General features: G+C 38.5%; 2 protein-coding genes across 5 annotated transcripts in view; both read right to left on the reverse strand.

Annotated features, from left to right (window-relative positions):
• The window catches only part of LOC107308202 (complement C4-like), a 45,583-nt gene extending 43,387 nt beyond the window's left edge, over nt 1-2,196 (reverse strand). The window contains exon 1 of one of the 2 annotated variants that reach the window (XM_015851903.2): nt 1,856-2,196. The gene's annotated coding sequence lies outside the window, so the exon portion shown is untranslated. Of the gene's footprint in view, nt 1-1,831 lie in introns of both variants that reach the window. The other variant, XM_015851902.2, reaches the window with a different exon arrangement.
• A 3,479-nt stretch (nt 2,197-5,675) lies between these two features.
• On the reverse strand, nt 5,676-112,059 carry FREM2 (FRAS1 related extracellular matrix 2). 3 transcript variants are annotated; one of them, XM_015851908.1, is made up of 24 exons: nt 106,816-111,961; nt 101,984-102,073; nt 51,229-51,375; nt 47,994-48,224; nt 47,308-47,433; nt 46,145-46,396; nt 38,277-38,426; nt 36,804-37,013; nt 36,354-36,551; nt 35,561-35,725; nt 35,292-35,474; nt 32,879-33,009; nt 32,012-32,170; nt 30,928-31,231; nt 28,926-29,057; nt 28,004-28,335; nt 18,793-18,985; nt 16,928-17,032; nt 15,646-15,773; nt 15,419-15,553; nt 11,448-11,574; nt 10,680-10,867; nt 10,375-10,521; nt 5,676-9,504 (listed from the first exon to the last, which is right to left on the reverse strand). In XM_015851908.1, the coding sequence occupies exons 1-24, from the start codon at nt 111,959-111,961 to the stop codon at nt 8,992-8,994; spliced, it is 9,492 nt and encodes a 3,163-aa protein (XP_015707394.1). In that variant the 3' UTR covers nt 5,676-8,991. The 3 variants fall into 3 exon arrangements, with proteins under 3 accessions (XP_015707394.1, XP_015707395.1, XP_015707396.1); XM_015851909.2 differs by lacking the exons at nt 5,676-9,504; nt 10,375-10,521; nt 10,680-10,867; ... (4 more) ...; nt 18,793-18,985; nt 28,004-28,335 and adding an exon at nt 29,943-30,033 and having other exon boundaries at nt 28,949-29,057; nt 106,816-112,059; XM_015851910.2 differs by lacking the exons at nt 5,676-9,504; nt 10,375-10,521; nt 10,680-10,867; ... (8 more) ...; nt 32,012-32,170; nt 32,879-33,009 and adding an exon at nt 34,062-34,613 and having other exon boundaries at nt 106,816-112,059.
• Nucleotides 112,060-144,179: the final 32,120 nt, after the last annotated feature.

Here is a 144,179-nt window from a genome sequence, read left to right on the forward strand (position 1 = left end):
GGAGTCAGACAGGCTGGATACTCTAGATAGGACAGTGCAGGACCACATGGAAGTAAGATCATGTGTATAAGCTGCAGAATAATGCAGTTATTACCTCAGCAAAACACTCCTCATGCAGGTGAAGTTTGTGGCATTCCCCCACTTCACTGCAGCTCATGGTGTCTCTGGGAGAGGCCCCCTGACCACCTCTGTTCTGTTTGCAAGGGAAGCCCACAAAGACCATTACAAGGCCATGTACTTTCCCTTGCCCTTCCATACACCGCCTAATGAAGAATTATCTCCAGAGTAAAGTCTTGAAACATGAAGGCAAGGTCTTAGGCCCAAGGCTGCATGTAGATAACTGATCACACTGCTCTTAGCAGGTTTGCTGAGTGTCCCGCTAACATTGTGTCAGAGAGAGGAGTGGAGGGAGACTGACAGAGAGCAGCTCCAAGGGGAAAGGCACAGACATGGGTGTGTGGGCAAAAGTGAGGATTAGAAGGCAAAATAGAGGTGCGGCTCTCCATCCAGTGCAGTCACGAAGGGAGATCTGACCAAGCACCATCTCCCTCCTCCTCTCCTGCCCTCAGCAGCAGTGGCCGAGCTGCCCTACTTTCTGTTTCCCTTGGGAACCCCATGGTGAGCATATTTGTTGTCCTGTCAGGTAACTAAAGCTGTGAACAAAGAGAAGCTGGTAGCTCAGAGGGGTTTAGGAGATGCACATATGTAGGTTTACATTCACATGCATGGGCCTGCATGTACCTGTGCACACCTGTGGGCTCATTTGAAGGAGATCCCTGGAGGATGTTTTTTCTGGGACTGTGTAATTGCTGAAAAGAACAGAAGATGGCACATTTTCTGCATTATCAGGCAGCAAAAAATGCCATGGAATAAATACAGAAAGGAACTAATGGGGAGAAAGAGGAATAAACTAAAGCAGAGGAAAACAGAAGGAATCAGCTAAGCCCAGCCTACATCAGATTTCTTACGTCTCCGATGTTAACAGTTTTGTTAGCACAGAAGGCCTTTTTTCTTGTTTTTAACACATCGATGCCATAAGGGTTGATTTTAATAGACTGAATAAAAACCTGCTCAGTCGTGATGCATTTCATTTCCCATTCCTAAACTTTTTATGGAGGCTGTAAAATGCAGCTGTGTGTGGTTGGTGCTGGGTTTATTTTTTTCTCCCTTTTTTCTTTTCTTTTTCTTTTTTTCCCCTTTTTTTCTTTCCTACTTCTTTTGTTTGTTTGTTTGTTTGGTCAGTTTACCAAGATCTGATTCAGAATGACAAACAAGGCCCCTGAGAGCTTTCCTCTTGAGAGCAGTCATTTGAGAAGTGATACCAGCAAATGGAAAAACTAATTACTCTTTGCCAGAAAATTAAGAAGTAGACAAAGAAAGAAATAAACCAGAGATGATGACAGAACTGTTTGTTGTCATATGCAGATCTTTCTAAAAAGTCAGACCACCTTTGTGAAGCTGCTCCCACAAGCAGGTGTCTTTTAACTCACAGGCACCTTCTTGGAATCATAGACTCACAAAATCATAGATTCTATGATTCCCAGCCTGGGTTGAAAAGGACAACAGTGATCATCCAGTTTAAACCCCCCTGCTATGTGCAGGGTCACCAGACACCAGACCAGGCTGCCCAGAGCCACATCCAGCCTGGCCTTGAATGCCTGCAGGGATGGGGCATCCACAGCCTCCTTGGGCAACCTGTTCCAGTGCGTCACCACACTCTGAGTGAAACATTTCCTCCTAAAAGCACATGTTTATTTCTTTTCTTCTCCCCCAAATCTGCATTAACCAACAGTTTCACCCAAGACATGTGACAGCAGCAAGAAAAACCCACCTGCAGCAGAAATTGGTGACTCACCAGGCAGGATGCTTCCCACACCTTGTGCCTATTTGGTCTCTCTAGGAGCAGGGCTGAAGTTAGGTCTGAGAGCTGATGGATGTTGAGGGCTCATGGACCAAAGGGACCTTGTCCAGCCAGAGTGCCACTTGCACAGAGGAGTGACAGCTGATGGGCTCTTGGGAATAAAGTTGCTCCTCTGTTGTCCTGTTGGGGATCCCTGGACTGTGGCAGGGCGCCACAGTCGCCTCTGAAGGCAGCTCTTCGTTTAGCAGCTAGGTTCCCTCTTTCCCCAACTAGATGTTTAATTCATGCCTTCACCAAATGAAAGAGACTCTTAACATGTCTGGGGACCTGGAGAAAGGCTCACGTGGCCCTGATGCTGGCAGCATCCCCTGGCCCCAGTGGGCACATGCTCACTGAGACAGCATTTCTCCTCCATTCCAGGCCAACAAACAACTACATTGCTCACAGCAGTGGTGGGAGGGGAGCCAGGAGAGCAGCAGCCCAGCAGAACAGCTCTAGGAGAACTTTGCCCTGGGGAGCGTTGTCCAGCCTGACACTGCTATTGGCATAAAATGGAGAGAAGAGACACTAAAATGTGGGCGTTCTGAGCACTTCGGTTATTTAACTTCTCTTTGCCCTGATTCATTTACTTGCCATTTACTGCATGTTCTCAAGCCTAAGGCAGTCTGGCAGAAGGGCAGTGCTCCCCGGCATCCTGCATCAGACCGTGACTGAGAGGCTCAAGCTGGAGGCAGAGATGGTGATTGCTGCTCCCCAGAGCTGTGACCACCAGAGCAACCACCTGGAGGGCAGCCCTGAAGGCCCCCAGTTTGCCTGTTTTTGCTTCCAGCAGAATAAATCAAATCAGCCTTCCTAACCCTGAGCAGTCTCAGCATTTGGCTTTGGCTCTAACTGCTGGGACTCCTTCCAGGCAAATAGCACCTGGAATTCTGCTTCCCAGCTTGTAGCACTTCACCCTTGTGATATTGTCTTGAAAAACCACATACAAATTAAATAATACGTAGCACATAATGTAAAAATACAACCACAGAAATAAATTCTGTGCTATACACCTGTATGCCAATATATATTACGTATTATATGAAATACACTATTACACCTATACATAAATTTGCATATATATAAAACATAATAAAACCCACATACAGTTTATGTAGTAGTAAAAAACGCTCTTGACGCGTATGTTATTGCAGTCATGTTTTGAAAGCAATCCTTTTGCTGGAGGATTGGGTTCTCAGCCACTTCATGAGGAGATGTGGGTAACACGCATTACCACAGCTGACAGCTCCAGATGGGAACTATGGGCAGTGCCTAAAAGCTGCAAGTTGCTGGTTTGAATTATCGGCATCACCCTTAGCATTCATCAAGTTATTACGGATGTCAAATGCCTTTCCTGAGGAAGCTGAAATATCCTGGAGGAAAAATACCTGTCCCTAATCCTCATTCTGAGAGGCAAATGGGACAGGAAAAAGCTAAGCTGCCATGCACTGGGCACTCAGACAGAAGCTGTGGTTGATGGCCCCACATGGTAGTGCAGGGTGGGAATCCACCACAGCTGAGATGGTCATGAATGGGTGCAGCTGCAGTACAGAAAAAAACCTGGCATTAAATGAAAATGGCTATTGAGTTACCCATGTTTATCATGGCTACAGGAAAGCAAGAAGAGATTCCTGCTTCTGAAACACATGTTTTTGGAGAAGCCAGTCTGGTAAAATACAGCTAAGTTACCACAGAAAATATTGTTGTGAGCCATTGTTGGTCATCCCTCTGGGCACAGCTTCTATTTGATCGCTTTTGTTGTTTGTGCCTCATGATACACAGCTTCAATGGAGTTGTTTCTTTTTTTTTTTTTTTGACCTGGTTATTAAAGTTTACCTATGTTGGCATCCGATGGGCATTTATGTGATGGGAACGTGGTCTGATGCCTTTTAAGGCATGACATGACTGAGCACATCTCCGTGCATCATAGTGAGTCGGTGGTTGGTGTTGAACATTTCTCTTCAACAGATGCTCTTTGAGGGTGGATACAAATCTTTCCTGTCCTCCTAATAGAACAGGCCATTCCTGCTGATCAGGGCCAATGTGGCCTAAGCCAAATTTAGAGAGCATTTCAGGATCCTGGCAAGACTGCAAGGTGTGCCACTGAGGAGGTACTCTGTGGCACTGCTGTGTCATGCTATGAGATGGCAAGAAAATGTCTTCTATAAATCATAGAATCATAGAATGGCCTGGGTTGAAAAGGACCACAATGATCATCCAGTTTCAACCCCCTGCTATGTGCAGGGTCACCAACCACCTGACCAGGCTGCCCAGAGCCACATCCAGCCTGGCCTTGAATGCCTCCAGGAATGGGGCATCGACAACCTCCTTGGGCAACCTGTTCCAGTGCATCACCACCCTCTGAGTGAAAAACTTCCTCCTAATATCCAACCTAAACCTCCCCTGTCTCAGTTTAAAACCATTGCCCCTTGTCCTATCACTATCCACCCTCCCCTATAGCCTCCTGACATTTCACCACTATTTCGTCCCCAGACACAGAGGCATGTGGTGTTGTGAACTATTAGCCAGATGCTATTCCAGCATTATTTTCCTGGACTTGACCAGTCCCTGTGGGCCACAGAACAAACTTTCCATGTTGAAATCCAAGTCTTTTCCAAGAAGTGGAAGAAAAGCTCAGCTGCATCCTCAGGAGATACAGCTTTACAGAATTTGTAATTTATATTTCGGTCTTACCAGGATCGTTTTGGTTCACAGACTTGTAGGGGTTGGAAGAGACCTCTAGAGACCACCGAGTCCAACCCCCTGCCAAAGCAGGTTCCTTAAACCACGTCACACAGGTAGGCATCCAGGTGGGTCTTGTATATCTCCAGAGAAGGAGAATATCTCCACCAGAATATCTCCTCCACCTCTCTTGGTGGTTCCATTGGAAATATAAATAAAATCACCAGCTCACCTTTTAGCTCTGCCCCAACCTTCCTCTCCCTCAGTGCCTTACATATTTCTGTCTAGATCATATGCCTTCACAGGATGTGCACCAGGAAGAGTTATTGACTCAGAAAACCATTTCAAGCAGCCCTCAGCTGGACATGTAGGCAGATGTGAGGTGCAGGTAACTCACCTGATAGACACCTAGTATTGATGCTATGTCAAATTAAAGCTTTCGTGTCCTCTTATCCCCCCAAAAATACCTATATATATTTTTTATTGTACTTCATATTATCAATTGCAAGTTACCTCTGTGGTAACTGAATTAGAGCTTTTGCTAGAAATAATGCTCAAAACACACTGGAGACAATCAGTTCCACTGCATTAACTGGAGAAGTTCAACTGGTCCAGCTGCAGTTTCACGCTTTATGTGGAAATTTACCCTCCTTTCAGCTGTTCTCTTCATTTTTATGGGAAGTCAGCAGATAGTTACCATTGCAACAGTAGTAGCAGGTAAATTCTGAATGGGTCATTTCCTGAGATAAATGATAAGAAAATAGTATAGGTAGTGAAGGGGACACGGAGGAGCACAGGAACATGACAACCAAGCCTACAAAGGACTTACAGACCCACCGCTGCTATCTACAGATATGGACATTTTTGATGTTCTGCAGCTGAAAGAAGTAATCCCTCTGTGAGTCATGAGCGCAACTCCAATGATTACAAAGCAGCCCCTTTGCTGAGCACCCTGTGACCAAAAGGCAATCACTGCTGGAATACTTACTGTAAATGCAGCAATAAGCTTATGGCCTTCAGTTGATGTAACAAATTCACTCTTCATAACAATGCGTTACTGACCACTCTCCACTGTGTGGTACTTATACACAGATTTTAGATTAGTAACAAAACAGAAGTAGTTTTATTTTTATTTTTTTTTTCCTGATAGAAATACCAAATATCACAGCCACAGACATACATAAGAAATTGCTCCAAATAAATATGCATGGAAGGATTTCTGACAGCTTGATAACAAATTTAAACACAGCAGTTACTGCATAAAGGGTTTAACAAATGGCATTACTGCTAGCGGAATACGTATCTTCAGGGAAAAGAAGACTGAATAACTAATATGGAAATAGATTAAATATATATATAAAATATTCAGTTTATTGCATGGATAGATAAATATTAATATACTTGTGCATATAACTGGGGACGAGGCACTTATTTGGGTTAGTATAAACAAGGTCACTTGTTAAGCAGAAGGAAAAATGTTAATAAGCCTCCAAAACCTCTTGCTGAAATTCCAAACCTTGAAGCCATAATAACAAAGCATGCTGCTACAGTCATATTTAGAGTTCGCTGAATTGTAAGAAATTCAATTTCCTGGGGATGGAACAAACCTGGCAGGTCTTACTGGGAACACTGGGATATTTTTTCCCAGGCAGAGGACTTTGATACTTGACTCATGAATCTCGCTAATTCTTGTCCAGCTTTTCAGTGTGAGCTTTGTGTTTTATTTTGTTACCAACAGGTTTGTTGAATGCTTTTTTAGAATAATGTCTGCTGGATAATCCCCATCAACCAGAACCTTCCACAGAGCTGTAATCAGATGTTATTCAAAGCAGTGATCCAATTGTCTACCAGCCTCAATATCTGGCTTTTAGAACACACCGTTTTTTTATGTGGTTTCATAAAAAGAAATAATAATTATTAAAAAAAAAAAGATTTTGCCTGCAAGCAACTTCAGAGATATTTCAGTCTGTTAAAATATGAAAGCAGAAAAACTGCTCTACTGATAAACACCTGCATTCTGTATTTATCACACATATATTTTAAAAGATCTTCTCTGCTTACACAAAACGGGCATTTTGTAATTATTAAAATGTTATATTATTTACACATGTCCCATTTTACTGTAGGATCACAGTCTGAATACGCAAGTTTCTAGGAGACAAATTCTGCCTTTCTCATAATCAGTTATTTCACCTATGGGCACAAGGGCAAATTTGATCCTAGATTACAATTGTAACTTAGTTCTGAACTTTAAACATAAAACACATCTGTGGCTTAAGTCTTTGATCAATCTTGCACACATAATACGTGGATCACAAAACCAGGAACTTCATTACAAGAGTAAATTAATGTCAGGTGACCAGGGAAAAGGTCTAATGCACTGGGCACGTCTTGTGGATAATTATTTCAGGCTAGAACTCAGGTTAATTAAAATAAAAGATGACTGCATGACTTTAATAATGGAGCTTTGACCCTCAGGTTGCTGAAAACATCTTTCAATTAAGCAGTCTGAACAACAGTCTTCAGAAAACCCAAGAAAAGATGATACACATTCTGACCTGATTTGCTGGGTGAAAAACTGACGAAGCCTTACGAAATGAGTGAAGTCACAACAATATAAATCCAGAGATATCAGTGCGAGTCCCTCTGTTGGAATATTCACACCGTACCACAAATCATAGCACAGACATTCCCAGGAGAGCAGACCTCAACATTTCTCAGCCTTATGGATGACTATGCAGAATCGCTAAGTTGGGTCTCCCTGTGTTTACAGCCCACCACAGATAGGATACAAAGCCTTTGGGGCATATTTTTGTTCAGAGGTAACACTCTGTGCTAGAAGAAGCCAGGCTGCTTTCAGGCTGGATCCTGGTAACTCAGCTCTCTACAGCACAGTCCCCCAAATGCCAGATGATTTGTAGCTTGAGGATAGTTTGGGGGTTGCCAGTTTCCACCACTAGAGGCTGTGGAAGGGAACAGGTTTTTCAGCACCAATCTCAAGAGCCTGCTTCAGATTCTGTTCAGTTTATATAGTTGAACTGCACTGACTTGAAAAGATTTATTTACATGAAATGCTAGTGTGACAAATGGGACAGTCTTCAGGATTATACAGCATCCATGGCCAAGCATTTGGCAGGATATCATTAGGGCAGAACAGGTCCTGTCTGGATAAAAAAAAAAGTGATAAGACACTGCTGATCCAAACTTCAGCGAGACATTATGCTGCCAGATTGTCTACATTGGGAAAGCTGAGAGAAAATCAGAATCTCTCTTTCAGTCATTTGTTAAAAAAAAAAATAGCCCAGCAATGACCTAGCGTGTTTGTCAAAATATGCTATAATGATACACTAATAAATACTACGTGATTCAATCATGTGGTATTTTTTTCCTCACTTTGTTGCCATTCGACCATGGCAACTGACAATCACATGCTGGATTCAGTATCACGATTCCTAGGCTCAGTTCAATCAGAACTTTGTCCTCCGCATTTTGAATCTAACACTAGGTACTGAAATACTAATGCTTGCATTTCCCAGCAGTGGATATACACTTAGAAAAACAATTTACCTTACAACACATCCACAATCCGTTATAAACTTAAGAAGATATGTGTCTGGTTCCTGTCAAAAACAAAATTCTTTCTGGATTTGTTGTATTCTTTGGCTTTATATCAATATAAATAAGGAAAAAAATAGGGAAAAAAATCTGATTAAATAGCTGAATAAGAGCTTGCAGAAAAGAGTACGGATTGCCTTTTGTGACATGCAACTGATTACAGTGTTATGCCATCTAATCTAGCTGTCTTTCGAAAAAGTTGAGTTAAAAATAAGGAAAAAAAACCCAAACCTAATTACTGGTATAGCTTAAATGAAGTCAGAGTCTTACAGTACAGAGGATTCATGCCTAAGGCACTTTTCACCTTTCAGCCCAACTGCAGACCCTGAGTTCTTTGTGAGAAACAGTACAAAATTTAACTGAAGAGTGTAAGTATTCCACCTCTCAAGTATTCAGTATTTCTAAAGAAACAGATTTCCTCTCTTATTACAGACAGGATCTATAGCACCTCTGGATAGTTTCTACTACTTTTGTTGAAATGTCAGCAAATACAAAAAAACAAAACAAAACAAAATGTTCTCCCTTACAATGCAGTTCCTTGAACTCCTGCTAAAGATTAGTGCATGATATATGGGTGTCACAATAACCTTTTGTGCAAAGTGGGAGATTCAGTATGGATTCTTCTACTGTTGATAAAGGCAGCAAAAGTTCAGGATAAAAAAATTCAAGTAAATCTAGAAGCACGTGAACTTTTTACTCTTCACGAGTCATCATGATCTGCTGCGATAAAAGTGCAGTTCAATTTTGTTTTGACGCACCCTGGAGACTTTGGATTGAATCCTGTGGTCTTTGAATCAAACCTCGGAGCTGTCACTGGTGTAGTTATCGGGAAGCATCATTGGTTCGTTGCTGCCTGACTTCTTAGTGGCTTCCTTCTTCTCAGAATTAAGTCTCCGCTTCAGCAGCAAAATGATGATTGTAATTAAGCAGATGGCAAGGAAAATGGCAGCAGCTCCACCAATGATTGTGACTATGCTGACCCCTGAGCTCTGGCTGTTCAGTTCTCTGGGGAGAACACCATTGACCACAACCTCCCTTTGAGGGATCTGTTTCTTGCTGGTGCGATCCAGTGCTATGTGCTGTATGTTTGTCCCTCGGTTGTTTTCCACTCCAATGTCTTTTGCAAGTTCCGGAGCCCCCACAACTCCTCTCTTATGACGTCTCTGTGTGGATGCTACTGGGCTACTTCCACTAAAGAGTGAGTGGTACTGCTGCTCCACGCTTCTTTTGCCAATTCCGCGGTTAGCGTTCTCCTTTGATCGTACAGTGTAGATTGTATGGACATACCACTCCCTGCCCAAAGACACCTAGAAAAACACCATTTTTTGCTTTTAAACATATATGCACAATCTGGACAGCGCTATAAATGGACAAAATCATTATGCTGTTTCTTCATATTCTCATTCTTTTGACAGAATAAACGCAAAAAAATTACTGCATTGCTGGGAGTAGATTCTTTAAATCAAAACCAAGGTATCAGTTCAGTAGGGTCAGGTTATGAAACCATTTTTTATATTAAGTAGGCTGTTCTCTTAAATACTCCATTGTTTATGATGGGACTTAACACTGAATGGCCAGGAGTAGGAGTAACTACTTTTTCTAATTTGTACTTTTCAGTTTGGCATATCATTTGGCAAATACTAAGGAGGTAAATTCTAAAGAGGAAACAGCTGGCTGAGTCATACAGATCTAAAGAATTAAAGTAAACAGCTGATGGGTTAAACCTTTAGACTTCAATTTAAAGGCCTTTCCATCCTTAGATGCAAGCTTGTGAAGATGATTTGCAGAGAAAATGCTGAATCAATTAGATTTTGATGAAGTTCTCTATAAACGTTTACAATTATTTTATTCTGTGTCTTAGACAAGAGAGATAGGAAGGAATAAAACAATGCTGTGTAAGAAGAAACTTAAGTTCTTGGAATGCATAACAATCATTGATATAATTTCTCCTTAGATTATGGAATGAAACAGAAGAAAATCAATATTGTCCCTATAGGAATCATCTTAGAAGTGTTCCAGATTTTACATCTTGAAATTTGGAAGCACTTATAACACTGTTTAATTGTACTGAAATCACAATAAATCTTTCAGTTGGCTTCAATATGACTTAAAAACATTTCTTGTACAAGTGTTTCTCCTTGGTTCTGTGTCTTGGTACTAAGCTATAGAAATCATACCTGAAACAGAGGAGTTGAGTCCACTTTAAATCCATCAGAGCCTGGTTGTTTAACCAAAGAAATTGCTTCAGGATCATCTATTGCAAGTTTTGCATTAAAAAGCACATCTCCAAAGCTTGTGGCTTGTGTCTCTGGTTGAGCTTTATCCTACAAGGTCATGGAGGCAAAAAAAAACCACCACATTTGTAAAATACAGATTTGTTACTCCCAGGTTGGTTTCAGATTAAAAAAAAAAAAAAAAAAAAAAAAAGTGCAAAAATTATTATCTCAATAAAAGTGTATCCTCCCAGAACTAGAAATCTTACCACAATCTTAAATCTGTACAGAAGGGATGGAGAATCAGCAAGACATCCATATTCGGTGTTGGATGGATTATACTTGGGTACATATCCATCAGCTCCTGTACACAGGAAAACCTTCTCAATGCTACAGTAGAAGGAATCACCCAGATTTTGCACTGGATCCACCATCACTCGACCATAAATGACATCACCTGTAAAAGAATGCACACAGTTCACATTCTATTACATTGGAACAGTTAACATAATACTGAAGCTAAACAAATAAGCCTAGTTAAGAAGCTTGGTGCAGTTTCTGCTCACCTCAAAAGTCCAAGCTGAAGACTCTCAGTCTGCCTACAGTTACATCAAGAATTTACTTGAGACACCTTGCCACCCAACCTTCACCACAGCCTTTGGTGCTGCCAAAGCCTGTGATCAAACTGCACTCTTCCACACACTCTGAACCATTATAATAGCGCTATGAAGCCACTTACAGTTGCTATAATTAAAACCAGTTCAGAATCTGCTTTGAATTATGGGCTATATTCAGTTCTTAACTCAAAAAATGTTTACAAAGTGCACAGCATTTGAGAAATGGCATCACTAACGTCAACTTCAGATGTAATGGAGATGGACCAACAGCTCTGATGTAAAGTGCCAGTAACAAAGGCAAATTGCAAAAGAACACATACAAAGAGAGCTAAGTCCTTATTCCTAGTTTGTTTTGACTGAGACAGAATCCTGAAAGTGTGAACCACATATTAAAGGTCTATGATGAGTGCATAGTTTTACCTTCTGAGAAAGCAACATCACTTTCTTGTCCAAAACCCATTGATCCATCCGATAGCCAGAGTGTCTTTTTGGAGAGAAGGAACATCTGTGTATTCAAGCTGAATTCAGCAGCCACTGGGTCACTGACCTAAAACACATCAGTGCTTCAACAAGCATTCTTTAATCACTTTCAAAACACTGATCTTCTCCCCTATGCACTATTCATTATCTCCGCATACCTACATGCAATAATACAGCTTAACTATACATATTTATTTGCACTAGAAATATATCGCTATATGTTTTACACACACACAGCCTCTAGCTTATCTGCTTCTGTGATTGATGAGACTCTGGGCTAGTTTCTTCCCACCACATTTTTTCAAATACCAGACAATAAGGAGCCCAGAGAAACTTATACGTGTGGTAATGTGAGGAAAACATTTTCCTCATTATCTTGTCTCCTTTTGACTCAGCTTTTTTTCTCTATCCCATTTTTACCCTTACACTGAAGTCCCACCTCTGCTTCTTATTCTCTGGCATCCATTTGCAAGACTAAGTGATGCAGGAGATCCGTATATATATCTCAGATAATATATGTGAAAAGGAATTAAAACATCTGAGTATCTTTTATGATAATATTTAACTTCATATATTTGACATAGTTATCTATGATTTTTTCCTTGTTTATGTAATAAAAGTACAATAAAACATTATTATTAGCAGCAGGTTCTCACTGGGCCGTGTACTTCATACCAACATAAGTTAGAAGACAACCCCTATCATAAAATCATAGAATTACCCAGGTTGGAAAAGACCTTGAAGATCATCAAGACCAACCACAGCCTACCCATAGTACCCTAAAAACCCTCTGCTAAATCCTATATCGGCCATAAGAAAAAAGAAAGAATATAACAAAAGTTCTGAGGAGAACCCAGAACTCAAAAAGATACATTTTATGCATTCAAAAAAAATATATATATATATGTGTATATGTGTATATATGTGTGTGTGTGTGTGTGTGTGTGTGTATGTGAAAGAGAAGGAAAGAAGATACAAATGAAAACATTCTTGCTGGCCCATAGACAAAGGTGTTGATGGAATGAGATATAACACCACCACTAAAAACTGCTGCCACAATATATGCATACTACTTCTTCAAATCCCAGATCCTAAAGGATGCCAAAACTGTCAGAGCAACAGGATTTATCAAGAAGAATGAACAGCTAGAACATTTTTATAAACTTCATGGAGAGGAACCCTATCCCCATAACCTTGTCACAGAAATTATAGTAATTAAAAAATCATTTCCAATCTCTTTGGGATGCTTCCTTCCAAATACTTGGATTCAAGCTACTGGTTTGTGATCCCACAGCTTCAAATATCTATCTGATTCAACCAGTTTTCAATTCTGGATCTGAAAGAGAATTGAGCATGTCCTCATCAAACTCTTCCTTGGTAAAGTAAGTGTCTAATGAACTGGAAACAAAAGGCATGTGCTAAACTGAAGGCACTGACTTCAGCCACAGAGTTTACAATGGCAAGAGCGATGGCCTGGATAAATACTATGCATATAGCTGAGAATACATCTCTTATTCATTGTGTTTGAAGTGACTATTTTTATTTCAGTTTTACATGTAAGACTCAGTGCTGCCAGTGGCTGATTTACAGCAGAAATTTATGACAGTAATTTAAATGTAATCACTTCTGCTGTCCAACTAAGGAATTTTAAACAAAAGAGCACTTAAAAACATAATCTGTGAGGGTCTGCTGAATGAAAAAAACAGTCAGTTCAATCTGCCTATTTGTCATACTCATGAACTTTGCCTGTGGAGGGTTTGGCACTATATATATACAAATCCACCTCCATGGGATACCTGGTACCTCAAGAAGCAGATTGCTCCTGAGACAGGTTCATCTCAGGGCGGCAAGTACTAAGGGAGTAGTTTTGTCAAGAGGTAGTCATGAGCATTTAAAGAAAGGAGATGCTGTAGAGACTGGGATATAGCAAAGATTGCAGTTTGGATGCTGTAATGTACAGGACATCCTAGAATGAAGTAGTGGTAATACAAATGCTCAATAGTGTTTCAGGCTACCTGCTTCCCTCTTCTAGGGCCACAGAAACAGGAAAAACGATGGTGAAGATGGAAATACTGAAGTGAAATCTTCACAGAGAGAACACAAAAAAATCATTTCTACTTGATTTTTACATCTTAAAATGGGCCCTCACTCCTAAACAAAGAAAACTTATTCCAAGAGAATAAAAAGTCTCATACTAAAAATACCAATAAGATAATTCAATACAGTGGCTGGGACAGTAGAGCAATAACTGAGAGAAACAATTTTTGTTGTTCTATATCAGAATTTGATTCACAGTCAAATCTGATCCAGTTTGAAACTGGCACTCAATGACTTCAGCAGGCCTATGCAAGGTATCACAATATTCTTAGTCTAAGAACTAGCACTGTAGTGTGAACTTTCATGCTCACTTCTCTGTCTTCTGCTTCTTATTTGAAAAACACGGACACTAATGTTTATTCATTTGTGCAGAATGCCTACAAGTCTTGTTGGATCCCACTTTAAGACCATATATTCTTTCCATCTATGATCAAAGGAAACAACAATGGACCACAACATTTCCTGAATTCTTTTCACTGTATCTCAAAACAATGAGTTGGCTTTGATTTGAAAATTGCTGGTGACTGGGGCTAACCAGCAACAGTACTTAGTGATTATGACACTGTTACAGTTGTGTACCTTATCCCTAATTTTAAGCTATGTACCTGAAACTCGCATACACTACACTATTAAAGCTTTATCTGATATAAGAAACCCTATAGCAGCCATTTTATTTTCACAAAATAATTCTCACAACTTGAGAAATTTGCTCCTTAGGCTTCTTCCAGGTAAGATAAAAAGAATATCCCTATTCTACTTTACCAATTCTGCAACAATTTTTTGTTACTGTTTTAAATTTTCCTCAAATAATCACCATCTTTTTTGCTTGTGTGAGGGCTGGACACAAGCTGTGGTCCAGCACTGCTGTGAAGTCTTTGGAGTTCCTAGAAGCAGATTAGAAATGCCAGATGAAAGCCAGAGTGCTGAACTAGTAAAAATCCTCCCCTCCCAACTCCAGCCATTCATTTTTTTTCCAGAACATTTTGCTGGGTTAATTCTGAGAAGGCAGGTTTTATGTCAGATCAAGTATCACCTCTCTGTTTCACCACAACTTAATGCTGTATCAGGAATCATCTGTTCTCCCATAGCTGGCATAACACCAAATGAAAGCATAAAGGCTGCATACATTCTTTTGCATACTCTGGCTAATTCAACAGGAAACTGATTGTGTATCTCTGGCCGATCCACACTGCATTTACACTGTAAGATGATCTAATAGCATACATATATACTACTAATGTGCATGAAACCACAGCCACGTTGTTCCAGTCTTGGTTGTATTGGCTCCAAATAATAAAAGTAACAAAACTTCATCCTCACTTTTCCAAAGATCATGCTAGCCCTTATGACTAGTGATCCATTTTGCTGTGGCTGAGATTTTTCTCAGTATCACAAATAAGTCTTAAAGCTGAGTATTTTAACAGTGTTTGCTATTTACATCTCCTCTGCAGTTATTGGAGGAAGTCCTGCCTTAGGACTGGATCAATCTTACTCTGAAGGTCCCACTTCCAATACCAGAAATAGTAACCATCACACAAATCAGGGTGAATGAACACCCTTCTGACTATCACAGAAAAAGAAATAAAGATTGTCTATGTGTCAAGGACAAAAAAAAAAAATGTCACTAGTGCTCCTACATTAACCTTTCAACATTGGGTAAAACTAAATAGCAGAAAAGAGCATGTTCTGTCACTCCAATTTTGGGACTGGTTTGTTGTAAGCTAGTAAATTAAATTTCTAGTCCTATAATTACAAAGGCAATCTGAGAATTAAAATGAAAAGGAAACATGAAGAAAATATCATTGGGGTGCTACCTGCTGGAATCGAATATCCAGATCAAATGTGATCGGCTCTCTAGGATTGCAGATCACCGGTAGGCTGTACTCCTGATGTGGAGCAGTTGTACAAGCTATCAGCTTTACTGTATAGGTCCCAGAATAGTCTCGAACCTTTGTGGAGAGAGAGAGAAGAAAGGGTGTTACACCAGCACCATAACATACAGGCTGAGGTAAGAGGGAACAGCCAAAGGCTGAGGTTTTACCGCAAAATCTGAAACAAAACTCCACTGCTGCACTGGCTGGTTGTACGTGGGCTCGCTTCGGATGAGGCTGAGGCTGAAGGTCAGGCTCGGGTGATCAACTGACATAACCATGGAAGTTAGAGATGAAGCTAGAAATATGCCAACAGACAGATTTGTCACCTTTAGTGTTTCAGTGCAGACTCTCAGAGCCTGATAAACATTCCTAGTAATTCATAAATCATAATGCCATGGCCAATGTTAGTACTTTTACAGGGCAGTGGGCTTTATTAGCTGAAACTTACAAAATGAATCACAGTCAACATAGCTGGGCCCCCTTCATTCTTGTTCAAATGTCAGTTAAGCAGTTGTTTTTGGGCTACACAACCAGAACTGTATGAAGATTAAATCTAACTGAAAGGCAAAACAGTGAGAGTGGAATGGCAAAGATCTATAATCCCTCCTGTTTTTAACTTGGAATGTCAGCCCAGGGAACAAAAAATAATTTATCTTAGCAGAGTAACTCTTTCAGCTCTGCCCAACACACAAAACCTTGAACTTTCAGAGAATAGCTGAGAAAAAGCAGAATCACTATGAAGGAGTGCTATAGGTTAAAAAACTAACTAAAACTAAAACAGATTTCTTAAAATGTTTTGGTTTTTTTTTTCTCCTTTTTTCCCCTTCCCATCATTGTTCAGCAGATTTAATTTACTTGGATAATCTTTTCCATTGCCAACATTCATGTTCAGACTTATATCTGTAGAAAACGTCTTATACCTGTGATTATTCTGAATAAAGGCAGAAGGGTTTAAACAGATTAAGTTGCAGGATCAGGTCCTCAGTAATGACTTAATTGAATGGCAATGAGAATGTTTTATTAACAGAGTGATACAAAACTCCTGCTAAAGCTTTTCTTATTCTTTGAAAAAAAGCCTAATTAACATCAAAAGGCTGCAAATTAGAAAAAAAACTTTAATTCTTAGTCTCTAAATAGAGACAGATAGTCCACTTTAGCTTTTGGATCAAAAACCAGTTTTTATGGATCTCTAGTGGACAGATAGGCCTATATCTTCACCTATCATAAATCAGCCTTTTCATCAAGTGGAACTATTTCATAAGTTTGAAATTCTGAATACACATTAATGACAAATAAAAAGCCCCAAAGAGCATAAATCATTAGTTGGAGAGGCAGAGCACATAAAAACATCAGGTGTCAGTAGCAAGGCTAAGAAGAATGAAAAATATGAAATTTGGGAGGGGCGTCACTGTATTTTTACAGTACAGCTAAACTGCAGATTAAACTTACCAGGATGGGACATGACAAACAGACCATGAAACCGTGCCTCAGTCTTGAAGTTGACAACCAGGCGTCCCTCTTCACTAATACGCATGCTGGTTGGGTACAGGGAACCTGTCAGCAGAAGCCAATCCATAAATACCATTCCAATTACAGATGACAAATAAATCACGCTTCTACAGAACAGCAGCTCCACTTTTTTTATTACCTCTTGTTTCATCAGCTGTCAAGGAGGGGACCTACTAGTATCTTTTAGGTTCATTTAAGAGTCTTTTTACAGCAAGAATTTACATAGTGGGACTAGAACTAGGGTTTCACAATGTTTTTCAAAACACACAGAGAACTTCCCTGCAAATTCATAGTTTTAAATGTATTATTATGAACCCACACTGACGTTCCAGTAGACTGAGAAAAATACACAGCATAGGCAGCATCTGTATTCAGGAATAACATAGTCAGGGCAAGTGGGTTCTGACAGGGTTTGTATTGCTGGCGATTTCTTGAACAAATTAATCCCAAAACATGAACATAATGTTCCCTAATCTCAGGATACAAGGTCTTGTTTACATGTCAGAAGTGGTTTATTTCTGTTGTTTGAATTTCCTCCAGTATTCTGCAAAGCTTCAGAGTTTGGGCATTCCTACAGTGCTCCCTTACAGAGAGCCTGTGGTGTAACACTGTCCTGTTTGCTAGTGGCAAGAAGAAAATTGGAATGCCCCTCCATAACGCGCCTGAAACCTAACATGTTCACCAATGTGAACAAATCACTTGTACCAAATACATTAATTTATACATCGGAATAATAACTTTCAATAGCTGCCCAATCAGACAGGAATACATTGGGTGTCTGCCCTCCACTACTCCTGTGTTCATTGTGTTTTATGCTTCTGCATTCAAAAGGAGCTGCCAATGTTCATTACCTCCATAGCTCTGACCATCAGCTTTTGAGACATACAAATAAAAATGTAAAGCACCAAAGGCATGAAAATGGTAGCACTGACAGATCACATCATTGCTGAAACCAAGGGTTAGATCTGGCTTTTAAGTGGTGACAAATACATCATATGATTTGTGGCATGTGGTTTGTTCTTTAGACAGGGCCTGGCATGTGCTTCATTCTTCATGAACTGCAGATTGCCCCTGCCATTCCTCACTGCCTGCTCTTATTATTAGTACAGAAATTGCATAGTAATTACATCTGCAGTTTAGACACAGTTTGGAAAAAAAAGAAAAGAAAAAAGAAAAAAGAAAAAAGAAAGGTTTCAGCTTCACGTTGGATTGCTGAAATTGTGTGAGTGTACATATGTAATTATAGCTGGTGCCTGTATCCCACCCTAGGTTGACACTGAACATCTGAAGCTTAATTCTGGGCACTGCTAAGTAAATCTGCACATGAAGAACAAAGCAGTATATATGCACAACTATGCATTTTAATCTTTGGCAGATATCTGAATGTTTTTCCAGATAAATTCACTTTTTGCAGAGATAAAATATCTTAATGATAAAGTTTGACCTGCTGCCTAATCACGGTCACAAATATCTATCAGCAGTATCTATCACATATAAAGAACGTTTAACTTTTACAATTTACTATTCTAATGTACAGGACAGGTTATAGCTGAATACAAAGACATGGCAAATGTTGAGGCTCTGAGTAGAAATCAATGTGTTAACTTTGTGTACTTGAAACATGAAGAGGCAGTTGTCTTTCCTTGCAGGAAAATAATTGTTATCAACTTAACATAGTTTTCATAAGCAACTCAGCAAGGAATTTCAAGCACTGGGCAAAAACAGACAGCTTGCATCTAATACTAAAGTGCAAATTACACTCTCTGTAAAAGGATGATTTTGACTTAAAGAAACCGGAGCCTCACCTTGGAGCTCTGCTTCTGGTGGGCTCCCGATGCCGTCCTTCCACAGGATGGCAGTGTCATACACAAAAGTCAGCCGGAGCTCAGACTGCAGGTCAAAGTGCTGCCAACCTCCTACACCCACCGGAGAGTGGAAAACATAGGAGACATACAAGGGGACCCTCAGTGTGACATACGATTGCACTAGGTTCAGAACCTGTGAAAAGAAAAATGATTTCTTGAGGTTAGAGGTAAGGAAGGATGGCGCTGCACAGGCAATTCTAATGCAAGAAAAAGAAAACAGAACTTGAAATAAAAATTGCCTCTGAATTACTTTACAGTGCATCTCAAGTTATATTTGCATTTCAAATTGAGTATGAATTCTGATAGACAAACCTCTAAATTTGGACTCACCATTATTGTTTGGGCTTTTTAAGTATGTGAATAACATGAAGACTTTAGCACATTTTAAAGTATCCTTCTGCATTTGCTCCGTCCTTTCCCCAAAGTAACTCTTTTGCTTATAATCTTGCGTTACAATCCTGCTAAGATCTACTGGCAGATCCTGAACTTGCTCAAAGGTCACTGCAAGGCTGCCTTGTTAAGACTGTACTCACTGAGCTCTGGAATTATTTCCTCCTTTGTGCAGATACTGGCTAGTATACTGCATGCAATTGCACAAATCATACTGTCACTCACAAAGAACTGAAAAGGATATGCAGTTTGACACAGATTTAAAAGTAGATTCTCTATGTACATATTGTACAAAACAGTAGCATTATTATCAGAGAATTATAAATTCTCTCAATACATTTTGATAAAAAGGCAAAAACAGTGTCATTAAACTGTTACATCTTAACACAGCTCTTATGTGATTTACAAATACATTTCTGCAGTGTCTTACTTCACATCTCTCTAATTAAAATTTTGCAATACAGATCCTTTTAGATCATGACAGATTGTCTTGCAAAGAAGGAAAGACAGTGAGATCATCTCCCAAGGGGAAAAATTTCAATAGCATAAGTGGTGTTGAAATTTATTTCCAGCAGATACTGTGTGCCTAGCTGGCATTTGTGCATCTGAACGTTTCCCCAGAGTGGTTACTTTATAGGCCTTTGAAGAGTGCTTTTCACTATTAAAGAAAGCATTCAAAGAACTTTATAAGCTGTGTAAAAACCAGAATGTTCCTGAGATTCCCCAGAGGCATGTCAAGAGACTGAACATCCACTACCTTTACAGCTGCTTTACTTTTCCAAGTGCTGGACAAAGCTTTTAGTAGTGGTATGAAAGGCCAAATTTACTGCTTCAACTGACTAAATACTCTGAAATAGTAAAAGTGTTCATTATGGCAAATATTTATAGTTGCAACAGCTTAATTTTATTCATGACACTCCTTGATCTACACACTATGTTACTTAAACACCTTCCACTTATAATGTTAGCATCATTTCATAAGATGTGTGCAGGCACTAGAGAGTCTGGAAACACACACAGTACCATGCAGTAAAGCAGCCTGGCAGATAACACGAGCCAGTACACATATAGATGATTTTATATTAATTATTCTTTCTTAGATATAAACGCAATCAAGATGTTCTACCTGAAACAGAAAAATAGTTTTATTCTGCATATGTATGTATGATAAATTGAAATTGGACAGCAATTTTACCCTTCAGTCCTATTTAATTTATACAAACAGCAGCAATGTTACCTTTGGGATACTGTCATGGACATTCAAGCAACTATTTCAGGCATGGATTTGTTAAATTATTCCAAATAAGAACACCGAACGCTCACTTTTATTAAGAAAGATGCAGCTATAATGCAAATCTACAACATAGCTTAGTATGCCTTTAATTCAGGACTAACTCTGAATATTTGCCATTCCCTGGAATGGTATCGAGAGCTAACTAAATACGTTTACTCACATAGCAAATACATCACTACTGAAAAGACCTCCAGCAAAACTAGGTTACCTTTACTCTGTGTTTTTGCCCCACATCTACATGTTGTACAATAAAAATTGGACATCAAAGCAAAATATCTAAAATTCAGTTTGCTTATGGGAAGAGAGAAGAGTTAATACACTGCTGTCCTCTTGAAAAGATGTATATATAACGCTTAGTGAGGAGGATTGGACTATCACACAGAGTATTTAATGACCTTGAGGACTAAATAGAACTGAGCTGAAATTTTATACTATAAAGCATAAGGTAATATAAACTAGTGAGAGGGATTTCTGGCTGAAATGAAAGACACTGGTTAGAAAGAATAGAGGAGAAAAAAAAATGGTATGTGAGTTGATCACATCATAACTATGACCTTCCTACCCTCTCCATGTGATATGTGCCTAAGATAAACTGAGGAATGGAGTGGAAATTAGAAGCATGCATGCCATTATTCAGAGCACTAGTGAGAGCTTATCTGGAACAGCTTTGATCATCCATGCTTGAAAAAGCCTGATTTGCATTGTAGACTGTAGAAAAGAAATCAAAATAATCACAGGAATGGAAAAGCTATTTTATGAGAAGCAACTAGAATAGCTGGGTTGTTTAGTTTAGCTCAGCATAAACTATGAGGAAATAAGAATTCCACCTGTACACATCTGGAGATGAACAGCAGAGAAGGGCTACTGAGGATGATGAAAGATGGTGCTGACATGAGAACAAATGGGTATAAGATGGCCATGACAAATACAGCCTAGAAATTAGAAGGATTTCTAACCCTCACAAGAAAGAATAGCGAGGCCATGAAATCCTATTAATTTTTAGATCAAGTTTACTAGGTTGGAACTACTTTATACTGAGTTAAAGCTGCTGACAGCAGTGACCTGGACAGTGATCCACAAAGCTCTTCTAGTTCAGTCTTATGCCACAAGTGAAAAAAGGCTTCTTTCAAAGCTGTTCTTGGTTATCCAGTGTTAGGTACCGTTCACTGTTCATGCACATTGTACATAGAGAAATCCATTAATGGGGTTTGTAAGCCACATTTTAGGCTTGTCTTGCCTCCATTCATTGTAAGCACGGCGTTAGTGAGCACAGCTCTCTTTTGTACTGGTGGGAAATCTAGCAGTAGGGAAAGTCACCCTGAAATGCTGCTCCTTTGCCATATCTTGCTGCTGCTTTGCAGAAAAACCTGAAACCAAAGAATTCACCCTAGAAGTTAGCAGACTCTTCTCTTCTAGTAAAACCTATATATGTTTGGGCAGTAGGGTTGCTTGCTCCAATCTGGGAATTTATTCACCTGCCTATGAAACTGTGCTTCCATCACCATGACTGTCTTCACATGTGATTTGCTGCAAACAGGGAGAGGACGAAGTTTTTTTTCTAAACAAGCTCATTGAGTTTTTATGCACTCAAATCCCTCCTGAGGCACTCACTGGATAGTAGGTGTGGAAGAAAACCTATAATACTGGTAGCCAAAACTACTGAATAAATACTTTTTTTTTATGCGAACAGCTTACAAAGCAATCTCAGTTCTTATTAAAAAGGAAAATGCTGGAAGGGGAAAATTACTCTTCAGTGGGCAGAACGGACAAATCTCAAGCCCATCTAGCTAAAACACAGAGGACCTTTTGGGTAAAATAAAATAAAAAAGGGGGAAATTAACTGCAGAAGAAAATTGTCAGAGTAAGAGGAACCCCCCAACAAATGAAATGATGGAATGCGTCATGCAGATGGAGAAGCTCCACTTCTCTAACTCTCTTAACATGAGAAAACATTCTTTCCATTGGGTTGTCTTTATTTTCCAGCAAAGCCTATTGAGAGTAGCCAGCTGTTCATATTTTATCTCAGTGTGACACTGATGAAACCGAAATGGTAACTCAGAGCTGTGTAAGTGCAGGATCAGCTTAACTGCTGTGGAGAGACAGAACAGGTGCACTGTATCTACACATTTTGTGAACAGAAGATTGTAGATGTTGTATTGGCAAACTTTTATTCACCAACATCAGTTTCATACAATAATAAGTGGATGTGACTTTCAGCCAGCCTTGTGATACTAGGACAGAAATCCAAATTACAGCTACATCCGAGCTGAATTGGGAAAACTGTTTCTCATCTTGTGACAATGCCTGAGAAGACAGGACAAAAATTGTTCCAAGAAGGGAACAGGCTCTTATGATCACTGTCTGACAAAAGTCATTCGGATAGCCCATAAATCATTCAAGCAGCTCATCTAAAAATGTCTTAGTGCGGGAGAAGAACATAATTTATCCTGAATATTGATGTAAGATGTATAGATTCATACATGTTATTTGCAAGATAAATTGTCAAAGACAATTCCCATTTACAAATTTCTATAGGTGTTCTGCTTTTGTTCCCCTTTCTGATGCAAACTGTCAAACTTCATTAAGTAAAAAAAAATAACAATTAATTTGAGCATCTGTCATGTAACAAGTGAGAATATTCACAACAAAAACATTTTCAGTTAAGATTAAGGGGCAGGGACTCTGTCCTGCATTACACTGGATTTTACTTATTTGGCTTTCATTCCAGAGAGCAGAACTTTGCACTGGAAAACAATGTTATAGCTTTGGGATATGATCAGTAGCTGTAAGTGTGTGTGTGTGTGCATCTGTGATCATGGGCATGTGCTGCCAGTACTGGCAAGATCAAAATTATAAATTAGAAATAACAGTTTCATATTTTATATTGGTTGTCTGAATGAACCAGACTTTTCATGAGAACTGTATATGTGTCCTCTGGTTTATCCTAATCCTGACTTACTATTGCATTTATTTGCTATGTCTGCAAATTTGAGTCACACAATCTTAACAGTGTTGTCAACTCACTGTTTACACAATAAATATATGGCAAAGCTCAGATTTGGCCCCAAGAAGACAAACAGCCGGGTAGGTCACAGGTGAGACGCAAAGCAGCTTTGTGTAAAAAAGCCTGAATGGAAAGGAGAATGCAATACAGCATCGAAGTGCCAGCTCCTTGAAATGTATTAACTTCTGTCTTTGTTACACAGCTGGTGCATTAACTTTGGAATATATATATATATATATTTCTTTTTGCAATAGATAGGCTTTACAGCTGGAGGAAAAAACAAGCAAAAAAATTGATGGCTTGTTGGCTTCTGTGTCAAGTGTTAAACTGCAGGTTTTCTTAAATTGATTGTGGTGGCTGACATGAATATAAAAATCTGAATATAGGTACTTTTGTCCATCTGCATTTTACAGCTTCTAGTGAGAACTGCAGAAAAGTTGGCCTTACAAATGATTTCTGTAAAGCTAAAATCTTTGAAGATGGAACCTTTATTGCACTGTTTCCATGTAATACTCTGCAAGCTGCCTCATATAAACTGAGGCATTATATTAGTGATTTTAACATTCATGTTCATATGGGATTTCCAAGCATCTCAGTGCCATATGCAGAATAAATGTGAAATGACCATATTGGAAGAGAAACATTTTCAATTTAAGTCAGAACAAACTGGTTTTTGTCAGAAAGCAAAACAAAGTCTTCAGCTGTATTCAATTACAGCAGCTTCAAGGCATTAATCTGCATGTTCCAATACTTTAGTGTATGTTTTTCACCTTCTTTCAGTCAAAGACTTGCTTAACTAGTTGCTAATAAAATCTGAATGGTAATTTCCTTGTGTTCTTATGCCAAGTCTGGCAGTGGTTGAGAACAAGTGAAAGCAAAATCCACACATAAGTACTTGGCCTGAAACACACAGAAGCCTTTGGATGCCAAACTGCCTGCTTACAGCAAATAATTGTAATGGCAGGAAATGAGATCAAATGATAGTTTGCACTCTATCAAATAAAAGTAGGCCAGTCCTTCAACATATACTTCCTTACAGGATAGTTGCTTGGTTTTCACTGTTTCATTTTTTAATTTCCTTTCAAGGAAATCTGGCATTGCTCTAGAATCTTTAGTGCTTTACTCTCACAGCACCCTCATGAAGTAAGGTCTAATCTCTAATAATTACCTGAAGATACAGAAAAACAACTTACATAGTAGAGCTCCATGTTTTTACATTCTCAATATATCCAGACACAGACCTTGAATTTCAGACTATGTAGGCAAGGTGTTCAAAAGATAAATGACCTTTACTTCAACCAGAACACAGCTATAATCTGAACGAATAAGTTCAATTTACAGGATACAGGACTTTATTTATAAATATGCATTCCTTAAGCTGCAAATCTAAATCCATAATAGATACCCAGATGCTTGACTTTTCAGATATGGTGAATATGGGCAGACCCCAGGAACAAAGCGTCAAGCTATATTCTGAAAGAAGGGCTGCATCTACCTCACACAGGGTTTGCTCATGCACAGAGTAATTGCAAAAGAGAATGGGTCACAAGGAGAAGGCCTCAAGGACAAAAAAGAAAAAGAAAAGAAAAGAAAGAAAACTAAAACCTTCCCTGTATGTATTATGACAGTTCATGAGTTCATGGGAACTGGCAAAGACAGCTGCAGCCTGTGGCAAACACCAGGAGTGCTGCCAGAAGAACGACACCAGCTGCAGGTCTCCTACCTCACACTTTGCTTCCTGAAGTTCATCTTCTTCCCCTCCCATTAGAGGAGCTCACATAAACAAGGTTCCACATTGCACAAGATATTGTCAGCTGCTTTTATGGAATATCTCTGTCTGAATCACAAGTGCTACCTTTGATTGTATAGTAGTGTTGGAGAACTAGAACTGAGAGGCAGAATTTTGAGTTTAAAGATCTACCAAATGGTAAATTCAAGCTAGCAAACTTATAGTGGTAGCAGGATATGGTAAGAGAATTTAATATTTCTTTATCAGTTAAGTATATAGAATGGAAATTAAGCTTTCTTTGTGTGCTAAAAAAAAACATGGTGAAAACCATAGCTGCCAGCTTCCTTCTCACAGAGAAGGATTATTAATTGCTCACCGAAGGAGAAAAAGATAACAATGGTGACAACCACAGAGATAGGGCACTGACTGCCTCCCCTCTCAGCTGGGGGGGGTCATGTGAAGATAAAGACTGAACTTGGAGAAGAATTAAATGGAGGTGGGGGGGAACAGGGAGGGCAGTGAAGCGCGTACCGGCTGCGGGGAAATGCTTTCCCGCTAGAAGTAATTCAGCTTGATATTTCACTCACCACTGTAGCCTTTTAGCCACACCCTACAGAACGCTAAGGGCTGACTTCAGCTACAGTTTCATGGCTCTGAAGCTCATGTTCATCCCTCTCTACTTTTAAATGGGAGATTTTATGTGAAATACAGAACACCTCTGAAGCTTAAAGTGTGGCTCTCTTCCTAAGCCCAATTAACATTTATGCATGTCCTCCACAAAGTTCTTTAAAATGCAGGAAGGACTGTTATTTTTTGCTCTGTTTACACCCATATGTGCATATAGGACTTACTTAGACATTTGTCTAAACCAACTGCTCAGCCTTTTCTCTATAGGATACTGGAGTATTAAATAGAAAGAGGATTCAAATCCAATCTTCCTTTTCACTATGGGAGAAACAGATGACAGGATCGTCTGACATCTGCTTGGCAGCTTTTTGTACTTATGACAGTGCAGTTTGGGAAATAAGAATATATGCTTGCATGTTGTATGTGTTCTAGGGCATAAAGAGATAGTAAAAGGAATGATGAGGTGAAGCAGTGATATTATTCTAGGAACAGAGAAGATGGCTGTCATTTTTATCTCATGAGAATGTGAAAGGCTTACATCCCACACTATCATGCCTTCCCCTTCCCTCTGACAGGTTCATGGCTACAGTGGAATGTACCTGTAGGAGGATCTGCTCTTTGTGGAGGGGCAACTCCAAGCAGATGCACCAACAGTGAGCTTCCAGCATCAAGGCAAATACCTTGAACTGGTCTCTGCAACAGACAAGGAACCAGGAGAAACAACAGAGCACTCAAATGATGAAAAATTTGTGCATATAGGTCTTCAGAGGGTGGATAAGCAGATGGTTCCTAGGTAAGATGAACACCTGTTAAAAAGCAGAACAGCTCTGGCCATTTCACACAGAAACCTCATCCTTTTCTCAGTGGCTCAAAGGTAATGCTAGTGAGCCAGGAAAGCAAGCTGGCTTACCACACAGCTGTGCGCTGAGCATGGACTTCTCTAAAACAAGGTACTGCATTTCCAGCCCTTCTGGATTATCCCTAAAGGGACAAGTCTGTGTCATAAATATTGATCTTCTTGGTTACAGCTTTTGTTTTCCAGATCCTGAGTGATATCAGACAGGCTTGTGTAGTAATTGCACAAGGAAGACCTAAGGATTAACTTTGCTGTCATTGCACCAGAAGAAATGCTGCACTCTTTTTTCTCCCACACTATGGGAAATGGCCTCAAGTTGTACTAGAAGAGGTTTAGACTAGACATAAGAAAGAACTTTTTCTCTCAGAGAGTGATCAGGCACTGGAATGGCTGCCCAGGGAGGTGGTAGAGTTGCCGTCCCTGGCAGTGTTCAAGAGGTATATGGATGAAGAGCTACGAGATATGGTTTAGTGGTTTGCTGTAGCTACGGTAATGGGAGGACGTTTAAACTAGATGATCTTGTAGGTCCTTTCCAACCTCGTGATTCTAGGATTCTTATCTGGATTTCTAGAAACCACCTTCCAAAGGACATTTGGAGATCTCTCCAGTTTCCTTGTTTATAATCTCCAAACCACTTTCACATCTCTGTTCTTCAGCCACACTAACAGCTTCCCTTTGCTTCACCACCACGGCATTTTCTGCTGGGTAATGTGAGAACACTATACTGTCTGCACTGCTGGGTCTTGTTATACTGAGAGCAAAGGATCAGCAGTGCCAAGCAGCTGGTAATATAGTGCAGTCCACTGTGCAGAAAGACTTCATAGCTCTTTTTAAGTTTATTTTAAGATACACAATGACTAACAGTCCAGCACTACCCATGCGCTAACAGTAATCCTCTAGAAGGCTCTCATTCTAAGAAAAGACTAAAGTGGCTTACTAAAAACTGGATATGTTGGTCCTCAAGTATTTCAATGAGCTAAAGTTACAGCAAATTTAATACAAATTAAGCCACACAATTTCAGTTGGACAGGGATTTCATGTATAGCCTGTTAGTGTTTAACCGACACAGGGATAGCTTTAATAAATATACTGTCCTTAGTGGAAGTCTGTATTCTGTTAAATAATAATAATAAAAGAATACATTTTAAACTGGTAATGGATAGATAGATATGCTATTGTCCTTAAATATACATTTCACAGGAAGTTTTCAATTAAAGAATAAAGCAAAAAAATCAAGTTGTAGTTTGGTACCTGCCCATCTGTCCCAATGGTGCCTCCACAATCTGTGAGGAGCTCGGACATGTCATAGTAGCTAACAAACTCCCATAAACAGGCTTCCAGATTCAGATTTCGGTAGAATCGTAAGGTATTGAGACCTCTGATTGCTGGGCTGTATTGGTAGGGAATGGTCTCTCCAATCACATCTGAATTTTTGGTAGCATCAGTCAAGAAACCATGGTGGGTCTTCACTTCTGTGTAATCCAGCAGGTTGGAGCATTTATGGTTTCCAACTCTGGTTCCATCGGGGCTAAGTGTCAGCTCAAAATTGGAGAGCTCCCTTGTAGAAATAACAGGCAGCATGCCTAAAAAATTAAAATAATTATATCTCTGTCACTAAATTTCAGTGCTCTGAGTTGCTTAACTTAGCAAAAAACTTTCAAACACCAAGTATATTGTGATGTGCTTCTGTACTTGGAACTTACAGTAATGAACATACTTTAGAGTTCAGAGAATGATGATACATTGTGCGTGTCTTTTTACTATGAAATGCTAGCTATTTCTAAATCTGCAACATATTTTTCAATTGGAATTTTTGTTAAGTCTTCAGAAGCATGTAGCAATTAAATTGCTTCACATGTTTTTAAATAAATATTAATTATTCCTTGTTGTAACTATTCACTCAGAGGAATTTTATTAAGTGTAGGTCTAACCCAATTTATGTCAACTGTGCAATTAACCAGAGAACAGTCTTCACATCAAAGACTGTGAAGCTGTACAGTATCTTATGCATCTTACTGCAAAGCGCATTTGTACATTCATGGCATTCTTCTCTGGTTCCACGTGTTAAAAGACACTATCATTTTGACTGTTTTAAATAACATGACTGATAAAATAGCTCATACAACAGCAAGTTGTACAACTTTTCTAGACTCCACAGCTGCTTTTGTCATACCATCGATATGTGGCATCGTGACTGTCAGTTTAATGAGATTGGCATAAGCTGGATCTTCTGGTCCTGTATAGCGCAGCTTGGCAGAGAATGGTTCTGCTCCAACTACTCCTGACACACGAGGCTGACAAAGACCTAATGGAAAAAAGACAAAGTAACTTTACTCTATGTCCAGAAGAAATAATCTACGCTTTTCTTTGCATTAATTTTAGACACGCTTCTTTTCCCATTGGATATGCTGCCAAAACAAGGAGGATTTTTTGAAATGCCAAGTAAATGCTATAGAGAACATTTATCAGAGGTTTGAATGGGGATCTATGCAAAAGAACAGTCACGTAGAAATCATAACTTTATCAATTGGATCACATTTCCAGAACCTGGTGATGACTGCGCCTATACATTTTCAGTTGAATATTCCAACTTGCAAAATAAGTGTCAGGTACCCTACTTCCTTACAGATTACCTCAGATGCCTTAATTCCCTTCCCCTTAAACACATACAGAGTTTTATGGAGGATACTTATCAGTATTCAGCTGCTTTCGGCACTGGATTGGGGTGTGGACCTATATATGACTTAATAGGACTCTATAAGCCACTTGTCCCATTAGAGAATAGTGTCATAACTAATTTTAGTTGGAAATGTTCTTCAGGAACACCATGCTCAAAATGGAGCCAGTTTTATAATCAGATCAGGGCCTTTTTCTGTTGATTCTATGTTTTTCCAAGGCTGAAGAATCTGTAAGTTACTTTGTCAGCCCATTCCAGGCTTATTTCAGCCTGTTCTAGAATTAGCAGGTTAGGTTTTCATTTGTATGATCTGAGATAAGTGCAACCTCCAGTAACATTGTTCAGCACAGAAATGCTTGCATCCTAGTCACACTTTGGGTCCACTGAGAAAGAAACCATCAGAAGTGGATAATCTGAACATTCCCTTTAGCACATTTTGTTATTTGCCCATTTATGAAGGGTTACAAAAAAAACCAACAAAAACAACACCAAAAAAAAGGAGGCAGGGCTCACCTCCTGGATCATTTATTGGTTCTGGTGGACTTCATTTTGCTCAATAGCTCTAAGCTGGAAACAGCAGGCTTGAGGACACAAGATTTCTCTTCTGCAAAACAATAATTTATTCTTTCTCCAATGCAAGTAAGATGTGCTAAAGAGGCTAGATCTATTTATTTATTTATTTACTAACTCCACAATCTGACTGACCTTTGAGAATTTGGTCTATTCACTGGAGGTCAAACGCTTCTGAAGCTGCAAATAGGATTTTTGCAGGTTGCTTAGATAGCATATAACAGCTATCCACTATCTGTGTTGTATATGATTATCATAACTGATGACTTCCACATCTCAAGACAGTTAAGGTACTGGAAATAATATATTCGTGCCAATTCAGTGCTGGTCCTGGGCTAATTAGCCCTGCTAATTTGTCAAGTGTAATTCAAGTAATTCAGTATAAGTCTAACATAATCAGACTGTTTTATATAACCAAACTAGCTCATCCAACAGAAGGTTGTCTGTCTTTAAAAAGTACTACACTGCATCTTGTAGACAATACTCTCAGACAAAGTCCTTTTTAGTCCTTTTTAAGATTCCTGACAGTGCAATCAGAAGTTACTTTAGCCTGCAGTCACAATGTGAAATAAAGAAAATAGTTAAAGTAGAAATTTCATTTATTAAGCTGCCTAAAGCTCTCACTTTGCAGGAAACAAAGGGTTTTAACTAAAATATTTAGATGGAAAGGTCAAAGGAAATTAAAATGATACTGCAAACGAACAATCACATAATTATCTACTGTAAGATCTTACAAAAACCAGAAGACTTGACGCTGTAGCAAAAACAGCAGAGATCATGAAAAAAATACAATAATTTGTAATTCAGCTTGATGGCTGGAAATTACTCATTCAATAGATTATACAGTAAAAGAAATTATCTGTAAGTGTGAAAATGCCTTATAATGTCATTTGATTTTGTAGGAATTTTGTAATAGGTGATAACTTACCTTCTGATTTGCTTATAGTTACAATTGGGCTCATAAGTTCAAGACCCTCATTCCCATCAGAATTGACAGCACGAGCTGCACACTGGACACGAGAACCAGCTTGAAAGTAAATGGAGTCAAGTGTGATCATCTTGGATGAAGTGAAGAAGGTATCAAAGTCAACCTCCTTCATGGGGCTAGTAACGCCGTCAGGACCAGTGGGTGCACTCACAAGCCATCGATATTGTGTCAGAGTATTATTGATGTTTTCACTAGCACATATTGAACCAGTCTTATCAAAGTCTTCATATTTAGGATTGCAAGCCTGCAGAATAAGGCAGATGTGTAACTATTTATTTGCTTTATGGCAAAGGAAATTTAATTTTTCAATAGTTACAAACTCAGCAGAACAGATAACTCCAGTGACAAACAATTAACTTGTTTTGGCTGTGATGCTTTTATTGCCATTAGGGTGGATTAAAAGGAAGATATAACTACGCTTAAATGAAATTAAAACTTGAATTTTAAATTATAGTTGAGGGGTTAAAACACAGCTAAGGAGGTTCAAACTACACTTCTACCTGCTACTTTAACTTGGATATCATACTCTGACCTAATTCTGCAAATTTCAAGATTTCTTTTGGTTTTGTACTTAGGAAAACCATTCAGCTCATGACCTTTGTGTAATGAATGGCGTGAGAAACTGAAGATGCAGAAGGACTTCCTCAACGCAAAAGAAAACTCCAAAACACAGCAGTAATTTGTCATTCTGTGACACTCATTAAAAATGATGAGTCACTGGTTATCTCCAGTGATTTTAACACAATGAAATGTAGAAAATAGTAAGTTGATATAATCACAGACACTGAACAAAATTGTTCTTAGTATCAAACTTGTTCTTAGTGATGACCAAGTGTTTATTGTTCTCCTGAAAATTCATTTGCTATCCAGATAAAATATATTAGCACTTAGGACTGTCCTAGCTTAAATTCATGTGTGACTCACAACAATATGATTAACAATGATTGATTGCCTGTAATTCTACTGCTCCTTTGAACAAAATCCATATACTGGTGTTGTTCCATCTTTCCACAGAGATACTCACTGTAATACAGATGACAGGATAGCCAGCTACAGGACTGGTTCTGTCTTTGGCTCTAGAAGTATCATCATATATCAAAAGAGATGCAACTTGAGGGACAGAAGGAAAGGTCACATCTGCCATGCTGTTCATTTCTTCAATGTAAACAATGGCCTTGGCTGTCTGATAATGAAAAGGTAAAAAAGTTCTCTGTGAAGTTTTAAACAAATGAAGAAATTCAAGCTAGACCTTGATTGAGAATATGTATAGATTTTGAAACACTTTCCCAGGGTAAGCTGTAAGAACTCAGCTGTATGAGCTATTGAAAAAAGTCTGAGGCACTGGAAAGTATATTGCAGACTATCAAACTGAAAGTTATTATTATTATTATTATTATTATTATTATTATTATTATTATTATTCCATTTTCTGAACACTGCAGATAGCAGACCCTGGACAATATGCAGAATCAAAGCAAAATACCATTTATATTTAAAGAATGCATAATATAACGCTAAATAAAAATGAACATAGCTTTGACAGCAGAAGATCTGTTTCACCTGGCTGTTCTTTTTACAGTATAGGGTATACATTTTATTACCATCCAGTGTTTCCAAGATTTTTAGTGATGATTCATAAAAGGATGCATCTGGAAAGGTGTCTTGAAAATTTGTTTTACATGGACTGTCCTTGTTTCTAGAACCGCATGAACATGGCAACAAACTGTTTGGTGTATGTGCTACAGTGTCAGATGGGATTGCATTTGTCTTTTAAGAATACAAGCAAAGATGGCTCGCACAAACTTCTAGGGAAGAATAAAGCTGTGAAATCAAAAAGTAAGAAGATCTTTTTAGAGATTTTGCTGTTGAGGTCTTGGAATTGTTTTGTTACCTGTATTTCAGCAACCATGTTCTCATCAGGTTTCAGGTGAACAGTGAAGGCTTCTCTCATCTCCCTAACTCCATCAAAGAGAACTTCAATTTCCACAAAGTGCTGTGTTTCGCCCTCCTTAAATTCAATTTCTATAAACACAACAAGACAGAAGAAGTACGTGCATTTCAAGAGAAGTGATCTTTCCATAGGCTTGAGAGAAGCTTATCAGTGTAGAACAGAACAGAACAGAACAGAACAGAATAGAATAGAATAGAATAGAATAGAATAGAATAGAATAGAATAGAATAGAATAACAGCTTTGTTAGAGATCATCATGTCCAACTGCCTGACCACTGCAGGTTTAAATAAAAGTTAAAGCATATTAATGAGAACATTATACAAATTCGTCTTGAATACTGACAGGTGTGGGTCACCAAACACCCTAGTAGGAAGCCTGTCCCAATGTTTGACCACCTTCACAGTAAAGAAAAGTTTCCTAATGCTCAGTCTGATCCTCCCATGGCACAGCTTTTTACCATTCCCACACGTCTTGCCAGGAGTTACTAGGGAGCAGAGCTCAGCACCTCCTTCTGCTTCCCTTTCTTAGAAAGATGCAGAGAGAAATGAGGTCACCTCTTGGCATCCTCTTCACCCAAGAATCCTCAGCCTTACCTCATAGGATATACTTCTGGATCTGATATCTTAACATCCTTTTCATATTGTGGAGTCCAGAATTGCACACAATATTCAAGGTGAGGATGCACTAATTCAAAATATAGTGGGAGACTCAATTATTTTTACTAGATGACTATGGTGTGTTTAATGCATCACAAAATGTGGTTTGCCTTCATGATTGCAAAGGCACAGTGGTGGCTCATATTGAGCCTGTGTTTATCAATACCTGAAGGGAGGATGCAACGAGTCAGGCTCATTTCAGCAGTGCCCAGTGCCAGGACCAGAGGCCATGAGCACAAAATGGAGCACAGGAGGTTCCCTCTGAACACCAGGAGCCCTTCTGTGCTGTGCAGTGATGGAGCACTGGCACAGGCTGCCCAGAGGCTGTGGGGTCTCCTCCTTGGGGATCTCCCAGAGCCACCTGGACGTGGCCCTGGACACCCTGCTCTGGGTGTCCCTGATGGGTCAGGGACTGGGCCAGATGGCTGCAGAGAACCCTTCTAACATAAAACATTCTGTGATTCCATGATTTCTACAACCTTTATTATTTGAAGGATCTAAGTATTGAAGTACTGATGGCACATAAATTACCAACAAAAACTGAAGACCAGAAGAAAATAAAAGCCTCACAGAAAGTGACATTCTAATTAGTATACTGAAACACAACCCTACTCTAAAGGGACAAACACAATAAACAGCAGAGGATGAAAGCAGAAATAAGGCATAGATGATAAGGATTGAAAGGGAGAGACCAGTGAAGCAAAACTGGAAGTCATAAAGTAGCACTTTCAGCATCATTGTTAGCTGACGTAAAAAATTCCTGTGGCTTTCAGGAGGAATGAGCAAGACTGAAATACAGGAGACAAAGTGGCTGGAGTTAGTAACATCCAGTGTGATAATTTTTTAATTGCTAACATTTTTCTACTCAAATATCACTAGTGAGAAATGCTTCTCCTTCAGTGGAATTTGAAGATGTTGCAGTGCTGTTGCTGATGTTCAGAAATAAGTCCCATCCTGAAGCTGACCTGGACACCAAAATAGTTTATCCCAAACCATGAAAACACTCCAGCACGGAAAGCTGAGTGTTAAGACACAGATTAATATCATGTATTATCATTAACTATAGAAGACAGAAAATACATGGTGCTATTAGTTATTCAACAAACCATGTGGGTGGGCTACTAATAGAAAGAAGCTTATCAGCTATGAAATTTCTCATTCTGTTTCACAGCTTCTCTCCTCATTCATCACTAGAATGGAGCAGTGGGCAGTGAATTGCAGAGATACAGAAAGAAAGTTTAAATATTATGAAAGTAGAACAGAAAAATAGAAACATATATTAATTCCTAGATAGAGCAATAAACCATTAACTTATTGAGTTGCTTGAGAAACAACTTCACAATCTATGATTAAATGCTTTGCAGAGTAATGGTAATACAACAAAAGATGACACTCAAACATTTTTCCCAATTATTCAAGCTATAGATATCTTCAAAAGAGCCACAATTATTTTGTAAATGTCTTTACAGATGCCTGGAATTTCAACTGAATTTGATTTTTGTGTACCACATTGGATTATGTCCATATTGAATCCAAACAGCAAAAGCTATGAATGGGTGTGGTTGTACAGAGTATTCTATTAATGAAATTATTAAGTTGTTCAAATATTATACTACAATGTTAATAATAATTAATTATAATGCATAACAATAATCCCACAGATCATAGAATGTGATAAACATCTGACTGACTTTACCTTCTGATATAGGGTGATAGTCCTCTCCAGAAATAGCAGATCCATCCTTTGTATGAACTCTCACAACAGAGACCTTGGATGTGTCCCCCAGACGAATCACTGGGATTTTTACAACTGCTGCTTGTCTTGTGTCCTTTGGTTCACTCACACTAAATTTGGTCTCACCAAATTTAATAATAGCCTCTGTAATTATAGGAAAAATACATTTAGAGCACACTTGTGCACATTAGCTTGCAAAAGCTAATAATAATAATAAAATAATTTCTTACTGTCTGCATCATCTCGAATCTTTATCAGGGTCTCATTTTGTTCACCAATAGAGGCACCGAAGGATGAATCACTTCTTGGAGAGCCAAGAACCAGACGTAGTTCTTCATCTTCTTCATGAAAAGTGTCATCCATAAGCACAAGCGGGCAAGGCTTCTCAGTCTCACCTGCAATCATTCTGAAGGTAATATCATGCAGATCTTAGGTGTTCTCTGCTCTTTGACAACACTTTTCTTCAGACTGAAGGAACAGGATACTTCTGGCCAAGACAGCCAACTCACTATCTTGGTACCATACAATTTAGTGAGCAATAACAGTGAATGCAGGATGAGTACTTGTTACAACTGTTTTAATGGAATCTTCTGTTTTGGGATTTCTCTTAGACAAGTTCATGTTTGTATACCCACTTTACATGTATTTTTCCTTTTGTTTTATCTTTATATTTCTTTTCAGTGAATTCACTCACAATGTGTATTTCAGAATCAAATACTTGCACAATGAAACTGTAAAACAGAAACTGTCAGGAATACTAAAGGTTATTTTATTCTAGAGTTCTTGGATTTCAAGAATTGGAAGCTTATTTTAAGATACTCCCCAACTGTGTGCATCTTCACTTACATTATTCTATTCCAATGTCTTTAAAATTCCCATTGGTTTCAGATCTCCTTAAAACTTTCCTGGAGCAGAGCAGTCTTTTTGGTATTAGTTTATAAGAAGAAATTTAAAACTAAAATTAAACAAAACAATACAAAACATAGTAGACTGAAGACTTCTAAAATAGGATCAAGAGCTTACCAGGAAGGAATGTGATGATGGAATTATCAGTATTAGGACGTTCTTCAAAGTCCATCATTACCTGAGCTGAACCTTGCCTTGTATAACATCTCACAGTTGATGTGTATTGGATATCTCCACTCCTGTATATCATGGCAGAAATCTGTCCGTCGTTTTCATTGACTACATATACAGGTTCTTTAAATTGCATCTTAGGCACTGTACAGAAATATAAAAAGCATGTGTAAAGTATTATTGCAGAAATTCAGATCTTTGCTCCCCTAATTCAAATTTTGTTGTGTTACATCACATTAGGTATATAACATATGCAGCTACACAGCAACTGACATAACAAAGTGTCTGCGGCTGAAAGATGTAGGTTCACTGGCTTGGTATGATCCAAAAGGACATGTGCTGTCTGTGTATTGCAGTCATCTACCTCTTGTAAAAATGTGAAAGAGATTAACTCACAATCAGAGACTGAGTCATTGATGAAGATGGTAGCTTTGCTGGGTTCTCCAAGGGCAGCATTCATAGGCATTCTTAGCACAAGCTCAAACTTCTCAGTTCCTTCTAACACTGGTTGTCCAAGGTCATCCAGAATTACCACACGAAATGTCTGCATACTGACTCCAGGGGCAAAATCCAAATTACGACTGATACCTACATAATCTACTCCAGCTACCAGTGGAGAAGGGATTAAAATAAATAAATAGACAGTATTACATGTAATTAAAAATAAAAAATATCCAACATATATAACACTAAACAGATAATTTTAGTTAAATCTATTCTTCCTTTAAAAGGAATTTCAATTTATTTTGTCAAATGTTGTCAGAGGAGACCTTATTGCTCTCTTCCAGTATGTGAAAGGTGAGAATGGGGCAGGTCTTTTCTATCTGACAACATCTGGCAAAAGGATGAGCGAAAATGGCCCCAAGTTGCACCAAGGTAAATTTAGGTCAGACATTAGGAAACACTTCTATACAGAAAGGATAGTTAAACACTGGAATAGGCTCCCCAGGGAGGTGGTTGAGTCACCGTCCCTGGATGTGTTTAAGAGCTGTTTGGACGTGGTGCTCAGAGATATGATTTAGCAGAGGGTTGTTAGAGTTAGGGTACTATGGTTAGGCTGTGGTTGGACTTGATGATCTTTGAGGTCTTTTCCAACCTGAGTAATTCTATGATTCTATTATTCTGTGGTCATCAGATGGACATAGAGTCCTTGTTGCTGTACCCAGACCTAGGCCTCTCAACTGAGGCACTAGGGTATGAAGCAATCATATATTCTGTTTAGACTACAAATTTCATTCTTCATGAGAAATAATATGGTGAGTGCTCAGATTCCCCACATGACTCAATTAAGCATCAAGTTTTACACAATTTTATCTGACTAGAAATTAGTTGAAAAGATGAACTCTACTGTCCAATTATGCTAAGGATAAGAAACTATGGAAGATAACTGTTCTTTTTATGAAGTCTGTATTTGGCTGTCTCAAATATCAGTTTGAAAAAATACTAACGTACACTCAAATTTGATTCTGCAAATGAAGATTCTACCAAAGCACCACTGGACCACACAGCTGTAGCAATCCTCCTACAAAATGGGATTCTAGGTACTTTCTCATTGTCTACAGAAAGAGTAAGGGCGGAAATGGTGCATGCTAGCAGGGTTTATAAGCCTGTGTCTGATGTTGAGACAATAATCAACTGCCTTTGTGGGACAATGTTTTATACAAATATTTAAAGGGTTTCTCTCAGTTCTGGACCTTAAAGTTGCTCCTATTCCAGTTAGTTTGAGAGCAAATTCTGTAAGTGTTTATTTTGCTCTAGAAGAAAGAAAGATTTGCTAAGATATGTACATTTCATCTTATTTGTAAGACCAAATGTAGTAGCATTTGTTGTTGAGATGTATTATGAAACAAGACTAAAACAGTAACTTACCTTCTGCGGTTCTTGATTCAGATTTGCGAGACCTCACTGTAACAGAGGCAGCTTTAGACAGATCAGTTCCTGTCCTCCAAACACGTACCTCAACATAGCCGGCACTCTCATCAACACAGTATTCATCATTTCCAAAGTAGAATGCTGGTTCTGGTGAAAGAGTAATCATACCCGTCAGTATATACCTTATGCTGAAGGTAATGAGAGAGCCTAAGATCCATGTTAGACAATGGAAATATCTTCACTCTATTAAATAATTGAAATAAAGTATTTGTTTTAAGCTTAAGACTTTTTCTTAGGAATTTTTAGCTTAATTTCAAGTATTTGGCCATTTTTGGGACAGCAATTGTTACACCAGCACTGTTCTTTCTTCCTTGTCTCCTAAGTTTCCAATTTTGTGTGTTGGCAGATGCAAAAACAAATATGTTATCTCATTAAACTTGCTTGAGCTGAGTCCTGTGCACAAGCCAGAAAATTCCTTGCATTTTTCACTTTGGTGCAAACAGACAAAGGTGAATACAGATAATGAAAGATTAATAAGAATGTTCTCACAGATTTCTGTAGTCGAAACTAGACTGGAACAAGATATATAACTGGAACTACTTTGCAAATGTTTTCCATCTAACCAAGGGGGCAGATACTTAATTTTTAGTTTGCTCGTATCTAACATTTAAAACAAAATCAATCTTACTTCATGTAGACTGGAATGTGAATAGTCTTTTATCTTACTGTTTAAGTCACAGAGTTTATAAGCAAGAAGAGCAAAAAGCAAAGGAGATTAAGCTTTATCCCACTTAACATATTTTTTATCTTCACTTTTTCCTCCCTTCTTCAACTTTTCTACCCATAACAATTTTACAAAGTAAACAGGAATGAAAACATAGACCAGCTACATCCTCCATGTAACTCCCCTTTGCTATCCTTACTCTCCTATTCAAAAATACAGAAGTAAGCACACAACTACTGCCTCAGTTTTCCTCTTCCCATTGCACAGCAGAAATTACACCTACTTTCCCCAGAGTTTTATGTTGTTTAGTAGCAATTTGTTATAAACATTAATGTTACGATACCGCAAACATGCTGGAAAATGCCATATAACATAAGGTCTACTAAATTTGAGTTAACAAATATCATAGCAGTCTAATCAGTGACATTATGAATTCTTCCCTTTCATCAACATAAAGGAGAAATTCAAAAGAAGTGACTGGAAAATCTACGATTCTAAGGAGCAAAAGTACAGGTTGCCCAAAGGAGTAGACTCAAAGCGTTTTTAATGATAAGGGGAAATTAGGCCTAACATTTCTGTGACTCAGTCAATTTTCATTATTATAATATACTGAAGTATCTATGATTTCCATTATAGAATCAGCATCTTCTAATTGAGGAACCTGCTTCTGACTACAGCTAAGCTCATTAAAACAAAATATTGTGAATGTATTTTCTGAGGAAGGTTTTGGAGACACCTGTAGGATAATCAGAGGAAAAAAATAATCGAAATTCTTACAAAATGCTTGAGGACAATCTGACTGACCATATAGCATATAGTAAAGAGTTCCTTTGTTAAAAACTGCTTATTTCTTTTTATAGAAAACCAAACAGTGTGGGATAGAATTTTAATTGAAACTAACAATAAATGATATAAAGTCATTACTCAGTTATTAATAAGCTAAACCTTAATCTGAGAAGGCAGCAGTTCTTAAGTCTTCTGGAATTGTGCATAAATCAGAAGTTTTGGAGAAAAGAATCTTCTTCTCTCAAGATTTTTATTTTTTTTCCCCCTGTATTTCACAACTAACAAAATAAATGATTAAAAACCAACCAAACAAATCCCTTAATATTTCACATCAGTGAAAACAAATGCAGCTGCCTCTCTTCTGGGTAAACTAGACATAGGTTGCAACAAATTGATGGAACCTAATGTATTTACTGAATGACAGCGCAGACTCACAGACTAGCTTCAGCATTATCAAGGTCATCAGCCTTTGCAGGATGAAAGACAAACTGAGCAAATGTCTGGCTTTGGCAGAAAAGTCTTTCAGGTCCACTTCAAAATTTTTATTCACCATGATGTGTATTTAACTGTGTGTATATATTCAAAGACAGACACATACATCAATATTAAGTTATTTGCCTACAGAGATTAGGTTGTCAGTGGTTGCATTTATATTTGGGACTGAGAAGCTTTCATCTGAAATAATTTGAATACTCAGTTGAATACAATATGGTTTTTGGAAATTCTTCTATGTAGGTCATTCTGAAAGTAATGCCTCTTATTTATTTCCATGGAAACTACAACAGACACAAAAAGCACAATAATTCTATTTGATAGAGAAAATTATCTGCTATAAAGCACTATTTTTCAACATAGTCACCATCATTATCTGATTCACACAGATGAGCTGACTGAGACACTCTTCATTTTGTGGTGTGACAGCGGTGAATGGCCACCCAGAATGTGGCTTGTCTTTCACCTTTCTGTTGTCACTGCTGAAACCCACCACATTCTGCCTTATATCATTATTATTTTTTATTATAGTTTTCTACTTACTGGGCTATTTCAGACCTACATGGATCTTCTAAAATTCTCAAGATGGACAAATACTAATTCATCTTCTAGAGATTTAAAAATACAGAAAAGCTACTAAGATCAAATAGTGATGAATATACTAATAGAAAAAAAAAAAAAAGAAAAAAGAAAAAAGAAAAAATATGTCTAATATCTGTGTTTTCTTAAACAAGTATTTTCAAAGATTAGCACGTTTTTCCAAGCTTAATCTCATTCTTTTAATCCTCTTGATTGTATACTGATGTCTGGGTAGTTCTGGACTTGATCTGGCTTCAACTCCATCTCATTTTAAGCACTTAAGTGAGAGCCTGCTTGCTCTCAGTTTTCAAAGACAAAGACAGGCAATTCCAAAAGGTCTGCCAGCATAACAAGGAGGAAAAGTGGAATGGATTACCCACCACAGTGATTAAATCTGAAATTTTGAAGCACTCCCTTCTATTCATTGATGATATATGGAGCTTAGATCATCTACTTCAAAATTTCAAAGACAAAAACATTTTTGTTTATATTAATGTTACCCTAATGTTTGTTTTAGCTGAACAAGAATCCTCATACACTATTTGTTCATGCAGTCACAGTCAAAAATAAAAATGCCTAAATGCAAAATTAGCTAGCCTTGTATTCCTGAGCATGTCTTTCACACTTTTTGAGGCATGTATTTTCAATGAATGACACATTCTGTATGGTTACTCATCCTAGGAAACAGATCCTTACAAGTGTTTTGTAAGCTCATTTCCTGTAAACTGTGTTAGTAGCTCCCCAGAGGAATAGCAAAGCCAAGCTACTAACAGGGGAACCATTGTCTTGCTCAGGTCATGGCTGGAAAACACTCTGCTCAATGACTGTGGGCTCACTTACAGCAGACCTTTAATCCAGTAATCACTCTGGAGAGAGACTACTGCAAATTTAATGGTTCCTCTTTCAGAAATAAGAGGACTTTCAAAAAGAGGTTTTTGTTCAGACCCATGATTTCACTGGCATGAAGTTACAATGATCAGAAAGAAAGGGTAGGTGCTTTAGTTCCTGTTTTCTTGGCACAAAAGTGAAATCTTTGTCTTGCCTTTGTATTTATACAGCCAGGAATGTATATCAACTACACCAGAAGGCAGTAATCTAACAGGAAAACAAACATGCTTCTCATGTGTTAGAAATAGGTCTGTACTTCAACATTTATCTGAAACATGTATAGAATATATATCAAAACATACATCAGAACATAATAAATATATCAGAAATGTGTAACATTGAACATATATCAGAAAATCAATGAAACAGAATGAAAATATTTGTTTTTAAGGAAGTTTTTGTTCTTAAAATGATATCCTTACAAACTACTTTACAGAAACATAGCAGAAGAGAATGTATGCAAGGTGTTACAATCAGTTTTGGGTCACCAGCACGAAAATTAAGGATAGGCCTTAATAATAACACGATTTTCAGCAATTAATATTTTCAGTGATATATATATATATATATATATATATATATATATATATATATATATACACATTTTCAGAAGGAGATAAATAATTGCACACACTATCAGGATTTCATTACAAACGCTGATATCTGGAATGTGACGGTATTGACTACAGTAACCATCTGATGCTTACAAGGAGTTTTTTGACTGTCTGAACCTCTCACAAAGCATGAAAACAATTCAGATTCTTCAAAATGTTCTATTTGTAAAATGAATTGGATTATTTTTTTAAGAGGCATAGCAAATGATATTACTAACAAATTCTGAAGAAAATATTGCAACAGATAGGAAGATAAATGAGGAGGCTTGGCAGCAGTATTTAAACATACCACACACAAGGTACCTCACAAGTTTGCCAAGCATGAAGTAGTTCACATTCTGTGATTTTTACATGAGATATCAAATGAGAATTCATACAATCAAAAATGGAAGGAGAAGCTGAGCAGCATATTTGGACTTATGTTACATTGAGCTATAATATGTGGCCATTTCTAAGTATGTTTTTCATATTTTAATATTTAGTTCACTTTTGGAGCTTTAGAAAAAGCAGTGTGTAGAATGGGTCTGAGTTTAGTAAATATATTTGCAAAACCAGAAGTTTTACGATAAGAATATTTTGAATTTTGTTCTCTCAAAGCATGTTCACACACCTACACTCATATCAAGAAACCTAACCACAAAATTGCATTAACTCATTCCGTGAATACTTTATAGTATCTTGTAATATCATCTACCTAAATAACCTTATGATTTATCTTAGAAAGAAATAACATTTTTCACATAAATTATAATAATACATGTTTAAGCTAATTGTTAAAGAACCTGCAGTGGTATGGGCTTAAAGATATGCTGCTCCAGCAGCTGAGTCCTCTGTCCTAAAGGAGCCACAAGAAATTTATGCGACGAACTACTGCCTGGAGATCCTATGTTATTATCCCTACCTATCACAGGAGCCTAGGTCCTGAGGCTAGACAGTATACCAACTTGTTAAGGAGCTAAGTGAAGATTAAAGTAATTCAGCATCTGTAGTTCATATATGTATAATGAATGCATGAATGCATACATACACATATAATAAACTGCCAGCAACAGATGATGCTTGAAAAGTATCATAAATGTGGCTAGTTCCCTCTCTAAGATGTCCTGCTGTGAGACATAAGATTTATTTATTTCTGTGATAGACTACAAACAAAGACTTTCCAAAACTTTTAAGGCTGTCATTATAAATTGGACACCTTTTAGCTGATAATAAGAAACTATATGTAAAGAAAACTGGGAGTATAATGTGTCATAAATTGGCTGACTTACGCTATTTCTCCTGGTTTGCTGCCAATTTGGCCATTTGCCACAGACTAAGGAAGGAGGAGGCTTCACACAGATTTTACTTAATGAGAGGACAAAAGGAAGTAAAAGCTGCACTGAAGTGCCAGAAGCATTAAACCCATGGGTACAACTTGTGGCCATTTCATTGGGTCCTGTTTGTTGCCTAGGAGAAGAGGACAAACCCCACCTCATCACAAACTTAAAATTTTCATGCAATACAGAAAAAAAGTAAGGGAGAGTCCAAATCAGTGAGCCGGCAATCAAAACATTTGAATAGGAAAGTTTTTGTCTACAAGTTTTGCTGCAGGGATTGAGGAATCTTTGTGGCCCTGTGCTGGACTCTATCTGGGAGATCCCTACAGTTCTGTGATTCTGTAATGGATTCCCTTGGGAATTTTTCAAGGTTTGGTCTCTTCTCCCAAGCAACAAACAGGACTCAAGGAAATGGTTGTAAGTTGTACCAGAAGAGGTTTAGACTAGACATAAGAAGGAACTTTTTCTCTCAGAGAGTGGTCAGGCGCTGGAATGGCTGCCCAGGGAGGTGGTGGAGTCGCCATCCCTGGCAGTGTTCAAGAAGCATCTGGATGAGGAGCTACAAGATATGGTTTAGTGGTCTGCTGTAGCTAAAGTAATGCGAGGACATTTAAAGTAGATGATCTTGTAGGTCCTTTCCAACCTTGTGATTCTATAATTCTATGAATAGGATATTAAATTTTGAAGGGAGGGTATAGATGGCTAATATCAAATGATGTTTCTGCCCACCCAGAAGTGGCTGACTTACATAGATCCTTCCCTTCAATTTTTTTTTTCTCCGTGTTTCATGGTTACTAAAATCTCTGACTCCAAAAGAACTGCTTTTTGGTTTTTACTTCTTTAAATTGTAGCAACACAAGATTTCCACGGACAACTGACTAAGTTGCGTATTCCATTAACTTAATCTTTTAACGTAATTTTCTTTGTCTCCATCTTAAAAGCCTATGAGGAAAAGCCTCTTCCAACAAAAAAAAAAAAAAAAAAAAAAAATCAAAATAGCTAAAAAAAAAAAAAAAAAAAAAAAAAAGACTCAACAGCAGCAATGTCACCTTTCTTAATATATAATTACACTTGCACATGTTCTACATACTTCAAGGCTGGATAATTAGCTAATTAATGAACTACTAGAGATATTAGCTATTCTTCCATTATTTTAGTATCTTCTATCTACAAGTTGTGATCCTAATGCAATCATTAAAATTATTAACAAAAGAAAAATCAAATTGCCATATAGAAATCTATAGAAAAAAACTATTTGTTACAACAGTGAAATAAGATAAACACGAAATTTCTATTTCAGATTGTATTTGATAAGTGATCTGTTACTTTACATGAAGTATTACTTCAAACTTGTGTTCATGTCATTTGATTACTTACATGGACCACAGAGAAAACAAAGTCTCCTTTGTTACAGGATTACATATGAGAAGGTTCAGATAGGCTGAGTATTTATGATGCAATTAGAAGGGTATTAACTTCCTGCCTGAGCAATTCTGTGATGATTCTATGATTTGGCATCATGCTTTCAGAGAGTACAATATATACCTGATAATCCCTCACATCAGGCTTCAGAAAATATGACATCTTCACATTTGATGATACATGGCTAAAACATCTCCCCGGTATTCCTTTTACAGGATTTACAGTTGAGATTGTACTGTCCAAACTGCATGCACAAATGACACGGGCAATTGTTGCAGGGAGCTTTTTTGCTACTCCTAGAGAGCTGCCACACCAAAGCTGGGGACATGCAAGGAGAGACTTAAGGCTGTAACAATATTTACACAGGTTTTCTACAGCAGCTGATGAATCAGTAGAGTGCTGTTTCTGTTCCTCCTCAGTCACAGACCTCTAATTCACAATGAATGTCTCTTTCAAAGAAACACATTAAGACTACTGACCACTCAAACAACAAAGGACATTACCCTGTTTGCACTTCTTTCCTGAGGGGATTTCAAAAGCAGCACAATTGTCTTTTGATTATTTACTTTTTTAGAAAGACATACAATGTATACATAGAGATTCTAGGCAGAATATAAATTAAGGGTATTAAGAGGAAGAATACTGCAACTGGTGTGTGGCTTCTAGTTCATTACTAATCTTGCCTGTTAGAGCATAATCATCAGTGAGCCTGATGAGCTGGTGGATGCAGCCTCAGAATTGCACATATAGAGGTGCTCATGCTGTGTGATATTTTGGATCACACCTGTTACTACGACAAAGAGAAAAGGACATTTTTTTTCTCAGTTTGTACATGCGATCTTCTCAAACCATAAAATACCAATTCAAAATATTAAAAAAAACCACCCTAAGTCTCTGACACTTTTTCCAGATCTCCTGATTGAAGCATATTTTTAACTGTGGAAAAAGTGTGAAAATCCAACTTCTACATGCTGATACGACTGGAAATCTACTTATAGTGTCTGTCCTGCACTGGGAATTTAACTTTATCACATTATGTCTTACCATCATCCTTGTCAGGTACAATGGTAATTCGAGTGCTTGCAAATTCTGTACCAATTCTTCCACCCATGGGCATGCTCAGCAAAACGTCAAAGGTCTCAGCCTCTTCATACAAGGAATCATCTATGATCACTACTCGACATGTTTTTTCTCGTTCATCTTTGTCAAAACGCAGAACGCTGTTGTGATCCTCAGGCCTGGATATGTAGTCAGAGTAAGAAAGTACAGAGGTTGGGGCAGTGCCGGTTGCTGTTCCTGTGGCATAGAATGAAAAAAGTCAGTAAACATACCCTGGTTATTATGATCCCCTCACAGAGGCTGAACTTTATTTTCATTGCATTTTAATTTCTGTTTAATTTTAGGTGATCGGATGGGCAGAAATATATAAGTAGGCTGTATTTTTGAGGTCCCTGGACAAACTACTATTACCATGTGATGCACTGAAGGCATATTAACCCTCATATTCATTTTCAGTTTTCCAGGCAGAAGGAATACTACCATGAGTACTGTTTATCTATCGTAAGACAAAGACTTAAATGTGAATGTGTAAGGGCTAGAAATTAACCCCTATACTCATTTAGTGTAATCAGTGTACTAATTATGTTATAAAAATGATATCAGTGTACCAGAAATTAATTATAACCAGATACAATTTAATGTAAACAAATGAAGTCCTACACTCTGTTGGTTTAATTAATAAGAGGTTGGTAGGTAGAAGAAAGAGAAGGTCATCAGCTGAACAATATTATTTTATACTCTTTTTTTCAGGACAGAAGCAAGGGCTATTATGGACTACAGCAGTGCTTTCAGTTCTCACCACTTTATTAGTGGTCATATAAATGGTCATATAAATGGTCATATAAGTGGTCATATAAATGACCACCTAATCAAATATTAGGGACGTCAGGTAAAGATCTTGAGAAAAGGTTAAAACATAGATCTTCTTACCCTCCTAACAAGAGGCAGAAGATTAGAACATAATTACATTTCAGCTAAATTCATTAAGACTCTAAGACAAATTGTAAAGATGAATAGAATACATTTCTAGTTGAATCTGAAGATGAAAAACTCCCTAGCAATTTCCTTATTCAACAGATGGACCAATTTTTTTCACTTGCTTTTCCATTTTTGGGCTTTTGTTTGTTATATGTTGTAGATTCTGTTACCTTGTTGTGTGTAACAGATAACCATCAGTTCCTGGCTCACATCTCCACTTCTTCTGACCGGAATAAACAACTCACCAACATCTTCTTCAATAGTATACGTAGACTGAGGAATAAAGACAGTTGATTCTGCAGAGGACAGACATATTTATTCATGTAGATATTTGGCTTCAGAAATAAAATAGCTAGAAGCATTCTGGCATATTTGTAAGTGCAAAAAATATCAATGTTAATAGTATGATATTTTAATGTAATAAAAAGAGAAACAGCTAAAGATTTAAGAAAACAGGCTGGAAAATCTATGATACCTAAAAAGTAAACAAAATGAAATAAAAAGCTCATTATAACATATTACAGGAATGGAGATAGCACATAATGTATGCACAGGACTGGAGATAAAAGGAGTTAAGAGACAGTCAAATCTTTGTAAAGAACTAAAGCTAAGGGTCTGGGGAAAGGTGGGTCACAAGGTGACTTCAAGAATAACTGAAGCTGCTGATGACACTCCTTTGATTTCATCTTCATTATACACTTAAAGTGATACAGGACAATCCCCTACTGGATGCCCATATTTGTCTCCAGAAATATTATAAGGGAAGGTAAGCTTTGCAATCTATTGCTACTCCTAGCATTTGCCGTCCATTTTTCAAATTGGCAATATGAGCATTATGTCAGTAAGATGTTCTTACCATCTCCTGGATCAATAATCTCCACTGTGGATACAGAGGGAAATTCCAGAACTGCCATGACTGGCTCAGATAGAACAATTTGAAAGGACTCAGAACGTTCATGTTCACCATCACTCAAGATCCGTACTCGCCACGTAGCTGAGGTTTGGCCAGGATTAAACTGCACCTGCTTCTGGGCTTTTCCTCTGAAGTCTTTATCTTTCTTGGCAGTACCATCTCTGGTGCTAATACCTGCCAAAAACAAAAACTCAAGTCATTAAAAACATCCCTTGTATTTTTCCCTCTTTATATCATCTTTAAAAATATGAAAAATACACTTATTTTCACAACTAGAGTAGCAGAGCTGCTCAAGACAATTCATGTTGTTGCTCAATAAATGTACTTATGTCACACACAGAAGTGAAAGTACCTCAGTTAATATTATGAAGGGAAGCTTATACAGAATTAGCCAATCCAACACTAAGTACTAGAAAACCTAAATACTCTGAGCACACTATCAAGTCTCCATTTCTCAGTAACTCACCAAAACAGACCAATACATTTTCCTTTTAGACCTTAACCTTCTTCTCTTCTGTTACAGAATATCTAAATAACACGTTGCCTAATCATCCCCCCCAGATATTTGTTTCTCTAAAGAAAATATAAAAAACACACCTGGAAAGTCCAACCTTCATGTGGAATGCTGAAGAAAACAGACACAAAAAGGTAAAATAGGGGGACAATGATGACAGAAGATGTAAAACATGAGCCACTGTGGTCATTTTCACTATAGTAAGCACTTTTAAAAATCATTATCTTCTTTTTTTGGTGTTTATGTTACAGCAGTCATTAAACTCAAGCTTTTCAATTCAGGTCAAGTTGAAATAGTAAAGTCACAGGATAAAATTCAGGACAGCTATCACCACCAAGACAGCCTCCAGATCCACAGCACTTAGAAATGGCTTTTCATTGATTTCTCTCCCAGTTTAAGGTTGTCTGACAGGCCCTCAGCCTTTAGAACTATCTCTAGCTCATGTACTTGGCCACTGTTCCAACTCTACAGTACCATTCAAATCTTAAAGTTTTTCCTCAGGTTCTTAGAAAACATTTAAAACTTTTCCCTTTGTCTATTTCTTCAAATCGAATTGCTTTATGTGTTCAAACATATCATTTTTCCCTACAAAACTTGTCCACTTGTGCCAGTAGTTGATGTAACATTTATATTCCTTAAGACCCTTTGGCCTACAGGCCAGCAAGGCTGGTAAGCATCTTTACTGTTATCTTTTGTGTTCTTTAAGCTCTGTAATTCTGTCCTGCAGGATGAAGGGAGCCAAGTAGAGGCTTATTGTTCAAAGTGCTTGTCAGATCTTTTGCTTGATTTTGAGTCATCTCAATTCAGAAATTCCACTTGAATCCACAGGTAGAAAACTGTGTACAACTTCTTTATTTAAAAGGCCAGAAGTCAAGCTGTTAGCCAGTAACAGTAGTTAATTTAAACAACATGTACTTAACTTTCCATTTTACTCATCTCTTATTCTTTTACCTTCTCTAAAAGAAATGTGATAATGCATTCCTTTTTTCCCCACCTTTTCACTCCCCAGACACTGCAAACAGCTTTTAACAACTCCTGTATCAGCCTCAGTTGACTGCCAACATTCGCTGAAGATAATGAGCCTACTGCTTGGATCCCACAATGGCCTGGAAAATGATACATGTTTATTGTTGTCTTTCTTATTGATACAACTGTATTTTCTGTACTGTACTAGCTGTACTAGTTAACTTGTGTGAAACTGCTAAAATTGCTGTTTATGTATGACATATATCAGATATTATGTTTATATACTTATTGCTGTATATATTAACAACATACATTGGTCCATGAAAGGTGGCACAAAAGGACGTTCAGTCCTTTTAGAATAGTTCTGGACAAGAAGCAGACCTCAACATCTCAACTTTTTTGTAAGTCTGTGTGAAAATATCGGCCTTGCTATCTATTTGTGGGAGACTCTGCAGGCCATGAAACTACTATGATTTCTGAAGACATAAAATTGCTTTGGAAATTAGGATTACATATGTATTTGCACCTTTAGAAACAGACTTCTAAATGATGCTTTCTATTGTTACAGTATTTTTAAGTATCCTGCTTGGACAGTAAAAATGGCAATATATTTCTTTAAATGAGATCATTCCATTAACAATTTCTTTAAAAGGAAATAATTTCATTAACTATTTCTGAATTCTTCTGACACACACACACAAAAAGGATAAAGATTATTCACTAAAAATTTTGTTCAAGTTCTCAGATATTTCTTATGTGCTTATTTTACAAACTATTTTTAATAGGAAGTATATATACATATGTATTTAAATTAAAATTCTCACCCTCTACATATTTGCCTGTTCTGGAGTCTGCCCAGGTGCTTTAATGTAATGTATCCAATATATCTTTTTTTAATTTGGATATATGCCATTTGTACTTCCAATAAAAATGTCTGGTAACAGGAGAGGTAAACACTCTTCTATCCTCACTTCTTCTGACATCTTGTGAGCAAAGAGCAGATGACACTGACTGAGAAATACCTAGTCGGTATCAGTAATTTCAACCCCAAAAGGAAGTGGCTGTCATCAGTGCCTGCTGTTTTCCACTAGCTGTAGGTAAGTCAGGAGAAACTCTGCCTTAGACTTCCTTACAGGGCAATCACTTTGTGATTCTGTGCAATGGTGCAGGCTGCCTAAAGAGGTGGAGTTGCCCTCTCAGTAGATACTTAAAAGCGACCTGGACATGGGTAATATTTTCAAAAACAACTCAAACAGCAAAGTTATTTCTGGAGAAGTAGTATTCCAGAGAACTACTCAGAATGATATGCTGTGATGGATTTCAGTTTCATGCTGATTAACCAGTTCTGCTTGTATGGTCCTCTTCTGATATTGAAGCCAACAGAAGTTTTAATGTTTCAGATCAAAAGAAGGATTGAGCTGTTCAATTGAAAATGAATTGCAGAAGGGTGCAAAAACACTCCCCTCCCCCCCCCCCAAATCAAAACAAACAACCATGTGTGTGAAAATGTCATCATGTAAATAAAGAAATCATACAACTTGCTCAACAAAAGACAGTTGTTTTGATAAAACAATATATTATTTCTATTATATTCTGCTTAGTATCAATTCTAAAAGGGCATAAATGTATTGATGACTTTTCTGAATTATGTGGCCATTGATTTATAGAAGCAATTGTTCAGACTAAAATAGATCTTACTTATAAAAGAAGTTTCTCCAAGGTAACCTCTCCGTTTCAGAATGACATCAAGATACTTGGAATCTTCATTTACTAAATAATATTCCTTTTCTAAGGAAATCCATGCCCAGTTTAGACGAAAATGTTGATTCTTCAGCTTATTGCCTCCTGCAAAATAAAAAAAAATATATATATAAATACTCATTTTCTTTGTAAATAACACTTCTTAGGTTATTGTAACCTGTATCCTGAGTAAGAAACCATCTTAGCTGTATATTAAAATTCCAGCGTAGCAAAAGCTTAACACCAAAAAATAACAGTTAAATAATCATGACAAATTTGATGCATGTACACTAGAGTTGATTTTAGATGTGTACAAACCAGTCCCACTCATTCTGAGGTATGCTGATTTTCTTCTTTTTGAAAGGAAAAAGAACAAGAATTCATCAAATTGTATTTGGGATCCTTTCTTCAGAAATTCCAAAAGTTGAAGATGATTACACACATTTCCAAATGACTCACTACAAAAGATGTCATGTGGAACTTCCTTGATAAGAGTACCAGAAGTGCTGGAAAGTCCTTAAAATCTTGAGAGACTGGAGATGATGCCTGCAGTCTGATTGCTTTTACTCATACTGCCTGTTTCAAAATTTAATACTTAGTTCAACAAATCTAATAATTTTGGTTTTCCTGTGTGATTTTAGGAAGAGCTCTCACTTCTTGCTAGGAAACAGTTTAAATAATATTAAGTATCCCTGATAAATGCCACAATTTATAGCTGTGCTGATGCCCTCCTAAGTTTACAAGCTTCTAATTACTGGATTAACCATACAAGCACAATTGCCTGTGTCACCTACAGAGCTTTCAAGAGACCCAAATGCTTACTGGCAACCTCTTTAACTCTCTTGTAATGACCCATCTCATGGTACCATGAGTGCTCCAAACTCATTAATCTGCTGAAATGTGTTTTGAGAGTTAAGCTTTCAACAGACCAAAAGACATTCTCAACAGCTGTTACACAAGCACTGCTTTAGTGCAACACAGTAACAAAGAAAATAGATCCTAGACAGTTCTTCCAAGATCTGTACTGTTGTAGTTGCACAGCAACTTCCCTGAGGTCTCACCAGACATGGATGGTTTCTGTGCACTTGTGAAATGAAAGCTAGAAGTTAAATAAAAGAAATAAAACTAGAAGTTTATCATAGTGTAAAGAAGCAATCCAGAAGCAACTGTAAACAGATGGTACTTTAAGGCCCAGTTAAAAGTGCAACACTTCTTTTCAGTCGGAAATATAAGAGCTACAAAGAAACTAGGAATCATTTCACTGTCTGTAAAACAAGTATTTGAACAACAGATGGAATACAGCAAATTACACATTTCTGATAAAATATAGCATAGCTTTACTTGGTCATGTATGGTTTATCTCCACCTGTTCACTGATTTCCCACAGTAAAAAGGCATTTCTTGTCAGTGTAGGGATTCTGGGTGTCACAGATAAGAAGCAGAACAAATGAAGTTCCATATTTCATTCTATTGGAGGTGTTTGTTACTACTCAGGGGAATCCTTTAATTTCCACTGCAGGAATAAAACAGCCTGGGTTGCTCACTGAAGATAAATGCTCACTCAGCAACTGTCTTCTGGGAATGCTGGCAGGTGTGAGGCTGTAGTCTGATCTCCTTCCCACAAGGTGCTGCTACAGAACAAGATTAGCTCAGGTAATGACAGTTAGAAACATGCCAAGAAATCTCTTTAAACCCTTCTGTGCTAAAGCTAGGGAATAAAATAACTTCCTCCGGATAGCAGAGAAATGTATCTAAGTATTTCAGTTCACTCATGGTTTAATTACTGGAGGTAGTGCCAGAGACTGATTTTCCCACTCTAGTTTTTTCCAGTCTGTTCCCTTGAACAAGAAACCTTACGTTTACTTCCACTCTACTTCAGATAAGCCTCTGTATTTTGTTATCAACCTGTCTACCAGGAAAAAAATAAACCCAAAACCCACAAAAAACCCACTACCAAAGTTGTGTAATCTCTCTAACATAAAGTTAACAGTACTCTGTAAATGAAAATAGGCAAATGGCCACCAAAGTATCATGCTTTCCTGCTGTTTCTTTCTGTTTCTTTCATCTCAGCTTCTACAATGGGAAGGCTAAAAATGCACATAACAAAAACTGTAATGAGCACCACTATAAATCCAGTAACTACAGTGCCAGAAAGCATGTTCCCATCAGTTTCTTGGGATAAATGTAAGATACTGTGGTTTGTGAGAAGAGCTGTGTGTGACACCTCTGAACACTGGCCAGACTAAACAACTTGACAGAGGTATAAAATGTCTAATATATAAAAGAAATGAAACAGTACATATAGGTATTACTATGGAGGAAAAAGAAAGAACACACTGTTGTATAAGTTCATTGCTTCCTAGCAATGCATGTCAGTCACTGTGAACTCACAGCTGAAGGCAAAGCTTCTTCCAGGGTTTGCAGCATCGCTGCTGGCATCACTGTTCTACAGTCCAGAGAATGAATAGTTAAAATGTCTATGGGCACAGGCTACAACCTACAGTGAACTTGTGGACAGGTTCCTTTGTTTCATCTTTAATGTCTTAAATAGGATTTATATTACCTAACAATTTACCCACATTTTGACTAGTAATACTAAACTTTCAAAGCCAGGAAAGAGACCTTTTAAGGCCTCTATTATTTCAGACATCTATTTTAGAATAACAGTGTCTCAAAATATGTAGAAATGCCTACATTTTTTGTCAGCTGTAAAAGATGCCTGTGGTGATCAGGTGGGTTGTAGACATCTTTATTTCAGTCATCCAATGTTGGGTAAGAAGAACTGAACTATGTCTAAACTAGATGAAAATTGGGTCTTTTCTACAATATGATAGAGTCAAGTACCAGCCAAACAGATGATCTGTAAAGATAATCTAAGAGCATACAGCTTTCAGGAATTACAAAATGTGCATGCTATCTTTATTTGGTTCACTATTAAATTATCTGTCCTACATATAACAATAATATTTCTATAGGCAAATTAATTTTGCATTCTTTTTAGGCTGTTTTTTTGTTCCCCCCCCCCCTCCCCCCTTTCCTTGGGTTTAGTCAAACATTTAACCGCGAGGCACATAATTATGGTACTATGCATCAGTGACAGTTTGGGTTTTATTCCTCTTCCAGACAAGTGCCTGTAATACAAACACATCAGAATCTTGGAGAGAGAAGCCATTAACTGAGTACTTTTAAAACTAAACAAAAGGAAGGAGTGCCAAATTACAATGAGGTAAATCCAAAGTAACTTTACTTGTTGTCAATGAGATGCGGTTGTGGGATATTGCTAGAGAGATGCATGAAAGCCTATTTCTCAAATTTTGCCAGAGTGCAACGTGATAAATCAGTAAATAGTAATACATAGATAGAAAGGACATGGTTCAGGCAGACATGCACAGGAATGGAGATAAGAAGAGTTGAGACACAGTCAAACCTTTGCAAGATAAGTGTATGGGGAAAGGTGGGCTACCAGGTGACTTCAGGAATAACTGAAGAATACCTCCCTCTGGAAAGGTGTGCCTGAAAAATGATGCGTCAAAGAAAGATGTAGCCTATAACGGGTCTTTATGGGTTGGCAGATTGGTAAGTTGTCAGAAAGCAGCAATAAATTACTTTTGCAAGGGTCATCAAGCTGGATATTTCTAGAAAGATCAAGTCACCTGGAAAATTCAGTTTCAATTCCACAACATGTATAAAAGAAAAGGGGGGAAGTAAGCTTGGTTAGCACAATAGTTTCAAGGGAAAATGATTAAAATGAATATCCACACTTAAGTATTTATCCTTCATAGAATCACACAGAATCATAGAATCACAAGGTTGGAAAGGACCTATAAGATCATCTAGTCCAACCTTCTACCTGTGCTGGTATATAAAGATACCTGCAGGTATCTTTATAAAGACATAAAACCTCTATGAGAAATAGATTCAATTGTCAGAACTTTCTATCATGATGCAAAGAGCTGAGAGAAGGAAAGACTCAGCTCCAGTTTTCTCCACTGACTACTGGACTCTGTCAAAATGGTACAAGAAATCTCTCTGACATTAAATCCCATCTCTTCAGCACTGGTGACCTAAAAGGGCATTAAATGATGAATGCCTGACTGTGGCTTTGCTCCCCTTGGAGTTTCCCCAGAACCATAACTCATCAACAGAAGCATACAGCTACACCAAGGGTTTCAAGTATTGACTTAAAAAGGAATGGATGGATTTTGATATAGATATTGGCTTCTCTGCATTGTATGCACAGTGTAATCAGGAATTAGTGAATCAGTTAAAGAGTGCCTGACCTGTATAAGTGTAGCCACACAGACTCATTGTGCCCACAAGATATGAGTCTGAGCAAACACAGCTGACTTGTACATGTAGATCTTTAGGGTACAACACAGCTACACTCTTAGTCATTACCAGAGATCGTTTAATGGAAAAACAAAACAAAACCTTCTATAAATTTTTCCAAGGCAAAGAACATGCATCAATCACAAGAACAAAAGAGAACAGGAAAAAAAAAAAAAAAAAAAAAAAAAAAAAAAAAAAAAAAAAAAGACAAGATGCAGAAAATCAGTTAGAATACATAGAAATTAAATTATAAAACAGTATAAATCTTGATCTGAATGGTAAAGAAAGTACTAAGAAAGGAGAGTACCTTTAAAAAATTTATATCCTGGTCTTTCCTCCTTTTTCTTCTTATCTATTTTCCTGACCAGACTTGGAGGTTAATAAAAGAGAACCAGGGCAGTAGTGAAATATTAACAGCCTTCCTATAGTTCAGGAATCATTATATGACATAACTAGAACAACAGCAAGGCATTTTAAGAAACTGTTTCCTTCCTCTCCTTGCAGCTCTTTCCAACTCCTGCTCTTTGTCTCCAGCATCATGACTCCCCGTTTGTTCCTGAAGCTCTGTCTCCAACATTAGCAAGTTTTTTTCTTCCTCACACTATTTGCTATACATGATTCATGGTTTGTATGAACGTGCTTTTTGCCAGACTACAGAAAGAACATCTAATCTTAGGTGATTCTTCCCCTGATTACAATATAACGTAGAAAAAAAATATAGAGAAGACATTATATGCTCAGATCAAGACACATTGTTTCAACAGCTCTGATCTGCCGCATTGTTGTAGTTCCAAATACATCACAGCTCTATGTTACAACTGCAAAGGTCTCAAATGAACCTTTTGTCTGACAAATTTCAAAAAGGCCACTTACAAATTGCTAATAATTTTTCTTTATTTAATCCATTGGGGCAGCACACTATACACTTTTCCTTCTGCTATGAAGGGTCGTCAGAAATTGCACATCCAGGAGTGATGTATTTTCATACAGAAAATACATTTGCAGAAGTGAAATAATAAGGAAACCCAGCACACAGAATATGCCATTAGAATGTTTTGAATTGACTGCAATGGTATGTAAGTTAACCTTTCAATTACCAACTAACTTGTTTAAATGCTTCATAAGCCTTTCTCAAATGTACCACAGCAGACTCCAATCACTAACAAAATCGGTTGAACTCTGCACCTTTCTGCACTCTGTCTGGCACAGAAACTGAATATATTTGCAGAACAACCAAAGCCAACCCCTCAAACTAGCCCTGAGTGATTAGGAACTAAAACAATGCTTTCTCTGACTTCTCATGAGAAAACACACACTTCCCAGCCTTATGGACTTGGCTTGCCTGGAGTGTAATTGCTGGTATCCAGTGAACTGCAGACAGTTTCCATCTCTCAGTAGCCTCTGTAACTCTTTTTTCCTCCTGTTTTATGTCTGCCCCCAAGAAAGAAATTAGATTGGTTGTATTTGCCATGGCTCAGACTAAGCAAATGCTTGAAGTCAAGTAGCAGAAAAAAGTATTTGAAGAATTCTATACAACAGCTTTGTCAGAAAAAGAAAAGGGGAGTACGAGAAAAGACCCAAATGTGTAGACTAGCTACTTCACATTAAATTTTGTTCCTAGTGAAATCCAGCTGAGCATGACTAAGGACATTTAAAAGGATGGAGATTCATGACAGGTTAATCTGAGGAATTCTCAGTATAAGGCTATCAGAGTTCTTTTGCAGGAGATCAATGAGATTTTCATTTAGGAAAACTATGGGGAAGAAAAAAAACGTATTTTCAGCCACTGCACTTCATTGTTTTAAATTAATTTCAGTTTAATCCAGCTCTATATACATTAGTTCATCAAGAGCCAGGATATCTTCACTCTGCTGGTTGTACTGAGAGGCTGAAGCTTTTGAAGATGGAAAAAGCAAAGCAGATAAAGAGAAGGCGAGTCTGAAACATCAAGGAGAAATGCTGGAGTACCACTTTTGGTCAAAAGCCTCCTGAGATGTTAAGTGGTTACCTTTGTAATTGACTTCAAAGGAATCCAAAGGGTCCCCCTCTGCTAGTTTGGGATTCTGTGCTGTAAACATCTCTGCAAGATGCTGAATGCTTCCTGTTTATACAGTTACAGTTGTGAGTATGTAAATTCATGAACACAGGTACAAATGAAATGTTACTATTTGAAACGTTTAAACGCATCGAATCATTGTCCTTAATGGAAGTGGAAGACCCTAAAAAGTTCAAAGCAACCATAAAAGATTGTTGCAAGACTGAACAAAGCACATATCCACAGTTCCAGTGAAGAACCACTACTGACAAAACACAGAATGTTTTGCTCAGGTATCAACATAGAAACATAATCTGGCTTCTGCTTTAGAAAAGGTGAAGACAAGAGACATGTCACTTATGGGTAGGATTCATATTTCTATAATTTAAAAGATATGTTTAATTAAGCTAGCTATGTAGGCACAAGGAATGGAAAGAACTGCACTGTAAGGAACTGCAGGTACATCTTCTGCAATCAGCTAGATCACCCTTTGGAAAGATCTGGACCGCTCCATTGAAAGTAAAGAGAGATTATTTAAATAACCAGTGTAGATGGGTAACTTTAAGATACCTAAATCCATTGATACAATTTTGATGTGATTTTCTTGGGTGCACAAACAAGAGTTCTGAGAAAGCTCAAATATACCAGGATTCCCAAACTGTGATGTGGTAAACCTGCAAACTCAAACACTTTCTAAGTCACCTCTAGAATATCTAAAAATAACCCCAATAAAATAAATTTGGTTTAGAAGAATTATTCTCTTATTGAATAGTTACTCCTGTGTCACCATAAAGCTAGTCAGCATTCTGTATAGTCAGAAAAAACTTCACAAATAAACTTCCTTGTAAGTAGAAACAGAGAAAACCCAAACACACCACTCAAGCTGTCATGCCTATCATTAAACAATGCCTGCATTACCTAAAGCAGAATACCTTTTTTCTTCCTCAGGATCCCCACCCTGCACCTTCCTCTGAAGGAAAAAAAAAAACACACCACACCACCTGGATTAATAAGATTTCATGCGTGCATGGCCTGCAGCAATAAGTAAATTTATTAGATCTCTGGCAATGCATTCTTAAAATAAACTTAATAGTCTTCACATCTCTGCTCACTAATTCCTTTTGTGGCGCCAGACAACTTCTCCCAAAAATCAAGCTCCAGATGAAGTAAAGCAGGGCTCATTTCATTGTGTCACAGAATAACAGGCTGAGCTTGCTTACATAGTGTCCAATATTGGACTTCTGGTTTGTACCTTTAAAGCAGCGTCACACACGTATTGGTTCATAGGAAAACTACTGCCATTAAAGATCAAGTATTAAATTTTTGAGTCATGGGGTATCTTCATTGTCAGACTTGAAACTAACCAATAGTACCAATGATACTATACAGCAAGGAGTGCCGCAACATCACAAATGAAAGAAGTTTCTTAGAAGAGAAGCCAAGAAAAATATACCTAAAATCAAAATATTATAAAATAATGTATTATTTTAAGAGATTTCAATATTTAAGGGAAAAGACTCAGTTTCCCTTCTTTTAAGTCACATTTTTTTACTTAGACCCCACTATTGCAAACTACTTCAAATGTGCTTAATACTTCATTGCTTGCAATGTCATTACTCTGCTGAAAATAGGTAGGTGTCAGGGTGCTATCTGGAACTGAGGCCCTTAATTTGTCATGATGAATTTGAAATTGGCATTTGTGTCAAACTAATTAGCAAATTTCTCTTGGAGTAGCTGAGATTTTTAACTCCACTGAATGCTGCCTTTGCAGATAATTCCTCTCCATTTCAGGTGACATTCTAGTCTCATAAATCTCAAATCTTAAAAAGAAAACGTATGTGAGAGGGATTAAAGTGGTAGCTGTCATTCGTAAAACCCACCCTAAATAAAATGGAACAGCTTTCCCATTTCTTCAGTTGATTTTTCTTCTGTAACTGACCTATAAGAAAAGTATTCCTTTAATTCCAGGTCAAGGTGATTGAACTGACTTGAATTTTGGTTTCTCTTCTGTTCTGGCAGGGCAACAAATAAAATGCCCGACTGACTGGAGGAGAACAAATGTCAGGTGGGTTCATTTAACATTTACTTTTAATTCATTTCAGAGTCATTGCACCTGTTAATCTCGAATACTTAACTTTTAATATTATTTGACCAGAGAAACTCCTCTGTGGTATGTTTGATCCTTTTAAAGCTGTGCCAACCCTACAACTTTTGGCAGGTGATTCTGTCCTCCTTGGAAGGACAGAGCGAAAAGCTGAAAATATGCAAAATAAAAACCAACCACTGATAGAGACAAAGACAGAAAAAGCTCTGTAAATCTGCCTTAAAACATGTCTTGTAAAGAAATGTTCAAAGGTATTGGTTCTGCTGTGCAAGGAAATGTGTTTACATTAGTAATTTCTGCTTATATCATGATGAGTTTTTCAGTGTCACTTAAGAAGAATCATAGAACACAGACTGCAAATTCTGATGGCAACAATTAGGTTATATTTCAATATTATGAGGTCTGCTCCAAAAGTAATTCCTCTTATTTTGTTGTGTTGGCCCACAACATAAGAGTTAGATGTTAGTGGTATAGCAGTAGAGGCTGAACCTTCCCACCAATATCCCATTACATTTTGTTGCCATGTGACAGATGACAGCAGAGGGGTGGTCTGACAAAATGGTGTCTGACATGGACACGTGTATGAAGCAGAGGTGTGTTCCTGAATTCCTCCATGCAGAAAAAATGGCACCCATTGACATTCATCAACACTTGCTGAAGGTTTATGGAGTCCAAACAGTGGATGTGAGCACAGTAAGGCAGTGGGTGCTGTGTTTCAGCAGTGGTGACGGTGACTGTCACTAGTGCAGATTTTTACAAGCACAGCATGTAGGCCCTTTCTTATAACTGATGAAAATGCATAGCTAATAGCGGTCACTACATTTAAAAACACTGTTTCGTAGCTGATAATTTTCTCTATCAAATAGTGTTATTATGTTCTTTGCATGTGTTGTAGTTTCCATAGAAATAAACTGGAGGCATTACTTTCAGAACAACCTATGTATTTTAGATCAAATTTCTATGGTTCTAATGCTGCAGTCAGTGTTTACCATAAGGTGGGAAAAAAAAAAAAAAAAGGGAAAATAAAAAATTCTTTAAAAAATTCAAGACAAGATGTAAGAAATATGTTTAAACGTCAAATACAGGAAAGGAAGTACTTCAGAACTGAAGGACAGAATCGAAACTCCAGAACAGTATGACCACTGTGATCACAGCAAAAGAGCGGGCAGGGCTCAACTGAAACACACCAGAGGGATGGAGACGGAATTGACTGTCAAATTAAACGAAGTCAGTCTCAATAGCATATTCATTCCAACATGTCCTTCCTGTCTCTCTCTTTCTCCTTCTCTCTGCATAAGCATGAATACGACAGTTAAATTAAATGAAAATAATCAGTAGAAAAGTACAGCCTTAGCATTTCATTTATGCTGGTACTAAAATAATTTTATGGTTTAACATACAAACTTTAACAAACAACTTATACACTGTTTTCCTTTTATTCAACTTGAAAGGAGATGACAGATTTAGATATTATTCTCTTTCTTAATATAGTAGCAGAATACATCAAAGCCTTGATAAGTGAAAAGGCATATTTACTTAAAAATTTCTTTAAAGAGCTTATTTGAGAAAATTATGTATTGACCTTCAAATACCGAGGTGTGTTTTTTGATGTGCCAAGTTGAAGTTTATTTGGCATCACTCAGCCTTTGGGAAATCCTTGATCAAGACTTCCATGACCATTCTCCCACGTATATTCAGACATTAAAATCCTTGAGTTTTTTCCCAATGGCAAGGGAGGAGATGTTTTTGTCAATTCCAAGTCCATCTCCCACTGAGAATGCTGGCTATTGCACACAGGCAGCAAAAGGCACAGGTATCTGTGGGCTGAAGTTTACATTTTTTGACTTAGATTTTGTACAGAAGTGCAGAGAGGTGTGACCACAATGATTTTAATGTGCCAACAGACATTTCTCAGATTTAAAGACGATGTTTTCCACCCCGCCTTGAAGGGGATCTGCAACATGCTTTCCTGTCAGCATATGACCTCAGCCTTCCATATGTCACTGCTGTGGTGATGGCATTACTGATGCATAAAAAAGAGCAGTTCCCTGGGTTGCGTGCTGCTGGGCACTCTTGACATGTCACTGGATACCCTTTATGCATCAGCCACCAAAACTGAGGAGGCAGCGATTAATAATACGCTGATATATCAGAGCTACCTCCTCCTTTCGGCTGGTATTAAACTTGTTATTCCTAAATGATCATGTGGAAATTAAAAAAATTAATCTTCTTTGTCTCAAGAAATATGACAGTGACCTTGTGAGCTAGTAAGACCCCTACCACATGAAATACACAGCAGCTTGGAGTGGACTGAGACCCACAAGTGTGTGGAGGCCCACTGTGCCAGGGAAGGCCCAGTAAGGCTAGGGGTGTAAAGAACCATGGATGAAGCAGAGACAGGGCAGAGATGATGACAAATATTACAGCATATCCTAAATTGATTGATTCTGGGCAACCCTCCTGAAAGATGATTACAGAGGGCTACTGAAATCCTTCTAATAGTAATTGCCCTTGAGCTACCTGTGAAAGTCTCATCACTGAGGAAGGTGGTCCCTTCCTAGAATAGTCGGCAAGGATACTTCTCTCCCTTCTTTCCTTGACTAAAGAAAAAAATAAAAGACTTAGAAGGATTGATTCATGAGAGTGCATAAGAGATGCATAAATTATATAGAGTGAATTTCTTGTTCTGTGCTATAGGCCTGAACATGCATGGTTGTCAATTGATTTAATATGAGAAGATGGAAGAAATATTCATTTTCACATAGATAATTATACAGTGTATAAAATGACACTGTTGGGCCTCTCTTTGACACTTCCAAAAACGTATACATGTGAGATTGTCTATGACAGCTGACTGACTTGTTGGTCAGGCTGAAAAAAAATCGCTGTTGATCCCCTGCGCAAAACAACCTAATTCACATAGATGGACACGTACTAAAGGGAAGCATGGTAGCGTTTAGACATAAATCTGAAAAGTTATAAGTAATAATGTTTCAACCATTATAATATTTGCACACATAACTTAGGTCATACAAATGCCTACACCCTTCCTAAATCAGATCCTCAACTTGCCGCCTGATAGGAAAATTGCATTAACCCTTTCAAAGAAGCAAAATAGCCTACCAGTCAGCTTCATCCCGATGCACAGAAGATTAGATGCTTTCTCTAATCTTTCCAAATAAGTACCTACCAGGTTATCATTAGTTGGCCTCAGCCTCCTGCCTTTTCAAAGACAGAAAAATAATATGAACTTTGTAAAATCCAGTTAATAAAACATACAAAATCTCATTACATAAAACCTGGCCATTATTTTTAAAATACTATTTCATCCTTTGCTCTGCTCTGAGCTAGTTAAGGCAGTTATATCAGCTAATAATCACATTAAGTTATTGACAGGAGTAGCCACACCTATTCTTGTTAATCTAATTATCCTTTAATTATTCCAATTATTCTTTAGGTCTTTTATATATCTAAAGAGAAAGGGATACAGTAGTAAAGTAACCTCATTACATCTCACTTTGTTTTTCAGTTTCTCTAGTCCAAACTCACCCTGTATTCTCTGTTTAGTTTCACCCCAGCAAGGAACTGGGATCTCTATTCCACTGTTTATGTCTGTGGGGAATCTAATCATAGAATCATAGATTTACCCAGGTTGGAAAAGACCTTGAAGATCATCAAGTCCAACCGTAGCCTAACCAGTACCCTAACTCTAAAAACCCTACACTAAATCATATCCCTGAGCACCACATCCAAACAGCTCTTAAACACATCCAGGGATGGCGATTCAACCACCTCCCTGGGGAGCCTATTCCAGTACCTAACTACCCTTTCTGTAAAGAAGTTCTTCCTAATATCCAGCCTAAACTTTGCCCTAAAAAGGAAAGCGATCTCCAAGATCTCTGTCTCCTGTTCCATACTGTGACAGTCTTTTTGCTGTTCTTGGTCACAAACACATTAATTTCCACTATAAAGCAGAAACTTCTTGCTCAATTCCTATGGTAAAGCCCTATAAACACCCATTCAAAAAGCAGTGCCTAAAAGCAGCCACTGAAGTCCGGTGTCAGAATAACTCACTTTTAAGCATCTTGACTGAAGAATTCCCAGAGAACACATTCTGACCTTGAAAACTCTTTGACTAACCGTATTTCTAATCCTTTGGACATAAATCTAGTCTTCTGCTATTAAATTCACATATGTTACAGATTCCTTGCTGCAGTGTTCTTGCTCTGTTCACTTACTGAGCAGTTTTTTTGAAGCAAAGTGAACATAACACAGTCTAACATGAGCATGGAAAAGCACTTTCTTTTTACTTGCTAGTTAATGAGCAACTTTCAGGTTAAGTTTGATAAAAGTCCTTATTATTAAAGAACACAGAAGGTAAAGTTGAAGTACTGTCTCAAAAGCTACTTGTTCTATGCAGACACATTTTCTATATTCTAAATTTCACTGTATGCTTACATTACAGAGTCCTTTATTTGTCGTCTCCTTGTTCTTTTACTGGCTGATATTTCAAGCTACAACAAGCAAGATATCTTAAAGGTGCCTAGACCCATGAATATGGGCATACAACACAGCACATGGACAGACTGGAGAGTTGGGAGGAGAAAATCCTTATGAGATTCAACAGGGGCAAGTGTAGAGTCCTACACACGTGGAGGAATAACTGCATGCACCAGTACAGCTTAGGGATGGATCTGCTGTAAAGGAGCTCTTTGGAGAATGGCCTAGGGTCCTGGTGGACAGCAGGTTGCCCATGAGCCAGTAGAATGCCCCTGTGGCCAGAAGACCAATAGTACCCTGGGGTGTATTAAAAAGCTAGAGAGTTCAGAGAAGAGCCACAGAGATCCTTTCCAATCCCTTCTATTCTGTGATACATGAATCCTGTCAGAGCCCCATAAATTAAATCCAACTTTGCTCCTACATCTATATGGCATAAACTGCAATTCCATAGAGCTCACCCCCCTGAAAATCAAGGCTTTATCAGTTTGATGCTGTGCTTGGCCTAGGCAGTTCTGCTGATTTCTGAATCAGCCTATTAAGCCCTGCCTTGAGTATCTCAGTGAAGGACTATGTTGTTCTTTACACATAAATGCTTTATTTTTGTGAAGGAGTAATAAATGAGGAGAACAGATTTTATCTCAGTTCTCTCAGTGCTTTTCCACAGTGCAGTGTGCATGTCTTTCCTTCTTATTTGTAGGAAATGGGAAAATGGTTGTAGAAACCATTTTCTCACTAGTTAGTCATTGCATGCCCTCACTTCTTGTGGAAAATACTGCAACAGCTTACATGAAGATACAGTACAGAGCAATTCTTCTGTTTATTTTGAAGGTTTCTATTCAAAACCTACAGACAAGAATGAAGAATCTGTGCCAGGAATTAGTGTGAGACAAATTCTACCATCAGTTTTCCTTACAGTTCAGATTGTCAGGAACACTTATTGATAAGTAGAAGAACAGCAACTATTTAAAATAATTGGAGAGCAGGGCAGAAAACCTCCCTGCAGGAATGCAGGCTGCGAGCTCCATTTGGATTGTGGTTGACCTTTTTCTTAAGTGAAGTCAGAACACAGCCACTCAAAAATTGAGTGAATCTCAATTTTTATATTGAGTGAATCTCAACAATGAGATTCGTACAGTATACTGCATAAAAAAGAATCAAGGATAAAATGATTAAGAAATTTCTTTAATAACACTAATTTGACATATCAGGAATTTTTCAGGAGTTCTGAATTATTTTCCAGCTGGGCAGCTATTTAATATTTAGAATCTCAAAAGCAGGAAGGTCTATTTCATTTCATCAAGGGGAAATTCTGTGTCCAGTTCTGGGCTCCCCACTACAAAAAAGACAGGGATGTCTTGGAAAGAGTCTAGTGGAGAGCCACAAAGATGGTGAAGGACCTGGAGCATCTCCCCTGTGAGGTGAGACTTAGGGAACTGGGTCTGTTTAGCCTTGAAAAAAGAAGGCTGAGAGGGGACTTGATCCAGGTTTATAAATACCTGAGGTGTGGGAGCCATAGTGGTGAGGTTGGTCTCTTTTCAGTAGTGCGTGGGGAAAGGACTAGGGGTAGTGGGATGAAAGTACAGCATAGGAAGTTCCGCACAAATGTGCGGAAGAACTTCTTTACAGTGAGGGTGACGGAGCACTGGAACAGGCTGCCCAGGGAGGTGGTGGAGTCTCCTTCTCTGGAGATATTCAAGACCCGCCTGGACACCTACCTGTGTGACGTGGTGTAGGGAACCTGCTTTGGCAGGGGGGTTGGACTCGATGATCTCTAGAGGTCCCTTCCACCCCCTGTGAAATCATTATATGTTTAAGATCTAACCAAAACCTTAAATCTATGTTTTTTCTATATTTCCCAGGATGACACAGTTTGAAGTCACACTGAAGATAATTTCACTTCACTGACGGTCCTACTTGTCAACTTTCAAAATGAAACCACAACTCTACCAGGATGTATTTAGTGGAATGGATTTTTAATGGATCTTCTAAGAGCTGCACCCAGATATTTAAATTCTCTCTTCATTTAATACCATAAGAACATGAAAGCGGTAAGAGGCAGCAGAAGACATACCGTCAGGGAATTATTTTGACTGTTCTTCCTTTTGCTGCAATTTTTGATCTCAGAAATGCTTAGGAAAATTTTATGCAACTCAATACAAACCGTTTTACCTTTAGACTCAGAAAGAGTACTGAAGTCAAACAGAGAACAGTATGTGAAAACGTTATATCCCAAAGAAATCTAAATGATCTGTTCAAGCAAACAGCTTACAGTACTTAGAAGACTTACAAAGATATTTCCAACAAGTTATAAATATTCTCACTGTAGTAAGCATAATATTTATATTCCTTAACTTTTGCCAGAATATTAACAGGAGATGAAAAATCACAGAATTGAAGGGGTTGGAAGGGACCTCTGGAGAACATTGAGTCTAATCTCCTGCCATAGCAGGCTCCCTAAAGTAGGTCACACAGGTAGGTGTCCAGACAGCTTCTGAGTATCCCCAGAGAAGGAGACTCCACAACTGTTCTCCCTGTGCTCTCCAGGGCTTGTTCCAGTGCTCTGTCATCTTCCAAATAAAGAAGTTCTTCTTCACGTTTGTACAGAACTTCCTGTGTTCTAGTTTGTGCCAACTGCCCCTTATTGTGTTTTTGGGCATCAAACAAACCTGGCCTCAACCACTTGACTCCCACCCATTAGATATTTATGAGCACTGGTAAGATCCCCTCCCAGTCTTCTCTAAGCTAAGCAGTCTCAGGTCTCACAGCCTTTCCTCATAACAGAATTGCTCCAGACAGTCAGTCACCTTTGTGACTCTCCTCTGCACTTCTCTAGAAGTTCCTTGTCTTTCTTGAAGTGGGGAGCCCAGAAATGTGCCATTTTTTGAGCATCAACATCACTTTGAGGAAAAATCTCCAAGATTTCTTCCCAACAGCAATGTATCCTTTATTTTAACATGCCAGATGCATCTCACCTGATGAACTTAGGCCAGCTTTCTTTGTATGTTGTCAGATTTATAAAAAGAAAATTGAAATGCTTTATGTATAAAATTGTAGAATGATTATCTATATATAGATATACGTAATATGTTTGTTACATGTATATATGTGTGTATCTTCAAAAAGAATTATATATATATATGTAAGTCCTTACAGACTTGGGTAGGAAGTCATAAGTCTGAATGCTTAGTTAAACAGTTCGCTGAGTACACTGCATTCACTCCATATTTAAAATCAATCCAATTCTGTGTAAATCATCACAGCTCAGCTGGAGAAAATGGAATGGTGACTGTTCATAAAGATGAAGACCTAGCCAATATTTTTGTGTTGTTCTGCCACCAAAAAACAGCACAGGTTTCTATACCATATGCTCACCACTAAGATGCCCTTCATCTCTGCAACAGAAATGTAAATACATCTGAGCACAGTGCCACAGCCACAGCAACATCTTTTTTTTTTTTTTTTTTTTCTTTCACACATCTATTCCAGAGGTTTTCTTCTATTGGTGTGTTGTGGGAGTCTGCTGCAGTCCAGGTCAGTCCCCACAGGAGAGGCAGATAGAGTGGAACCTATTAGTACAGAAATTGTTATTCCAGAGACCTGCAGTGTCTGTAAAACACAGACCTGAAGTGTTTAAAACCTCTGGAATAGATTTGTCCTTTCTCTCCCCTGACTTTGTATTCATGGAACTCTACTGGGATGACAAGACTCACTGCAGAGAGCTTTGCCAGTTGATAATGTGTAGCTTATAGCTGTAACAAATTGTTGCCCTGTTACAAATGACCCAGGCTGCAGGCCTGTTGGTTTCAGTAACTGCCACTCTTTTTCTGTTCTTGCCAGTAGCAGATGGAAACTTTCTTCCACTGTCTCTGCCGGACATTTTATGTTGGGAGACATTACTGCATTGAATTACAGTCATGGTTTTAAAAAGCATTTGCCAGGATTCATTTCACCTAACTTTGGACATTGCGGACATCTGTATCCAAAGATAGTTATTCTAAGCATCCATTATAGTCAGCGATGGTCTAGTCACTAGATTTGGATTCTGTTGCCTAAAGATAGGTATTCAGGGCCATTTGAGATCCAAGACATCTGCACAGGGCTGGAAATATAACAGAGCATTGCTTGGAGATCTGTTTTTTCTGCAGGGTTGGACAGAGGTCAGGCAGGTTGCCTAGAACACTCCAAACTGCACTCAGCGCTTATGCATAGACACACATTCATAAACCTGAATTTAGACATGTATGTTTGGTTGTCCTCATTTTAGCACAAAATCCCACACAGTGCATTTAAACCTTAAAATCTCGTTTTACATGGCAGCTGACTTCATCTCTACAGAGATTCGCAAGTCCTACCTCTTGGAGCTCTACCTTTGAGATGACTATGTAGATGTTTGCCAGGCAGCCTGAGAGCAGGGAAGTGAAGGAGGCAGCATATATTTAGGTGTTATAATGAGACTTAAACTGACTGACACTACATTTAAGATCAACAGGTTCAACTATGCATTCAGCAAGCATAGACAAAGCACTGTCAAAGGTATCAGGAACTCCATGTTCCTCTATGGGTTCTCAGTGCCAGCCTTTGGCGTTCCCTCCCTACAGCTGAAACAAGCACTTGTGTGGTCATATAATGAACTGTGTGGAAGAACTAAATGAAAAATAAATAGATCTGATTTAATTTCAGTTATTTCTCTAAACCAGAGTTCACAGCACAGGGATAACTATGCTTGTGCCAGCAAAAGGGAGGCAGCAGCACAGTGGCATGTAACAGGGATGGAGAGAGAGCAGAACTGATGTGTGTGGCAGCAAAGATGGCTTTAGATCCTGAATTCCCTTGGCACTCATCTCTTGCTGGTAAATTTTAAGAGTGTAAATCTGGTCATTACACCAAAGAGTGGTGTTTCCACATTATCAACACTAACAACTTTACCATTTGACTACATGATCGTAGTGATCTTTTCCAACCTTAATGATTCTATGCACTCATCCCCTAGCATTACACCTTAAGTAGGGTGTCACCAAGGCACACGTGCTGACACTGACCGCATAACTTTTAACAACACTAAAATGCTCTTAATACAAGCCAGGAGTTGTGACAGTCATTTGAAGTGGTCCTAAAGATTCCAGCCTTACAATGCTTCCTGTGTAAAACAAAGGTCTGCATCTACCCAAGCTTTTTGTTAAGGAACCTTTCTATCTGGCCCACTTGTCAAGACACTGATGTGAATGAAGGGCAGAGCTGCCTGAAATGCTGCGGTTGGATGCTTTTTCTAATCTATTAGGCATTATCTTGCATTTAACTGTCATGCCTACCAGCCAGCCACTTAGAATGTGCTATTTGTTGCCTTAACAGGGAAAAAAACCATAACCTTTTAAAAATTAATTCCCTTAAATTCATTCTTTACATACATAACCCACATCCACAACACACAAGCATGTACTGTGTACAGCACCCACCAGAATACATCTAAAGTGAGCGTATGATTAAAACACAAAACAAAACAAGACTGGCTTGTTTGTTCTGTAGAAAACCAAAACAAAAGGACTTCCTCTTTGATTAATACTGTATCACTTGAAACAATATGCTAAGAACCAAAATCTAGATAAATATTAGCAAATGAAACATTTGTGTTTTTTTCAGGCTTCAGTAGCTTGTTAAATGCGTGAAGGGAGTTACTTCTTGAATGCTTTACTATTCACTAAACCATTCAGCACCTTCAGGTGCCAAAAGAAGGCAAGATAAAGAATATGAAGCTAATCCAAAAATCAAGACCTGGGTATTAGCTGCTGCCTTCTGCAATGCTTCAGGTAAATAGCCCTTACATACAGACTTATCCTGCAATCAATAGCACAAATGACTTTTTCAGCCTAGCACACTTATTAACACTATTCATTTAGCTAAGCTGTGAATGATGCAGCCAGCAACAGATACTGGGTGAAAAATCCTTTCACTGTTTACTTATGCATTAGAGAATAAATAGATCTGTATGACTGTGTGACAGACCTCAGTGCGAAAGCAGTGAAGAAAATGCTTTCTCTCCATAAGATGAATCCGATCAAGGTGTTCTTTTTCATTTCTCTTGGTCATGTTACATTAAATGGAAGTAACACACACTCACAAATTAAAGTATACATTAACCTCTGGCACCATTAAACTATCTCAGCATTTCATGTTCATTCAAGTTCACTTTGAATGTAGTGAAGTTTTAATACAACGTGACAGTGCTTAATCTCTTGCAGGAAATAAGGTAGAAAATTCAGACCTGAATCAATTTCACTGTTTTTACATTAATTGGAGTCTACAGTAAAGTAAGTCTCTCTGCTTATCCAGCAACATTATAAGCACATAAAATCCATCTTTAAAACCTGCACAACCTGCACGCAAAAGGTGATAGCAATCAGCCCAGATACATAGGTATGTGAATGAAAACAAGAGCAATAAAAACTGAAGCAGATTTATACATGCACGACATATTAAATAAATTTTCAATGCCCTCACTATTAAAAAAAAAGTAATTGACACTAAGATCAGAGAATGTAATAAAATCTTAATAGCTGTTTTAGTTGCAAGATTTTTATAAGATATTTATCCTTTTGTCTATTCACTAATTACAGATTGATTTTATGAAACTGGTCAGAGTGCTTTTTGGGTTCCTCCCATACATACTGAAATTAATTAATTTGTACTTTTAAGTATCAGAAATTCTCTGAAATGTTTTCTGTTTTATATTAACCTCCCCACAGATTTAGCACAAAATATAGTTAGTTAGTAAGGCCAGTCACTCCAAAAAGCTTTCTGTTTTTTCCCTCTCTACTTAATTAGAATATTTTCAAGTAATGGTACTTCAGAGAAAAATAATCTTGTCTGTCTTTCCTTAGACACTTACTTTAGTGCATATTTAGATATCCAGAGTTCAAGAAGATCAATCAACCTTGGATTATACAACCCTTAATAACTACAAAACAATTACATGAAGACAGCTTTTTCCACACGACTACAGCCAAACCACTGAGTGAATGAGAAGTAAACTAATTCCTCACATTTAAATGGTTTGTATCTTCTTATTCATTAGATACACTATAGGTAGCTAATTTAATATTTCCATACCACAGTCCCATTACAAGCTGTTGTAACTGAGACGTCAATGTATTCACTGTAAACAACATAGGTAATGTTCAGAGAGAAATCTGATTTTCATAGCTCAGATATCAATGGTATTTAATGTACAATTATGTTAAAATATTTAATATTTCCCAATTGATAAAGCAATTTTGAAACATTTTAGCTTTTTATACTGCATTTTGTGTCACAATAGCAGAGCACCATGAAGCACTCCTAAACGAGTCTAGTAGTTAGTATGAAACTTGTGTTCTTTAATCAGAGTTCTTCTTGAAATTAATCTTATTCCCATCACATTCAAATTCAAAATGATACTAAGCATCATCCCAATGCAAAGGACAATGTGCTATTGTAAAAGTGCTCCTGGATTAAAAAACTATAATTAAAAAAATCTCTTTTTTAACTCTGTTTGTGGTCAAGAATCACACAAGATGCTCTAAGATCCTAAATTACACTATAAAGAACAACAATATCAGGAATGATTGCTTACAGTCCCTTTATCTTCACTGGAATTAAGGAGAAAGCCCCTTTCCAGTAACACGACGGCTCTTCACATTACCTCAGAAAGAAATATTCAAACTCTTCTCCAGTCTGGCAATATATTAATCTGAAACTCATTGGACAATCCCATGCCAAAGAGGGCCTGCTGACATAGCTGCTGTCAGACCTGTGCATTTCTGACCATGAAGTAATGATCACAAGGTCAGGAGAAGTTCAGGACTTTCATTACAGATAATATAATTGGTAGTTCACGTAAATGTGTTGATATGCAGAGCCCTAGAATCTTTTCAAACCCCAGGAGAAAGAAGTGACATCCACCAAAAAACCCCAAAAATGAATTTCTCACAGATTTTCCTGAACTTTTTTAAAGATTGTTTTTGAAAATAGAGATTAGTCAAAATTACAAGACCATACTTAGTGATCTTGTTTGCATTGCTGCAAGCCAGTGTATTGTAATAGGTTTTGGCATTTCAAGTACATAAGCAGTAATGGATCTGGATACTCCAAATACTGCAAACTTACAAACTTAAATCTGCTGAAAATTCAGATTGCTTAAAATGGAAAGTGTGTTGACCTGGGAATCAAGAAATGTAATGAACCAGTTGGACTTGAAATCAAGGACTCCTCAGAAAGCCTTGATGTGATCAAATCATAAAGAAGTAACACCTTAAAAAGCTGTACATATTTTGTCAGTGGGCCCATCACAATGATCATATCATAGAATCATAGTATCACAGAACTAGTCAGGTTGGAAAAGACCTCAAAGATCATCAAGTCCAACCACAGCCTAACCACAGTACCCTAACTCTAACAACCCTCTGCTAAATCATATATCTGAGCATTGAGCTTGCATGCTCAATGAGTAGAAAATCATCTAATTTCATTCTTTTTAATTTTGCGTGCTCAATAAATGAGAAATCACCTAATTTCATTCTTTTTAATTTTATGGATATTAGCCTTGGCAAACAACAGCAGTCAACTAAGAAAATTAAGCTCTCCACGATGAAAAATAGCAAGTTAACTTTTGTCTGTGAAATATTCAGTGGGAATCTCCTCACTTAAGTCAGAGTTAAAATCTCTATGTTAACCCAGCTTCTCATCACTGTCAGCAGAGATACACCTATCTAGTATGTAATAAAACCTATCTGCCTTATACCTGCATTTTAAACTCAACTGATAGATTGCTATGCTAAGAGGATGGAAGAGACAACACTTAGATGGCATCTCAAAAGAAAGTGCTAGGTAGTTCATGTTGTGGTGATCAGCTATGAGCAAGGTGCTTTAACCACAGAGCAAACTTTAAATCAGGTTTTCTGTATGGCCAGAACCGAATCTACACTTCATTACGTCTAAAATACTAGCTTTAAAAAATGAACGTGAGCCCAGACTATGTTTGGTTTTTATTACGATAGCTGAAATGCTGAAGACTTGGATAGTGGTTGGTTGAATTAATGTATCAAGAATAGGTTTCTCCAGAAACACCTTAGTTCATTTAATGTTTGAAGCTGAAAGGAAGGATTATCATCATCATAGTATCATAGTCTCGTGCAGGTTGGAAGGGACCTTAGAGATCATCGAGTCCAACCCCCGGGATTCGAGCCTCTGTGTAGCAGAGCGGCACTTCTACCACTTGCGCCACAGGGGGGATTCGAACCCGTGCCCCAGTGTTGCAAAGCGGCATTCCTACCATTGCGCCACTGGGACACACATTATGACAATGAGTTAGGCTTTTATCAACGAGTAATTATTAAAGAAACTGTTATGCTTATTTTTAGCACTTCTCCCATGGTCACAATGACGTATGTGATCCATCCTTACCATGCGGACTTTAGTCCAGATGGAATGCCATATGATAGCAAAACCTCCCATTCATCTGACCAACACAGAATTTCCTGGGTACAGGCAGCCTATTTGTTAGCCACTGTTTAGGAAATCCTGTCAAAATTTGCCTTGAATTCAAACAAACAAACAAACAAACAAACCAAATTCCTCAGAGAGGCTCCTCGCTATTCTGGATCAAAAATACTTGAAACACTGCTTAGAGCTTCAGTTCAACTAGTTGTGCAGCACTCCTCAGGCACAACAGAGGGTTTTTCCTCATGAAGGCAAAGCCTGTCTGTGCAAGAAACATTCGCTAGGGAGCTGCTCTGAGTCTGTGAAATGAACTTTTTCAGGAACGAAGAACCATCACAAATCTTCCCGTTTCAGAGCATACACCTTTGATTTGTCTTCAACAAATGCATAACATATATTTAAAAAACAAAATAAAACCACCAAAACAAACTAGGCTACACTGCACATACAATTCTGCCCCAAGGGAAGGATGAAAGAAAGAACATTTTGTGACAAAAGCTAATCATGTTTGTTCATGTACCACTGAAAGGTGATTGGATACTATAGGCACAGGGTGGGGGAAGTGTATGAACCAACATAGAGAAGAATAGCCTCACTATCGCTCAAGTTCCAACATGCTTCCCTGTCCCACTGCACTTCTCTGTGCTTTATCAGGAACACATTTTCTTTGCCACCTCCATAAGCTCATATCTTAAGTAAACGAAGTTGACAGTTTTTTTCATCAACCAGCTTCCTAAACTGAACAACAAAAAACTATGTAAATGTTAACTTTGATTCTCAACAATAAGAAATCTGATTGTAAAACAACACTGACATTACGGTGAGCTATCGATAACCTGGCCTTAAACATGAAGTCCTGCAAATTTCTGCATGTGCTTGCTGTTAGGCATCCACGGTTGTCAAGATCTGTATCCTAGTCCAGAATATATATATCTGGAGACTTAGCAGTTCTTCCGTTCTCATTTCAAGTCAGCTAAGTACCAGACTGAACATGTGCTCAGATGTAAATCCTTCTAATGCTCTTGATGGGTTTTCAAATTCACGTAATATGTAAAGCTTCAAAACACCCAGCCCTATTACATAGTAGATTATAGCATAAATCCTTGGCCAGGAAGCTGATCCTAAAATGCATTCTCCATTCTCCATCCTAGCTTGTCTTGTGCTGACAGTTGCATTTTTTTTATCAGAAGCACCATCTGTGTACTCCTTATCCAACTGCAGGCATAAAATAAGGGAGACTTGATTTGGTTGGTGAGTGAAATCTAAATACATTGTGCAAATACTGTGTGCCTTGCAAAACAGTCATGAAGCAGTTTTACACACTGAACAAACAACAATAAAACTTTACACTGGATGCCTTATTGTATCACATGTGTTTTCATTTAGCAAAGCATTTGTCACGATTGACCTTGTAATCTTATCACATTTCTCAAACTGACAGCTTCAATAGCAATAAGCTACACTTTAAAGAGATTTGCTGGTGATATGTATACAGGTAGGACCAAATTCTAAAGTCTTCAGAAAATACTTTTCCTTGGCACTCCAGGCAGCTTTGCAAAACTTCAGTTATGATGATTGGTCACTAGTAATAGAAATACAAATTAAATCCTGGGGGAAATAAAAAAGGGGGGGTGAGGGGGGGGGGGGGGGGGGGGGGGGGGGGGGAGGGAATATTACCACACAAAATATTTCTTTTTTTTATACACAAGAGACAATTATTAGCTGTGGTTTAATATCAAGCAGCCTAAAGGCTTGGAAGAAAGAGCACAATGAAAAAATACTACTGCATGTAACCTGGAAGTTTGTGTGCTACGGTAGCATTTTATACAGGCTCTTTGTTTCTATAGCTTCCCCTTCACAGGTTATATTTCCCTGTTAATCAGGATACTTTCCTTCCTCAATTAGTGTGACATCGGTCACAGCCCGTTTTCAGGTTCCCTCAGACCACAACAGTAGTACACAAGTAGTCATCTCAGTGCTGTGGAGTGGATGTCTTTTCATTATTTGCCCTCTTACAAAGAAAATAATTGGCAATACAGAGCAGAGGAGTACAAAATGAACACAGATAAAAGATCAACACTCATTCTGCAGCTCTTGCCTGCCTTCTCTGTGCTGGCAAAGCTGGCCAGACAAACAGTCATGCCAGGAAACTACGGGAAGGGTTTTCTCTCTTGAGCCAAAATCTATCTGGCAGCTCTCCATGGGCCCTGCCTTGCATGGGACTTATCATGGACTATGTCAGTAAGCAAAAGTCTATACAATCTAAAGGAAAATAATTTAGATGCTATTGGCAGTTCCCAAATTACTTGAAACAGGTGGAACTTCCACAGCAGGTGCAGACATATGTAAAACATTGGAATGTGTTCCTGAGTTCTCTGGTGGAAATCAATACAATTTCTGTTTGGAAGGCTGTGAAGCAAACTGCAGAATATGTAATGTTGCCTCTATGCTTTTAGCTTCAGGGCACTAAAGTAACACTTCAGTATACTTGTATTTCTCATACAGGGGCAGCTGGGAATGCTGAGATGAGCAAATGGAAAGCCAGAGATTTTGGTGTCTGCTTAGTCTTAGATGGGAGCTGTGCTTTAAAATATTGGAGTGAGCATAACAAAGGAGATTGGCTGTATTACCGCATCTATTGAAACTGTTAGTTTTAGTTTTAGGCTGCAGCTAGGCAGGGTAAATGAGTGAGAAGGCATTAGAAGCTAATATATCTTAGCTGCTTATTTCTGCTCCTCTGCTGGATGCTGTCATCTATAGCAATTTGAATGAATAGATCATGTGAGTACCTCTCATTCACACCAGTGCAAATGAACCAGGTTAGTTTAAACCCCTTTCATCAGCAAGTTAAGGTAACTCGGATGGCCTTATGCAGAAGTACAGAAAGACAAAGTTCTGCTGTCTCTCCTATGAGATTTCAGCCTTTAGTAAAGGTTTAGTAATGAACAGCTGAAGGACAATATGATCTTAAACCATCACAGCTGTTTCTGCAGTGATTGTCACAGAGGGGCTCAGTGTTAACTGAGATGCACAACATGGAACAGGTCACATATATGCTAGTTGCTTCAGCATGCTTGCAGAATCTGAAAGAAGATAGAATCATATTGGTGGGATTTGGATGCTTAAACACTGGCATCTAGTGCAATTTAAGATGGCTAAGGAAACCAGACATTCCATGGCGAATGGCAGGCAGGATCCATGGAAAAACTGAATTGTTCTGAAGTGGCAGCTAGATGTGAGAATTCTACCTCACAGTTCTACCCTACCTGAGCTATTATGAGTTGTGTTCATAAAGGTGGTTCATTTTAAAAACTGGTATTTTTTCCTTCTTGTTTTATAAGGATGGAGAACATGTTTTTAAAGTTAAAAATGCAGGAAAGTATTTTCTGTCACTGATAAGATCTGCAATAAACTTCTTATTACCAAGGACAGAATTAAATTAATTCTGGATGCTGTTTCCTAATTTGCACAGGCATCGTTATTGCATCATATTATCACAGATCCCAAGGACCAGTTCTTCAAGGTAAAAATGCCTCAGCAAGTGGCACTTCCCATGACTTACACTTTGAACTACTTTGTTAGCCTCCTTGTGCTGCCAGGCAGAAAAAACTAGCTCAAGTGCCTCTGTACAGTTCCTGCCAGTCATGACTTGGCAAGGATGTGAGGGATTAGGGAAGGGTGCCATAAAGTTCCTGGTAGAGGAGGCTCAGGCTTGTGATGACATCTGCTGGCTAACTAGAAAGGCAATAAACCACTTCTAGTGAAGCTCAGTCCAACACAGATTTGTAGAATCACAGAATAACCTGGGTTGAAAAGGACCACAACAATCATGTTGTTTCAACCTCCCTGCTATGTGCAGGGTCACCAACAACCAGACCAGGCTGCCCAGAGCCACATCAGCCTGGCCTTGAATGCTTCCATGGATGGAGCATCCGCAACCTCCTTGGGCAACCTGTTGTAGTGTGTCACCACCCTCTGTGTGAAAAACTTCCTCCTAATTTCTAACCTACACTTCCCCTGTCTCAGTTTAAGAGCATTCCCCCTTGTCCTCTGACTATTCACTCTTGTGAACAGCTGTTCTCTGTCCTGTTTATATGCTCCCTTCAAGTATTGGAAGGCTACAATGAGGTCTCTGCAGACCCTTCTCTTCTCCAAGCGAAACAAGCCCAGTTCCCTCAACCTTTCCTCATAGGAGAGGTGCTCCAGCCCTCCGATCATCTCAGTGGCCTCCTCTGGACCTGCCCCAAGTGCTCCATGAGCTGAGTAGAGGGGGACAATCACCTCCCTCTCCCTGCTCACCACCCCTTTTTTAATGCAGCCCAGAACACAGCTGGTCTTCCAGGATGCAGGCACACACTGATGGCTCATGTTCAGCTTCTCATCCATCAGGACCCCCAAGTCCTTCTGCACAGGGCTGCTATCAAGAAGATCTTTCCCCACTTTGTACAAATACCTGCAATTACACAGGTTATTATTTCCAGCACCCTGCACTTGGCCTTATTAACCTCATTAGTTAGGGCACAAGCCCTGGCTCAGTTNCTTCTGTACAAGTATGTAAATGGATGTGTCTGCCCTGGCCAGCTGACCGCCCCAAAGAGTGCACTGGGGCATAGTTTCAGCTGTTCTTCATTCCTGTACTGTCAGTTCAGCAGGCACAATGCACTACAGAAGAAATGGAATAAAAATTCTCAGTACTTTTTTTCTGAAGTTCACTGTCTGAAGCATTAACCAAAGATGCTTATCCTTGTATTTTCACTATAGCTGAAGGAATTCAGAAATAATAGCAGCAAGGAGAGTGAGGAAGTGAAAAGAGTCCAAATGTAGTTGTGCTAATCAAGCCAAATGATGAGTAAAATACAAATAATTTACATAAGAGAAAAAAAAACCACAAACAACCAGAAACAAACAACAGCCAAAACGGTTATAATTTATCAAATACTCTTATTATGGAGTTTATAAATTTCAGGGAAGCAACATAATAACACCATTAAAACCATCTGTCAAATATTTATTTTGAAAGGCACATATTAAACCTTCCAAAAACTTCACTCCTTACACTTGCAAGGTTATTTTCTCCTTTCACATACCATTCGCATTATAATTGAGTTCACTCCATTCAAGTCAGTTTAGGCTAAGTGCAAATGGTCAAAAACAAAGAAGCTGTAGAAGGACAAAGGCATTATGTTAGTAGCTGATGAGCTGCAGTAAATGGAGCTGGAATGCACTCCCCTGCCAAGGCAGCCAGCTCAAGGTAAAAGCAATAACCTGCTGATCTAGCTGATTTTGTACACAGGCAAGACCCAAACTAAAGGCAACCCAAGAGTCTTAACTTGCAGGAAAAGTATTTAAGTAATTTTTCTTTAAATAAAGGTGAAAGGTACTGCTGGTGTACCTACAGGTAAAAAAAAAAGTTCAGAAAACTGACTCTCCCACACATACAGTTTCATCCACTGATAGTCCTTTAACATTTTTAGACTACAACATAAGCACTGAGTTTTAAGATTCAGTAATATTGTTGCTTTTCAACAACGACCTTTTAAAGGCTGAAGGTAGGAGACGTTCCTGAGTAACACAAAAGCTATCTCAAGCTGTCGTATGAACAGGAGCATTGCCAGAAGCCAACCATTGCTCTGGAAGCACCCTTCAGTGGTCATTCAATCAGTTGGTGTGGTTTCCTTCTTCCCCCCCCTCCCCCCCCTCTCCCCAAGTAGAACCAATTATTGGACACAGATCTGAAAGCACACAGGCAGCCCTCTCTGAGGCCAGGAAATAACTACTTAATGTATCCTGCTTTCCTTCAACTTTGCTAATGAATGGGTAACTCCTAGGTTAAAAATTATCTTTCAAGGTTTATGTACTTCATGCCAGAAAGGACAGGCGGAAAAAGAGAGAATTAAAATTACTGCTGGCTGTATGTTTAACTTATGTTCATCACAATGAAGACGTAAAATGGTGGTAATCACAAACATCTGTCAGATTACTAACAGATATTTTGATGATTATATTATTGTCAGCATCTAGGAAACAGAAGTGTTAATCTAGCTCCTAAGAGGATTGTTAAGTATAATGTTTATTGCAAAGTACAAAAGGTTTCATGTAATTTCTGTGCTTTAGAAGATTAACTATACATTTCTGATGCTGGGAAATAAAGGTGGCAATGCTCAGGTTTTTAAAAAAGAGGTAATTATCTACTTTTTTATCTGTTTGCCTAAAGTCTGTTCCAAAGACAGTAAACATCCCATACTAGACTGTACACAGATCAGTTTAATGCTGTGGGTTTTGTATTCCCTTTTCCAGTGGCCACAGACATACACACCATATAAAACAAGTTATAGGGAGAAAAAGAGATAATATTAAAGTATTAATCAGTGTGCAAAAATAATACAATCTCTTATAGACCAGCCTCACTTTATGAGATCCTTGGGAGCTTCCTAGGTATTTGGGAAGGCATCAAATTCTTGTGAGCCTTGCCAAGTGAGCAAAAAACAAATACACATAAATCCCATTCCATGATTCCCATGGCTGTGCTTGTACCTTGAACACCTGCAGTGCTGTATCCTAACTCTTTCTGCTTCACAGCACCATGTCCCAGAGGTGAGCTGCAATCACAGACTGAATTTGTCTTGTTATCTAAGAACAAGAGGTTTATATGCTACGTAGTCATGAGGATACAACCCATGAGTGAGCCATAATAACAGAGCCCTTCTAAAATGTATACTCACCAGTAAGATCTCAGAGTTACTGCCCACCATTTACCATGGGATACAGCATGTCCCATCAAGTGACTTGACGTGGCTCACTGGGAAGCAGTGTATTAGGCTGTAAGCATGTACCATGGGTGCTTGGCATACCTCAGAGCTCTGCCAGTCATTAACCCTATACCTGTTCCCCAAACCACTCCTCAATACCAAACAGAATGAGAATTCCTCTGAAAGGCCTGCCGGTAATAAACAGCACAAATGTGTTAATCATGGCCCTTAAGAGTTCCACTGAGCAAATCAAGCACGTATTCCCAACACAGCTCCTCAAGGCAGTCCTGTGTGAGAGTACAAAGGTGAGATTTCCCTGGCCCAGTGCCACATGTACTCCCCTCTGCATTCAGTGCAGCCCTGATCTACTGGTCTGCTGCACTGAGCTTGCACCATTTCAGTTATCTCTGAGCCTTTCTGTACAGTTCATCTGTTTGGCCCAGCCACCTCTATTTCTCTTGCTAGATAAATAGGGGTTGCTTTCCAAACTGCAGCCCCTCAGATCAGTTCTCATTTATTTTACTTCCTACAGCCTGCATCAGTACCAGCAATTTTCAATTAAAAAAAAAATAATAATAAAAAAAGAATAAATCCTAAAGTTACTGTAATTTTCCTATAAACACAGAAGATGTGGTCCACAGTCTAATCAGAATGTAAAGCATAGCAGCCTGAGTGCTGAAGAATATTGTCTCAAATGTTACAGTCATTCCATTAGAGCTTCTTTTTTGCCCCCCATTTGATTACTTTATTGTCAGTCACCTAAGAATTGCAAGGAAAGCCTTTCAGTGCCTAAAGGAAGCCTATAAACAGGTGGAGAGTCAAATCTTTCAAAGGGTAGATAACAGTAGCACAAGGGGAAAATGGTTTTAAGTTGATGAAGGGAAGATTTAGGTTGGATATCAGGGAGAAGTTCTTTGCTATGAGAGTGGTGAGGTGCTGGCACAGGCTGCCCAGAGAGCTTGTGGATGCCCCATCCCTAGAGGTGTTCAAGACCAGGTTGGATAGGGCCCTGGGCAGCCTGGTCTAATATAGAATGGAGAGGTTGGTGGCCATGCCTGTGGTGGGGGGTTGGAGCTTCATAATCCTTGAGGTCCCTTCCAATCTGGACTATTCTGTAATTCCATGCGTGAAAAGCAAAGTTCAACTTTTATTCTTGTGAGTAAGGTTTATGTATATGCTATCAGTGTCTATTTCTGATGTACTTATTTTATATTTTATTCTAAAATCCAAGCCATTTTATTCTGGGATATACTAGAATGTTCCACTAAGGGTGAGAACAAAGGCAGAAACCTGTGGTATAAGTATTTTACTTAATTTCCTTAAAGCTCCATCTTTAGTCAACAGTGTGAAAGTTAGGATCTCAAAATAGGTATCTAAAACACATCTGATTTTTAATTTCAGTGAAACAAATCTCCTACTCAAAAGACAGTTTAAAGATGCAGTAGCATTAAAAAGATGATGATGAGGAGATTGAGACTTTTTTTCTACCATTGTGAATGGAGACAGCAAGTCTATAGGTTATACTCAAAATTAGCAGCCAGCTGAGACGTGACTGAAAGACTGAACAGAGATTTCAATCTCATCCTGGTCTAGTGCCTTACTCCAATCCCTTATTTTCTCCTACAGCACAGTAGATAAAGATCTTGTGAAGACAGAGGGAAATGAGAAAAGAGGGTTACGACAAACTATTTTTATTTGTGTAATGGTGACTACATTTCAGGGACTTGAGAAGAAATTTGCAGGATAAGGTATTTTTTACTCCAATTTTTTTAAGTGAGATCAGTTTTCTATTAAAAAAAGAAGAAAAATCAAATACCTCCTTAATCAGGTTACAGAAAAAATCCTATCCTACAAAGGACATGCTAAGCATCTAAGTAACTTCTTTCACTCCTGTGAAAGAAGACCAGTCTGCTGACATTTCTCACCACCAGGAGAAAAATCTGATGGTGTGAAGTTTGAAGACACAGAACTGGATGCACCTAGGACTGTATTCTTTCTTGTATATTTTAAAGTGCAGCTCTAACAACACAGAATTACACTTAGCTCTGTATTATTCAGGGTTAAGGTTACGGGGCCTGGGAAAACCAGAAAATGGAAAAATAACAACAAGGGATTTATGAGACATGCTGGGGAGGATGATATGTAGATAGGCAAGCAAGTCTCTAGGGCATCAGGTCAAGTTTCAGCAAAGGGTGGAAGCAATTAGTTCAGCCCACAAATAACTGTGAGTTTGCTTATATAATTAATCTTGAATTCCTCTCTGAAATTCTCTTACCAGATAATATTTTCAGAAGCATCTGAATGACTCAGGGGTGTTTTTGGTGAAACTTTGTATGCACCTGCAGTACAGAGATTAGGAGAATGGTTCCAAGAGTTCCAGCTCCGCAGTTAGGAGGTTATGCAGCAAGGTGTCAGATGCACTTCATGAGCATAAAGGTGACGAACCCAGCAGAGGTGACTGCTTCAGTAACAGAACAAAAGCAGCATGAAAATGAAAGTCTGTTGTATCTTTCATGGACAGTGAAGAGCTCCACCTGCTTTGCTTTGGGATGAACTATTCCCAGGTTTTACTTCTACATTTTCATTCCCACATCTTCACTGTGTAAATTCTGAATAGTGCTTTCAATTTCAATATTTCCTTTGCTAGCAAAACTTTTGGGGATTTTTTTTTCCCCTCCTTGTTTTCTTTTTATTTATTTTTCATATAGATGTGATGTAAAAAAAGAAACAAGAGGATTTTACTCTAAGTTTCGATGAATTATCACTGCTTCTCCTAATCCTATAAAAGTAGTAACACCTAAATGGTCAGGTGTCATCACCTAAATAGTCAGGTGTCATCATCATCCATCACCATCACAGCAGCTTTTGTTTCTCCTGCCACAAAGAGATGCAGAAGCACACATTTATTTTTTATTTTCCTTGCTTGCTTGGAAGTAGCCTAATTGATGATGACAGTATTTTCCCAACCTTTTCCAATAGCTACAGAAATCAGCTGTACCCTCATAAGCGCACAATCAAATCTTTAGGCCTTACAGCATATGCAAAACAACAAAGCATTAAAAAAGCACAAACACCTTTCAAACCACCAACTCTGTACAGAACACCTACATTTTAATGATAACAATATGCTCAGCCATGGCTTTTACAAACTAATGTAAACTTCAGTTTGTGGCAGAAAAGCTCCAGTTAGATCTACTTCTTCATGCACTACTAATTTTTGCTCCAGGGATGTCTAATACTGTAATCACTCGGTTGTGCACAAACAAAAGGACAGTCCAGGGAGCCACATGGTTAAGCAGCCATTCATCTATACACATACAAACCTTAAAGGTATATGACTGAGCAGGAACAGTCAAGAATGGAGGCAATATGAGACTGGGCAGAATATCAATACTGTAATCTACATTAGAATCTCAGCTCTACATCTAGGGCTCCTGCAGTCACTGTTTCATGCAACATCTCCATTTCCTGCATGTGTACCCAAATCTTGCTAAAACTTACTTCGTCTTCATAGGATCATGTACCACTAAGATTGCAGAAATGTTTGTGGTGTAGAATAATACTGGAGGAAAGCAGATCAGTTCAGCAAGGTTGTTAATTTCATCTCATGAAGGACTCCTTCTCTGGAGATATTCAAGACCCTCCTGGACACCTACCTGTGCAACGTGGTGTAGGGAACCTGCTTTGGCAGGGGGGTTGGACTCGATGATCTCTAGAGGTCCCTTCCAACCCCTACAATTCTGTGATTCTGTGACTACTTGATACACCAAGCAACCACATAATGGACAGGACTTAGGGCCTCCTAGTTTCTTAACATGTGATATATTTCTAATGATGAAAGTAGGAGGCAAAGAATATTCTCAGATACACAGATGGGTCTGATTCCAAGACAACACAGAAAGAGTTTTCCTTTTAAAGTGAAACAGTCAGGAACATATTTCTGCCTGAGCTCAAAAATATCTCAAATTGTATAAGCACAAACAGAAGAAGTATATAAAAAAAGAAATCATAAAGAATGACTTTTTGTCCCAGTATTTCAAGCTAAGCCCTTCTTTTAAGGTAAAGTGAATGCCTGTTGCAGCACACAATTTAAGTTACTGTGGAGATATGTGCATATATATCTCAAGGCTCCAGTTGGAAAAGAAAGAACAACAGAAAAAGGCAAGTTATTTAGAAATCCTCACATTGGATTCACTTCCCAATTTGATTACTGTAATTTTGTAGACTTCCTAAATCATTACCCGTTTTCCCACAGGGCCACAGAAAGCGCTGCAATTTCACGTTGCTCCAGGGGTAATTCTTTCAATTACTTCAATTAATTTCACAACAGTCTTAAAACCCTTTTTTTTTTTTTTTTTTTTTTTTTCCAAGTGGCCTCTGGATGCATGCTGCATTCCTCTCAGTCTTTCTTTATTTCTCTAATAATATCCTTATTTCTGTTTGCTTCCTTTCTAAAATTCTCCAAAATTAAAAGATTTTTCTCATGTGCAATTGCATCCACACTTATGTCGTTTTCTCCAAATCTCTCTCACTACTTTCTTATTTTATGTTGCCTGATACCTGGTATTGGATTTCCACTTCATCATTTTACCTGCAATCATGGTTCTTAAAACTTTACTCTCACTCAACTAAGCGTTCCATGATTGCTTAACAATAGTATGCAAAATATAAATGTACATCAGTATTCTTTTTAATATAATACTAGAGATCTAATACACATATTTCTGTAATAGGAAGAACTTCTAGCACTGTAATGTTCACACTATTAGCCTTTAAAGCAATATTTATTTAAAGTAAGAAAGTCTGTCTGCATCTACATCAAGCCCACACAATCCAAAGATTCTGTGGACTTGATAACAATACATTTGTAAGTGAACCCGAACATATTTTAGTTTTTCACAACCATGTATTTTTTAAATCAGGTTAAAAAAAAAAAAAAGTGAGTTTCTCTGTGTATTTCTATTAAATCACAGGGTTGTTTTTCATAACATGTTATTCATGATGTGTATTGTACCAACATGCAAACTCCCATAATTGCAATGAAAAATGCAGAAATAGGGCAATTAAGAACATGGTGGATTCAATGACAATTAGGCTGTCAATTTGGTCTTTTAAATACGTGCAATCAGGATTACTTTCTAGGCAGCAGGTACTAACTTGGACGTGCTAGACACACTAACGTATACTTGAAATGAGCAGTAAATAAAGGTTATTAATGCATTGCACCACACTGTACACTCTGATACAAATCTTAAGGCACAACTGTCTGACAGGCAAGCTCCAGCAGATCTTGTGGTAGCAGCTTTAAGGCTCTGCCCTCCTCACAGCTGACCAGCTCCTCCCTACATTACTGGCAGCCCTCAAGCAGAGTTAGTGAAGTGGAGGACATTCCCTTGCATTTATAACCCCATTCACATTTTACACGTTAAGCATCTTAGCATAAACTGTTCCAGAACTAACATATACATTCCAGTCTGCTGACTCTGTAAAAAGGCAGCTACCTCTGGCAGAGAGGGAATTAATAACGTATTAAGCCACCACACCTGTTTCTTCAGTAAATGACAGTCAAAATGTGTTTTTTCTTTTTTAAATGTGGTCATTACTCCAGGAATCCTCCCACTGTCTACAAGAAGCACTTGGGGGCAAACTTGTGACAAGGAGTGTCAGCAAGCTTAGATAATTTGATAAAAGGCAAAAGCATCAGCTTTTAACCAGAGAAAAGGATGATCTAACCAAATAGCGTCCAGATCCTTGCCATTGCAAGGGTTCCTCCGCATTACTCATGTCTCAGTCAGTCTCTTGGAGCTCTCAGAAAATGGCGTTTTATCCACCTCATTTCATTCAACAGAAAAAAAGAGAGAGCAACCCTATCCATCAACAGTTTCCAAGTATTGGTATGATGTATTGGTACAGTGCACTGCAAACCAAATAAGCAATTGCAGCACATACAGATATGTGAAGCCTAGCTTTAGTCTACTTAAAAATGTGGCAGTGTCAACGAAGAACTCAGCATGAACAGACATTTCTACAACTACAAACTACATTTGCTAACCAAGCTGAATTTCACACTGCTATGGCTACAGTGTTAAACATCCTTAGCCCAGAATGACCTTATATTCATTACTGTGCCTTACAGTTAGCCTGCTGATATTTACATACAGAGTCCGTAATGACTCAAAGTCATCAGGAATGTTCAAAACAGCTTTAAAAGTCATCATACCATATCACCTTATCTAGAGGTAGAGAAAGCTTACATTTTCCATGTAAAAATAACTTGACTGACTGCAACATTGGTGTAATGTATTCTAATATACTGCATTTATCAAAATCATCAAGCTATAAGGCTGTTAATTGCTACATTACCTGGGAAATTAGATATACCTCATCACTGCTGTGTATGACAATGTAAAGTTCAGGAATTTACTGTGCAGTATTAGATTTAAAAAACTGCACCACTAGGCACAAATATAAACAGGAAATCAGACATGCACCTGCATGAACCGTCTCTAAACAGAGATGTCTTCAGAAAGCAATCTCCAGAGGCAACATCTTGTTTCTTACGCAAAAGGGATAGTAAAATGTCAGAATAAGTTGGCACCTTTACAGACACTGCATGTCTGAACGAACATGCTGCAGTTTCTTATTTTATTCCAGCAACATCTCTAGATTTTTTGTAGTAGTGCCAGAGACAGTAATATACAGTCACTAATAGAAAAGGATGTCATATGAAAACAACTGCTTTCCTTGCTCATTGAATTCACTTATTTCAAAAATATATTTTCATAAATCTAGGTAACATGTATTCCTTTTGATTTGCTTAAGCCCTGTCTCTAAGACTGGCAGTGACTCTCAGCTCAGTTGGGCTACTTTCAAAGCCTAATGCTGGCAGTTAAGCTAAATTGCCTTGCTTAGCAGACCGATCTCCCCAGCTTCGCTTGAAACCCTTTCCTGGGCTCAAGCCAAAGAGGATGGACTTCTGACTGCACCCCCAGAGCTGGAATGTCACTGATTGTACAGCAGTTGAGGATCCTACCAGTAGTTACTTACATGCTCTTATCAAAGCATGTTTCAATCATAGAATGGCCTGGGTTGAAAAGGACCTCAAAGATCACCTAGTTTCAAGCTCCTGCCATGTGCAAGGTCGCCAACCACTACAGCAGGCTGCCCAGAGCCACATCCAGCCTGGCCCTGAATGCCTCCATGAGACAATGTAAGCATTCAGGAATTCAGAAGACCTTCCTCTTAAAACAGAGAATGTGCACTATTCTGTTCCTTCCTTTTAAAAGAAGCAACAAACACAAAAGAATCAAGTTCTGAACAATCCTGTTCCTAGTTTTCCACAAGCCTTTACTTAATCAAACACTGAATCAATACCTGATGAACTTGCTACAGCATTTCCTGCATATTTTCAGGTCTCAAAAGAAGATCCTGTTTCAGTGATCTATTAAATGCATGGGTGTCACATTCAACCTAATAAGCAAACAGCTAATGCAAGGGATGACATGTAGTCGTTATGCTATGAATCTATGGCTTGAACACATGTTAAAAAAGCATGAAGGATTAGGAATAAAACACATTTTAAGAACTTCACCTCAGAGCCATCCTTTATCTACTTAGAGTTAGAAAAAGGCTGAGAAAGTACTGGATTCTTTTCTAATTGTATTATTTATTTGTACCAAAAGCCTGGATTTACCAAATTTAAAAGTCTTTGTTTACTTGACTTCAGAGTTATTGCTTAATTGCACTTCTTCTACATACATGTGCATAAGCATATATTATTAGGGCACTCTGTACAAACACCAGTACTTAGAAAAATGTGGCTTAATATTTTAAAAGATGTGTGCAGTATTTTAGTTTCATTTTCATAATTCTCAGTGCTCAACTCCCTATTTTCCCTAATCACTTGGTGTATTAAAGGATTGTGCAGAGTAGATAAAAACTGTACTTGGGTCTCTAAACATTTTATTTTATCTGAATCATCACTTCTTGGTACTTCACTCCACCAACAATTATCTCTCTAGTCTTTCTCAACTGTTTGGATACAAGGAATAGCCACTGAAAACAAAAGTAGCTTGTCAGAGTTACAGTGAAGAAAAAGATAACAGTCTCAGTGTTGTTTTTTTTAAATACCACCACCTTTTTAAAAAACTATTCTCAGTACTGACTTCTCAGCAATCAGGTTAGTTAGGGAATGGTCTGAGTAGGAAGGAATCTTCAAGATCATCTAGTTCCAACCCCCTGCCAAAGGCAGGGACACCTCCCACTAGATCAGGTTTTATAATAGTTTTAAATCAACAGTGCAATTCACATAACTTGCTTCTCCCATGTTGTCTTTGCTTCAGTAGTTCTCTTGTAATGGGTTAATTTTTAATAGTATGACATTTCCTTTATTTCATCTGAGTAAAAATCACCTAAATTGTGATGCTTCCCTTTCATCTTTGTCTTCTATATATGTTCTTCTGACACTACAGAATTTCTCACTGTGTGAGAGTTTAACTGAAGGGTAGCATCTGCGTGGCCAAAAACATAAAGCTGCATTAGCCTGACAGTGTAGTTGATGATCAGCCCATCTGAATGAACTGTTTATTTACAAATGTTTATATTTTTAAGTAATACACAATTTTGCAGGACAGAAAATAGATACTTGGGAAGGGGAAAGGATCTTGGTCACTTAGTCATACCTTTGACAAAGAAAAACGTGACAGAAAATAGATCCTGATCTATATCCTGATCCATTAAAGATCTGATGCGTTAATTCCTGAGAGGTTCATTGAAGCAGCATACAACAGATATCATTAAGGACACACATTTATAGACTGAGACTACAGAACTATGATGTTAGTTTGTCACTATACCCATGGCCAAGCGCACTGACTGATCCTAAATCAGATTAGAAATTACAATTAATTTATTAGTAGGCAAGAAAACAAATACTGTCATGTTAGCTAGGATATTCTTGAAAAGAATAAGTTCACGTTGATATGAATGTAATCAGATACTTGTTTAAAATGCACACACAAATATCTTATAAAGGAAAAGTACTGAGGAGATCACAACTTATATTAGGTTGAGCAAGTGCTTCCAATATTTAAAAACAGATGGATCCAACTATATATACTCCATAGTTAAACACATTTAAGTAGCTTCTCTTTATATCATAGTTTTATCCAAATTCAGATGATACTTCAGAAACTTTTTCAAAATAAAACTTTAGCTATATGCACCTACTAATGAAATTGACTGTCTTTTTCATCTTTAGATGTCTAAGTTTTATTCCAGTAAATTATTAGAAATGACAACATGAACATCACAGGACTGAAATTCAACAAATCTATTAGATATTCTTTTAGACTGATATTAATAACACTTGCTTTATCAGATGAACTAAAAAAAAAAAAAAATCTCGAAAACACAATGAGATTTAGAAGCATATCTTTTGGACATCTGTGTTAAAAAAAATGAATTCCATTATTTTTATATACTCATTGAATTTGAAAGCAAGCATTGAATTTGATGATGCATTGAGGAGAATCATTTTTAGTTATGATGTAATAAATGGATATCCTACTAAAATATACCGTATCTTTAAATATAAAGACCTTTCATAAAGAAAACTAAACAGAACAAAACAATACCTGCAAAGTTGCTTAGTTACACACTATAAATCCCTTCCAAACTCGGCCAAGTCCTATTAAAAACAAGTCTACAAAGCAAAATTAAGATATGTGTATAAGTACATGCTAGTGGACCTGTGCTAACTTGATCTATTTAACATCCAAACATTAGCAATGAAGTGACAGTAATATGGGTTTTAGAAATGCTTGTTATTTAGAACATATATCAAGAACATCTTGAGAGATTTTCCTTGGAGTAATGAATGCCAGAATTCATACTGTGGCTTCTGGTATTCCTGTAGCATATTCAGCTAGTTTGAAGTAAAATAAATGTTTTAGCATATATGATTAATCATGGCTTTGTTCTTTCTGTGTATCCTATTCAGCGTCATTTAGTATGCAGCACTGTATTTCAGAATGGTGTTGAACAATGCCAGAAGGAGATTTCTCAGAAAGACTGTATTTATGGAGGGGAAAAGAACTGATTTTTTATCTTAATGAGAATAATACAAGGACTACTAAGTTGCACAATAAGTGCTTGAAGGATTTCAAAAGTCCACAGAGTTTCTTCAAGCAAAAAAAGCCTGAATTTACCCATGCACATCACTTTGCATTAACCACTCACTCCAAGTATTTCATTTTACTCTTAACTCCAGGTTTGTGTTTACCAGCTTCTTGATGATCTCTTATCGGTACTGCAGTGGAGAGGTAGGTTGGGCCTTAGAGCTATAGTTCTGCAAGCAATGAAAGCTGGAAGTTGATCTGGAAAGTGTTCTGTATTTCTGTGAAAATAACCCCTGGTCATCTTAATCCTCACCAAATATATATGTTTTCACTAAAACTAGTTTTCCTATGTTGGAGAAAAGTACATCTTATACATATCTTAAAACTGACTGCAGTCTTGAAACAGAACACTGTTTTCACGTGTAGTTAGATGGCTGGATAACAATATCTGTAAGCAAAGGTCAGGGTAAAGATCTGTTTATACAAAGCTAAGCCCAGAAAGGGGAGCGCTTGCTTTTCTTCAGGTAGAAAGCCAGTTCAGGCATGTCAAGAATTCAAAGTTCAAGACATAACAGTGAACCATGCTACTTACCAAAGCAACCTCAGCCTAATATGAGAGGGGAAAAAAAACCCAACAAAAAACAACAGGAGTAAAACAGAAAAGCATACCATCAGAATGTATACTTGCTATAGTAACTTGACTAGTAGGTTTAAAGAAGTGTTGGTTGACTATAAAACATTTAGGTTGCAGGCCATCAGTTCAAGTCAGCACAGTTAAGCAAAGGTAAAGTAATTGTGCATGGGGGTGTTTCACCAATTAAATACCAGCAGAGAGTCATCATTCTTGGTGCCACGTGTCAGCATGTCCATACAGAAGCCAGCAGTGTGATTAAGGGGAAATCTTATTCTGATCTATTTAAGTGAAGCAATGCTCTCATCACGCAGGTCACTCACTGGATAAATTCCATCACTTTGTAGATGGGGAATCCCTTTGTAAATGAAGTTAAAAACAAAAGCTGGGTAGACTTGTTCTACTTTCATTTATGTAAGTATGGCAATATTTCACCTAATTATACAAAATAACCCTGATCTTGCTGAGCAGAACAGAATAAACAGTGCTATTCTAAAAAGTATTACATCTACATTCATCTATAATACTGTTTTGATAAAGTTGACACAATGTGGTTTCAACCATCATAAATAAAACCCAGCAAACGAAAGTTTTTAACTATTAAATGCAAAATGTTTTGTTTTAAAATTAACATGGCAGCTTAAAAAACAAGCTTAAAAATAAACTCAAAATCTATAAGTGCAAATTACTTATATATATATATATATATATATATATATATAGGTAAAAACTTCCTTGGGGTGGAAAATGTTAGGATAACATTGAGATTAACAAGATACACTTCGCAAGAATGTGTGTGGGTGGGAGAGGGAGAAGACTGTATGTTGTAATACTAAATAAATAATGTTTATAGACTACATGAATAAACATAACAGCCCACGGATTTTAAGGGCTGCACAATTCAGCTTTCACTTAATCTCCTTCATGTTCTAAACTCATCAATTACGTGCTTTAAAAGTTCTCCTATGGTGTAATGACAGCACTTCTTAATTATCTTAATGATGTTGAAGAGGAACAGAGGAGGAGTAAGGATCATTTCTTAAATATGTGATTTGGAAGAATGGCACCAATAGGAATGTCATATAAGTAATACATTCTCTATCTAACTTATCCTCACCGAGCTCCAAGTGAGCTTTGCTGCTGACTCTAGTTGCATACAAAATTACTAATAGTTGACATTTTCTGTAAATTTCTGATTCACAGATTTCAAAGCCAAAAACATTGATCATCATTTAAACTGCATTCTGTATTAACATACAATCACATCCAGCAATTTAGTGTTGCACGTAGCTTCACATATTTTTGCCTGTTTTTCACTAAGGTACTTTTCCTTAAAAGCATCAGAATAGTTTGCCTCTCTGCTTGAGACTGTGCTAAGTGTTTATAAGTATTTATAGATGTCTTACCACATAGTTTTGCATCACTATGCATCAATTCCATGCAAAAAACAAACAAACAAAAAACAACAACACAATAGAATTGCTGGAGGAAATAACTGCACAGAAGCTATTTTTGACCAAAATAATATGTCATCTATCAATGAGACAATAAACAAGCAAACATTTGGGTGGTCAAATGAAGATACAGATGTATTTCCAAAAGTACATCCTAGCTTGAAATGAAGATTTCTCCCAATGAGCTAACATCTTGCACACGTTCACACTAAAAATGTAAGTGAAATTCACAGAAAACATAGGTTTATTCTCTTCTGGTTGTGGAAATCAAGGGAAGACTACAAAGAAATCAAAACAGATCAACAGTGAAAAGATAAATCATAAAAGCAAACTCTGAGTTAGTTGTGTTTTAGTTGTGAAATCCACACGTTAAGATCATATGACTTAGGACAGATTCATGAGCACTGTGCTACTTATTTGAATGTAGCTCTTTTATGATCTTTCTATCGACCTGAAGCAGCTTGTCTGAAAATAAGCACAAAACTGGGTATCCTAAAATGACACACAGCTAAAAAAAAACAGTCTGACTGGATCAAGATAGAGGGCAGAGAAGTGAAAACAACTACACAATTCTCCACACACGGGCCTAAGCGGAAATCATATGAGACGAAGAAAACAGCAAGCTTGGCTTTCACATGAGAAAAGATTAACAGCAAATGGAAAAGATGTTTCCACTGTGTTGGATGGAGCAAACAACTGAGGGGAGCTGAGCACCAGCCCAAAAGAACCTGGTTTGATTGAGCTTGGAAAAGAAAATTGAGCTGCGCTCAATGGTGAACACTTAACCATTTCACATAAAATGACACAGCTTCAATTAAATTCACCTTGCATTTCCTATTGCCTAAAGGCTAAAGCAGTCATGTATGAAATTCCAATTTAAGCTCCCTCAGAAAACAGAGAAAACTGAGTGGAGGTCTCTAGTACCAGCAATGAATATAGTAAGCAGTGATTTATGAAATGAAAGCAGGACACTAGCATCTTCATGTCCTTTTGTATGTTTAGTTTAGAGCCCAGAACAGTCAGTTTGGTTGAAAAATGTCCCCTTTACCAACAAACCTACAAATCTTGTCAGTGCTGAAAGCTAATCACATGATTGAATTGAGACCAGTTTTAAGATTATATGAAAAGATTACATGGAGGAAACTGGATTCAAAGCAATTGCTCTTGTGCCACATCTAAATCTAATCACACTCTGAAGCCATCCAGAGAGATTTAAACAGGCTTGAACAGTGGGCCCAGGAGAACCTCGTGAGGTTCATCAAAGCCAAGTGCAGGGCCACTACAGATCCACACAATATCAGCATGAATCCAGAACACAATCCCACTGAATGTGCTCAATGGAAAAGCTCTGTCATTTTGATATGAAGTGTAAGATATTGCATCATCTATCCCTGAAGAAGTCTGAGACCAGCTAATTATTAGTTTTCTCTTCATTGGAATCTTATACCTCCATCTACAAAATTCTCAGTTCTCTGAAGGCATGTGTCCCCTTCTGCAAAATGTCAACCTAAATGCCAATACTGAGATTACACAGTGTAGACAGCAAAGGAATTCAGCAAAGTCCAGGCAATTCTTAATACAGAGAGTATGCCAGTGATTTATTTATTTATTTATAACTAATTACTGTGTCTAAGGCTCTTGAGCTCAAAAGCACTGCCTAAGGTTGGGATACTGGAATAAGAAATCCAGTAGGTTATGGTCTATCCCAGAAATAAAAAAAAAATTCAGGCACAAAATAGTTGAGGGCCATAGAGTTGTAGCCTGCTATTAGTTATGAGAATCTCATCTTCTATAACCTGCTATTAAAGATCACAGTTGTAAGAAGAAAAAGAAAGTTTTACTGACTTACTAATGCAGGATCAAACCACAAACCTCCAGGCACAAAGAGTCGCACTGGAGGCAGTAGGTTTTGAATCAGGTTTCAAATGTTTCTTCAAAGTTATCCTTAACAATTCCCTCTCTAATTATTATGTTCCACCCTAACAACAAAGCTGTATAGAGGCAGCAAGGTGTGTGGTAAGAGCATTCCTAAAGTCTTGAGGAAAATGCACGTTATGTAGCAGTGACAGAAGTGCTATGCCAGTACTTCAGGTAAAAGTAACTGAGATTGGAATCCTGGCAAACATTCAGGGAAATACTGTATCAAGTTGAATGCATTAATGTTTTACTAATGACTTGAACTTAAACAAGCTGAAATCCTTTTTCAGAAAGAGGGGAAATTTTTTTCTATGTTTTAAAGATCTTCTGAAGGGCCTGCTGCTAAATGAAATTCTTTCTACTCTTAAAATCAAAAACTAATTAGTTAAATCTTTAGAAGAAAGATTAACAAAAGAAGACTCAAGGAAAAAAAAGAAATAAGCCACAATATACTACATTAAGAAAATCTTATCTAGACCAAAGCCAAACAAAAACCAACACAAGTTAAATTAACTCATTAATTTACTCTAGGAAGATTTTCCCTCTGCTTTTATTACTGCTGGAGTTTAAATTTGTCAGTGGCAATTAGAGCAAGTAATATAACTGCAGGGTAAGTATGAACAACATTCAAACAGTTTGAGTCAATGAAATACAATGAATGTCTTCCTTTTTTTTTCATAAAAAGGTCAGTTAGTAAGAGCATTCCATATATTTTCAGATTTGGCAAGGCAAAAAGAACACACAAATTCTTGTAACTGATTCCTTACAGACCCATAACCTGTGCAGTCTTTTATATGTTCTATTTTGCAAGACCAGGTCAGAAGAGATATCTCCAACATTACTGTGCTTCTAAAGAGTGAGAAGATTCTTCTAACTTCATAGAAAAACTCTGAAGAAAGTTCACTGTCTTAAATTAGCTATGCCGTGCCATTGGGGTAATACTAAATGAGCACATCTGAACTCATTGTTCTTCATCCCACCTGTACAGTAGCAGAAAAGCTACATACATGGATTGGATCCCTTTTGCTGAAGAAGACTTTTAATTCCATTCAATGATTAAGAAATCAGTAGAAGTTTCAGTTTCAGCAGATTTCCAATTCCTGCAAGCACATGGTGGAGATTTGGCAGACTATGTTAATTACATAATGTAACACAAATAAGCTGTTGATTTAATGTACTGAGCAGGCAATAAAATCTACCAATAATATTGATGTAAAATGTTTCTTACAATAGCAAGAATCACAGAATCGTAGGAGTTGGAAGGAACCTCCAGAGACCACTGAGTCCAGCCCCCTGCCAAAGCAGGTTCCCTACACCACGTTGCACAGCTCAGCATCCAGGCAGGTCTTGAATATCTCCAGAGAAGGAGATTCCACAACCCCCCTGGGCAGCCTGTTCCAGTGCTCCGTCACCCTCACCGTAAAGAAGTTCTTGTGCACATTTGTGCAGAACTTCCTATGCTCCAGTTTCTGGCCGTTTCTCCTTGTCCTGTCTCCACACAATGCTGAAAAGAGTAGAAATAAGATCTGGCTGAATGGCAGGGCTCAGAGTGTTGTGATCAGGGACACTGAGTCTAGTTAGAAGCCTGTAGCTAGTGGTATCCCTTGGGGTCTGTACTAGGTCCAGTGCCAGGGCACTACATCTCCTGTAGCCCCTCTGACAATCCACCTCCAAATGTCATCATGGTACTGTCACCATAACCACACCACAGCGCTCCTCCATCCTCACATCTCCATGATCAGCTAATATCAAAACTTAATGAAAAATAGAGGATTTTATGTTACTTTTTAATTAGGATCCCAATAATACATACTAAATTTCTAATGGAAAAATAAAATCTTTTTGTGAAATTGTATGTATTAACTTTAATTAAAAGCAAAAAATAAAGGAAAATAAAATTATTCTCCAGACCTCTTCAATCTGTCCCAATCAAAAATATTTGCAGCCAACACCAGTATTATTTCACAGGCTCATTATAGCTAACTTTAGGAATTAGTGTCTTTCAGCAGGTTCTCATGTCACTAGCAATCACTGTTATTCGTGAGAGTTCTCATTTCTTTCACTAAAGCCTAATGTGTATCCTTAATCCATTTAATTCTCACATTTTGACCTAATTTTACTGCTCATTGCTGTGCCGCTTTTGTAGGTAGCAGAGCCTTATTATATATCATAATAATATAAAAGCTAAATTATGGATTGTTCTTGGGTGAAAAGCCTGCTAAGTACTTATAAGACTAATCTTAAGCTTCACCTTCCCTGCCTCTCACCTGAGCAGGCCGTATTAACTCAATGGCATTATTCAAGAAGCAGGATTTAGTTCCAAGAGCAAAGCACATCAATTTTCTTGCAAATATTTCGTTCATTAAAAGTACAATTATTCAGAAAGAGATCTCAGCTGAGAATTATTAAGAATGCCTATTGACAGGTGGTGGTGTGGAGAGATTTCCCTTCTACCCAAACAATCCTGCAGCTGGGATATTCATTCTACATGGAAGACAAGACTATTAGCCCTGACTCAAAGAGAACTGGAACAAAAACAACCTGCCTGTTCAAAACTCCAATCTAAACCAACAGCAACCCTCACAAAAAACAAAGAAGCAAATTATTTCAGCTGCATTTCTACATTTTCAATGCAATTATCACATCGCTACTTCTATATATTTTAACTGACCCATTTAAATACTGTTTTTGCTCTGTAGCCAAAGTTATAATAATCTCAGTGAATTAATCTTTTATTTATAAAAGGTGAAGACTTCTTTTTATGTTTGTTTGCTGTTGTTGCTTTTTTTAATATTGTAGTGTCAAGCTGTTATTTAAACCCCTAGCTAAAACCTACAGTAACAAGTGTGACATGAAAAACTGTCTGGGCACCAACCTCAAGTATCAAAACAGCAGCAGTAGTAAATCTGGCAACAGATCAGAACCCAATACAGTACTTGGCAAATGATTGAACGTACCGCCAACATAACATGTCCCCATTTTTAAGCCAAAGATAAATGTAGTTGATATTTCCTGCCAAGATGAATGTGCCCAAATGTCCCATGTGAGGTCAAGCAAGGATGCAGCAAGTAATTCCCAGTGTTATTTTACCAGTCTGCTTCTTTCAGAGCTGTCATATATTGGGTCTATAGAGTTTGAACACTGTTATTATAGAGGATCCTGGAAAGTACATTGGCATTGTAGCTTTGAAAAAAAAAAAAAGCCCACTGACAACTATTTAATTTCTATAATCATCCTCAGGAGCATCATTTTTTTTTCTCTCATATAAATAATGCGTTCCAAAATGGTGAAATTCCTTAAAATATTACCTTTTTACTTAGTGACACAAAGGATAACAGATGAATTTATGTCTATTTTTTAATCAAAAAATGGAAGCTTTCTCTAAGCAGTAGAGCAATACTTCTTTAATTAACAGTGTAACAGTTAATGAGAAAAGCACATGAAGATTTCCCAGAAGGTGATTTAAGGACTAACTTAAGGGAATTGTTTTTGAAAGATTCTTGCTTAAACAGAGGTTTAACCAAATGTTAGTACAAGAAAATGCAGTTCTGTGTTAAGGCATTTGGGGATCTATAATTAAAAGTTTAAATGTGATTTAGTTAATGGTGTAAACCACCAATTTCAATGAGTCTTGGCTTTGCAATGCTTTGGCTCAAAGACAGAAAAGCCACTCAAGAGAGCCTGAAAAAAAATAATAAAATCCTGTTTCTTTCCTTCCTAAGTGATCCTCACATTCCTAAACCAGGCAAGAGACTCTTTCATTACCTCCCCTTTGAAACCAGTCTACCCTTGAGGCACTGTACTGCAAGATGCCACTTAGCAGTCCTAAAGAAACAGCTTGGAGGACTCTGATGATCATTGAGAAAAGGGAGTTAGGTAAGGGAGGGTCAGATTACAGTTCAAATTAAGGCTGAATTGAAAATGAGTTTTCCCCTTGTACGGTTGTGCTGTTTTTAAATGCTGTGGTCTGAAATCAGAGCCATCTCAATTCTTTCATCAAAGCAAGAAATTTTTAAGTAACTGACTCTGTAATGCAAAATATTGTTAGTACAGCACCAGCCTCTCGCAACAAAAGATACTGAAGCTCATAACAAGACTTCCTCCCCTGGGTGCTGCAGTCCTATTTCACAATGTCTCAACCTTCTGAAAACAGACAGGGTAGGAAGTGGAACAATTAAGTCGGACTACTGTGATGAGAGCACTAGCTAAGAAAGAGAAGGTCATATATTTCACAGAAGCACAGAATTGTAGAGAATTTTAAAAATACAATTTAAAAAACATTCTATATATTACATATATAATATAGAGAAGGATAATATATATATTAATATATAATATTCTGTTAGAATTTTAAAAATATTTTGGTGTGGATCACTATTTAGAATAGATGTCCATAGAATAGAGGTCCATTAGCTGAAGAATGGACCTCACGTGGTCTGCACTAGAATAATTCAGAGTTATCTACAACACCTACACCTTACACATCATACCTACACCAACAACTTCCTTTTAGGAAGGATTTTCTCTTGTTTTATGAAGAAAATGGGGACTACAATGCTGTGATAGTCATTTACAGAGAAGCACTGCTCAGCAGCTAGCATTCATGCTGCTCTAGTACTGCTACTCCAGTCTCAATATTCACTGCTAGCTAGCTGCCTTTGGGCAAAGGAACATCTGCCGCTGACAATACCACCATATCTGGAATGTCAAAGTCTGGGTTCTTGGGTCTGAGCTACAATTTTAGTGCCAGCTTGAGAATACATCTGTTTTATTCCACAGCATCGATAGAATCTGGCAAAAAATTGTCTTAAACCCCTTCAACTAATTTCACCTTGTTTGAAATTGTCTATCTTCTTGTGCTAAGTAGAACAGAAATGGAAAGAGGCTAAACCCCCAAACATGAAGAATTAGATCTTCTATCTTTAGAAAATATTAGTGCTGATACGTGCTGTGCTGCATTCAATTTATTTTACTTTTCAACTACCCTTATGAAGCAAGTCACTTAAGGCCAGAAGGAACTGCAGCCATACATATGTAGGTAATTGATGCTGATGATAAGAATCTCACAGAGCTTAAAACCTCAACAAGTACTTTCTGGCAAAACCTCTGACTTCGGTTTGAATAACACAAGGCTCTTTGCTTGTAAACAACAGTCCTAAGGGCCTTCTCTACTTTATTCTTCTTTTACCTTCCTTTCTCTTCATTTTGAGCCTGTTTTTGCTTGAATAGTTGCCATTTGATAGTCGTAATTCCTGTGCTATTCTCCATTTGTCTGAACTGCAGTTTTGTCTGTTAGCCCATAGGTAGACAAGTTCCCCCCAGCACCACATCTCACGTTTTTAAATCCTAAGTAGTGATTTGTTCCTCAGCTTGACTGAGGAGAGCAAAGACTTTGTTCTTGTCCCCTTCCTTACTCACCTATTCTGCTGTTGCTGGTCATATTTAAAAAGATGAACAAAATTCCAGATTCACAACACAGTTCAAAGTGGAGAAGTCTGATGACTCCATCTACTTGCCATTCCTCCAAGCAATTACGTGAGGTAACAGAGGTAACAGAGTTTCAGTGAGACTGTCACTTAAAGGCAATTGACAAGTTTTTCCTTTCGTCCTCTTGTGCATTGTGTGGGGTGGATCAGCTATCAGGTGGTGGAACTAGAAAAAGACATGCTGTTTTTGTCTTATTTCCAGTTCACAGACTATGAATAAATACTCCAAGACACATAAAACAGTATTTTACAGGTGCTAGAGGTCTGTAGTAAAATCAAGTTTATAACTCAAACTATTTGAAGCAAGCAGGGATTGGCATTCTAGCTTCCTGCTGCTAAGGCACAAAGGGATTGGAAGACATAAAATACCTGGGACACAAGATAACTTACAGAACTTGGCACGATTCAGTTTGAGTAAAGTCTTACTTATTTTGTTCACAGTGTCAGGTGCTGCATGGTGGCCATCACAAAGTTGTTACTACTGCAAAATTGCTGATACAGAAGATAGAAATCTGAAGCATGCCTTTTAGACTGCATATATTGGTAGTCTGTGCTCAGTCTTTCACTCAGATCTTATGCATAGTTTCTTTGATCTATCTTAAAATCAAACACTATCAATAATCTTGATAGCACTGAAAATTTGCAACAATATATCTGAGCTGCAAAACACCTCCTTTGCTGTCTTTCTGAAGATAGCAGAAATACAGATAGAAAAATTATTAGATATTTCACCTCTGTTAGAGATTCTAAAATAAATAATTAAATAAAATTGTTACAATTGAAAGTCTGTTATAAGTTGCAAGTGGAAAACTTTATGTCCAATAAGAGAAAAACTATTGTCTAGAGCTAGAGCTAGAATATACTAAGTGCAACTCGCTTTAAACACATATTTGCCAAGAGAAAATGTTAAAATACCATGAAAAGAATGTTGGATTCCCAAGGATCAACTCAAATTTAAGAATGGATGTTAATCAGACAGTCCACTGAAAGAGCATATGAATACATGTGCTAAATCTGGTGTGAAGTATGTTTTCTAAGAAGTATATTATGAAATCAACTAATAATATTCTTTGCTAATTATTCATAGAACTATGTATCACATATTAAATAAAGGTATTAAAGTAACATAATCTAGCCAACTGTTACTATGCACAGGAATTTCTTCATTTAGAAGTATCTACCATACCAACATTACAAGGAAAAAAATAGCATGGTAATGCGTTTACTTCACTCCTCAAGCCATTTTTTTTCCTTTTGTCTTTAAAACAAGCAAACAAACACCCTATATATTTGTTTCCCAAAATTAAAGCATGCCAGTATTCTCAAAGTGCTCTCATTCTTTCCTTTTGCATCTTCCACAGCTCTATGAGATATTATAAGTCATTAGAATTCATCACCTGATGAAGATCTTTGACAAAGCCACTAAGAATTCTGTTATGTTAAGGAAGTAGAAGCAGAACACAAAACAACATGTACATTAGACACAATCCTCCATTATGAATAGATAAAAGGTGGTCTTACAGCTGGAACCTTTGAAGAGGTATGCAAATACAGAGCTGAATCAAAATCCGCGAGGTCTCTCAACATAAAAGGTTTATGGCAATTTATGTGTGAAGATCGTGGACAGGGAATACAAAGGAAAACCTAAAGAAAGCCCAGATATCTGAGTAGAATTGGATCACTTCACTCCGCTTAGTGAGCGGACTCTTTCCATTAGACACGTTTATGATTTCTTCCAAACCTCTCTTTATAGTCACCATCAATATTCCACACAACATGGGAAAATAAAAACAAAAAACACATTTCAAGAGAAAAGATGAACTTCCCTCAACTACGTTCCATGTTCTTAAACTCCCCAAATATAGTTACATTCCATCTCTTTCCAGAACAACAAAATCACACATTTTACAAGTACTCACCACTGTCTTCAACTATGAAGTGAAAAATATCACTGGTGGCATTGTCACCCGCTCGTAAAACATAGCATATCTTCATATCATCAATATCAGCTGGAAAGAATCAGGAAAAAAAAAGCACTTTAAATACTGCAGACAGGAAACTTGTGTTTTGTTTTGAAAACAGAAAAATATGACTTGTATTGAATATCCTAGTTTCAGTAGAAAGAAGTCAAAGTTCTCCAGTAGAGATAAGAACCTTCAGCATTAAACAGAATTGAAGCTTTACAGATAGGATTCATTTGGTCTCACTATATTTCCTTATCCCCAGTCTTCTCTTTCATTCAAGATGTATTAGAACAAGAATCAAAAGCAAATTTAAGTATGTAAGGAAAACAATCAGAAAGTTTATTTGTGGCTCATTTTTGCAGAAGTCCAGATAGATACACATTCCATCACCATTCCTCAACCTAAGAAGTTCTGTAGCCTGCTTCATGGAAGAAAATACCCTAGGTTTTGTTTCTATTTCAGTCAAGCCTGATAATTAGGAAACTGCTTCAAATGCAGATATCTACCATACAGATGCTTGAAAGGAGATAAAAAGCATTCTGCTCTAAAGAACTTCGGAGGCATTGGGAAACCTGTGATTGAAAAAGGAACAAAACCTATGGTATTTTCTGTGTTAAATTTTAGTCCACACAACTCACCTCTGCTTCTAGAACTGGATTACTTTTGACATGCAGCCTAACCCCAGAGTAGGATATCTCTGTAGTACAGAGAACTTAACCTCTTTATTTCCCTAAAAATGCCCTCTTCAATTTCAACATCCTTCATACCAACCTGTTTTCAAGTGATATGGCATAAAACCTATATAAATGTCCTGTCACAAATAGTGCTTAAACACAAAGTGATTAACTGTTTTAAGAACCCAACATACTTAAGTAGACAGACAGACAAAACTTCAGCAACAAAATATATCAACACTGAATTTTTAATAATCAATTTCAGTTTTAAAAGTACACAAGAAGTAACCAAATATTTATTAATATAGTGTGCTCTGGCTTCCTTGAGAAGTAACAAGACACATGCAACACACAAAACTATTTGGAAGATAAGACTTCTGTTGGTCAGTCTGATACTACACCAAACAGTGCAGAGTAATTTCTATTTTATCCAATTATAAGAACAAGTTTTCAAAATTAACGGCATTAAAATAAGTCTCAAGTAGTATCCAAGTTCCATTCCGATGCTATGGCATGTGAATTGGTCAAAACAAGCCAAAAGCACTTTTATTAGAGCTCCTCAACATCCTCAGTTCCAAAAGTAGCCAGACATCTTCCAAGGCAAACAATTTAAGAAGTCTATCAGCAGGTATATGTCACTAAAGAATCTCTTCTATAAATGTTTGAAAGAAAGTTAAAGATCAGAAATTCACAGGGCTGTAAAGAGGATGCAAACAAATACCTTTTTATGTCAGTGCAGCAAATAAATCTTTCATCCTGCAAACACTTACACAGGTACTTAGCTCTGCACATGTGAGTAACCTTATCAAAATCAATGGTTCCAACATACATAAAGATAAGCACTTGAGCCAATGTTTGCAGGACTACCTCATCAAAAAAGCCACTTGTCATCCAAAAAAATTTCGTTTTTGTGAAAAGAATTGCAAAGGAATGGCCGGCTTTCTTTTCATTAAGTACACGTTTAGTCAGTTGAGCAATTTTACACATTTCTTCTATAATTGATTAGGTTATGTTAGCTATATTAAAGCGGACCTAGTTGTAAGCCTAATTTATTATTATGTAACTGCAGTACCTAATAAACGTTCATACAGTATTGGAATTCTTCCTTCACTAGAAACCCAGCAGCTTTCTCTTCGACAAAATATATACACATACATATATATATACACACACACACACATACTTATATATATATATACACACACATATATATACATATATATATATACATATATTAAAATGAAATTATCTGCACTAGATCAGGACGTTAACTTCCTATTTAAAATCCTGCAGAATTGATAAAGTTAATAAAGGTTACATATATTAATATCTATTATTTTAAGAAATAAATGTACTTCACAATATAATTCTCATAGGCCAGCCACTAGAAGCCTACCTATGTGGGACTGAGACTCTCAAAACAGCACTGAGGACTTCATCATATGGTGTGCATTTGAAACATCATCCAAACATCAGCTAACAACTTGCCATATACCTCTAAACTTCTTTAAATGTGAAAGAGTTGGCAATTCGTTAACAGATTTTTCCCCTCTTTTAAATCAATTATCTAATCTTAATGAATATCTGCTATGAACAGATTCCAGCCCTAACTTGCAGAGATGAATTCTGAGCAATTATGCACACAGATTATTCTTTGTAGACATTTTATTCTAGGACAACACTAGAAACTATAAGTTATCATGTAACAAGTATTCTTCTGTAAGTTTGCTCTTCATCACTAAATTGTAAATATAAAGCAACAAAGAAGTAATAATGAATTGAAACCACTGCTTTCAGATATAACTTGAAGTAATAGATAATAATAAAATAAATTTTGGAACTGCTTAATTTATTTTAAGAGTATTTTAATTTGTTACTGTCATTTGACTCTCTCATTCAGATTATTTGAGTAATACAATATAAATGAATAAAAAGCACCAACTATTTGCAGAAGTTGGAGGCCTGTTATCCAGAAGTTAGTTCTTCAGTACACTAACACCTGTTTTTAGCAATCCCATTTAAAGCTATGACATTCATGTGCTGAAGACTATCTACTGCAGTGGCAGCAGAAGTATCTGATGTATTACAAAGCTCCACACTGCTCTTGAAAAAGCCATCACTGCAATGCATTCTCAAGCATAAAGCAGAAAGCCATTTACCAAAGATACCCTCTGGTCCCTCTTCTGATTACAGAGGATCTTAAAAACTGGACTTCTCAAGCTGCTTGCACAGAAAAAAACAAACTTGTTTCATCAGTGTTACCACATGAAAACTGGACAGTCTGCGTATTCACACAAATATATACCCCAGCCCTGGAAGCGTTCAAGGCCAGGCTGTACAGGGCTTTGAACAACTTGGTTTTATGAGAGGTGTCCCTACCCACAACAGGGAGTTTGGAAATAGGTGATTTTTAAGGTCCCTTTCAACCCAAGCCACTCTCTGAGCCTATGATTCCATGAAATCTAAGAGGTGGTATAACATTAGGATGGACTTCACAAACAACTGAACATCTCTCAAAACTCAACTGTACAGAACCCTGAAGACCTCGATCTGATTTCAGATTTGATTCAGTTTTCAATAGGTGTCGGCATTACTTGATTAATGAGCTCAAAGAAGAACATTGTATTTACTTCTCAAAAAAGACTTCATATCAGCAGAAATAAAGAGTGCTTGTTCCAGCATGGTCAGGGAACTTAGGAAGTTTTAACATGGTCTGGAGAGCCTTATAAGCTCTAAAAATCAACTTTCCCTGAGGCTGTAGGCTTCTCCTTCAGCTCAGCATTCTGGTTCCCACTCCCTATCTGTCTCCACAAAATGAGGTAACACTGTTTTATGCAGTGGTCTGCATTTAGGGAACACTCAGGAATTTTATTCTCCACTGTAAGAGAAAGCCCATTAGAAAAAGTGACAATCTGTTTAACTCCCCACTCTTATTGTCTTATGTTTCTCACCTACTCTGACAGTAGGTCTACTACTGCATTACCACAGCCTTACTTGTATGAGCTGCAGCTGTTCCCAAAGCTTCAATACGTTTAGTCCCTCCTTACCTTCTACTCTGCACTAACACTGTAAAACTTAAGGCACATCAGCCATTCAGAAGTTCATCAGGCCTGTCTGCAGTTTATTTGGTACATTTGACAAGAGTGCCACTTAAAGCCAATCCAGTAACCAGGGATACGCATCAGTATGAGCTGTGTCAAATGAAACGCTGTCAGCTACAAGGACTCATCTCTGGCCTTACTACCTATGCAGTCCAGGCTGCCTGGGCCCCTTTAGCTCAGATGACTGCATGCAGTTATACACACTAAACACACAACAGCTGCAGGAGGCTCCAAGAAACCTCATTTCATTAATTCATCACAAAGTAACATGGATTATTCTCCAGAGAATAGTTAATGCTCCCTTTCAATTGAAGAAAGTTATTTCATAGCCTTGTGGTAAGGCTTTATTACAGTACATTTGGCATATGCAGTTTTCATCCTATTTATACCACCCGGCATTTTAGTTCTATGTAAAAATTAAGTACCGCTGACATAATTTTAAAACATTTATATTACCTTTTAACTTACCACAAACACTTTGTGGCTAAGGTTTGTGTAATTAAGACAACAAATGCACTCATTATCTTCCTATGTCTGGGAAATGATTTTGTTCTTACAGTTAAATACACTCAAACAGTACAGCAACTTACACCCTAGCCATGACATGACCATTAGTTAATAACAGCCTGGCCACTCCCGTAGCATTTTCTAAATAAGATTCTCAAAGAAGGCACTTGGCCTCTACAGATCTGGAGCCACACGCAACCAATTCTGTTATCCAAATGTATGGCATTGAATAAGTCAACTAGATATAATTAGACTTATTCCACGTTATTTGGACTGTAAGCTCTCCAAAGCAAAGATGATCCTTTATTCAGTGTTTATCCAGTAAACACCCTTTCCTGTTTAAAGCTATCACAGACACAATAAACAGTAAGTAGAACTAAAAAAAGAATAAAGTCGTTACAAATAAATTGCTGTCAAAAAGATTATCACATTAATTATTACACAGTTCAACATGAAAAAAAGAACATCTCCGGTGAACTAAAAAACACAGAGAGCACTGTAATACCTTGAGTGAACTGGCTGATGCTATGGTTGCCCTTCCCCAGGTGGATCAGGAATCCATGGCGAGGACCCTCAGTGATTCTGATCTTCAGAGCAGTATGTAAACTGTCCCTGTCTTCCACTTTGAGCACTTTGTTAGTAATCAGAAACCCTATGTGGCCAGTGGCCAGAATACGGAGAGTCTGAGCACCTTTGTTGGTTACAATTTGAGGTACGCTGTTGTCCACCGCCATTATGCGAATCTTCATAGTCTGAGGTCTCCTCGTTTCAAACACAGTATTAGGGAAGACATAGAAATCAGTGTGAGTGCCATCTGTAACAGTGAAAGAGAAGCTGTCCTCAACTGATTCTGTACCATCGTGTTTGTAGCTGATCAGATTCTCGTTGAGATCTTGTTTAGTGAAGGTGGTGACTGGTTTGGAGTGATTGAACATGATCTGACCGTGAACCGGTATTTGAGTGATGATGAATTTTAGTAATGGATCAGGTGTATCTCTGTCTTCTACAGTCAGTTCAAACGGGGTTATTAGTTTGTATTCATTTTCACTCACCACCAGGTTATGGATTGTGACAATAGGTTTCTTATTGTCCACATCACTGATAGAAATTCTGAAAGTGCGAAACACAGGGTTATAACCATCAGTCACTTCAAACTCAAAGCTGTCCATTTTCACCTCATCTTCTGAAGTGTGAATGTAATAGATTTTATTGCCTGCTAATAGGAGCTGAGTAAAAGTGGAGATGGGCACCCCAGGCTGATCTGTGCATTCAAGATGACCACGGACGGGTGCTCTGGTAATAGTGAAAACTAGATTCTCATCTGGACTATTTAAGTCACTGGTGCTAAGCAAATCAGTTGTAAGGGTTACCCTCCCTCCTTCCTTCAAAGAAACTCCTTTGCTGATTACATCTGGGAAGACTATATCAATACTACCTATTGTCACATAAAAGTAGCGGTCAATTAGAGGGTTTATTCCATCCGTCACATCAAATTTGATAAGATCACGAACACCTTCTCGGCCAAAGTGCATGTATCGAATTAAATTTCTATCCACTTCATCTTGAGTGAAGTTCATCCCCAGAGTGATATTCTCAACTCCACCTGAAGGTTTTAATCTCTGTAAGAGACCTTGTCCTGGCCCATATCTTACAATGTATGTCAAGGTTTTGTCTTCAGAATCTAGGTCAGTAGCTTTCAATATTCTGTTATGAATAGTCCTAGTTTCCCCTACTTCAATCTCCAAACCATCATTGATGGCCATTCTAGGTGTCTCATCATCTACAGGAATAACCATAATGAATATTGTTTTTATGGTAGTATGTTTACTGTCTGAGAGTTTCACCTCAAAACTGTCCTCCCTTGTCTCAGAGTCATCATGCTCATAGAGTATGTTGGAGCTCTCTGTTATCTGATCCAAGGTGAAGCTCTCCGCTAGGACAGTTCCATTGACCATCTGGTTCACGATGTGGCCATGCCTGGGAAGCCTGGTGATTGTAAATGTTAACTCATCGGCAGGGACGTCCCCATCAACTGCATTGAGGATAGGAGTATCAATAACCAGGCTCATGCCTTCCATCACAACAAACTCTCGCACAAAGATTTCAGGCTCTTCATCATTTGTTGGCATAATGGTAATAGGGAAAACACGTCTTTGGGAAAAGTTAATACCATCAGAACAGCGGAATGCAAATCTGTCTTCAACAGGTTCTACACCCTTATGTATACTCTGGACATAAAAAATGTGCCCTTGACGGAGGTCTTTCAAGGTAAAAGCACTAATAGCTATACCTGCTCTGGATTTTTCAGATCCTGGGGCTGGAGAGATGTTCTCTACATACCCAGATGTGGATTGGGAAACAATGGTGCAAAGAATATCATCACTAGGAGTATCCACATCTTCAGCCCTCAGATGAGCAGGAGTAATAACACGTTTGCCACCTTCCATTACTCTGAACTGCTCCCCCACTAAAATCTCTGGGGCTTTATTGTCAACAGGGAGAATAGTCACCAAGACTGACACTCCTTGAACAACATTGCCCCTGACATTCCACTCCTCAGATAGGTCAGACAAGGTAAGGTTGAAGGTATCTTCTTTGGGCAGAAGGCCTATTTCACCACTAGTATGAGCATACACCACAGCACCATCCAACACATCTCTCTGGGAAAATCTTTCTGCAGGCACCCCTTGGACCAGGATATTCCCATGCTGAGGTGGATCCTCTACAATGAAAGTCAACATCAAGTCATCTGTATCCTCATCTGTACCCTGAATTACATTAGCAGTGATTTCAGCAGCACCGTTCTCCAATACATCCAGGTAAGAACCAACAGTGCCTGGAGCCAACCGCAGGGTAGGAACCTCATCATCAACTGGGTGCACATTCATTTTTAATGTGATGGGCACAATGTGAACCCCATCACTCACATCAAGCCTGCAAGTATCACTGCTGGCCTCAGCTCCACTGTGTACATACACCACCCTTCCTTGTCTGATATCCTCCAAGCCAAAGGCACCTCCCAGGATCAAACTGTATCCAGAAAGCTGCAGCTGGCCATAACGAGGAGCCTGGGTCAGGATAAACCGAAGATGAGTAAGCTCTGTGTCCGTGTCACTGGCATCCAGCTCAGCTGGGCTAAGGACATGGCTGCCTCCCTCAGGCAAAGTAAAGCCAGTATTAGTGATTTCAGGAGGCTGGTTATCCACTGGTTGCAGGTAGATGGTGAAAGTCCCCTCAGCTGCATTGCCAGCTGCATCTTCCACTTGGTAGTGAAACTGAATTAGATGAGGAGCCACTCCCAGCTCTTCCTGTGGGGGGCGGTAGGAGATCTTGTGATGATTGATCTGGGCTTGGGTGAAGTGGGTAACCTCCACAGAGTGATCTTCAGTCAGCACAAGGGATCCAAGGCGGGCTCCATGCTCTTCTGGAGAATGGTTAGAGTCAGTGTCAGTGGGGGGCTGAGTTACTGTGTAGCGGAGCTCACGGTCCCCTGAATCCTGGTCTGTGTAACACAAGTGCTTCCTCCGCAGGGGAGTCACCTGCTGTTCTGCAACTATTAAGTGTAGGCTGCTGCTGCTGTGCAGCTCCGGGGCTAATCTGTCTACAGGATGCACCCGGATCACAAAGGTCTGTGGTCCAGAGCGGTTGGGTGGGTCATTGTCATCTTGGACCCTAAAGACAAACTGGTCCAACACAACCCCAGGGCCAGGGCTGTGCGGCCCAAAGTGGTGGTAATAGAGACGCCCTTCCACAATGTCCTGCTGCAGCCACTCTCTCACTGGCTTCTCATAGATTAGTGAGCTCCCCACTATGCCTGACACCCTCCTCCAGGAAAAACCCTCGTCTTCCTCCTCTTCCCAGCCAGGAGGTGGCTGGGCTTGCCGGAGGAGAAGTTGGCCAGCACTGGGGCCAGACTCCACTGTAAAGAGCAGGATGGCATCCTGTGAGTCAATGTCAGTAGCACTAAGAGCACGAGAGGTGATGGGCACTGTTTCACCCTCAGCTATAGCCAGCCCTGTGTTAGCATTGAGTAGGGGTGGCTGGTCATCAGTGGGAACCAGGGTAATTGGGAAAAGGAACTCAACATGGTGTCGGGAGCCACCATCTTCCAGCCTCAGCACCAAGTTGTCACTGAGTGGAGACTCACTGCCATCATGCTGGTAAATGACTCGGCCTGCTGCCAGCTCAGCCACCGTGAAGTGCTTACGAGGAGCGGCAGATGCTGGGGTGTCCTCCAGCAGAGTGAGGTGGCCATGTCTCAGTCCTGCCACAACACTCACCCGCACCTGCTCAAGGTCATCCTCATCACTGATCACAAGGTTAGGGCTGGGACCAGGGTCTGAAAGAGGCCGAGACTGCCCCTCATAGAGTACAAGACCAGTGTTGCGGGTCACCACGGGCGCAAGGGTATTCATGGGCTTCACCACAATCACAAAGGCAAAAGGCTCTGATGCAGCACCCTCAGGGTCCAGCACCTCCAGCTCTAGCTCAAAGAGACGTTCCTGATCAGAGTCCTCCATGGGGGGCTGGTAGGCAATGCGCAGCTCCCTCACATCGCGCTGGCTGAAGGAAGAGATGGGCAAACTCCGGTCATCCGTGCTGACCATGTACCCCTGGCCCGGGCCGAAGGGCGAGGTGATGTTGAACAGCAGCAGGTCTGGGGGTGACTCAGTATCCTCAGCCGCCAGCATGTCAGGTGTGAGGGCTGTGAGGACAAACTGGTCCACCTCCATCATCAGCATGGCCATGAAGCTGGGTTTGGGAGCGACATTCTCCATCCCTCCTCGAATCCGCACCAGCACCTGGAAATACTCGCGCTTGAGCATCGCCCCGCCTCCCGCCGCCTCCCACAGCTCGGCCACCAGCGGCACCAGGTCTCGGTTGGGGGAGCTGCCGGCCGCCGTGTGCCGGTATCGCAGCCCGAGGCGCAGGAACTCCTCGCAGTCCCACATGGAGGCGGGCACCGGGCCGCCCCCCACCGCCTCCACGCTCCCTCCCGCCGGCATCGCCACGGCCGTGGGGTAGTTGAGGATCTCTCCGTAGCGGGGCAAGCCGGTCAGCGAGGGCAGCAGGCCCACCCGGCAGCGCTGTCGGCTCGGTTCGAAGGCGAACTCCAGGCTGCGGGAATCCAGCGGGCTGCTGGTGCCCCGCAGGCGCTCCACGACGAGGGGCAGGTTGCGGGTGACGATCTCCAGCTGAGTGAAGAGCACCTCCACCTCCAGCACCAGCGGCAGCACCAGGGCTCGGCTGGGCGAGTCGTAGCGCAGCTGCAGGCGGACGCGGTCCCTCGCGGGGCTGCGGCCGCCCAGGTGCGAGTAGCGAACCTCGCGGGGACCGAAGTCGCAGGGGAAGCGCCTGGGGCTCAGTCGGCCCGGCCGCTGCCATAGCGGGTCCTCGTCCAGCACGGTGAGGTGGCACCGGTCGCCCGGCTGCACCTGCAGCACCAGGTCTCGCGTGGGGTCCAGCCAGGCGGAGCGGCCCAGAGGCACCCGCAGCCCGCGGTTGGCCACCACCACGGGGGGGGCCGCCGCCTCCGGTGCCCACGGTAAGGAGGAGGCGGCTCCAGCCGGCAGCCCCAGGCACACGCAGCCGGCCAGCAGCAGCAGCAAACCAGCCGGCAGCCGCCGCGGCACGGCAAGAAAAGCCTGCATGGCCCCTGGTGGAAGAGGGCAGAGGCGTCCGCACTCCTGCCGCCGATACAGACTCAATACCGCGCTCACCCCGCGCACACGCCGCTCTATGCGGACAGCCCGCCGCGCTCCAAAGGGAGCTCCGCCAGCTGCCGGAGAACCGCCTCCTGCCTCCACGCGGCCAATAGACACCCGTGGGGGGAGAGCCCGTCTATCGCGATTGAACGGAGCCGGTTGTCAATCTCACGGGCCACGACGGGTTCGGTCCCTCCTTCCTCACCCCCCGCTAAACAGGTTGTTGCTGCGGGAAGGGGCCGTGCGGGAGCGGGAAGCGGCAGGAGGGGGTCACCTGGAGTGGGGAGAGCTTTGCGAGCAGCCCAGGCTCCTCCTGTTAGGGAAAAGACTGTGGTGCTTGTTTAAACACAGGCTCTCGGGTTGGGCTTCTCCCACATCTGCTTGTGGTAACGGCAGCCCCGCGGAGCAGAATGAGGTGCCCGTCCGCACCGCCCCTCTGCTCGCCAGAAAGAAAACGGATAAATATCTCCGGGCAAAACACATCAGTTCGTATCCGATTTCATTGCTCGATGTGGCCGCTCATGGCTGTGGTTGAATAAAGGCTGTGCAGCATTTCTGACCTCTGGTGTCTGCAGTTAAAAGCGCGTCCTCAAGGAGTGTTTGCAAGAAGCTCCCTCTGAGAAACTCAAGAACAGGCTAAGAGACTGTGGGTTAAGATCAGGGTAAATAAAGGGCACCAGTGGTTGGGATCTACTGCCATCCAGGTAGAGGATTTCAACCACTTGGATGCCTGCTGGGAAAACTGAGGAGCAATCCAGGAGACTCTTGGAGTCCATTGAAGAAAACTTTCTTGTTCAGGTATTGGATGGACTGACCAGAGTGGGAGTGTTGCTGGACCTTGTGCTCACCAATGCAAAGGAGGTTGTTAAAGTCAAGATTGGAGGCAGCCTGGGATGTAGCAACTGTACCCTGGTTGAATTTGTGATCTCTAGGACTGTGGGCCTGGCAAAGAGCAGGGTCAGGATACTGAACTTTAGGAGAGCAAACTTCAGGCAGTTTAATAAATTATTAGGTGATATCTGGGAAGCTGTCCTTAGAGACATAGGAATGGAGCAAAGTTGGCTACTCTTAAAAGATGCACAAGAGCTCTCCATCCCTCAGAATAAGAAAGTGGGCAGGGGAGGCAGGAAGTTGGCACGGCTTAGCAAGGACCTGCTGGTAAGACTGAGGGATTGTACCAGCTGCGGAAACAAGGACACATCACCTGGGGAAGAATACAGGGATGCTGTCTGGGTATGCAGAGGTGGGATTAGGAAAGCCAAGGCACAGGTGGAAGTGAACTTGGTGAGGGATGTTGAAAACAAGAAAGGGTTCTGATACTGATCAGAAGAGGCAGGCCACAGAGGCTGATCATGAACATGATCAGAGGGCTGGAAGACCTCTCCTGTGAAGGCAGGCTAAAGGAGCTGGGCTTGTTCAGTCTGGAGAAAAGAATGCTGCAGGGGAACCTTGTTACAGCTTTCCAGTACTTAAAGGGAAGTTGTAAAAGTGAAGGAAATCAACTTTTTTACATGGATAGGTGGTGATAAGACAAGGGAGACTTAAACTTATCCCCCTTTAGTTTTAAACTAAAGGAGGGAAGATTTAGATCAGATAACGGGATAATGGGGAAGTTTTTCACTGAAAGGGTGGTGAGGTGCTGGAAGAGGTTCCACAGAGAGACTGTGGATGCCCCATCGCTGGAGTTGTCTAATATCAGGTTGGATGGGGCCCTGGGCAACCTGATCTAGTACTTGATCTAGCAGTTTGCAACCCTATCTGCAGTACTGAACTTGATGATCCTTGAGGTCCTTTCCAATCCAAACAATTATATGATTCTTTAATTCTGTAAATGGATAGAAAGTGGTTCTGTAGAATTTGGAAGCAACATTAATATATTAAATAATAATTCAAAAATAAGTGTACACCATGTTTATTCCATTCCAGGTTTAAACACTGTGATTTTTTTGCCCTTTTCCATTCCCTAAATCGATGTACACACATATGAATACACATGCACAGTTTGAGTTGCAAACAAATGCCAATGCTTGTTTTCAAATCATAATTAAAGGAAATAGACCTTGGCTAAATTTGGGTGCAACTCCAAAGCAGTTTCCTACCAGTTGTCACTGAATCAGTGTTATAGACCAAGATTGGGTCCAATAACAAGTCCATTGATTTCTTAAAATACTTTCTTGCTAAATTTTCATGAAAAAGAAAAGCGAGCTGGCATCCTTTCAAAATGTATGCAGATCTATTTGATTACTACGCTGTATTTATGAGAATAAGCAGGTACAGAAAGTTGTAATATGAAGAAGGCATGCTCATTTAGTGGAGTATTCATTTAAGTAGTGATTAATAAATAATTTACCTATTGAGATTCAGGAGGATGATTCAGTGAATCCTTTATGTTTCAGAAACTTCCTCATTATAAAATGAGTGCAAATCTATTATTAAATTGAATCCTTTCTGGTTTTGATGGTGGATCATAAATTTATACTCCTTAACTGAAACTGACAATCGAATAGTTCCAACATGAAATAAGTTTACTGTTTTAGTTATATAGTCTACATAAGTTTTAGTTATCAAAGTCTGCCCTCTGTTGATACCATGTAATCTTAACATCTTAACTGTAGCCAAGTCTGATTTTTGTTTTCCCTGCACTTTGCACAAGAGTTTTATTCTTATTTATAAAATTGATTCTAGATATGTTTTTAAAATAAATAAAATCATTTTGATGAGTAGATACTAGGGAATGGGATTGAATTTGGCATCCAAATGGCCATTTTTAAATGCTTTCTAAGTAACTAGGATCAGTGTTTCATAACCTGTAAGTATAAAAAGATTTACTATCTCTCACCAACTAACATTAACTCTCTTGCCAGGGAAATTAGGAGAGTGAGAATAGAGAATAGAAACAGAAGATTAGATTGATGGGAGCATTTGGATGTTTGCATATGGTATAAGTAATTTTGCTACAGTTCAATTCCAAAAGCCCACCTCTCATCCTAGGGTCTCATTCCTTGCCTCAGAGAAATCCCATGAACTTATATTTGCTTGCTTTGTATGTAAAAGCTCGGTATAATGAGCTTACTGTACATACTGTGGCACAAATAACATTTTCATCACCCACAGTTTGAAAGGCGATTTAGTGTACAAAGACAAAAATAAATCAGACTGCTATAGCAAAATAACAATTTGAAAATATTATGTCAGCCAGATGAGGAATGTCTCAGTGTCCTGTTATAGCTGAACTTAAGCGCCTACATTTCAGTTGCTTCCATGCTCACTTTTCTTCTCTTATTCCGATAACAAATTGCGATGCAAATGGCTCCTTTTGTTGGATCTAGTCTTCTTCCTGGGTATATGCAGCCATTACGTTCGGTCTTGTTTCATTCCTGCTACATGTTTCAAGGGGCGGATTGTTGACTTCAGAATCTTCTCTCTTCTTCCTGACATTTCTTCCTCACCATCACTCTTTATAAGCACAGCACTGCTGGCCATTACATATTCAGGTATGTACCAGCCTATAGACACTTCAAAACTCACTCAAAAATTTCCTTCTGTGTTTCTGAAGCTCTTTGTGGACATTTGATTTGGTACCTGATGATATTTCTCCACTGCCTCAGTAATTGTTTTCACCTGCTTAGCACTGGCATTCTGCCCACCCTCCATGTCTTTAGCAGTATTTTTCTTTAGCCTCGGGTCTTTGAAAGTCTACTTTTCAAGCCAACCTTCTTCAGTCTCTTTCTTATGATAGCTTTCCTCACAAGTAGCATGTTTTCCTTGAAATTCTTTCCTCTCTGCCTTTTGATCAATCTTACTCTTTTTGTTTCAAAGCCAAAATACAACTTCTTGATCTTCTATTAATAATACTAAGACTTGGTAATTTGCTAGAGTAAATAAGTAGTTCCACCAAGGTTCCCTACCTATGGTTTATGTCTTGTGTTTGGACTCTTTGAAGCCTTTCTTTCTGTACTTAGACTACAGAATCGATAATGTTACTTTTAAATGTGCATTCATACGCTTATCTTTGATGTGCAATGAAGGCAACGACAAAGATACGATAAGAAACACAGCTGTTTATAAAAGAAAAATAAAAAAATTTAGACTTTTTGAGTCCTTTCTCAGATTTCCAGTGGATGAAGCTGGTGAAAAGTTGGAAATGGCAGAAATTGACCAATGCCAAGTTCATTTCAGTGCATACACTGGAATAGGTGCATAGTGGTCTGGGTATGTGTTATGCTATATATATGCCACTTTTAATTATGACTGAAATCAATTTGTCAACAAGGCATTACCTGTAAGATATCTTGCTCTCAGAGCACCCTGACCTGGTGAAGGTCAATACAATCTAATCTTCTATGCTCATACATGTAATTGGAGTGCTTTTTTTGTGTTGGTTTTTGTTTGTTTTTTTGTTTTTCTTCTAACCTTCCTATTTTTCATCCAGACAGATATTGTGTCTTTGCTGTTTATCAGGCTGAATTTATACTGTCATATTAAAATTACAGATCACTGAAATTGCAATATAGTCAAGTGCTCATAGATTTTCTTAGTGATACAGGTAGGGAAACATTCCTGATGCCACATTCTCTGAAAAAGAATTGAAGCTTCTTAGTGGGTATGAAATCATATCCAAGCGAAGTAATTTAACAGCTCTTGTCCTAGAAAAACATATTGTCTTGCAAGGATGCATGCAGCATTGTGATTTAGGTATAACACTAAAAATCAAAATAAAAGTCTTAATGAAAGAAAATGCTGCCGTTGCAGAAACCTTCTGATGTCTTATTGTCTTTCTACATTTTTTAATCAGCAAATCATTGCAAAAGAGACTTCTTTTGTGAACGGAGGTTTTCTTTGTTTCATCTATAAACACATCTATTGTAAATGACTGCAACAGAGGTGTATTTATCTTTCTCCTTATACTTTCAGAAAGGATGAGTATTGGCTTCACAGTAAAGCTGTTTTGCATTGTGTCTTTTGTGTACTTTGTCATTTGCAATATGGGCATTTTGTTGCTGTAGCCCACAGAAAATATCATAACTGAGAGAGCTGTGATTATTCCACCGGTGCCAGAATTAAGGTTATTTATCTGATGTAACCATGTTCTCAGCTGAATAGAAGGTGTGAGAGAATTAAGTGCTAATTTTCTTGGCAGAACTAATTATGAGTCTTCCAGAATGAAGCTATGTATCCTGAAAAGTCATTCAGGGTGGTCTTCTTCCAGCATGAGTTATAGGAGTTAATGATTTTCTTCAAACGTTTCATGTTTAGCTGAATGATGGGCAGAGATTGTACCACACTAAGGACTCACGTGGCCTTAAAGTAGCTTGTTTAGAGAGCCCATCCATTTTTTTTCTAGAGGAGTGATCTCAATTGTTTAGAAATTTTAACGTCATGGGCATATTCTTCTCAATACAATTCCTACATTACCCAGATGTATATTATCTTTTTCATGTGTTTTGGACAGCTGCTGGTGTCATGGAAGGAATAGTTCATCTGTATGTTGAATTATTGGTAATAGTGCAGTAATTCTGCAGTTGACAGTTATTTTCAGTAAAAATATTTATAATTATTTGAATCTATCTGAGACAAGATTTTGATTTTTGTCTATTAACAAAACTATTTTATGTCAACTATATATATATACATATATATATATATATATTGCACAAACTAGTAATATAAACATGACATTCTATATATTTTATATTGTATACAGCCATGTTCCTTGACAAAGATTGTTAAACTAAGTTCAGAACTTCAGTCAAACAAGCTGTCAGGTATCCCCAAATTGAATGCCTTTAATGATTCACGGCACTGTGGTATGTGTCATAAAATGAAACAAATGCTTTTGAAGGATGATCCCACTGTCTCTGTGTTGACCTTGGATAACTATTAAAATTGCATATCAAAGACTGAAGAAACTGTTGTGTAAGCACTTACAGCGCCCTTCAGTGTAATCGTCTCTCTCTGCTTTATGAGAGAAATTTTACCTAATCTTTGTAGCTTCAGTTGTCATAACAAAGCCATCCCACACAGGCAGTTTCTTCGTACTGTAATTCAAACAGCATGGCTGCCAAATACTCAAACGTTTTTCTGTGACTATAAACTACTGGCCTTTTTGTTAGACAGCAATAGGCTGGAAAGTGAACAAGGGCTAAGTCTTAAGACTGTAAAGAAGACAAGAAATATCATATTCCCCTTTCCCCCCAGCCCCTCCCAATTTCATATCGAGTTAGTGATGTCAGCTACTTATTAAGTTTCCTGTATTCATAGAGGCTTCCCTAAATCAGTCAATGTTAATTTTACTCATATTACTAGGGTTTAAAATCATGGATAGCCTGGAGTGGCATTTGTCGCATTAAATTTTGTAAGTCTAGAAGTTAAGCACTGAGTCCAAGTTACCTGGGCATGGTCCTTATAAACTTGCTCTGATTATCCCTGCTTGAAAAGGTGTTGGTCCAGATGGCTTCCAGAGGTCTCTTCCAGCCTCAACTATTCTGCAGTTCTGGGATGAATTCAGAGAGGTCTTAACTTCAATTCAAACAAAGTTCATATTGTGTTCAAGGAGTTTTGCCAAGATAAGAGCACAGGCTGCTTAAAATATTACAGACGAGATTTTGTTAATGTGCAGGTATCTGTTTCACTTGTGTACTTATTACAATTAGGTATTTGTAACCTTTCAAGTTGAGCTCCAGTCACTTCTGTAAATTTGTTTCAAACCATTTCTCCAGGCCTTTAGACACATTCTAATGACTCAGTTAATATCAGCACACACTGACAAATAGAAGGTATTCTGGAGCATCAACTACAATTGGATCAAACTGGTTTTACCTTATCAATAATGCAGGAGGTATTTATCACTGAAAGACCCAACCATTAACAAGTAATAATTCATATTTTTGGTTATAGCTCATTTTAGAGGGAATATTTTTGCAGACACAAGTGTAGTGAATATCTGTTTCTGGATCTACTTAATGGCACAATATACAATGTATACAGCTACCTTCCCCACTTTTAAAAGAAGGGAGCTATAGAACTTCTTTTCTTTAAGGAGCAAATAAGCTATTTGCTATTAACAGCTCAATTAGCAAACATACACTTACCAAATATTGATGGAGGGGGCAGAGGCCACCAGTATCTGACCCGCCATAAAGATTACTCTTCCTATAGCATGTAAATCTGTAGATAAGCAAGTAATTCAAGCTCGGGGACTACACAACAGCCTCTAGAGATATCTTGCCAATTCCCTTCGATAGCTAAATAAGTATTTTTTGTGAGATAACCTTAGTATTTGCATTGTTTAGGGTATTTCCAATAGTATGTTTAGAGAAGTAAAATTGGCATCATTATTTGAAAGACGTAGCTCAAAGGTGAGGTATGAATGGTTGATACAAATGAACCATCATCATCATGCCCAGAGAGTATTGCCATCAGGCTGTGTCTGCTTACTTTGCACAGGGCTTGGACCCTTAGAAAGAGCAACTGAGCAAGACAGACTTGCAAACGCTTTCCATGCAGGAAGATGCAATAAAGCAATGATCCAACTGTTATTTTACTATTATTGGACAAAGCCTTAGGAAGAGCCTGGATATATAAAGATAGCAATTCAGAAAAGAACTGTAGAAGATTTAGGTTGGTCTCTAATTCTGGGTAACTTTCAACCAGATATGATTCTTCAAAACAAACAAAAAAAAAGAGTATGTGATTTTAACCTGCTTACATGACAGAGCTTCCATTTGAAAAAGGGGAAAGACTTCAGTGTATATGGTCAAATTAACGTACTGTGACATTGGTCATATATGACATGTGTTATTCATGCTAAAGCAATCCGTTCTTGTTTGATCCGTTCCTGAATACAAGCTTAGGAACTGTGCTCCTTACACACATATTATCTAACCATAATGTGCCATCATGCCCTACCCCCTCTGTTAATGAGATCAGGAGTGGCCTCTTCTGCTGTTTCAGATTTATTCATTTCTTTATTTATTCTATCATCTCCTTTATTTAGGTGGCCCAATATGTGAGTTAAGGAACAAAATTCATCCAAATGAACATATTTGTCTGCATGTGAGAGTCACTTTCCATTCTCTTTAGAGTCAGGGCAATATATGTTCCTAGAATTCACTTAATTTAACCCTGAAGTTAAATGCAAAACTGTCCAAATGACTTTTGAATGTTCTTTATAGTTACAGTGAGAACTTAGGAATATAGTTACCTTCATTGTAGTCACCTGTAGGCAAGTCAGCTTAACCCCACCCAAAGCATACATTTCTTATCTCACTGTAATGTCAAATTTATTATAAGATCCACTCTGATACCAGTGATTGTGAAGGAAATGTCTGCTTTGCACTCCTATAGATAAGATCAAATCTGAGTCCTAAGGATATACTTTGAAAACGAAGACAAATACCAAGTATACGTCAATTTCACATTAATATTTAACAGAATTAATTGCTCACCAATTATTTCTCAAAGATCTCAGCATGAGGCAGCCTTAGACACTCTTAAGTTACTTAAGAGTATTTTTAAATGTACAATAAAATTGCATTATAACTTCTCTGAATACTTGACACATGATCTCTGACATAGTGAATTACAATAGTTTAAATACTGTGCAGAACATTGACATGAATGCCTGAAGTGGTGAGATTTTCATATTAGAGTAATTTCATTCTTTATACTGTAGGATTTTATTTACAGAGCGCTGAAGCTTAAATCCTTTTCTGCAGACCTCTTCACGTGACGGGCAACAGAGGATGTGAAAGGAGTTCAGGAAAAACCCTTTCAAGCACATGCAGAAGACTGAAGTATGCTGATTTATTTATATAATGCTGTCAAATCTGGTTATCAGTCCTTCAGTAAACCTTTCCTGTTTCTTTATCAACAGTAAAGGAAACACAGTGGGTTGTACCTCCTTTAATAGTATTCTATAGAAATACAATCATTCATGTAGCTTGCTACCAAACATATCTCAGCTTTGTAGATCATAAAATACACCTTAAACTTCTGTTTTACTACTCAGAGGTCTGAGCCAATGTAGGAAATGCTGTCTATCTATCTGCACAGTTTACGGTCTGACTTTATTGCATATATTTTAACATAGTTTCCATAGATGTTGAAGCTTCTAGATATATTTACAGGTTCAGACTTTCATTCTCATCTTTTTTTCAGTGCCTAATCTTTTGGAGAACCCTTCAGCCTTCTTATCAGGAAATAACCAGAAAAGTAGGAAAAAAATAAGACCGAAAAGGATGTCAGGTGGTCAGGCACTACATCTCTCTGCCCTAGGGTGGAATTAACTCAACCTAGACTAAATACATATTTGTCTAATTCAAGAAAGGAGATTACTGGGGAGGGGGGTCATGCAATCTCTGGTAGTCAATCATAAATAGAGACAGCGCAGATCAAAACCTCTTATTATGCCTCTAAGTAACCAGCACACATAGTGTATGTAAGGAAGGACAAGGTAAACGGCAGAAGATCCTTCATGATACTGTCTAAAGACTAAAATGTCAGCTAAAGTCTTTGAAGGGAACAGATTCATTTGAAATGGCACAGGAGTATTGATGAAGCAGTCTGTCTATGCTAAAACATGTATTTATATCATAAACTTTTAAAAAATATTTCTTTACATTAAAACAAAACAAAACAAAACAAAACAAAAAAAACACGAAACAAAAACAAGTCCAAGGCAAAAAGAAATAGTGGATACAATATAATTAACAAAAAATATATGTAAAATATATGATTGAAAGATTCACAGAATCAAAGCACATAATGAATAAAGTCTGTTTCACATGAAATTTGACTTTATAAGCAGTAAATATAGAGGACCCCAATTCACATGAAATTAGATGCCTTTTCAGGTACGTTTTCATTTTTTCCCCTTTAAATTCTGAATACATTTTATTGTGTTTGTGTTTCTCATTGAAAAAACACTAGTGACCGAAGAGTAAACAAAGGTTTCCTAATCTTGCTGAGCTTCAGTGCAAATATGTGGTTTGAGCTGTATTCCAGAAGTGCTGTTTAAAGCTCTTAGATGCATATCACAGCAATCCTTGCTAAACTCTTGCATTATGTGCCAGCTAAGCAATGACATCCTGCTTTTTGGCTGGAGGGGTCATATAGACTGTCCTGGAGTAATTCCAGGGCTGTACTGTCTGAATTCCTGAAGAACATTTGAAACATGCCCAATATAAGCCTAAAAGGCTTTATTTATTTACTTATTTATTTATTTTCTGCACAGTTGCCTGTTGGTCCCAATGTGTGTTTGCTCATGTTGCAAAACTTACTATTTCAGTGCTTTCTGAAAACAGGATTGCTAAAGCTGATCCTCTTGTCTCCACAGCTGAAGCAAAGAGTTTTCCCAGAAAATTACTGGTGGCCTAAATAGAATATTTGATTGTGAACTCCAGTTTGCTGGTCAGCTCCTCCTCTTGCATTGATTTTGAGCAAAAGAACATACTTTTGCTAGAATAATTTCATAAGCTGGAGCTAGCATGATTAGTAAACTGTAGAGCTCAGAATATAAATTATTAAACTTCTTTCTTCGTTTTCCTTTCACCCAAGGGCACACACATATAAACATCCCTCAGTCTCTCAGTTTGATCTACTTTTACTTTGAGCAATAAACTTCTGCCTTAACAAGCAGTCAGACAGAGTGAATGATGATCTCTGAGGCTGATCAGACCACCCTCACTCATCTCTCAGGGGTTGATCTGTCCATTTGTTAGACACTGGCTGCACTTGTCATGCTGGTAGTATAGTCAGGAAATATCAGTATAAAGTCTTGTCTACCTTAAAGATAAATAAAGTAACAGCAGTAAAAAATCTGTTAATTAGCACTTCATATTTGCACTCCATATCCCATCTCCCCAAGACTTATTGATTAGAGACTATGAGAGGGAATCAAGTGCATAAGAATAAGCATCTTGCACTACTGTAGGTGCCATATGGTATCAGACATCCCACTGGGCTAGTAAACATGACATGAGACCAACCAAAAAGCACCTGAAGCCTTCTAGAGTAGCAGAGGCAAGACAGAATACATAAAAACTTAAATAAAAATGCCACTGGGCATGTTTAAGCGCCAGAATTCTTCTCTTCATATTGTAAAAAGCACATGTTGCTCTCATGGTCTTATCCTTGTTTTTATCCTTCACTCACACCACTGTTGGCTTCAGCTGCTCTGCCACACACCAAGTCCAGCCAGGTAGGAGCTGCAAGCATTACCAACTGAATGAAGTGAGGAAGTGAGCAAGACAAACATTTCTGGGCTCAGCCCACCTCAAGCCTGATTGATGGAGTCAAACACCTCTGAAAGAAAGAGCACAAAGGAACTTCTTGTACAGGGAACTGTCTCAGGGATGTAACAGGTAACTCACACTGTACGTTTTAGATAAGCCCACTTGAGCCTGATGAGGATGAGAAAAATAAAGAAATATTCAAGACACAATTTCAGTAGGATGTAGGGTTTGGTAATGGCAGAAATGACTTTATTTGGAAACAGCTGGAAAGAGTTGAAATAACTCATTCAGATTTGTCTGGGTCATGGTCCTTTGAAAAACCCACTGATGTGCACTCTGTGAAGAAGTATGGGAGCTCTGAAGGCTGCAAAACAAGGACTGCTAAACATAGATCTGAGAGATTTATGTTTAGATAGGATAGAAGTCAGGGCTGGGCACCTCAGATGCTAACAACTGATGGTGTCTTTAAAATGAGAGGGGCTGGGAGTGGAGAAAATGGGCAAGTAGCTAAGGAAATTAATACAAAATTATGTAGGCTAGAAAGAGACCTGTTCCTGGAAAAGGAGTTGCAGCACAGACAGTGTGAGATTTGGAATTGAATCTTAGGTGATTATTTATGCTCTTTGTTTCTTCCACACGTTCTTGTGTCTAGTTGAAAATGTCTATTCTAGAAAGATTCCTGCCAGCAGAGGGCTTAGAAATATCAGTTACAATGAAAAGTTCCTGAGTTTGTATTTGTAGTTGTTGTAATTAGTATTTGATCCAAGGGTGACTTCAGCTATTGTAGCTGATCACTAAGACTGAGTGCTTACATTTTCTTTTGTATTCACGAGCTAGAGAAAGCCAGCAGACTTTTCTTTTTATGTTACATGACAGAATGAGCATTAATAATTCTAAAGACTGAGTTCTAGTGCTTCAAACCAATTTGACAAAATGGTTTGGCTGTTCCTGCCTACACGATTACTCCTGAATTTCTCCTTCAAATACTGTGTAGCAGTTGGGATTATACAGTAACTAAATGTTACAGTCTATTTATAGGCACAAGAGCAAGTAGAAGGTCTGATAACCTTGTGGTGCCTTTACAGCTCTGTTCTTTCTCATGTACATACACATGCTGGCTTGCAGCCAGCCCTAAATATGCTGAAGTTTTCATATGCACAGACTCAAAAATTCACTGACAATGTCAGCAGTGAGACAGCTTTCATAGTTCCTAATTTGGGAGTGAGCAGAACCTTCTGAAGGCCAACTGATTCTGGTCATAGAGCCATGGCAGGCCTTTTTATCATATTTAAAATACCACATTGAATAATCTTAGGAAATACAGCTTAGCACTTTAGAAGCTTGTTTTTTTGACAATTATATTTATTATTTGTAGCTTTCCAAGTCTTTTCATGTTGGAACATTTCTCTATTAGATGTTAACCCTGTTAACCCTGTAGTTAACCCTGAAGCAGTTCAATTTACATGTATTTCGCTTAACGTGTAGGAAATTTTGTCTGTGCATTGATCTGGTTTTGGAAATGCCTGCCTCTTTTAATTGCTCATGGAAATACACAAATTAAGTCCATTCTCTTGATTTAGGTGCCTAGATTAAGTCCCTCAAATTAAGAAGTCTCAATGCAAATCAGCACCACAGAGGAACACAGAGAGCCAACTCACCATATTCTGAGCAAGCAGAATGAGGACTCTAACTAGCAAGACCTGGTTTGGATTTATTCCATTGAAACTTTGCAATTGAGCTGCATTGCAGGAGATCTGGACAGCAGGGAGAGGGAAGTGACTGTCCCCATCTACTCTGATCTCATGAGGCCCCATCTGGACTACTGTGTCTGTGTCTGGAACCCTTTGTACAGGAGGGATGTGGAGCTTTTGGAGAGGGTGAAGAGGAGGCCACAAAGATGATCAAAGGGCTGGATCACCTCTAAACTAAAAAAGGGGAGATTTTGGTTGGATGTTAGGAAGAAATTATTTACTCAGAGGGTAGTAAGGCATTGGCATAGCCTCTGTAGAGAAGCTGTGGGTGCCCCATCCCTGGAGGTGATCAAGGCCAGGTTGGATGGAATCCTGAGCAGCCTCATCTAGTGGGTGGCAACCTTGCCCACGGAAGACCAGATGAGTTTTAAGATCCTTTCCAAGGTAATTCTTTCTATAATTCTATGATCCTCAACTTTTTCTGCTTAATGTGAGAGAACTGGTACTTCCATAGGGCAGTTCATCCTACCTGTTTAAAAGAATCACTAGGAATTAATTGCTCTCAGAAGTGCCCTTTCTTCTCTATTGTCTGTACATAAGCCTGTGAATCTAACCTAGACTTAAAATCTAGGTTTTCAGAATGTTGAACTTTGATAAAAATGAATTCAGATTATTTTCAGACAAATTTCTGCAGGTAACCTAAGGCAGGTGCCTGTCATCACTGTTGCAATGTTTTTTCTCTGTGTCTGTGCAGGAAGTCAGAGACTTTTGGGAATGAGTGGAACAATTGTGTTACACAAAACAGTTTAGATCTTAACTGCATTGATTTGGGCTTTGGAAATACCTTCTTTTGTTATTTTTGTATGGAGAGACACAAATTAAGTTTATTCCCTTAATTTAGGTGCCTACCTTAATTTAAGGTCCCTTAACTTAAGGAGGATTAATGCAAACCATAGTGCCAAGTCAAGGACCTGTGTTTGTGTTGTGCGTCATATTCTACCTCAGATTAGTCCTTTTTTCTTGGGTCTACCAGCAACAACACTATAGGTATGTTGTTAAACCTTTGACTATCTTGATGCTTCCTCTCCTCAAAATATATGGCATATTCTATCAGAGAAAACAGAAAGTGCTGCACCTGAGCTCATTTCTAATTATACTGATTAAAATGTTTCATTAATTGGATCCAACGTTAGGATCATTAATCAATGTCATAGTAGTATGTAATATTCTTGGCAAAATGAGATGAAAGAAATAACTGTAGTTAGCTCCTTGAGGAATTACTTGTCCTAAATGTGGCATCTCACTTATGAAGTTATAAATCTAGAATAAGTCCTGACTTCCTTAGTACTCTTTGAGATTAATTCTGATATGGCTCAAGTAAGGAACTAGTCCAATTTTCTTAAAATAAATCAGATGTGCTATATGCACGTCAAGCATTAGGAACATCACTCTTTTTGATACTCATGTGAATGGTGACTCATTCACTTTTTCCTCATAAAATAACACATTCTGGGAATTGTATTATTTAGAAATCTGTTATGTGACAGAAGAAACTGTAAGTTACTATTTATGTTAAATAATGTGTCGTGTGAGCAATAGAGACTTTCTAGGCTTCCAAACCTTTTTGTTTTAATGGAAATAAAATAGATAACTAACATTTGGAAAGCCATTTACTCTGTAACTGCACTAACAAGGTAACTGTGGATATTGTTCACTGAGAAATAAAGAGTCTCTTTCTTGAATTTATGAGCAGGTAAAGCAAATTCTGATGCCATATAGGAAATGTGCTTTGTGACATTCTATGTCTAGCTAATAAAAATGTGCATATTTTAATGATAACTATAAATTGAGTTTAGTGTAAATAAAATAAAACTTCATCCATCTTGTTCCAGGCTGCTATGGTATTAACACCTGATTTAAAGTTCCTCCCATTAGAAGAAAATTGAAATATTTTTAGTAGAAAATAAAACAACAACTTTAACAGAAATTGTGTTATTTGCCCCGAGCTGTGTATTTTGGAGGGAGGGAAAGAAGCCTCTTGCAAACAGGTTTTAGGGGGAGATGCGAAGCTGTCATTAAGTAATTACATCCTATTCATGCTCTGAAGGAGAGGCCCTGTCATTCAGGTGACTCTAAAGGACAAAATAGAATCATATCTTTATCTTTAAGGAGGCCTGTGTAGCTTTTGACACTAAAACTCTTTATATGCTTACTTGATATAGGGGTTGTGTTGCTCTCATGGTACAGTCCTCTGGAGCTGAGTGCAGCAGACAGAGCTGGAAGCCCTCCAACAGCCCCCTACACAGCATGTGATGAACCAGGGCCAAATCCCATTGAGGGAGACCAGCTAGAATCCAGAGGAGTAGGGCCAGACACAGGGCTACAAAAGACAAGCTACAACACATGCATGAAGTCTCCATCCAGGAGACAGTCTACCTGCAGTATGGGTGCAAGATGAGGCAGGACTAGGAATTGGCCTATACGGTTACAATATGGCTCGGGCAAGATGATGGGGAACCAGGCCTGAGCCTTGGAGGAGCTTCTAAAGCAGTGGGCAGAGGGTGCAGGGATGGAGATCCTAGGTGAGGCTGAACTGGAAAATGCCCTCAGGCTTCCAAGAGAAGATGATATATAATTTTTCTGAAGATTACCTGAAGAAGCATTGAAACCCCATTGCTCTGTATGTGCCAAGGTTGCAAGGGGCAAGTGAACCTGTTTTTTTAAAGACCAAAAAGTGAGCCAGGCTTGCTCTGAAAGTTATTCTCTGCTGGTGAGGAGCCTTATGGCATTCTCTCTTTAGCTTTTAGCTGAAATGGCTTAGCAAGGTGATTAATACAGATAGTGTTGAGGACTGAGATGAGAATAACTGTAGTCACCTGAAAGTGACCAGAATAAAATAATAATGTGGAAATAGCAACATCTATTAGGATCTACTACTCACGACCACCCTTATAATTACATTCACCCCACCGGGCACATCCACACTAACACCCTTGGTCGACATTTTTCGGTTGGGGCGACCTTGGAGAAAAACAAAACCTCCAAACTTACAGACCACACCTCTTAACCAAGATCCACCCATCAAAGTCCTAACAGTAACTAGACCCAATATAATTGATTAATGGACCAAGCTACCCCAGGGATAACAGCGCAATCTCCTCCAAGAGCCCCTATCGACAAGGAGGTTTACGACCTCGATGTTGGATCAGGACAACCTAATGGTGTAGCCGCTATTAAGGGTTCGTTTGTTCAACGATTAACAGTCCTACGTGATCTGAGTTCAGACCGGAGTAATCCAGGTCGGTTTCTATCTATGAACACACTCCTCCTAGTACGAAAGGACCGGAGAAGTAGGGTCAATACCACAAGCACACCCTAACCTTCCAAGCAATGAACTCAACTTAATTGCCAAGAAGCTCACCATCCACTTACACTCCTAGAAAAGGAACAGCTAGCGTGGCAGAGCTTGGTAAATGCAAAAGGCTTAAGCCCTTTATCCAGAGGTTCAAATCCTCTCCCTAGCTCCCCAAACATGACCCTATCAACCCTAACAAGTCTCATAATCATAACCCTATCCTATATAATTCCAATCCTTATTGCCGTGGCCTTTTTAACACTTGTAGAACGAAAAATCCTAAGCTACATACAGGCCCGAAAGGGCCCAAATATTGTGGGCCCTTTTGGTCTACTCCAACCCATTGCAGACTCAATAGTCTTCCTTCCTTCCTTCCTTCCTTCCTTCCTTCCTTCCTTCCTTCCTTCCTTCCTTCCTTCCTTCCTTCCTTCCTTCCTTCCTTCCTTCCTTCCTTCCTTCCTTCCTTCCTTCCTTCCTTCCTTCCTTCCTTCCTATTTTCCTCAGAAGTATCCTTAGCTTAATCCACATAACTACAAAAAGTTTACCACCATGCTCTTTAGTGGGTGTATTTCAATACTTTGATACAGTGGTCAGATTCCCCACTGTTACTTTCTCAAAGTGATAGTAAAAAAAATTCTCATCTTTTTTCTCTTTCTTGATGCCTGGTTTACTAATAGCTCATTTTTAACATGCTTTGGCATCAAGTTGTACAGTTCTGAAAAGAGCAGAATTAAAACATTGTAAGATTAATGTAATAATATAATAATAATAATGTAATAAATAATAATAATGTAATATGTTATGCATATCTGTGTGTGAGGGGGAACTTTTTTGTACCTTTGTAAATGTACTAACTGTCTTTATAAATATATGGTACAAATCCTACCAAGCAGAACTGCAGACTCAAGTAAACTTTCTTGTCTCTGATCTCAAATGCAGTGTTTAGTATAGTACAATATGCTGTTGATTTCTGATTAAATATTTAAAAAACTCATAAACTGGGAGGACAAACTTCCTGGGCAGAAGGATATTACTCCTATTAAAAATTTCCAAATTATTGAAGCAAATTTGATTTAGTAGTTCAACATTTAAACTCTATAATTGGTCTGTGTGTAGCTTGACAATTTCTGTCTGACTAAATGGGTTCTTGAAGCAATTAGGTTAAATCTCTTCTGGGAAAGATTCAGCATGAACCATCCTCAGTAAAGAGACAGTAGGCAGTGTTGAGCCTCAGAGCTGGTAATTAGCACTTTGAGGGATCGATTCTTTACCTTTCAATAAAGGTATGAATTATTTTTAGTGACTACTTTTGTGGCCTCATTCCAATCTCAAAATGAAATTATCATCTGTTCCCAAAAGCTTTTCCCTGGCATTGCCAACAAATTCTTAAATTACTTGCAAATCTACAGACAGTTAATTGATTGTCAGTAACAAGTGTGGTTGTTGGTTTTTTTTTTGTTTTGTTTTGTTTTGTTTTTTTACGGTATAACAAATTTTCTTCCTTATTGTGTTAGTAGCAAAAGTGCTTTAACACATTAAAGGCAGTAACACATGTTTTTCAAATGTGGATCTTTGCAGTGCAAATAGTGACATCCAAACCAGTTTCTTAGGTGGTCAAAGGAAAAGAAGCCAGTAAATGAAACTGAGGATGGGATTTATATCCTCTTAAAGCGGATGCCTGAATTTGTGTAGATGCACATTATATCAGTAGTTAGATCTTCCCTCACTACTTCAGGAACTTAAATGTCTAAGATACAGATTACCACAATCACTTGGATGGATCCCATACACGCTGTCTTTAAGACACTGTCCTACACAGGCATTGTGTCCCAGGGCTTTATCTTTCTCACAAGACATTGTTAAATCAGGGAGGGCTTTATGGTTATGCAAACAGTTGCAGAGAAAGATGGATGTTCCTATCTTTGCATAGGTTGCATCTATGTTTAAGCGAAAAATCCAACCCATGTTTAACCATTTTTAAATTAGTACATAGGCAACATTAAATACCTTACCTCCCTCTGTGGAATAGTACACACAGTGGGTATTTTTCTTTCCTCTATTATAAACTTGGTGAGCAGCGCCTGAGACAAAAAAGAACGATAGGTTCAATCATCTGAGCTCTGTACAGTAAAGGCAGCTCTGTTCGCATTTCTAGTCATACTCAGCCAAAGTGGAGACATAGTACTGATAATGGAGTCCACCTCATCTGAACAGGAATGTCTCTCAAGCCAGAGCAATGCCTTAGGCAAATTTTTCTTCAATCAGTGCAGTGGGGCCACTGGTCCTTTTATCGATCTTTGGTAAACATTCCAAAAAACAGGTAAAAGTAATAAGCCCAAACTTACCAAGTAAAATATTGCTCTGGTACTGCCACTTTTTCAGCTTGTTCTGCAAGATCCTTTACTAAAATAAGACGCAAAATATGAAAGTTAGCAATTTTATTTTGATAACTGCTGTGACTGACATTGTCAGATTAAATACAGTTTTCAACTCTTCCTATTTTAGTGTGGCATTTGCAGCTTACAAATCCTTAAAGGGACGGAGGATCAGATGCAGCTACCTCACTATAGTATTTTCTACATGTGCTACTGAGTCTATTTGGCATCATACTGAAATGTCTGCTCTTTTTCTAGTAACATCTAAGACATGTCTGAACTGAAGGAGGGATGTCAGTAACAGAAGAACACTGAAGCTCAGCAGTCCTGTAGAAAGTCTTTAGGGAAGAAAGTTTTCCTTTTTATATGGAGTAGACTTTAGCATTGCATTATCACTTTTATTTCTTACCTCTGTAATGTACAGTCATTAGATATCAAAACTGGTAAGGTCCAATCACTTTACTGCAAAATTAAAAACCAAATGAATAAGTAATAATAATGAAAAAAACCCAGCCCATATTACTCATGGAAGCCCTCGAGTGAAACAGAAGATTCTAATTCAGTAAATAAATGTAAAACACCTTCCTTCTCTGCAGTTTCTATTTTGCATGAACTATTTGTGTTAACTGTAGCATCCATCTTCTTCAGGAATATCTCATTTTTCTCCAGTTCTGGCTTTACGAACTGTGTTATAAAAGTAAGTGGGGAGCATTTGCATTTTGGAGTAAGCCATTGCATTTTGAAGGAATGTAAAGTCTAACTATCTGAAGTGTTTGCTGAACAGAGGAAAGTAAGCAGCCAGATGGAGGAAAAAACAGGCATATACTCTGAAAACATTATAAAAAATATAAAGCTGGCATTATAGTTTTGATCTCTCTGTGTGTGAGTGTTGTCCTCATCATTCTCAGCTGTTTCTTTTATTCATCTTTTGTGGTTTTCACAAAAGAATTTCCTGACTGCAAACGTAAGTCATTCATGTAATTTCTCATTAAACTCAGTGCTGTCATTAAACACCTTGATCTTACAAATGTAGATAATGTGATTCATCACGTAGAATAATTCCAATAGCTGAAACACCAGCCTTCATATGTTAAAATTCATAAGTGAATGCAATTCATAATATGTAGATGAAGTAGAATCTATCAGTTTTAATACTTTGTTGTCCCAGGAACAAGGAAAGCTCTAAGAAAGGATGTCTGGGGTTGCTTTACTCAGATGACATAAACATACATACCTGTCTTACTGATAATTTCACCCTTTCCACTGCAGAAAGAAAACTAAAAATACAAAGTTCAAGACAGTGCTATTAGAGTTCCTTTTGTTCTAGCCACCTTACTGTTCATACGTACATGGATAACCTTTTTACACTCACCTCATTTTACTTCTCTTGGCAGGTACCTACAGGTATTAAATTCACACCTCTTTTTCTTCCCTATTTTTGTGTGTTTTGACTTCTCTTTCTTAACTGAGTTCCATTTTCTCCATTTTGTTTGCTTGCTTAGGGAAAATAAATGCATAAATGGATACTAACTAGAAAGTTAATATTTTCCAAGCATTTCAAATAGGTTCCGCAGTAAGAAGGAAAAAAAAACCAACCCAATTTTTGTTTTTATTAGGATATTGCTTGTAGTAGCTTTTGCAATATTAAAGTTTCACATTATATTTTCTGGGGAGAAAAAAAGTGGTAAAGAAGTTACCTCCTGAACACTGACTATATTCTATATTCTCAACTACCAGAGTAGCATTATGACAGCTGCCCATTGCACTTCTTCCTCAGTGGAGACCTGCAAGCACATTCCAACACCATCACTATTTTCTGCTTCTATACCTTTGATAAAGCAATGAGATTTTCTAAATACAGCACTTTAAAGTACCTGAATATAGTTAGTTCCAAGGCAGTTACTTGCGTAGGGCAATAACAGTTAGATCTATATTTAAAATCTTCATCTGCATGCCAAGTCATACCATGGATATGTTTTCACATTGCACACCCACTGAACTCTACAGAAGAGTTGAAGATGTTATCTGGGAAATAAAAAGTGAGGCAGCTGCCCAGATGCTCTCAGCTAAACAGAGAAGCTGATGAGTGCTTTTTGCAATGTGCTATTTTGAGAATTACAGTTCAGAGTAAATGAAAAGAAGGGACACTGACAGTACCATCAGTGATGTTGGTCCCAAACGTCATTACTGTTATCATTCTCTATGAAATTCTGTAGCAGTAAATTCTTATTGATGAGAAACAAGAAATTCAGATGTTTTCTAGTATATTAGCACAGCCTCTATTTGAATGATAGAAATGTTAAGCATCTTCAACTAAAGCTAGTGAGAAATTTAATCCAGAAGGATGCACATTACTTGAATGACCAGGTGAAAATTATCTGATTGCCCCTTATAAAGAACAGCATGGCTGCCTGCTAACTATGCCAGACCTCATCATCATATTACAGATGATTACAGAAATGAAGCTGCATGGGCCTCCCCAAGTTTTGATGCTAAGAGCGCAGGTACATATTGTGCAAGCTGTCTAGGTGCTACATGGAAGAGTGGCTCAGAAGGCATTTAAACAAGTGTGCTGGACAGGTGATGCAGAAAGTAAATGGTATCTTTACTCATAGGCTGTCCACAGTGCCAGCAGAGAAGAGGCACATTGTAGACGCCAATGGTTGTTTCCTGCAAAGAAGAGCAACACAGAGGCAGGACGGAAGGCAATCTCTGCTGCCTGCTGATCTGGTGTAAGATACACTATCAGAAGCCCTAACTGCAGTTTAGTGGTGCCACTGTTTCTCACAGTATCCTGGATCAAGTTACACGCTCTTTCAACTCTCAGTATTAGTTTCTTTATCCATTAAAAAGAAGGATTTATCCTGCTCCTGAAGACAGTTGAAGCATTAATGACTCACTTCAGTGAACTGAGCTTTGAAAGTGCAAAATAGCTACTTAATTTATTTTTTCCCCAGAAGAAGTAAAGGCACCTAGTTTTCATCAACTCATGGCTAGTACAGGAAAGCACTGCCTGGATCAGTAATTTCATTGGGTGCCTGTGACCTACTAAGCCACAGTAAGACATCTGTAGCTGTTCCATGAGCCATGGCATACTTTAATTAAGTTTGCTGATAAGCACAAAATACGTTCTCTGAAATCTGAGGGTTGGCAATGTCTGATATGCCAAATCCCCCAAGACAGGAAGGCTTCTGCAGACAGGAAAATGCAGAGGCTATGCCTACATATGCACTGTATGGCTTTATGCTCCCGTTTTGGAATTTGCCTGGTATTTGACTGTCTACTGGTAACACATGGGTGATGACATGTACTCCATTCCTGATGTGAAAATTACAAAAAGATGAACAAGACAGATCTAAAGGAATGTCTTATAAGCTCTGGGGTCAGTCAATGAAAAGAGACGTGCATTTTAGATGCTGCTACTGGAAGTGAGTCATCTCTTGAATTCCATGTCTTAACATGTCTGTCAGGCACACAGTGAAACCTTACACATAATTTTGTTCTCCAGCAAATTTTTCACACTTTGGAAAACTCACAATGGGAGGTGTCATTTTCTAAACAAAGAGCTAGCACGTGCTGTGACAAAACAGAAGGATTCCCTAAAACAAGAATAAATTGAATAACGCATTTGTAATAATCTCTGCACCTTAGTCAGAGGGGAAAAAAAATCACTACAAATTCTGACTGAGGCCAACTATGAACTTTTCTGTGCTTGCACTTTGAGGTACTGTACACCAAGTGAACCAGAGGAGTACTTTGAACATGCTCAGGCACTCAATTTTTAACCCTCAGCCTTTGATATATCTCAAGCTTGGAGAAAAGATCTTCTCTAGAATATTCTAAATTCACACACAGAGCTGAAAGCAGATTAAATACACTTTATTTTGTCAGCACCAATAAAGACTAATAACAAAAACATAATGTAATCTTTAATGAAGGGAGGTCTTCCATAACATGTATCTTGTGCCTTATTCTCAAAGATGTTCCTCTTCGGTGTGTCTAAGCAGATCTAGGAGAGAACCAGGAAAGATGAGCTATTGGTCTGCAGCTAGGACAGATCATCTGTAGGTTTTATCAGACAGATTCAAAATTGAGGAGCAGCTCTTTCTGTTTCCCATTGATGAGAAAGCCTCCACATTCCCCTAATTGATTTGGTCTGTCCCAGCTTCCCCAAGGTCCTACAAATTCATCCTCTACACTGCCAGGATAGGTAGAAACAAGGATGATTTTGAGATGTTTGTTTAGTCTAGGGAAAGAAGAACACAGGAATACACAATAAGCACTGTCAAACATATTACAGGATATATATATATAAAATAAGGAATAATTCTTCATATCCAATGGGAAGATAACAGCTAATGGGCTTACACTGCAAGTATGGAGACAAAGACATTAGTGGGGAAAAAAACTAAATGGTAGCACAAGACAGCACAGAAATATATTGCTAAAGATGAAGGGGGTTTCTATCGTGGTTTTTAAAAGTAGGGTAGAAAAATGTTATGTACATGCAAATACAAGGAATACATGGAATTATGTTGGAAATTATACAGAAAAAGCTGTGTGTTTCTTCCTTAGCATGTCACACATGTGCTGCTGGTATAGGAACAGATTCTGTCTTTCTTACTTCCATTACACAAAAGATGCTAGAATGAATTGAAAATTAGAAAGTAAACTTTTGGGCCAAATTTCCCGTGTGTACAAATTGGCCTGGCTCCAGTCACACTCCATGGACTCATACTGGGTTTTGTTTACATTCTAGGGCCTGGTCATTTGACTTATATTCTCCCCTTCACTTCACTAGCCTTTGAATTCTGTCCTTGAGTGAGTCTGACTCTCCGCTCAGAGGGTGAAGGATCCACACAAACAAGCCAAAGTGCTTCAGATGGCTTGAACTGTGGGAGCATTCATAGTTGTGTCTAATTAAGCAAATACAGGGAGCTAGAAGAAAATGGACAAGAGCAGTTAAATCCAGGAAGAGGTCAACCCCATTGGTAATTAGCAGGATAATGGATCAAAGAACTCCACTTTGCACAGGAAATATTGAGCACCTCGTCTTTATAGCTGAATCTGATAAAACTTGGGTTATACATTTTCTACTAAATGAACCGGAGGCAGCTACAAACAGGAGGCTATTGTTTAACCTCTGTGGGAATTTCGGTCAGGTTATTGCATGCTTGATGTGCTACAGAAGAGCAGCCCTTATGCCACATGTTGATGTAGGTCTAATGATCTCTTATCTTGACATTCACAGTGGCTACACCAAAAGCAAAGAAAAATGAAAGCCTTTTAAATGGATTTGCTTCTAAAAACACTGCTTCTAGTTTTCTCTCTCTCTCTCTCTCTTTTTTTTTTTTTTCCATTGTCTTTATAATTCGCCTATGGTTTAACCTATAAATATAGCCAGTGCTTTATTGCTTTATTTTAACAGACGTATTGTTCAAAAGATGTAATGTGCTGGTTTTGTATTACACCCTTTAAAATCTTAATCAGAAAACTCTGTTCAGACAGAAAACATCAAAAGTTAAAGTGGGAAGAAGAAAGATCGTCAGTGCTCTTGTGACATTAATCCCTGAAAATTACCTCTCTGGAAGTAATGCGTTACTCCAGTCCTGTCCCTACTGATGCTGTGGTTTCAATTCTTTGCAATAGCCTGATTAAGTTAACAACACACACTATATATTTCCTGAAATTATTTAAGAGTATGAACCCTTTAAGTTTACGTAGTGAAGAAGTCAGTAACCTAGTATTAGGTGTTAAAAAAATAAATCAGTTTATTTACAGTTACTATTCAACAGATGGAACGTTAAATATTTTTCACTGCTGATTGTAGATGAAAAGATAAGTTTCTCTCTGGAAACACTGCTGGATGTATCCTGATAGATGACTTCATTGTAAATTCTCCACACTTCCTTAATAGCCAATGGTGCACAGTTTCTTCCCTAGGTAAGTAAGCACACCTGAAGTTCGGCTACTCCAATGGCCTTTTCTGAGAACACTCTGCCTCCATGCGTAGGTTATACAGAATAATGTTTTATTTTTCATTTTAAACACAGGCAGGCTTTCATTTTTGGCTCCAGCATGAGACATATGACTGGGATCAGGAACCATCTAAACATTCAGAACATAAGTCATCTTCATCAGGAATGAATTAACTGTGGAAGACACATTCCTCTCTCACTGCTCCCTCCTTGTAGGATGTATACCACCCCTGCAACTTTTCAGTTCATAATGTGCTGCTTTTTGGATACTGAAAAAGCTTACAGAGCTCCAGTCCTGATTTCCTTTGCCTACACAAACTGGACCTGCCCTAACAGAATTAGAACTGGAGTGAAGGCAGTGTCACAAACAGCCCTCTGATACTCAGCATCTTCACAAGGCCCTCTGATTCTTCACTATGGAATAAAAGCTTCCTATGTTTTGTGACCATTAAACTGAAGTGGAGCACAGTTTCTAATCAATGGTGACAAAAAAGAAAAAAGGAATGGAAGGGATAACAAAAGTCAATTACCACAAAAGCCTCCATAGCAACAAAACTGGCTAGTTCTTTTCTTTTAAGCCTCCTTATAAATGCCATAAGCACAAAGCATACAGGCCTCCCTACAGCTCATCGGTGCCAAGTGGATTAGGCTGGCAGAGACTGTGCTGGCTTAATCCCCTTTAATGCCTTGCACCTTCAGTCTGATGAGCAGCCAGGTCCTTTCGCTCCAGTTCCACACTGAGCTCATCAGCCATAATGGTTTATCGTTATCATCATCAATAGGGAGCTGCTTTTCCTTCTGTTCCAGTCCTTCACCCAGTTTAAAAGAGTTTAAGAAAAACATAAGTTACAACTGAAGTTTTCCTGTTCCTACCAGCTTGCAGCAAGTTGCCTAGTAAAGGGCAGTAGCATTTATGCACATTGCCCTTGAAAAATCTAAATGGAAACCTGGGAACAGAAGGCTGTTTCCTGGCAAGAGTACTTTTCACACAGAAGCAAGATGGCATTCATTCACCTCTGAAGTATATCTCACTGAAATTCAACACCAAGTAGTGTTTCCCAGTTTGTTTTTTTTTAATACCCAGGGTAGGACAGGTTGGGTCATACTTACGATTTTGGAAGAACCAAGAGAGAACAGTTGGGGTGAGGGTCCCTGTCTCACACATAAAACAAAAGCCATTTCCATAGAACTTTTTATTCCTACTATTAAGAAAGAAGTGGAAATAGCAAATTACAGGAAGGGCAGAAGGAATCCTGGTAAATCTGGAGACCTATTCCCTTCCTTGCAATGCTAGAATTTAGCTTAGCACTAAGCCTGTTCTGGGAAAAGGGATGTCTTTTTAACAGTCCTTATACTGATTTTGAGAACAAGCATAACACTAATTCCTACCATTCACCTGCTAGCCAGTTCTGCATGGTTGCCAGTGCTTAACATCTTAGACAGTTCTTTGCTCTCAGAAATGTCATATTGTTTATTTATTCCTATAAAATCTTTGATACAGTATTTACACATGAACACAAATATAAACCAGGAGTTATTTCTTCTCTTGTAGTTCACCTATACCTATGTACAGTCATAGCATAAATGACTAGAAATGGGACAGTACAGCAATGTTGTAAATCTGGCACATTATTTTATGGAAGGCATCAGAAAATAGGAAAGCTTCACCACTTTATACATATACACTTTATACACCATAATACATGGAAATATTTTTTTATGTATCACATGCCTTACTTGGGCCTGGAGTTGGGCAGTGCTGCAGCTGTCCTACATACCAGCCCAACCCATGCCAGAGGCATTTCTGTCGGACTCTGGCTTTGCTGATTGTAGGGGACAGAAACATAAGAAGCTGGGCTTCAATGAGCAGAGGGGGTTGACAGCTGACAGTGGAAATCAGGCTGGATATACTAGGCTGTTGTTACAGGGACATTATTTTCTTAGTTAGATCTATTCTCAAGCATCCTATTTTCCACAAGTTTAGGGGTTAGGATTCCATTCAACTAACTAGTCTTCTTGAAGACCATTTACCCAGGCTAAGCCATGTCTATGTTTCCTAATAATCAGTAGACACAATTCACCTCTCTGCTACTAGCGAGGGACACATTTTGCATGGTGACAGGTTTGTGTCCTTGCTTTTGAGAATGAGAAACAGCAAGGCCAGCCAAATTCCCCTTGTCTCAAATAACTTTTCCTCATGGACACTCCATGACATCTGTAACATGGCCTGAGTGAATATCCAGTGGAAAGAAAACCAAAACATTAACTTCAAACAGCTGTGGATGATCTTCGCAGTTTGTAAGCGTGACCCACAGCAAACTAATCTATTTGTTGTCTCAGAAACTCAGATAAGTTTCTAAGAAGGGACTGAATGAAAATGTTAGTTTGAAGGAGTGTTATCTTGCATCAACTTTATTTTACTGCCCCACAGGACCCTCAGCCAAAGAACAAGGACACAAAACATAAAATGGATCTCTCTTGTGTTTATTGAAATCTGATTGCTTTGTTAATAAATCTCTCTTTAGAATGGAAATGAGGACAGTCAGTGTGGTCTGTAATTAGTATGAATTCAATCTTCCCCAAAGCTATGGGTTTGTATGTGGTTTATTCTAAGTGATATTTCTATGGATTGCTTGAAGAGAAATTTAACAGGGTAAGGGTATATGTTCTTCTACATTAGTTTCAGCCTTTACTCTGGACATATAACTCTGAGCTCTTAAAGCACTTTCCTCAGTTCAGAGTAGAAATGGAGATTCTCTGCAAACAACTCACTTCTGCTGCGCTCCAGGATTTGCTTCTGAAGAAAAGCTTTACTGTTACAGAAATGAAAATGTGTTTAGATGGAAAGAAATTTATGATTCACAGTTAATGGAAACTACTTCAAATTGCTAAGGGATAAAATAAATGTTGACTTTATGTTCTATAGTGATTTAAATGTTTGCCATAATTGCTTTAACACTTCATGGTTTTTACTGATGAATTTCAATATGTTTGTGAGCTTCTACATAAGATCTGAGTAGTCAGAACAGGTGACTCAGATTCTGAATTCCATCTTTCTGACATGTACCCAGTGCTGTTCTGGGTCAAACAAAACTGGACGCTTTGGGCATGGAAACTCATTTTACAAAGTGCCAACAATTTAGAGAAAGTAAAGAGAAAATCACTTATTTTCTTATTTTCAATAAATGTGTAGATATAGTGCTGAAGAACTTGCTTAGTGGGCATAGTGGTGATGGGTTGATGCTTGGACAAGGTGATCTTGGATGTCTTTTCCATCCCTGATTATTCTATGATTCTGTGACTCTATGATTGTGAGGTAATATGAAAGAAGGTTTGACCAGAATAAGGCATGTCTCACTCATTAAGGCTCTTTCAGCTCCACTCTGTGTTTGTGGTTCTCCTTTTTGGACCTGCATTTGGGCTGCCATTTTTGAAGAGCAGGAGGCTGTCAGCTGATGGGAGCCTTTGAGCATGGGGCTGAGCAATATCTCACACTTGGTGGCTCCAGCACCGAGCTCCTCTCCTCTATCTCCGAAGTTTTTGGCAGGGTTTCAGTGGAAGTCAAGCAATTGGCAGAGCAGCTGTGGCTTCAGCCCAGGGCACTGAGCGTATCAAGGCACTTATGTTGAGCTGCCCAAACAGCAGTCAGCCCAGGCTGTGGGGGAGGTGGAAATGGGAATTAATTGTGGATCTGGAGCTCAGTGTGCACGCATGAACGCTCAGACCTGAGTGACTTCTACAACTGCACTTCAGAGCATATCAAGTGAGAAGAGAAAGGCTTTTCCTCCACACTTCCAATAGACCTGCATGTTTTTATTATCATCTGACAACTCAGTTACAGTTTGCAATTGAGAAAGCTTTGCATTGCATTACAGAGAGATGGAACCTGAATGAAATAATCAGCCCTGTTCTATAAAATACCCATGCTACCGAATTGCAAGCCAATCACAAACAAAATGCATCAGTTCTTTTAATCACAAAATTCATGTATTGAGGCTGTGTCTTCTGATAAATCTCTCATGAAAAAGTACTCTTCTCCAAGCAAGGAGCATGTTTAAAGTGAAAGCAGTAAATGAGAGGATATGTATCAAATTAGACTGTGATTCCTTTGTTTGCTGTCAGTTTTTTGCATACTTTTTCCTCAAAGAAATCTTCAAGGGGGGAAAAAGGGGGTTGGGGATGTGTCAAGAAATATTCCTATTCAGGAACCTACCCAGAGAGCGCAACAACAAAAAAAAAACATTCACACAATTTTCCTTTGTTCACACATGTTAAGATTACATCTTAGAAAACTGGCTTTTCTGCTTTCCATACAACCACTCTCAGAATATGTGTTTTAAACAGAGCTCCCTGAACTACTTTAAGTAATGTCCAAGTTGACATTTGTGCGACTGTAGATTTTCATTAATTTAGCATGTGGGTTGAAAGAAAGAAATCTGAAGAATGTCTGGGCGTGCTTCAAGCTCACCTCTGTTTCTCATGTTTTGCATGTTGCATTCTCCTAAATCAAACATAACATAGTTCACATGTCAGTTCATTAGACTTCTGAAAAGCTTTGAAAGCAGAATTTCAGTATCTGAGGCCTGCCCCTGCCCTCTCCCACCTCCTCCCATGCAGGCCCAGTAGAATACTGAAATAGAGGCAGAAACAGAAAGGAAAATACAGCTTCCTAGGAATTCATGGAAAACGCCTTGATTTGACTGTAGGACTATGGACTGTGGAGGCTTATGACCTCACCGATTAAGATATATGAAGACAGTTAGAACAATCATTTTGTATGACAAACTTCCACGGGCAGGGTTTGGAGGAAAGACTAACTGTTTTTGCTCAAATAACCTGAAAAGTAGAGATCTCATGTGGCTGTATTCTTTACCTACATAACCTCTGCTCTCCCTTCCGTCTTCCCTCTTTTCACGTAGGTCTGCCTGACAGACCCATATGTTTGGTCCCTGTCATGATAACCTTTGTCTCACATGTTCCATTCTCTGAAGAGACCAGGCAAGCCACATAAACAGTGTAAAATGCCACATGTTTATCCAAAAGGGAGCTCTTTTACCAGAATGTAGACAAATAACCAAGGCATACAAATAACTTCCAACAAGAATGGACAACTTTCCCTTCAGAGTAGTCAGGGCCCATTAGATAAAGAAACTTTCTCTCTTGGACTAGATCAAGAATATATGTATTCTAAGGAAAAAAAAATAAACCTCAAACAGCCGTTTCCCCACTGTATGCCATGATCCATTTGCTCCCCAAGAATTTCCCTCTGCCAACTTTTTCTTTTTTCTTTTAGCATAATTTCTAGAAACCAGCACAGAACAATGCCTTAAGATGCCTAAATCACAAATATATGGTAGATACAAAGACAGATTTATACTTCTTTGTTATAATGGAGCTGATATTTCTCTAGGGGCTTCTATAACACCAAATGAGATTCTCGCTTCAACCATTTTGTACTGGTTGTGCAACCAGATACCATCATAAGAGCAATTGATTCCAGTACTGGCATCATCGAGCACAGGAGCAATCAACTGGGAGACATATTTAATACTCAACAGCTTTGTATTAAACATTCTGAATTTGTATCATCTGCTCACTTGTTATTACAGCTTTAAGGTATTCTCTCACAATGTCAAGGTTTTCTTTCCACATACGCAATTAAGTAATCATTGCATTTTAAATTGGATTCTGAATTGCAGAAACAAAGGCTCTTAAACAGTACAATCATCAAGTAGTATTACATAGTAATATAAAAAAAGTAGCAGAAATGGGCAATAGTTCATGTAAATACAAGTATAATATTTCTAATTAAGAAAATGAAGGAAAAAGCCCAGTGATGTTTAATTATCTGTTTAATCTTTCTTTATTCTGGTCTATTCTGCTCTAGCTAACTGAAACCTGTCCCAAACATTAGGTAACAGAGAGCAAAGAAAATACATCAGAACTGGCATCTATGGCAGACCATGGCATCTGCCATGATATGAACTGTTTTTTTCCATTGACTTAAAGGCTCATTCAGGCTTACTGATGTGACTGGCTATCTGTGATAGTGGAAGATAACACAGAAATAGAAATGAATAGAATAGTCATATAAAATGGAAGTAGACCCTCCAACTGAGATTACATCTGACCTACTTACTGCACTCTGAGAAGGAGAAAAACAGTTTGACCCCAATCATGGGCAAAAAGAAACACTTTCTATCCATAAAGTTGGTACCAGTTTTATTCACAAGTTTCGGCAAGAAGAACCATTATCACTGCTTCACTGTGCTGTGCTTTATGTATGAGACTTAGTTTCTTTGAGGATGCACTAGGTAAACAAAATAGATGACAATCTTCTTATATCACCTGGAATCTAAGTAGAATTTGTTTAGCAGTAATGCAAAAATTATGCAGAACACATTAAATTAACTTACACTGAACAATGGTACTTTTAAATACTGAACATGGTATTTCATTGAAATAAGGAAATTTATCAGCTCTAATATTTCTTTTATTTATTTCAGAGGTTCTCACTATTTCTTTCTTTGATTTCTGCTGCCTTCTTTCTTAGTACAGATTTTAAAACAGTATTTCATATTAAATGTTTCATAGGGAGAATGAAAAACTTATATTCTTGTTGTCATGAGTTCTTAGGATTTCCCACAGAGTGAAAGCATTAATTAAACTTTTGGCTACTTAAATCTGCAGTTTTTAATTCTGGTGGAACAATAGAATAAAGTAACAGGCTCAAATTCAGATTCTCTCTTTCATTGGGTAACAAATACTTAGACATCTAAGAAACCACATGCCCAATCTGGCTCCATTGCACTGCGCTTGTGCCATGCACAGAGATAGGAAGAAGCATAGTGTTGTATGTCCCAGTTTCCCAGATATTTAATCAGTGGGGAGGCCTACTGTGGAAAATTCTGTGGCCATGAAAAAGATTTATGTTTCTTTAGGGTGATGAGTGGGCTTCTTAGCCCAAGATTTTTGTGCAAAACCAGAACAAGTTAATGCCTGCAAAGCACAACAGCAGCTGATATTTGCTGGGATGCCTGGAGAAGGAAGGTGCTGAAAAGAAATTCAAATCATTCATGTGCAATTTAATATACATTAAGTACATCAGTATGTCAGTTCAGAACTTCTCATAATTGATTTTTAATAGTACCATAATGTTAGATTTTTTTTTTTAATTCCCCATGTTATACACAAATTTATAACAAAAAAGTACATGTAATTCTTGGTGTTATAAGATTTGCCTAGATTATTTATTATTTATCTCAGCTTTCTAAAAATCAGATTACAAGAAGTTAGAGAAGCAATTATTTTTATACAATAATCTTAACTGTAAAAAAAATTTACAGCTTTATTTATTTATTTGACCATGTAAATATGCTGCAACTGAATGTGATCCAGCTTCAAGACAGCGTACAAACTCAAAACCATGGAGAAACCCTAAGCAAACAGTCTCACTGCACCAATGACAACATGTTTTATTCAGGTCTCTCATCTGGGTAATCAAGGTACCACAGATGAGATCATACAAAGC

Source organism: Coturnix japonica, chromosome 1 (assembly GCF_001577835.2).
Source record: "Coturnix japonica isolate 7356 chromosome 1, Coturnix japonica 2.1, whole genome shotgun sequence".
Lineage (NCBI taxonomy): Eukaryota > Metazoa > Chordata > Aves > Galliformes > Phasianidae > Coturnix > Coturnix japonica.

Coding starts and splice junctions, on each gene's coding strand:
- FREM2 (XM_015851908.1), bottom strand. CDS start 111,961: ATGCAGGCTTTTCTTGCCGTGCCGCGGCGGCTGCCGGCTGGTTTGCTG. Junction 37,014..38,276: donor TGAATCAAGAACCGCAGAAG/GTAAGTTACTGT, acceptor CTCCACTGGTAG/CTGGAGTAGATTATGTAGGT. Junction 10,522..10,679: donor TGTACAGATTTAAGATTGTG/GTAAGATTTCTA, acceptor ATGACCTTGTAG/GATAAAGCTCAACCAGAGAC.